This window comes from Scyliorhinus canicula, chromosome 6 (assembly GCF_902713615.1).
Source record: "Scyliorhinus canicula chromosome 6, sScyCan1.1, whole genome shotgun sequence".
NCBI lineage: Eukaryota > Metazoa > Chordata > Chondrichthyes > Carcharhiniformes > Scyliorhinidae > Scyliorhinus > Scyliorhinus canicula.
Window position 1 is genome coordinate 92,163,817 of NC_052151.1, and position 144,179 is coordinate 92,307,995.

Below are 144,179 nucleotides of genomic sequence, written 5' to 3' on the forward strand. Positions count from 1 at the left end.
GTGCTCTGCCATTTAATAAAATCATGGTTAATGTGACAAAGAACAAAGAACAATACAGCACAAGAACAGGCCCTTCGGCCCTCCAAGCCCGTACCGGTCATGATACTAACCTTAGCCAAAACCTTCAGCACTTCCTAGTGCCGTATCCCTTTATACGTATCCTATCCATGTATTTGTTGAGATGTCTTTTGAACACCATTAATGTATCTGCTTCTATAAATCCCTCGGCAACGCGTTCCAAGCACTCACCACCCTCTGTGTCAAAAAACTGCCTTGCACATCTCTAAACTTTGCCCCACGGACCTTAAATCTATGCCTCCTGGTAACTGACCCCTCTACCCTGGGAAAGAGTGCTTGCCCACCACTATATCCATGCCCCTCATAATCTTGCAGGCCTCTATCAGGTCACCCTTCAACCTCTGCCTTTCTAATGAAACAGCCTCTCTATTCAGCCTCTCCATATAGCTAACACCCTCCAGACCGGGCAACATCCTGGTAACCCTCCTCTGCACCCTCTCCAGAGCCTCCACATCCTTCTGGTGGTGTGGTGATCAGAATCGTGCACAATATTCCAAGTGCGGCCTTACCAAGGTTCTGTACATCTGTAGCATGATAACCTCTAATCTGCATTCCATCTATCCCTGATAACCCCCTTGCTTACCAAGAATCTATCCACCTCTGCCTTAAAAATACTCAAAGACTCTGCTTCTTCTGTCAATTTTTCAGGAAGAGAGTTCAAACGACTCACGTAAAAACGGGTGGAATTTTCTAATATTTTGCCAAAGTGTTAAGTTGGGTGGGAAAACTGGTAGTGACAGTTTCTACCTTCAGCAACTTAGAGAGAAACATGTTTTCCTTGGTTTTCACACTGCTTTGGTGAGGGTTGGAATCAGATTCACCTGGCCTGCCATCAGGCTGAGTGCTTCAATTACTGGGGAGCTCCATTTAAACCCGTCCCCAGCACCTGCTCCAAGTCCAAAGCAGAGAACGGCTGCCAGTCAGGCCATGTCAAAGTTTTCAGACTGAGACCTGATCAGAATGCTGGACGCAGTGGAAACGAGACTCTGGGGGTGGGGAGGGGACTCTCCAGAAAGGTAACTAACCCATCCTGGGCAGTGGTGGAGAGCTGGTAAATGGCAACACCCCGCACAAGAAGACAGGAGTGCATTGCAGAAAGAGAGTTAATGACCTCCTCCACTCAGCCAGGTTAAGTCACTGCTCTCATCAATCTATGCTCCCCCACTTACACACACACCATCCGCACAGCCTGCTTACATCTGTTCTCTTGCTGGTAAAGCTGTCTCACAACTGTTGCGAGAGAGCACAGTCAGAAAAAATTGTCCTGCTTGCCTGGGAGGCATGATGTGGAGATGCCGGTGTTGGACTGGGGTGAGCACAGTGAGAAGTCTCACAACGCCAGGTTAAAGTCCAACAAGTCAATCTGAGGAAGAAGCAGTGCACCGAAAGCTAGTGTTTGAAATAAACCTGTTGGACTTTAACCTGGTGTTGTAAGATTTCTCACTGTGCCTGGGAGGGACCGGACTGCTCATACGTGGGTGCAAAAAAGGACCACAACCCCATCGTCCACCTCGCTAAACTATAGGTAAGTTCTATATCTTATATCCTTATGCCATTTCTCTACACACATGCCATCTCCTTTCTCTTGCAGGCATAGCAAGAGAGCAGCCAGTGCCACCTCCAGGCAGAGTGGAAAAGAGCAGCCCGGACAGCAGGATTTCCTGGAAGACGTGGCACAGCTTTCAGTCACACTCTCCAGCAATGCAGAGAAACACGTCTCAGTGGGGCTCGTAGTAGAGCGGCCTCGGGGTCACAAACTGCTGAGCACCTCTCTTTTTCTGATCGGCAGCAGGCAGAGGCAGGAACATTCCAGGAATCTGGCACTCGGAGAACTGCTGGATGCCAGCACTCTGAAGAGCACGCAGTCAGGTGACGTGTCTCCGGGCTCAGTTATTTTGCCAAAGGCAGGGTCGGGGACATGAGGAAGGGATGTCCGCATCACTTCTCGGATTGCAAGGCCAACTTGAGGAGTCCCAGCATCTTCTGTCTAAGAAGATTGTGCCAGCATTCTCCGGCAGCCAGGTCAACACTGCCAGGGAGGCAACCGGCGTGGAGGAATTCAGCCCTGCACTGGTGGAGGCCACGACCTCTAATGTGTCAGGCATGAGCTCCATGGTGGAGAGTGTGGACTCCATGGTACAGGCACTTGTGGGCATACAGCGCTAAAGGATGGCAGAGCTTCTGTACCTCACTCGAATTGCCCCACTTTCCCAAGGAGGAAGCCAGGGGCCCTCGAGCAAGCATACGTAGGAGGAGAGACTGCTCCATAGCCTAGGGCTTACAACCCGGGATGCTCTGGGAGTGCCCAAATCATCTGACTCCCTCCCTTCATTGACCATTCCAGCTCCAGCCTTGCACACTGAGGAGGGTGGTGCTACCACACCTCAGCATCTCAAAAGCACACAGGGGCTCTCTAGCCTCCTGGCCCCCAGAGGACGTTCACCAAACTCATCACAGACAACAGTACATGACAGGCAGAAGGCTGTCTCCACTCTACTGTGCACCATGAGCAGGCGCCGAGATGTAGAACTGGGCTTGGAAAGGTGAAGAAAGTTTTGTTGCACCATGTGGCCATTGCTATTGATTGGCAAATGTAAATAGCGAGCAATTGTGTAAGGATTAAACCACCTTTATCAATGTATTAAACCTCACTTTTTGCACGCTATTTGTGCCTGCTTGCTCTCATTAGGGTTCACTACAGATCGGCTGTCTGAGCTCAAATTGCCCCTCACCTCTGAACTTTCCTTCGGATGTGAGGCTGACAGGTTCCCGTTTTTTAAAACATTGTTGGAAAACTAGTCGGCTTGACGTTGCGATGCCAGGGGTGCATTAACGAGCGTTGGGGAAGGTTACAGCAAGGCTGCCTGCTAATGATAAAATAATGAATTCAATGGGTGGCACGGTGGCACAGTGGTTAGCACTGCTTCCTACGGCGCTCAGGATCCAGTTTCGATTCCAGCCCCGGATCACTGTCTGTGTGGAGTTTGCACATTATCCCGGTGTCTGCGTGGGTCTCACCCCCACAAACCAAAGATATGCAGGATCGGTGGATTGGCCACGCTAAATTGTCCCTTAATTGGGAAACAAAATAATTGTGTACTCTAAATTTATTTAAAAAGTAAACAGATAATGGATTCAAATGGGCTTCCTCTACCTTTCCCTGCACTGGAACAGCATCATGCCAATGTAGGGGGCTGGGAACATTCACTGCGGGAAATACTGCCATCGTAAATCTCCATTCTTTGGTGCCCGTGACATTTTGCCCCTCTGACTTCATTACTGCACACTGAAAATGGTGGTGCAAAATCCCAGCCAATATTTAGCCTCATCTCCGTTTTAAATGGGTGACCCCATAATTTTAAACAGTGACCCTTGATTCTAGGGTCTCCCACAAGTGGAACCATCCACTTCACATCCACCCGGTCAAGACTGTTCAGGATGTTATACTTTCCAAACAAGTAATCTCTTACTCTTCTGAACTCCAGTGGATACAAGCCTAACTTGTTTAACCCTTTCTCATAAGACAACCCACCCATTCCGGGTATTAGTCTATTTAGCCTTCTCTAATTACTTCCAACCCATTTACATCTTTCCTTAAATAATGCGACCAACATTGTATGCAGTATCCAAATGGGGACTCATAAGTACCCTGTACATCGGAAGCATAAACCTCCCTACTTTTGTAATCAGTTCCCTTCACAATAAATGGAACATTCTATTAGCTTTCTTAATGATTTGCTGTACCTGCATGCTAGCCTTTTGCGATTCATATATTCGGACAACCAGATCCTCTGTATATTAGGTATCTGCAATGTCTCACCATTTAGATAATATGCCTTATTTAAATTATTTTTGCTAAAATGGACAATTTCACATTTTTGCACATTATACTCAATTTGCTAGATTTTTGCCCACTAAGGCAAAATATATATTTTTGTAGCCTCCATATGTCCTCTTCACAATGAGGTTTCTTGCCTATCTTTGCGTCATCAGCAAATTTTGAACACATTCTTCAATACCTTCATCCAAGTCATTAATATAATATTAATTGTATAATATAATTTTAATATTAATTAGAAATAAGTCCAAAGATCATAGAATCCCTACAGTGCAGAAGGAGGCCATTCAGCCTATCGAGTCTGCATCAACCCACTGAAAGAGGACCCAACCTAGGCCCATGCCCCCACCGCATAACCCCACCTAACCTGCACATCCCCATACACTAAGGGGTAATTTAGCATGGCCAATCCATTTAACCTGCACATCTTTGGACTGTGGGAGGAAACCAGAGCACCCAGGGGAAACCCACGTAGACACGAGGAGAATGTGCAAACCAAGGGTGGAATTGAACCCGGGTACCTGGCGCTGTGCGACAGCAGTGCTAACCACTGTGCAATCGTGCCACCCAAAAAAGGCCAAAGATGGAGAGAAATAAAAAGATAGAGGAGAAAAAATAAATAATAATGGGGAAAAGGTAGGTTTTAGAAATCAAAGCTTGTATTAAGGGAAAAAGCGATGACTCACAGTGGTATTTTATGCAGCCAGATGGGCAGGAGGATCCCGGCAAGGTGAAAAGTAGATACAAAATCAATTAAGCAAGATAGGAAATGAATTCGAAGTATGTTGCTTGCTCTTTAATTTGCCACCTGCGATAATCTTGTGTCAGAACAATGTTCCCATGAAAGACAACATTAACAATGTTTCCGCATAAGTTTTTAAAAAGTCAGTAATTTGTTGATTCTGTCTAAGTCACTCTCTATCCTTGTACCATGGGTTCAGCTATCTACGGCCAGATATAAAAACGTATGATAAACACGAATCTGAAAAGCACAATCAGAAATGATTGTTCCTTCCAGTTAATCATTAATATATTGGGGGGGGGGGGGGGGAATCTGCTCTCTACATTTCCTTTAAATGATAAATAAGCGTGATTCATCACCAGGACGTAACTGTGGGTTTAATTAAGAAGGTTGAGGTGCCCACCTTTGCAGTAAGAGCTCTTCAGATCAAATTCACCCATCTGCTCGTTATTGCAGACTTCGTTTTTGATATCTACGTTGTGCAAACAAACAGGCGTGCTAGGAGGAGTTTAAATAGCTATTGTAGCTGTGTCCCCTGCTCTCCAGATTGTTAATCTCGGGATGGTTCACTGCACCAGAGGAGCTTTAGCACAACAGCCTTTGACTGGAACGATCACAAACTGATGAAACACAAGTGTTTTCTGATTGGAATGTTGAGGATCGGATTGAGGAGTTTATCATCGGATGTTGTGAGGACCCGGAGATAGATCATCATCCCACCTTTCGGAGAGATCAATGAGTCTTTGATTTGGTCCCATCGGCGTCCAATTCCAAAGGGGGGGAGGGGGGGGGGGGGGGGGGGGAGAGAGGGAGGGGAAGGGGATTCGGGCAGTCCATATTCTCCTCCTGACGTTCGTCATGAAGATGCCCATGAAGAGGATGCCTGAATCCCAGGGGTCATCCGTGGTTCACCTGCAGCCTCCGCACAAGCTAGCGGCTCGGGTTCAGGACGAGCCCTACATGACTCTGATCGGCGAACACTTGGCTTCGTTTTCGGAAGATTGCGGCGGCAGGGAAGAGCTGGGAAAGAACTCGGTGTCATTGTCTGTTTGTGGAGAGGAGGAGATAGGGACTGAGCTGGCCATTAAATCAGGTGGGATTCTGCCAGTCACACCTACAGCCTGTGGTAAAGAGTTGTGCTGTTATACACACAGTAAATCACTTGTTGGGATAGGGGTCAGTGACATTCTCCATACTTTTTAGTCAGGTGCACAGGGTCTAAAGTTACAAATCCATTTAATTGAGCTGCTATCACACGACCACTATTAAAAATGGGCAAAACACCAAACCAGAGGAAGAATTCAACCTCGATATGTAATTGTGTTAATTTTTAGAAATAAACCCGAATCAAAATATTATCCAGGCCAAATACGCCGATTCCCTGGAGCGATTTTTGAAAAATAATGAACGGTCCTAATACTGTATAAATATGTGCAGTCTTGTTTAAAAAACCATCAAAAAGGCGCCAATTGTACTCTAGGGTTTAAGATTTTGAATAAGAGCCAGTTTGTTGTATTTGAATAGAACCAACATCTATACAGACACAATTCTTATTTTACACTTGTTTTGGACATTAATGGAATGTCGGCATCACAAGGTGGTGAAGGGAATGTGCCATCTCCAGCAAACAATGTAAAATAATTCAAACTGCTGTTCATCACAGCACTATTGAGTCAAACTCTGAGATGCCGATGGCCGAGGCAAATGTTGATGCTTTCGGTAACATAAACAGCGATTCGGTAACATAAACAGCGAAACAAATAAATGTAGGTGGACTGAATTGCGCCCTTCGCTCTTCCCACCAGAATCAGAACACTGCAACGAAATCGCATCGTCTGAAGAAGAGGAAGGGAGTATTTCTGAAGGGAAAGCGTTCTTTAGCGGGAAACAACAATGTCAGAAGAAGACGATAACTCAGATCATCAGGGACAAGAAGAAGCAGACACAGCTCACGCTGCAATGGTAAAGGACTCGGCATTGAGTAAACTGCTAACTGCAGAACGGTTACTGGGTTAAACATTCTTCGATGCCCTGCTGCAGCTCTGAAGATGTATATTTTTTTAAATCCCCGTGAGAACGAAATATTTAATGAATAGCTAAATGTAATCGGTCATATTGCTTGCTGACCAGTTCGTTAAAGCAAACTGAAGCAAATAACTGTTGCTTTGGGCATGGGCTAAGATTTGTCGCTAAGTGTGCTTAATGCTCCGACCTAACGGATTCATATTTTGTTAATGCTCCTGTCAGGTTGGAAGAAAACTACATCGTGTGTGAAGGGGTTTGTTTACCCAGATGTATCCTCTATGCTCATTATTTAGATTTTTGTAGGAAAGAGAAGTTGGAGCCAGCCTGCGCTGCCACCTTTGGAAAGGTAAGGCATGTTTATTCGTCAATGTTTACATCAATAAAGAATAACATCAGAGCTCGATTTTAATCGGAAACTATTAGTAACTAGCTCCACACGGCTAAATTTGAACATCGCCACATCTGCCGACCTTCCTCAACTTCCACTTTGATCCCCAGCCAGCCGAGCTGTGCAATAAATATTAAAATTAACCAACTATTTTTGAAACTGCCTATTTTATATAATGGCAACGAACAAGTACAATTTCCAAGTTTCATTTCAGGCACCCTGCAAATAAATAAATATTTTGTTTCAAATGTGTTATTGCTTCAAAAATAAAACTTTTTAGACCATCTCATTTTTTTCAGACAATACGCCAGAAGTTCCCGCTCCTCACGACCAGAAGGCTTGGAACAAGAGGACACTCAAAGTGAGTCATTTAGATATAATTGTTTGGTGAACTCAGTGTCTTTCAGTTGCGAATGTTATCATCTTGATTTGTTGTATAAACTTTGGACTTGTCAAAGCGGGAAACCCTCTGGAAAGTTATCATCTGATTCACAGCGGCAACTTTCTCAAGTTATTTTATCAGCTTCTGTCAGAAGGAACCCACTGCCTTCAAATCCTGACCCTCATGTCACGAACCTATTGTCACCTTTCCCAGTTCCTTATGTGTCAATGGAATAAGATGGTGGAAAGCCTCGTGGTCATGCAGGCGAAAGGGAATTGCTTTTGATGGATATTGTAACTTGTTTCCTTACTGGCTTAAAACAAAGATAACTTGTAAATCGTGGCACTCTCTTGCAGGTATCACTATTATGGAATTGGCATCAAGGAGAGCAGTGCATATTACCATTCCGTCTACTCTGGTAAAGGCTTGACAAGGTAAATTTATCCTGCATAACATATCAGTTTAACACCATTTTCCGCCTTAGTTGAAAATGATTATTAGTGTAATCAGGAGCTTGCTTTATTACTCAGCTGTATCCTAACTTAAATTATATTTGCTAAGGTGAAAGCTAACAGGATTAGTGCAATAACTGTGACATCAAACAAAGTCCAATCTGTTTCTGGGCTGTGACAAACCTATTCTTAGATATTGATGGAACACTTTGCAGGTGAATGACAGAGATCTAACAGAACCCTTTTAGCTACTTTTGCGTCACCTGCATTACTAAATGCAAATTTTGGTTGCTCTGTGCTGGTCGTACAAATAGATAGCACTCAGTTGGGGGATAATTCTATTGTCATTAATGGAATGCAGAGCAAAGAAATATCCCATTGTGCCCAACTGGTCTGAGTTGATGTTTCGGCTCCTCACAGCACCCTCCAAGTCTTCTGGTGGTGAGGAGCGGGAACTTCTGGCGTATTGTCTGCAAAAAATGGGATGGTCTAAAACATTTTGTGTTTGAAACAATTACCTATCAGAATAAGACTCTAGTATTTTCTCTCTCTGGTGTATTTGGCAACTTCTCTTTAAATGCATCAATGCTATTTTCCTCACCTACACATCTAGTGGTGCCTATGGATATTCAAGTGGTGGCATAACTTGAATGGCAGATTCTAACTGGCAAGTATAGTGAAGCAAAATATGATCCCTCTGCTGCTAAATTGGCAGGCTCTCATCAGATGTATACTGTACTGAATTTCTCTTAGCTAGTGAAAAAGCACCCATTTCCAAAGTGCAGATATAGTTCACTGAGGTAAGGACACTCTCTGAAGAAAATCTACAATCTGGCACTGATCTGTGACCAGGGAAAATGAAGCTCTGGGCAAATATGTGTTAAATGCTGTATCCAGTGTCACCTGCCGCACCTTTTAATGATAGTGAAGAACTGACTGAGCTATTTATTAAATATTAAAAAGTAAAGGATAGCAGATAAGTAAAAGAATCTTCTTGAAGTTTACCAGTGTATATTTTACTTTCTAATCTTTTCTCTTTAATCTTCGTGCCTCAACAAGATTTTCCTTTTTTATTGGGGTTGTGGTTTCACAAGTACCATTTGTCATCTGAGATCTTATGCAAGTGGGCGGCTGAGTAGAGTTTGCACATTCTCCCTGTGTCTGTGTGGGTTTCCTTCAAGTGCTCCAGTTTCTACCCCATAGTCCAAAAATGTGCAGGATTGGCCATGCTAAATTGTCCCTTAGAATCCAGGGATGTGCAGGCGAAGTGGGATTACGGGGAAGTGGGTCTAGATAGGGTGCTCTTTCAGAGTCATGAGTCAGACCCTGTTCTAACATTCATGTTGAGACATTCACAAATATGTATTTTCTACTAGATTGCTGCTCTGGACCTTCCTTGGTCCAGAGGCCAAGCTCTGCATAAGATCAACTAATTCAGCACAGTCTGAGAATTGAATGTGGGACTTTCTGATCTGTTCAGTTATGCCAGTAACCCGGTGTGAAGATTTATATTAAAAGTTACATTGCAGTCAGAGTGAAATTTAAGCAATGCAAAGTGCCTCCTTGAAGTGATTTTGTATCACTTGTGAAACACGTGAAATTATTGATTTAAATGACAATTACTTGTTACCTCAATGGAGAAATCTCAGTACAATTGAGCCTTAGGGCTGTTGATCTTCTGAATGCTGCTCTATTTATTACAATAGCTACACAATCCAAAACTTTCATTTTTAATATACAATTCATGTAGAAAAAAAACCTTGATGTGTTTCACATTATTTCAAAATGCATCCAAATTGGAAATGTTGTATTCATGGGCACAGAATTGCCAATTCTTGGTTTAATTGAACCGTTGAGAAATGTGGGTCAGACCTCAATGATGCCCTTCTCCTGCATCTCATTAACCTACAAATGTACATTCAAGTTTCTTTTTATTACTTTATCAGAGTTACAAAGACAGAGCTCAGTGTGGACAGGGGCAAACCCCTAATCCAGCTCCTTGCCTGCTCCAAAAATCAATTCAAGTTGAATCCAATTCATGGTCTCCACAAGAGAGACATACCAGATCCAGGCATTACACCTGACCTCACGCTCATCTTAGCCAAAGGGCCGAGAAGCGATACATTCAAGTTTTAGTGTGATTCATATGTTTTGTTGATGGGTTTCCACAGTGGCATTTCTTAATGGGGCTGGTTTAGTACAGGGCTAAATCGCTGGCTTTGAAAGCAGACCAAGGCAAGCCAGCAGCACAGTTCAATTCCCGTACCAGCCTTCCCGAACAGGCGGTGGAATGTGGCGACTAGGGGCTTTTCACAGTAACTTCATTTGAAGCCTACTTGTGACAATAAGCCATTTTCATTTCATTTTTTTCATTAATGTATTGTATTATGAAAATGCAAATCCAGTGTAGAACATTACACATCATGGAATGCAAATAAGCAATATAAATAAATGAATGAGGTGTGGAATCTTCAACGAGACAGTGAAAAAGATCTACCCATCCCCCTTGAGAAATTCACCAAATATTAATGAAACATTACACTTCTTGGGGGAACTAAAATAATACCTGTGTTTAAGCCATTTGAGGTTTATAAGACTTATCTCATTGATCTTGGATAAAAGACATATTAATATTTTTCATTATTCATAGGTTTTCAGGAAGCAAGCTAAAAAGTGAGGTATGTATAATTAAAGCCATATTAAGAACCCTCTGGATCTCTTTATTCTGAGTCATCTGTAAATGGACGGCTACATTTTTATTAAAAAAAAGAAAGATAATACTGACCGAACAAGACTTTCCACACAAGAGTACACTCTCTTTCTCAAGATCATTGTACACTACCAGAAAAACTATTGATTTCACCATGCAGTAATTACTGAGATTGACAGACGGCCAAAAAGCTAAGACTGTAAATAATGAATTAAAAACATGTGTGGCTGTGCTTAAGTAAATATTACACAATGTTAATGTGCAATGAAGACGTTAAAGGTACACAATTTTTCAGAAAAAATAAATGATTGCCACATTCTGTTATATATTTTATATGTAAAACAACAGATGGCTCAAAGTCGGGTGAGGGGGTGGGGAATTGTGCTTTACAGGCACATATGGTCTTCCATGAGCATGTTATAGTGCCATAAGCATGGGTGCATTAAAAAAAACCTCCAGAACAAAACGGAAGTCAACATCTGCCTATATATTTCAGGACCAGTTGCATTGAGGGAATATAAATGATGTTTGTAATGTAAATAAGGGGCTACTTTTTCATTTTCAAGGAAAAGAATTCAACACCATATCAGGATGAGTTAACTGCAGGGCGAGACCATTGGTAATAAATAATAATCTGTGTTTTCCATTACATTTGCATAATGTATGCTTCAGATCAGAAAAAAATACAGGAATGTAGAAAGATAGATTTTTCACAAATGTAGGAGAATAAATTATTGACAACCTAAGGGACACATAATGGTCTCTTCCCACTGCTCCAGGTATTTTACAAGTAGTAGTGCTGCCACCCCACATGCTTAGGCTGCCAGGGAATACTCTGATGGTCTGATTGTGGGCTTGGGCCTCTCTCCTGTTCAAACAGCCTCTGATGCATGGAGGGTGCCTACAGTGGAAAGTGCGACCCACCTCTATTGATCATCCCAGGCTTCCTAGTTGCTACCCTCCTTCCTCCAACCTCCTAATTGCTACCCTCCTTCCTCCAACCCCCTCACCAAAGCTTGCCTGACTAGCCCGCAAGTCTGCCCCCATTTAACTGTTTCTCCAGTATCCAATGCTATTCCTGGTCAGGGACTGGCTACATTTCCAATGATGACCACTTATTTCAGTGGCGCTGCTGGGCCAGCACTCTGATAAGTTGATAGCTCTTGGAGGTGGGACATCCTCCGTCTTGCCATCTGCCTTGAGGTTGGGCGGGTGGAAGTGTGTATGGACGCCATGACCTTGGGCAATTAATTGCCTGTTGACTGTAAAGTCTGGTCGTGATTTCCAGGACTGGCGGAAGTTGCTTTCTCCCCAACTTTTTGGCTGGTGGATGGAGCCACCACCTTTGCTTAAATCCTGGCTCATATATTATTAGAAATGAAACTGAAATAGGAATGGCAAGAAGATGAAAGAAAATGTGTTGTGTTTCTGATATATTTTTAATCGGCTTTAAAAAATGCAATTGATTGAGAATATATTTTATAAACACTTTTGCTCACTCATTCATATTACATTTTAACAAGTATTCTGGATAATTTAAAGGGGGGAAGGATATCTTTAGTAATGATGGCATCGTAGCCTGAAGACCCACATAAACAGACCCAACTCCAATATGATGGATATAATAGTGTGCCTTAAATAATCAGGATCAACTGTACAAGGCAGCAACAATAATGTTTCTCTGTCTCTGTCTGTCTGCTCACAAATCTTTTGGCCTTTGCCTCATAGACTCAAATTTCCTCCCCTCCCTAAAAGTGGTAGAAGTTAGTTTAGCTCACTTGGCTAGGCAGCTGATTCATGAGGCAGAGCAAGGCCAGCAGCACAGGTTCAATTCCCATTGTGGCTGATGTCATACATGACTACTGCTGCGAGTCTTCTCAAACTTGCCCCTTGCTTGAGGTTGATCCTCAAGTTGACCCCTTAATCTTAGGCTAAATCACCACCAGTCAGCTCTCGACACTCAAAGGTGAAAGTGACTTAACCTTTACTTCTCACCCTTTCCAAATTCCAGCCCTACATAACTGTTACAATAGGATAATATTCTTTAAAGCTTTCAGATCAATTGAGAAATTCACATATTTTCCTTATCTTTTTCCTGGCACTAAGTAAGGGTGGAACATGCAGGGTGGATAAAGGAGAAAAAGTAGTTGCCGACCTGGGATTCTCAGTTGCAAGTCCTCCCCTCTACCCCTGCCATTCACTGCAGCGGGACTATTGAATCCTGTTGCCGTGAATGACGGAGAATCCCGCCAATAGTGTATTTAGATTTCTAGAAGACGTTCAACAAGGTGCCACATAAAAGGTTACTACAGAGGCTACGAGCACATGATGTTGAGGGTAATGCCTAGAGGATTGGCTAACTAACAGCAAACTGGAAGTCAGGATAAATTGATCATGTTCAGGCTAGAAAACTGTAACTAATTGAATGGCAGTGTTGCGCTTCAGCTATTTACAATGCATATTTCAGTCACCTTTTGTCGCTCTCAGCTTGTTGGTCGTTTGGCTGCTGGTGTGGTTACCATATATTTTTAACTACCTGTTTTAACTGATATATTTATTCCTAGATGCACCACATTTTCATGCTCCTTTTATGTCCATTCCCTTATCTTTCTCTTTGTATTTTCTAAATATAGTCATTCTAACTTTGGGAGGAAGCTATGAATTCCCTTACTTTCTCTGTGTAGTGACATTGTAAACGTAGCAAAAAGATTTCCTATGTGTTTATTTCTGGCAAATATATAAAAGTATTCATAAAAATGGTTGCAGTTTTGGTAAGAATGAATAATATGAAGAATGATTAATACAGCCTTATCACATCTCTCGGGAAGCTCCAAAGTACTTCATAGACTTTGAATTATTTTGCAATACTACCTCATTTGGTGCCAAGTCCCAGAAACTACAGTGAGATTCATGATTAATTAAATCATTGCTACCCATGTTGGTTGAAGGAAGAATGTTAGCCAAAACTCCTTGCTATCTTTAAACAGTGTCATAGTATCTTTCAAGTCCGTTGAAACAGGCAGGCAATTCATCTGCCGGTTTTAAAACTTCTCTCTTTGGTTCTTTCTTCATTTCTCACCTTCAGTAATTCTCAAGTGATTTATTGAGTACATTGATGTATTGCCAAACAAAATTAAACTAAAACATCAAAAAAAATGTCTCAATTTACAAAGTATACAGGATCAGCTAAAAGCCCCATGTTCGATCCTGGCTCTGGGTCACTGTCTGTGTGGAGTTTGCACATTCTCCCCGTGTCTGCGTGGGTTTTGCCCCCACAACCCAAAGATGTGCAGAGTAGGTGGATTGGCCAAGCTAAATTGCCCCTTAATTGTAAAAAAATAATTGGGTACTCTAAATTTATTTAAAAAAAGAAACAGGTGTCCCTAGATATAAAAGGAATTTAAAAATATTTATGTACAAATCAGAAAAGTGTGCAGAAATGTTCATAATGCACATCCATTAACTTGATCCAAATGTTAGTAATACTAGCTTTTCACCAACAGAATGACTTAATGCAACTCATTTTATCAACGCTTCAAACCCATTTACTCACACCATCATAATATATTGGTAACCAGAGCAGGAACATTTGAAAGGTGGATAAGCTGTTATAATTGGACATCATCTTGATATTTGTGTTACACTGAAATAAAATAAAGCTTTTAAACAAATATGATTAATGTGCTAACAATTATGGATTAGAACTTGATGCATCAAGACTAGCCCAGTTATATATCAAAATACTAGTTGAACCAAAATAGATTATCTGTGCATCTAAAACTATTGTTATATAATTTCTAAATTATTGCCTTTATTTTGACATCACTAAATATTGATTTTGAACAGGTGGCAGTAATAAATGCTTGAGGTTTTGATTGGATATTTAGAAGTCTTTATGCTGTCACATAACTAATTGAACATTTTTACTGTATTCATAGGGAGGCTTTACTCGGAAATATTCGCTCAGTTCAAAAACTGGAACCTTGCTCCCAGAGTTCCCCAATGCACAGCATCTTCTTCTTCATGGACCTATCTCAAAGGAGAAGGTAATATTCTTAAAGGAGGCATTCATTTAAATCATTTCACAAATGAATATAGAACAGTAAAAGTTTATTACTGAGAAACCATGTGACTAAACTATTTATTAAATATTAAAATATGTAGGACTGGGAGATCTGTACATTTGAAAAGAGTGGTTTTGGCTTTAAGACCTTAAGTCACCTGAACAGGACTCTGGTAAGCACCGAGGATCAGAGGAATCTTGGTGTGCATGTTTACCGGTCCCTTAAGATAGCTGAGCAGGTGGATATAGTGGTTAAGAAGGCATATGGCCCAGTTGCCTTAGCCAAGGCATAGAGTTTAAGACAAGGGACGTTATGCTGGAACTGTATAAAATGTTTGGTCGGCCACAGCTAGAGTGTGCAGTTCTGCAATCCACATTATAGGAGGGCTGTGACAGCACTGGAAAGGGTGCAGAGGAGAATTATCAGGATGTTGCTTGGGCTGGAGAGTGTTGGTTATGAAGAGAGATTGGATACACTTGTATTGTTTTCTTTGGAGCAGAGGAGACTGAGGGGGGAGATGATTGAGGTGCATAAAATTATGAGGGGCTAGATAGAGTAGACAAGAAGAAACTTTTCCCCTTGGTGGAGGGGTCAATGACAAGGGACCATAGATTTAAGGTAAGGGGTTTAGAGGGGATGTGAGGAAAAACCTTTTCACCCAGAGGGTGGTGAGAGTTTGGAATTTGTTGCCTGAAAGAGTGGTGGAGGCAGAGACTCTCATAACATTTAAGAAGCATTTAGATGTGCACTTGTGATTCCAAGGCATACAAGGCTATGGGCCAAGTGTTGGAAAATGGGATTAAAACAGTTAGATGGTTGTTTTTAACCGGCACAGACGCAATGGGCCGAAGGACCTTCTTTGTGCTGTATGATTCTATGACTCAATGACCCTAAGCGTTCTATCAGTCTTTAAAATGTGCACATGTATGCCTAGAAATTGAACCACACCCTTGCTGATTTTTCAGGTGCCTGCATTGCATGTGAACCACCCATCAGATTGGGCCGGGCTGATTTATTTGTGTCTAGGGCATTTTCCAGAATGATTCTGAAAGCTCATTCTAATATTTAGTTAAGATACTTATGCTGGCTGTCATACAAAGGTCTGCAACCAACTTGCCATGCAATAAACGTGAGCAAAAACGAATTGTCAGCAAGACCTGTGCAGAAGCGATATTTAAACGACTCACCCCTCCACATAGGTTAGCTGCGCCTTCTTCCCTCTTGGGCTGCTGGTTAACTTTTGGGCTTGGTTAAAATTGTTGGCTATTTTTTCAATTTTGCAGGTTAATTCTGATATCTGGGATCAGCTTTGTGGTGGTGTTGCTTCTGTCTGCTTTGCAAGCAGTTTATTGCAGTCATGGACGGTCTTGTTGCCGGCCTTCGGTGCAGGAAGAGAAGAAAGGGGAGCAAAGAAGATAGGGGAGAGAATAAGCAGGTGGGAGAAGAGGGAGGAGGATGTGACTGGCAGGTGAACAATCCATAACAGGTCACTTAACAAAAATAAACAGCTATTTTTCATCTTAACTTACATTCACAACCTACAATCCACAGTTGGGAAATAATACTTAAAGGTGATTCATTTTTGTTCCTATCTGTTAGCTGAGTGTGCAGAGTTCTGGGTGTTCATATTGAATGTTCATTACGCCAAGTTGCATGCAGCAAATAACCTGTTAATATGCAGCCTTTACAAATTTTAATTATACTCAAAGCATTGCTTTTATGTGAAGATTTATTTCCAAGACAATATCAACCACTTTGGTTCTCCAGTGTCAATGTATTAAGTGTCTTGATTGAGTATTGCCATCACTTAATTGGAGCATTTAGAAATGAAGAGCAGACTTGAGTTTTACTTAATTTAAATAAAATACATTGAGATTCCCATATTTAGGACCTTAATGTAGTGCTGTTGTGATGCATGGTGTAGGCTGCTGCCGGGATTTATTGTGGACTCAGTTACATTCTGTGATTGAAAACCAAATCCTATGGATGCTGGCAATCTAAAATAAAAATAGAAACACTCAGCAGGTCCAGCCGTATCTGTGAAGCGAGAAATAGAGGGCATGATTCAGCAGACATAAAACAAAGACCGTTTCCGGGATCATTTGGCGGAGTGTTTCTTGGAACTTTGCCGGTTTTATGGGCCTTGGAGAGTTTCTCCATGCTGAGACCACACTTCAGTGATTCCCTACACTGGCGAGCAGATCTCGCCAGCAGCACGAGCTCCTCGCAGATTAGGGCACCATTTTGGATGGCAGCCCCAATTTCTAACCCCCCTTTTAGCCCCCCCTTCCTCAACTTTCTGGAGCCTCCCCCCCCATCACTTTCTAATGGCACCTGGAACCTCTCTTCAGCTCCCTTCTAATAGGCAAGCCGCCTCCGGTCCCTGGCAGTGCCAACCTGGCACCTGGGCACCTTGTCTCTGTCAGCCAAGCAACCTGGGAGCAACCTAGCACCCTGGCAGTGCCACCAAGTCATCCTAGCAATATGAGGGTGGCACTGCCAGAGTGCCAGGTTGATAGTGCCAAGGCACCCAGGTACCGGGGGAGTGCCAGGGTACCACTTTCCCTGTCCACAATCACCAGGGAATCTCTAATGGCCTGTGAAACCCAATCCCAAGATACTGTCACGCCTGGTCCACATTTGTGGAAACCAGTGCTTAACGGCACCCAGTTAAGGTCTAGCAGGCGCAGCCGTTGACTGGGCTGCAGATGAGTCATGTCTGGGTATTTAATTATGCTGACCTGAATCACCCAGTGAGGGCGTGATCCAGATTGCACTGGGGTCAGCGAGTCGGGTGATGCGCGATTGGCCACCGAGGCGGTGCAGAGCCTGATTTGGGGCTCCTGTGAAATTCACCCGTTGTGACTGACTTTGTGCCGGGTGCAACACGGTGACTGAATCGTGCCCAGATCTAACATTTTGAATCCAACGCGATTCTGAACCGAAGTCTCAGATCCAGAGCATTAACTCTATTTCTCTCCAAAAATGCTGCCCGACCTGGTTGGTTTACCAGCATTTTCTATTTTTATATTCTGTAATCATCGTGCCTATGCTAGAGTGGTCAGTGTCCAGGGGAAGGTTTGTGAGCTGATAGCTACTCTAAGACTCGATACAATAAATCCAATATAATTGAGAACATAAGGTGCAGCTCCAGTGTCAGTCCTGGAAAAATTTGAATGAAATGAAATGAAAATCGCTTATTGTCACAAGTAGGCTTCAATGAAGTTACTGTGAAAAGTCCCTAGTTGCCACATTCCGGCGCCTGTTCGGCGAGGCTGGTTCGTGAATTGAACCGTGTTACTGGCCTGCCTTGGTCTGCTTTAAAAGCCAGCTATTTAACCCAGTGTGCTAAACCAGCCCCTGACTTGGCACGGTATGGGGGGGTGGGCTCCTGGGGAGGTAATCCTTAGGGGGTCCTGGTGATGGAGAAAACTTTGGGAGGGAGGGATGTAGTCCGGGGTATGAGAGGAGTCCCCTGGGGGGGGGGGGGGGGGGGGGGGGGGGGTGCAGAGAGGTAATGTCTGGGGTGAAGCTCTGTGGGAGGGTCGGGGTGTGGGTGAATCCTTTTGGGCTATTAGTCTGGGTCTTTAAAATAGTTACCCAGAAGTTGGAAGAGGATTTTTATTTCTATTTCGTTATTAGATATTTCTGACATTTTCTTACACTAGCTGAACCAGGGTGACACAGTAGCACTGTGGGTAGCACTGTTTGATTCCCAGCTTGGGTCACTGTCTGTGTGGAGTCTGCACGTTCTCCCCGTGGCTACCTGGGTTTCCTCCGGGTGCTCCGGTTTCCTCCCACAAGTCTCGAAAGACGTGCTGTTAGATGAATTGGATATTCTGAATTCTCCTCTGTGTACCCGAACAGATGTCAGAATGTGGTGATGAGGGACTTTTCACATAACTTTATTACAGTGTTACGATAAGCCTACTTGTGACAATAAAGAATATTATTCTTGGACTGTTCCTAACACAATTGTCTGGAGGAAGTTAGTGTTTCTTGGCGATTGCCATGCGAACCCTCACCTTTAACGTTCTGGCAGGGATTCCCCAGAGTATTTTCGACATCCAGCATCAAGGAGCTCAGAAGTTATGGCCCAATCCCTTTGGAAATGCAAAGAAGAAGGAAACAGACCGGAAATTATTCTTGGAAATATTATGCCATGTGTGAATCACATCCTGCCCCCTAAACCTCCGGGGATGGGACAGGGGGCCAGCGGGGGAATCTCATAAGTTCATCACTCATAATTCCCTCAAATATTTGTTGAATTGATTGGGGCCATTATATACCTACCTGGTTACAGATGCAACCACAGGTCACCCAGCAATGAGAGCTTAAACATTGAGTAAGTGTGAGGTGTTCGGCACGAATTCCAGACCGTCATCCTAATATAATTAACAGTAATTTGTTTCACCACAGGTCGACACACTAATTATGATGTACAAAACTCATTGCCAATGCATCTTGGATAATGCAATCAATGGAAACTTTGAAGAGGTGAGATTATAAAACTATCAGTTATTGTCTGACTTTCTTTATGCATGCCTAAGAAACATTAAAAGCACACTGAATCCAAAAGGTACGATAAATGTATTCTATCGGACATGGTTTTCAGATTCAGAACTTTTTATTGCACTTTTGGCAAGGGATGCCTGACCATCTTCTTCCATTGCTGGAGAACCCTGTCATCATCGATATATTCTGCGTATGTGACTCCATACTCTACAAAGTGAGTATTAAATAAATAAATCAGATACATATAAAAGGTGAAGCATGCTGTAATTGTGACCCAGTTAGCTCCCTTGTAGCACAGGAAGGTGTGCAATCCAGAATTCTGTCTATCTAGTCTTAAGGTTAGAATTTCCACTTTGGGTGTGATCGGCAATTTGGGCACAAATCACACTTGAAGCAGTGCTGTGGTTCAGATATCTGACTAACATCATCCATGAACCAGTGCAATCAGTCAGCATAACAAATTATATTTTCTTCCTTGCGTTATTAAACATTAAGTGATGTACTCAAGGGTGATAACCTGATACAGTTAGCTACATTATTAAAGCTGAAAATTGATTTTTGACAAAAATATAAGCATTTTAATCAAAGTGTTGAGTCCACCATATCTGAGAAACCTTGATTTTAAATCACAGATAATTGTACTTTTTATTTACTGGTTTAATTGGTGTATGCTGGTCAGTTATTTAGTAAATGATTTTTATTACTATTTGAAAAGTTTTAAAACACATACTAGTACCTTTGTGCCAGTAAAAAAAAGACAGCACAATTTGAAGAATTTCTCAAACTGAAGGAAATGGATGCAATTGGTGACGGCTCACATAATCAAATTTAAAAATAATCAGTCATACAGAAGAACATGAGATCAATGTAGTCAAAGAAGATGTCTCCATCACATATTAAAATTGGCCGTAGAAATACATGACCCTCCAGAATTTAGGCCCAAAGGTTTGTAATTATTTCACTGATAGCTTGTTAACTATGCCTTCATAGAACTGGAAGAAATTTGTTCCAGATATGCTGGTGATCTGTAAAATTCACCTGCTTTTGGGTAAAATAAAAGTGTTATATTCCTTCATATTTCCCCCAAGGTCCTGACAGATGTGCTGATCCCAGCAACAATGCAAGAAATGCCAGAAAGGTAGGAATACGTGTCTGATGGTAAAATAAACAAAAAAAATACTTTAACTATCATAAAATGATGTATCAATAATATGGATATGATAATTATATTACAAAGTTACATTCTGCAGAAAATGCAATGAAATATTTTTTTTTATTAATCAACCTCATTTGTGAATATTCAGTGCAACAATTACATAGCAACATACATAGAAAATAGAAGCAGAAGGAGGCCATTCGGCCCTTTGAGCCTGCTCTGCCGTTCACTATGATCATGGATGATAATCAAGTTCAATACCTAGATCCAGCCTTCCCCCTCCATAACTCTTCATCCCTTTAGCACCAAGAGCTATATATAATTCCTTCTTGAATTACAGAACACCATTTGTTGCACTGTTAGGTGATGAAAAAAACATCTTTTTTATATTTTTGTTACATTTAAGAATTGGACAATTCTGAAAGAAAGAAATGCAGCGGAATTCTCTGTTTGAGAGACTAAGGGCGAGATTCTCCGCAAATGCGGAGAGTCGTAAAGGCTGCCGTGAAACTGGCCGTGTTTCACAGCAGCCTTCACGCTAGTTCCCAGGACCCGATTCTCCTCCCCCATCGGGGCTAGGAGCGGGACCCCGGGAATCACGGTGTCGCGGCCTTAACGACCGTTGTTAAGGCCGCGCGCCAAGATGACGCGCGGCCGGCTCCAACCCACGCATGCGCGGGTGACGTCATCACGCCATTGACGGAACCCGCGCATGCGCGGTTCCGCATTTCTCCACCGCCGCCCGACAAGATGTTGCGGCTTGAACTTGTCGGGTGGCGGAGGGGAAATAGTGCGTCCCTTCTGGACACAGGCCCGACGATCGGTGGGCACCGATCGCGGGCCTGTCGCTTCCCGAGCACAACGGTGGTGCTCCCGCCCCAAACGGGCCTCTGGATGCCCCAAACGGGCATCTAACGCCTGTTTTTATGATGGCAGCAACCAGGTGTGTTTGCTGCTGTGAAAAAACGGGCGTAAAGGCCTGGCCGCTCGGCCCATCGGCCGCAGAGAATCGCCGCTCGCCGTAAAAAACGGCGAGCGGTGATTCGTGACGTGGGTCGGGCGAGGGGGAGGGAGAATAAAAGGGGGCGTGAAAAATGTCGGGAGGCCCTCCCGCTATTCTCCCAACCGGCGTGGGCAGCGGAGAATCGCGCCCTAAGTGTTGCACCAAGACTGAATCATGAGTGTTCTATGTGGACGGAAATGGTGCCAGTCCCGGAGCGATTCAGGTCCTGTTAATGGGCTAGCACCTGTGCCACGTAAAACTCGCATAATTCCAATGCATTCGAACTCTCATCACAGCCAAGGTGATGACACTGGAGCATGCCCATCCCTTGATGGGTCGGCTGGGGCCAGGGGGTACTGGGGGGGGGGGGGGGGGGGTGGCCTGGGGGTCACCCATACAACCGATGGTGCTAAATTCACAGTGGGCAGTCAGTGGCATGTGCAGCCAGACGGTGCCTTGCAGACTGTGGAAATGGTGGTCCGATCCCGTCTGCCCTGACACCACGTCCCACCTCCTGGGCTCCCCCACTACTCCAACCCCCCTCCTACCCCCCCTGGTCCTGGCAGATGTCCCCAGCCAACTGACAATGGTACAACTGTCAGCATGCTATAGCAATATTGGGCACTTTTCATACCCCCTCCCTCAGCAATCATGGCGCCTGTGTCCTAATTTTAAATTCCAGAAGTGAACCTTGCCATAGATAATTCCTCTTGGCGGAGGTGGAGCTACTTGAAAGGCCAGGAAAATGCCGGATGGGGCCCGTTTATGATATGCCAATGGTGTTCACTGTACCATTTGCATGCTCACGTGTAGAAAGCATTCATGCCACTGTTGAGGCACCAGTGCATGGCATTTCATTTGCCGCCCGGCGATAATCCAGTTGTCAACTGATGCCGAATTCTCTGCCCGATGATATTTCACGATTCCGGCGTCGCTGACGGAGAATCCCACCCCTGATTCTTTTCATGACCACTGGAGCCCTGAAAGCACTTTACAACTAATGAAACATATTTGAAGTGTAATCATTGATGCAATGTAGGAAATGTAGGTAGCCAATTTGCACAGCCTCCCACAAGCAGCAGTATGATGACCAGGTAATCTTTTTTTTAATATTGATTGATGGAGAAATATTGGCCATGACACTGGGGATAACTTCCCTGATTTTCTTCGAAAAAGTGTCATCCACCGGCATAGGTAGATGGAGCCTCATTTTATTGTCTCATCTCCAATAGTCCTGCACTCCCTCATTACTACACTTGAGTGACAGTGTAGATTAATGTGGGACTGTAACCTGGAAGCTTGTGGCTCAGGTGTGAGTATTATCAACTGACACCCTGTGAATTTTTATTTTAAAGAAAATGTTAATTATTATCTATCGTACTGTGCTACAACTAATCAATTCATTGCTTTATGGCAGTCAGAAAGAAATATTTATTTACAACATCAGAATGTGCATGTACAAACAATGAAGGTTCAAGTTTACAACTACAGCAGCACTTCCAATGACAATTAACTACAGAAAAATCAATGCGAGATCATTTGGAGTGTAAACGTCAGAATTTTGGGATATCTCAGTTTCAGTAATTTTCCATTTAGTCCAATGCATATAGACTGGACTAATCATATTGGCAAGTGTAGCCTCGAAGGAGATTTCATAGACTACATGAGGGATTGTTTCTTTGAGCAATATGTTATGGAGCCAACCAGGGAACAGACTATTTTAGATTAATTATTAGTCCACAGATTGCAAGATAATGTATACAGCTCTACTTAGGCTCAGCTTCCCCTCTTTGTGACATTACGTACTGGAACTCCAATATAAGGTTAACATGAGGTTGGCACTCATCATTTTCCAGATGGTTAATTTCTAAAAACAAGGATGCTGCATAAAGTAGCACATTCACATGGTGGTATTGAAAATCTGAGAACTCCCTCCCTAACAGTACAGTGGGTGTACCTCAGGGACTGCAGTGGTTCAAGAAAGCTGCTCACCACGCACCACCCACCTTCTTGTGGGCAACTAGGGATGGGCAATAAATGCTGGTCTGGCCAGTGACACCCACATCCCATAAATTAATTTAAAAAAAGATAACCTAAGATAGACGGAAGGGGCCATTGCAGAGACCATTTTTAAAAATTATTTCACGGGCTATAGACATGATCAGCTAGATCAGTATTTATTGCCTTTCCTTCATTGCTCCTCGGCAAGCGGTGGTGAGCTGCCTTCTTGAACCACTCCAGTCCGTGCAGTGTAGGTACACCCACAGTGCTGCCAGGGAGGAACTTCCAGGCTTTTGACCAAGAGACAGTTTGTTTCTTTTGTTTGTTTTTATAAATTTAGAGTACCGAATTCATTTTTTCCAATTAAGGGGCAATTTAGCATGGCCAATCCACCTACCCTGCACATTTTTGGGTTGTGGGGGTGAAACCCACGCAAACACGGGGAGAGTGTGCAAACTCCACACGGGCAGTGACCCAGAGCCGGGATCGAACCTGGGACCTCGGCGCCATGAGGCAACAGGGCTAACCCACTGCGCCACTGTGCTGCCGACCAACAGACAGTTAAGGAACGGCGATAGTGTTTCAAGTCAGGACGGTGAGTGGCTTGGAGGGGAACTTTCAGATTGTGGTGCTCCCATACATTTGGTACCTTTGTCCTTCTAGGTGGTAAAGGTCGTTGGTTTGGAAGGTGCCCTGAAAGGAGCCTTGGTGAGGTGCTCCAATGCATCTTGCAGACGGTACACACGGTGACCACTGTGTGTTGGGGGTGGAGGGACTGAATGTTGAAGATGGTGGAGGGTGCATCAGACTGCTTGTCCTACATGGTTTTGAAATTTTTGAGTGTTGTTGGAGCTGCACTAATGCAGGAAAGTGGAGACGATTCCATCATACTCGTGATTTGTGCCATGTAGATGGTGGACAGACTTTGGGAGTCATGAGCTGAATTACTCTCTGCAGAATTTTCAGCCTCCGACCTGCTTTTGTAGCCACAGTATTTATATGGCCAGTCAAGTTCTGTTTCTGGTTGATGGTAATCCCCAAGATGTTGATGGTTTGGGATTCAGTAATGGTAATGCCATTGAATGTCAAGGGGAAATGATTAGAATCTCTCCTGTTGGAGATGGCCATTGCTTGGTGCAAATGTTACTTGCCACTTATCAGCCTAAGTCTGAATATTGTCCAGGTCTTCTTCCATATGGGCAAGGATGGCTTCAGTATCTGAGGAATCACGAATGGTGCTGAACATTGTACAGTCATCCACAACATCCCCACTTCTGGTCCTATGTTGGATGGAAGGCCTTATGATTGGTGTAGCAGCTGAAGATGGTTGGGACCGAGGATACTACCCTGAAGAACTCCTGCAGTGATGTCCTGGGATTGAAATAATTGACCTCGAACAACCATATTCCTTTGTGGTAAGTATGGCTGAAACCAATGGAGAGTTTTCCCACCGATTTTCATTTACTCTAGTTTTGATGCCATACATGATCAAATGCTGCCTTGATGTCGAAGGCAGTCATTCTCACCTCAAGTTCAGCTCTTTGTCCATGTTTGGACAAAGGAGCTGAGTGACCCTGGTGGAACCCAAACTGAGCATCTGTTATTGCTGAGTAAGTGCCGCTGGATAGCACTGTTGATGACTCCTTCCATTGCTTTACTGATGATCGCGCATAGACCGATGGGGCAGTAATTAGCTGGATTGGATTTGCCCTACTTTTTGTGTACATGACTTACGTGGGTAGTTTTCTACATTGCTAGATAGATATGTGTTGTAAATTTATGGAACAGCTTGGCGAGGGACATGATTAGTTCTGGAACACAAATCTTCAGTACTATTACCGAAATGTTGCCAGGGCCCATAGCTTTTGCAGTTACACAGTTCCTTCAACCTTCTTGATATCATATGTAGTGAATTGGATTAGCTGAAGACTGATATCTGTGATGCTGAGAACCTCCAGAGGTGGCTGAGATTGATCATCCACTCAGCACTTCTGGCTGAATATTATTGTGAATGCTACAGCCTTGTTTTTTTACACAGTGTTGAACTCCCCTGTCATGAAGTTTGGGGATATTTGTGGAGCCGATTGCTCTCTTAGTTGTTTAATTCTTCACCACAATTCTTAACTGAATGTGACAGCACTGCAGAGTTTAAGATCTGAACCTTTGGTTGTAGGATTGCTTAGCTCAGCCTATTACTTGCTGCTTATGTTGTTTGCCATACAATCAGTTCCTCCCACCCAGCACAAGCCCCCCCCCCCCCCCCCCCCCAATCCTCACCTCCCATGAAGGACCCCACTCAGTACCCTGGAGGCAATTGTAGGGGGGCTACTCTCACCCCCTTGCCCCATAGAAACATAGAAGGTAGGAGCAGGAGGTGGTCATTCAGCCCTTCAAGCCTACTCTGCCATTCATCACGATCATGGCTGATCATCCAACTCAAAAGCCTAACCCGTCTTCCCCCCATATCCTTTGATCACCTTCACCCCAAGTCATATATCTAACTGCTTCTTGAAAACGTACAATGTTTTGGCCTGAACTACTTTCTGTGGTAATGAAGCATTCTGGGGGAAGACATTTCTCCTCATCTCAGTCCTGAGAGGTCTACACCATATCCTCAGACTGTGACCCCTGGTTCTGGACACCCCAACATGGGGAACATCCTTCATCCTGTTAGAATTTTATAGGTTCCTATGAGATCCCACCTCATTCTTCTGAACCCCAGCAAATACAATCCTAACTGACTCAATCTCTCCTCATACGTCAGTCCCGCCATCCCAGGAATCAGTCTGGTAACCTTCGCTGCACCCCCCTTAAGCAAGAATACCCTTCCTTAGAAAAGGAGACCAAAATTGATCAATGAATTCCAGGTGTAGCCTCACCAAGGCCCTGTGTGATTGCAGCAAGACTTCCCTGCTCCTGCACTCAAATTCTCTCGCAATGAAGGCCAGCATACCATTTGTCTTATTTACTGCTTACTGGACCTCCCTGCTAACCGTCAGTGACTGGTCTTATTGCACATTTCCCTCTCCAAATTTATGACCATTCAGATAATAGTCTGCCTTCTAATTTTTGTGACCAAAATGGGTAACCTCGCATTTATCCAAATTATATTTCATCTGCCATCCATTCACCCACTCAGTCAATTTATCCAATCACACTGAAGAATCTCTGCATCCTCCTCAGTGCTCATCCTCCCAATTTTGTGTCCTATCACTGTACCCTGCAGTACCCCACTAGTCACTGCCTGCCATTTGGAAAAATACTCGTTAATCCCTACTCTTTGTTTGCTGCCTGCCAACCAGTTTTCTATCCAGCTCAATATACTATCCCTAATGCCATGCGTTTTAATTTATCACGCTAATCACTTATGCTGGACTTTGTCAAAAGCCTTCTGAAAGTCCAAATAAATCACATCCACTGGCTCCCCCTCATCAATTCTACCAGTGGTACCTGGCCACTTGTGATGACTTGACCACAAAAAGGTAGTCGAAACATGTTGTAAATAAAGTTAATGAATAAAGTTAATCTCCTTTAATATATAAAAATAATGAAGGTTAAAATACAGTATGGACTCAAAATGGGAGCAACTAGCTAAACATCGGATAAAAGCAAATTACTGCGGATGCTGGAATCTGAAATAAAAGAGAAAATACCAGAAGATCTCAGCAGGTCTGGAAGAATCTGTAGGGAGAGAAAAGAGCAAACGTTTCGAGTTCAATGACTCTTTGTCAAAGCTAACAGACAGAGTAAGTGGGAAATATTTATACTGTCGAGTGAGAATGAAAGATGAGTCATAGCCACAGAAACCCAGGGAAACCGAGTGCTGGCCACAGAAACCAAGGGGAAAGAGTGCTAATGGCAGTCCCCAGAGAGAACAAAAGATGTGAAAGGCCAAATAGCAGGGAAACTAACATCAGAGAAACATCAGAGGGTGAACTGTGATAGATGTAGATGTGGGGGGAGGGGAAGGGGAAGTAAAGAGGTGAAGGGGTAAGGAAAGGTTGATAAGATGGGGGGGGGGCGTTTAATATATATTAAGAAAGACAAGAAAGAAAGAAATGGTAAAACACAGTTAAAATGAAATGGGATGAAAATAAATGGGTCGAGGTGGGGTAGAGCTAATCATCTGAAGTGTTGAATTTGATGTTGAGACCGGAGGCTGTAGCGTGCCTAACCGGGAGATGAGATGTTGTTCCTCCAGTTTGCGTTGAGCTTCACTGAACATTGCAGCAGCCCAAGGACAGACACGTGGGCATGGGAGCAGGGTCTTGTGTTAAAATGGCAAGCAACAGGAAGGTCAGGATCCTGAATGCGCACAGACCGAAGATGCTCAGCAAAGCGATCACCCAGTCTGCGTTTGGTCTCTCCGATACAGAAAAAAACACATTGGGAGCAGCGAATGCAATAGACTAAATTGGAAGATATGCAAGTGAAACACTGTTGAACCTAGAATGAGTGTTTTGGACCTGGGATGTTAAGCATGGAAGAGGTAAAGGGGCAGGTGTTATACCTTCTGTGATTGCATGGGAAGGTGCCATGGGTGATGGGTGAGGTACAGAGTATGGTGGAGGAGTGGACTGGATTATCTCGGAAGAAACGGTCTCTGCGGAATGCTGACAGAGGGAGTGAAGGGAAGGTGTGTTTGGTGGTGGCATCAGGCTGGAGTTGGAGAAAATGGCGGAGGATTATGCTTTGCATACGGAGGCTGGTGGGATGAAGTGTGAGGATGAGGGGGACTCTCACCTTGTTCTGGGAGGGAGGGGAGGGGGCAAGGGTAGTGGCGTAGGAGATGGACTGCACACTATTGAGGGCTCTGTCAACAACTGTAGATGGAAAATCATGGTTGAGGAAGAAGGAATACGTTTTCAAAGCACCATTTTGGAAAGTGGTATAATCGGAACAAATGCGACAGAGGCGAAGGAGTTGAGCGAAAGGGATGGAGTCCTTACAGGGTGTAGGGTACAAAGAGCTGTAGTCCAGATAGCTGTGGGAGTCAGTGGACTTGTAGTGGATTCCAGATAGCTGTGATAGCTAAACATCGAATTAACAGTAACGGAAAAGAATCGAACAATGGCTGTTAACGATGAATATACATAGGTAGCAACAACTAATGACGTCACAGCACTTACTGATGACATCAGCATTGGATTTAAATAAGATGCATAATCATAACACTTTATAACACCAGCCTCAGATGCAAACCGCCAAGTCCCTATTCCTCAGTACTTGCACTAATTCACGCCCGCACGTCTCCCGGCTGGGGAGGCTGGGACATCCCAGGAGACAGGGGAATGGGGTGCCCTGGTTGTAAATAAGATTCAATTTATGGATAGTGACCTATTTGCATTGTCCCACCGGGTCTGGGTTGGAACCTCAGAATAAATCCAGCAGGTCTGACAGCGTCTGTGGAGTGAGAGACACTCGAGTCCAGATGACATTTCTACAGAACCTTCTGTAGAAGAGTCATTCAAACTCAAAACGTTATCACTGGGCGTTATTTAATAAAACAAAACTGAGTCCTGTTTTGGGTGCGAGCCGCAGGGTGTTTCTCTAAACCTGTAGTGCCAAGACAACTCCACTATCAAACAGTATCAGGATGGCACTGCCAGGGTGTCCAGGTGGCATCAGGGGTACCCGGCTACCACCCCACCGGAGCCCGACCACCCGCTGGCCTCCGATTGCCTGAGAGACCCCCCTGCCAAGTGCCATTACGCCTGGTCCATGTTTATGGAAACCAGCATTAAACGATGCCATGGCGAGGTATCCCAAGCATGGGGGTCCGCTCTGGGCCTTGGGATACTCCGGCAGAGACCTCTTTAAGTGAAGCTAACTGCTCACTTAAATATGCAAATCTGGATCCCAACCAGTGAGGGCGAAATCCAGATCGCGAGATCTCGTTAGGTGCAGCCAGGCCTGCTTAGTTTATCCAGCATGCTCTGCCTTTATACTAGAAATCAGGAGCCCGTCCACCTTATTCCAATTGATTTCAATTGGATTGTTAACCTTGTTAAAGTTGAAATTGACTGGAATAATATATGCTGAGAGCAATAAAACCTTTAGAGAGTGTGAAGCATGCCAGGTGGGGATCTTGTTTTCTGCACTGCAGGTTAAAAGTCACCAGCTGTGTCCTTTGTTTTACCTCAGCAGCGCTGGCTGCTGTGAGTACTGTTATCATTTGCTTTTGAAGTTCTGTTCCCAGGGGTTACCTTTGCTATTTTAAGGCTTCAATCAGTCTGCCTCACCTGAATCTCAGCCTGTTTGGCTGTAAGAACATGGGGATAGTTGGGGAACATGGGCGACACATCCTTCAGTAAGGAGGAGAGAAGGAAGAGGAGATTCCCCCTTCCTAACCCCCTCCAGGGCATTCTCTAACCTGCTGCCCCTGAGACCCCTGGTTCTTACCTGAATTGAGGTCCCGGGATTTAGTCTCAGGCACTGTGCTGCAGGACGTCTTCTGGAGGGGCTGGAGAATTGTTGACTAATTCCCCATGGCTGGAATTCCAACCAAGGGCAGCCGCCCAATCAATGGTCACTTGAGTATAAAATGGCATCAGGCCTGTCAGAGTTAGTGGGCACCGAGCTCTCACTATCATGAAAATTGATGGGTGGAATTCTCCATCGGCCGACGCCGAAATCAGGAAACACGATTGGGTGGAGAATTGGTTCCGATGCTGAAATTGCAGCGGGCGCCGATTTCACGCCAAATCACAATTCTTCGTCACCTCAAAGACTGTGTCAATGCGTTCCTGAACACACATACAGTAAACACCGTTTGTATATCATCAGCAGGTCTGAGCACCCAGTATGTGGGATTTGGGGCCTTTGGGATTCTCCGGATGGCGAGGTTCACTTCTGCTTTTCAAAATCACGAAACTGGCATCGTGGCTGATGAGGGAGAGAGAGTAGGTAGGACATGGAGAGTTGCGGCTGTGGGCTGCTGGACAAGACACTGGCCGGGCTGGGTGGGGGGGAGTTGATGGGGAGGCGTAACAAGCCGCGTGACCATGATGACCGCCCAGAGGACTGGGACAATGTCCAGGCATAGACCGTCATTGCCGTGGCCTGCAAGGCAGCCACCTTGCTGCATACCCCACTAAACGTCCACCTTGGCCCCTGGCTCTGCAATGTGCCACCGGCCATATGGGTGCCACCAACCCCCACCCCACCACTCCTGCACCCCACCCTCCGCCATACCAACCGCCCCCCCCCCCCCCACTCAACCAGCCGGCACCCTCCAGCGGGGCATCAAGCGGCCCGCTCAAGGGCAGCACCCACAGTAGCCCCTACAATTCCGCTGGGCGGGGGCCATGGAGTGTACCACTGGCAAGAGCAGCGCCAGCTGACGGTTCCCATGGCAGCAGGGACGGCACCAGAGCTAGCTTCCCCAAGGTGCCGGGCACTGACAGGGTCAGATACGTAGGGATGGGCGGAAGGGGGAACATGTGGGGACAGAGTCCGCAGTGCCGACGAGGGTCACCGTGTAGCCCATGCTAACATGTCGGCCTTTCATCTCCTGCAGACAATGGATATTGGAATTCAACCAGCAATGGCAGCATTCCTCCTAGCCACCACAGCCCTGGGGTATGTCCTGCAGCCGTACAAGCTGGAGCAGCTCGAGGAGGAGGAAACTGCAGCAGTGTACCATGCAGCAGCGGAGTGTGCAGCAGCTGAGCATGCCTCAGAGGAACAGAAATCAGCCGCCCAGGCTGGAGAGCTGGCCGTCCAACAGGCCAAGAAGGAGCAGAATGTGCAAAGGAGGCACCGAATGAGGCCTCACATGCACCGGTAGCAACTGTCATTCGAGGATCTGCCGGATCGGGTATGCCATCGAAGACTCCGACTGAGCAGGGAGACAGTGCGACATATCTGCCAGATCATGGCACACCTGACACTGTGGGAGAATGGGGGAGTACACTCGCTGCTGGTGGGATATCAAGGTGACGGTCGCCCTGAACCTTTACGCCACAGGTTCTTCCAGGCACTGAATGGGGACCTGTCCGGGTTTTCGCAGACCTCGGTGCATGGGTGCATGCCGCGATCACGAAGGCCCTATATGCCCGCTCAGTGCAATACATCCATTTCAATGTGGACCAAGCCCACCAGGATGGCCGGGCAGTGAGGTTCGCCACCATCGTGCCAGGGACACAATGCTGCCTACTCACTCTAGTCGCCCTGAGCAGGTCGTGCAGTTTCTTCCGGCACTACTGGTTGGTCTGGATGGTAATGCTTCTGGCGCTGACTGCATCTACCACCTGCGCCCAGGCACGGCGAACTGTGGCAGCTAGCAGCCTCCTTCCCAGGCTGAGATACAGGGTCAACTGCTTCTCCTCCACTGAGTCCAGGAGGGTCTCGAGCTCGGCATCAATGAATCCTAGGGCCACTCTACTTGCTGCCATCTTGTTGGCTGGAATGGTGTGTGTGTGGGGAGTGAAGTGTGGATATGTGGCTACAGCCTGTCAGCTTCCTGAGTGTCAATTGCGAAACCAGCGAATCCTGCATCATTTCTCTTTGGAATCAATTGTGTTCCATGTGGTGCCGGTCCTAGCCCCTTAACAATGACTGAATCGGTCCAGGTGCGGCGCCAATTTTGCTGTTGTGGAAGTCCCCGAATCGTGCCACGACATCACACTTAGTCTCAGGAACAGAGGGGGCCGGGGACATTCAATCTGTGTGGTATATAAGGTCTGACTGTTAAGATCGGTTGGGAACAACCGGGAGCTGTGTATTATAGTCTTGTAAATAAACCTATGTTTCTTTGTCACAACTCGGTGTGGACTCTCCATGGTACCATGAAAAAATAGATATCATTTTTGTCAGCCAGCAGCTCTTGCTCTCATTAACCTACCATTTTCAAGCATGCGTCATTTTGGAGGTGGGAGCAATTGTTGGCTGTGACTATGATGATGTGGTAAGGTGAATGTAAACAAGCAGGTTCTCCGTGTATTTTTGATAGACTAAATGACGCACTCTTGTTGACAGACTGCTTTTTAAAAAGTTAATTTATGGGAAGTGAGCATTGTTGGTTATGCCAATATTGATTGCCCAACACGAATTATCCTTGAGAAGTGATGATGAACTGCCTTCTTGAGCTGCTGCTCAATGTGGTGCAGGTGCACCCACTGCGCTGGTAGGAGAGGAGTTTCAGGATGATGACCCAGCGCTCCCTTAAATACAATCAGAGAGAAGTGCATTGCAATTTGACAAATGTGATTTTGCCAGATAAATGAACAGAGGGTGACTATGAAATTGTTGGTGCCAGTTTTGGACTACTCAAACACTTATTACAAGTTTGCATATGCATTTTATTTGCATAATAATAGCTACTTTGTTATTACAACTGACACATACCCCCAAATTATTTATTGACACATTGAACCTTTCAGTGAATTAAATAAAAAGGGATATACAAGCCAAAGATGGCCAAGAATATAAATTCTGAGAATGTTATTCAGTGACAGGAAAGTTCCTCTGTGTATTATGAAAGGGACAATGCTGGAAAATCCCAGCAAGTCTGGCAGCATCTGTAGGGAGAGGAAAGAGCTAACGTTTCGGGTCCGATGACTCTTTGTTAGCTCTTTTCTCTCCCTACAGATGCTGCCAGACTTGCTGAGATTTTCCAGCATTTTCCTTTTCATTTTGTATTCCAGCATCCGCAGTAATTTGCTTTTACCCTCTGTGCATTATACTCAATCCCGAGAGAGGCCATGAAATGTAGAACCTGAAGACTGTCAAGGAATTTCAGACAGAGACACTTCAAAAGAAGAGATGCAATGCAAAAACTGAAGTGTAGGGCGCGATTCAGTGGCCTTGTTACGCTCGAGTGAGATAAGGCCAGTAAATAGCGGGAGAGGCCAGAAAACAGAACCAAGCCAGGCACCAAACCATTGGCGATGCAACAGGCCCGTTCCCGTAGGCGAATTCAATAAGCACCACTTAAGCCCGATTCACACACAATTAACGAGAACCACCCTATATTCAACGACCTCCCATGATCTAATCACCTCCCCAGCAAGTGGTCACACAGACGCGATGAGTACACCTTTTAAAAAATATGAACCTGGCAAAAAGGTTGCTGCGGGGACCCAAGGAGGTGAGTAGCCATCTTCGCTCACAGGCAAATAGGCCAGAGGCACTGGGCTTGCTGGCCCTGTGCTCGGAGCGGGTTGGAGGGGACAACTGTGGGATCCAGCCTCGGTTGGGGTGGGCCACCAAGGGGGGAGTGGGTGTATCGGAGCTGAGGGGTGTTGCAGTCGTGCATGGGTTCGCCATGCCAACCCCTGCATCGTGGGTACCAATTCCGGGGGAAACCCTAGCGTAATGTTCTTGTTGGATAGCCCGATTTATATTACAAGAACCCTTGTAGCTAAAACTATAAATGATTTATTAACATTAACTGTGGGTAAACTATATACTAAACAACAGATGAATAACTGTAAGATCAAGCTCAAGCAACCTTTCTCTTCAGCTTCCTCCAGTCAGGTTGAGGGGTCACCTGACTCTAACATTCACCTAGATACTAGTGGAGACTCCTAGTGGTCAGTCGGTGAATTACAACACAACCATATCAGTACATCCCCTTTCCTTTGAAGGAATAAATTAATATATTACCATCAGTATATTTGCATGGATATCATGAAACTATGAGTCCAACAGTATTTTTTTTTTTCATTTTTAAAACTGATTGAACAAATATATACATAAGAACAGTAAGTTTAGTATGTACAAATAGTCTAAATCTACAAATTGAGTCGATCAGGTTTTCTTCTGACTCTGGTTGATCTTCCCAAAGTGTGCTGCTCAGAACTTGATGATTCAATGTTCTCCATGTCATTCTCATGCTCAGGATCTACTGAACTATCTGACACTGCAGCTTCTTCAAATACAATGGCTTTTCTTGACCAATTCCTGAATCTTCTACTCTCACAATGTCATCACTACTCAAAGGTGGTAAAGTTCCACATGCTCTGGGCGGGATTCTCCACGAACAGGTGGGGCGGGCCACTCCGGAGCCGAGGAGTGGCGTGAACTACTCCAGCGTCGGGCCGCCACGAAGGTGCGGAATCCTCTGCAGCTTAAGGGGCTAGGGCGGCGCCGGAGTGTTTGACACCGCGCCAGCCTACGCGGAAGGGCTTGGCGCCATGCCAACCAGCTTTGAAGGGCCTCCACCAGCCGGCGTGAGTTGTCGCATGTGCGGGAACGCCAGCGTGTGCTGGCGTCATACCAGCGCATGTGTAGGGAGGCTTCTCCGCACAGACCATGGTGGAGGTTGACAGCAGCCGGTGCGTAGGGAAAGAGTGCCCCCACAGCACAGGCCCGTCTGTGGATCAGTGGGCCCCACTTGCAGGCCAGGCCACCGTGGGGGCAGTCCCCAGGGCCAGATCCCCCCGCGTCCTCCCGAGGACTCTGCAGGCTGCCCGTGGAGCCAGGTCCTGCCAGTAAGGACCTGTTGAGATTTACGCCGGTGGGACCCACCGAAAAGGGGGCGGCGCACGTCCCATCGCGGGCCGGATAATCACCGGGCGGGACACTGACAGTGGCCGCTTACCGGCGCGCCACGATTCCCGCCACTGCCAAAACTCCGGCGCCGGAGAATTCGGCAGCCGGTGGGGGTGGGATTCATGCCAGCCCCCGGTGATTCTCCGACCCGGCAGGGGGTCGGAGAATCCCGCCCTCTATCATAACTGCTTTTGTTTTGCTTTAATGTTTTGCATTTCCTGCAGTACCACTCCATTCTCCTCCTTTGCCAAGTATGGAAGAGTGACATGCAATCTTCAATTCATGAGTAACTCTGCTGGTGATCTACCATGTAACAATGGTGACGCTCTGTAATTCAATAGTGCGAGTTACGGATCAGATTGGCTGTCTATTGCTTTCTTCAACAATCGCTTAACAATAGGTACACCTTTTCGCCTTTTCCATTGGCTTGAGGGTACAATGAACTCGATGTGATGTGACTGTTGAAAATCACACGTGACTGTTGAAGTATTGCCACTCTTTACAGCTAAAACAAAGAACGTTGTCACTCACGACGACTTGCGGAATTCTGTGTCCAGCAAAAATTGAACTGGTATGCAGTATTACAATGGTTGCCGTTATGCTTGGCAGTGGAGCTATTTCGGGATAGTTTGAAAAATAGTCTATGATCACTAAATAATCTTTTCTTCGTAGGTGAAAGAGATCAATAGCTACTTTCTGCCATGGTGCCGTAGGTAAATCAGATATTTATATAGGTTCTCTTATTTGCTTGCAACAATCCGTCTGGCATGTGCCACAACAACTGACCATTCTGTCAATATCCTGGTTTATACCTTTCCAGTAAACAGAGTCACGAGCTCTCCTTTTACATTTTTCAATCCCTAGACGTCGTTTGTGTAGCCTCTTTAGTACCTCCTTGTGAAGAGATTGAGGTATGAGTATAGTGTTCAAACAAAGTACCACTCCATTAATGATACTGAGTTCAGATCTTGTATTGTAGCACTCCATACATTGAATTCTGGGCAAGTGTGAGTTGATGTTCCTCATCGCCTCTTCAAGAGTTTGATCCTTCCTGGTCTCTTGGATCTCACATAGTTTTGAATCTGATACTGGCAATAGTGTGGAAATAAGAGAGAGGTGCAGATTTACATCCTCAGCAATTTCACGACTAATACTTTGTATCGGCGCTCCTGATAATGCATCTGCTAACAACATATATTTGCCAGGGTCTAGATGAGATTGACGTCATAGTGTTTTAACTTCATCATCAACCTCTGAAAACGCGAAGACATCTGGTTGAGTTTTGTTTGATGATCATATTAACCAAAGGACGTTGATCTGTCTCAGCTGTGAAAGTTGGAAGCCCATAGACGTAGTCGTGGAATTTCGACAAGCCTACAACTAAACCTAGGCATTCTTTTTCGATTTGAGCGTACCTCTGCTCTGTTGTCGTCATGGATCGTGATGTATACGTGACTGGTTTCCAATCATCATGCTCGAGTATCAGAAGAACTGCTCCCAGACCATCTTTGGACCCATCTGTTGACACTTTAATCTGACTAGATGGGTCAAAAAATGTGAGAACTGGCGTGGTGGTTCGTGAAGTCTTGAGCTTCTTCCACTCTTGCTCATATTGCTCTGTCCAAGTGAAATCCGTTGTATTGTGCAGGAGATCAAGTAGATGTGTTGCTTTTGCTGACTGGTTTTGAATGAATTTTCCTATAAAATTGATCATACCCATCACTCTTAAGATGGCTTCCTTGTTGTGTAGTTTTCTCATGTTGAGAATTGCTTGGATTTTGTCCTCGTCAGGTTCAATGCCATGGGATGAGAGCTTGTCACCTAAGAATGTGACCTTAGTTACTTCAAATAGGCACTTTTGTTTGTTGAGCTTCAGCCCATTTCTCCTGAACTTTAAGCAACCTCGTATTGTGCTCTTCTATGGTTGAGCCCCAAATGATGATATCCTCCATGTACACACGTACACAACGCCTTCGATTATGTGCTCCATGGTATAGTGAAAAATTTCTGATACCGAAATTATGCCAAACTGCATTCTCAGAAAGCGTCTTAAAAGTGCAGTATTTTGTACTTTGTTTCTCTAGCTTTAGTTGCCAGAAACCCTGAGATGCGTCAAGTTTCATAAAGAATTATGCACCAGACATCTCAGATGTGATTTCTTCATGCTTTGATATTTGGTAATGTTCTCTTTTGATATTCTTGTTAAGATTGTTCGATCCATGCATATGCGAATATCGGCATTCTTTGGGCGGAATTCTCCGCAGGGGGCCGAATTCGTGAAGGCAGTTGTGAACTCGGCCGAGGTTCACGACGCCTCGGAGCCCGCTCCCCGCACCTAATTCACCCCCACCCGAGGGACTAGAAGCGGGCCTCCGTGCTTCTCGGCAGCGACCTCGTCACGCCGAGAATGACGCGCGTCCGGTGCATTTGTGAAGTCATCCGCGCATGCGCGGGTTGCCGGTTCCAACCCGCGCATGCGTGGATGACTTCATCACGCAGACGGCACGAACCCGCGCATGCGCAGTGCCGTCTTTCCCCTCAGCCGCCCGGCAAGACGTGGCGGCTTGATCTTGCCGGGCGGCGGAGGGGAAAGAGTATGTCCGTTTTTGACGCTGGCCCGACGATCGGTGGGCACCAATCGCGGGCCTGTCCCCTCCCGAGCACAATTGTGGTGCTCCCGTGCCAATCGGGCCCCTAGATGCCCCAAACGGGCATCTGGCACCCGTTTCACGAATGCAGTGACCAGGTGTGGTTGCTGCCGTGTTGAAACAGGCATGAAGGGCCGGCCGCTCGGCCCATCGGGCTCAGAGAATCGCAGTTCGCTGTGAAAAATGGCGAGCGGCGATTTTTCCGAGCGGGGGGCGGGAGAATCGCGGGGGCGCCAGGGGGGTGTAAAAAATGTCGGGGGGGCCCTCCCACGATTCTCCCAGACCGCGTGGGGAGCGGAGAATTCCGTCCTTTATCTTTACACAAACCATGGAGTTTACCCAGTCGGTAGGTTCTTCTATCTTCCTGATTACTTTTAATTTGGCCATTCTGTCAAGCTCTTATTTGAGGCAATCCTGGTGGTGCAGGTACTCTTCTTGCTGCCTGTTTTGCAGGTTTTGCATCATCTTTCAGTTGTATTTTGTAGGTGAATGCAAGTGTACCACAACCTGTGAACACATCTCTGAAATTGCTGATAATGTTGTCAGAATCGTTTGAGTGTTGACCCAATCCGTTGTGAATGTTATACACCAATTGCACTGCACCTAATTCTTCACAGGACTGATCACCTAATAATGTGATCACCTAAGTGAATGGGCTCGGGTCTGGCAGATGGAATACAATGTTGACAAATGTGAGGTTATCCATTTTGGTAGGAATAACAGCAAAAGGGATTATTATTTAAATGATAAAATATTAAAACATGCTGCTGTGCAGAGAGACCTGGGTGTGCTCGTGCATGAGTCGCAAAAAGTTGATATACAGGTGCAACAGGTGATTAAGAAAGCGAATGGAATTTTGTCCTTCATTGCTAGAGGGATGGAGTTTAAGACTAGGGAGGTTATGTTGCAATTGTATAAGGTGTTAGTGAGGCCACACCTGGAGTATTGTGTTCAGTTTTGGTCTCCTTACCTGAGAAAGGACGTACTGGCGCTGGAGGGTGTGCAGAGGAGATTCACTAGGTTAATCCCAGAGCAGAAGCGGTTGGATTACGAGGAGAGGTTGAGCAGACTGGGACTGTAGTCGTTGTAATTTAGAAGGATGAGGGGGGATCTTATAGAAACATATAAAATTATGAACGGAATAGATAGGATAGATGCGGGCAGGTTGTTTCCACTGGTGGGTGAAAGCAGAACTAAAGAAAAAGAAAAATTGCTTATTGTCACAAGTAGGCTTCAGTGAAGTTACTGTGAAAAGCCCCTAGTCGCCACATTTTTGGCGCCTGTTCGGGGAGGCTGGTACGGGAATTGAACCGTGCTGCTGGTCTGCTTGGTCTGTTTTAAAAGCCAGCGATTTAGCCCAGTGTGCTAAACCAGCCCCATTGGGGGCATAGGGGGCATAACCTCAAAATAAGGGGAAGTAGATTTAGGACAGTTAAGGCTCCTTCATTAAATGTTTTTAAGATAAAGATAGATAGTTTTTTTGAAGAATAAAGGGATTAAGGGTTATGCCGTTTGGGCCGGAAAGTAGAGCTGAGTCCACAAAAGATCAGTCATGATCTCATTGAATGGCGGAGCAGGCTCGAGGGGCCAGATGGCCTACTCCTGGTCCTAGTTCTTATGTTCTTAATAATGAATCCAAGCCCTTGGATACAATGCAGAATGGGACAGAATAAACTGTGTTCTTCACCACCACACTCGGGTCACAAACACCATAACTTGTGTCTAATGCTTGAACCATTATAATCTCTCAGATATTTTGTGAGTTCTTAGATTTTTTACATCGGTCATACTGATTAAAGTGGCTTTGGTCTAACTTCGATTGGACCACTGCACCATTCACTTCAAGTGGTAGCAGCCATTTGTCCCCATCAACTGCATTTATTTTGAATAGAATTTCAGTTTGCATTTGTTTAAGTGCTGGAGAATTATTTGATGTCTCCAAAAACATCTTCTCTGATATTACTCCAACAAGCAATGACGTTTCACCACTGGAGACTGTGGGCGGGATACTCCGAACCGGGCCGGAGAATCACCGGGGGACGGTGTTAATCCCGCCCCCGCCGGCTGCCGAATTCTCCGGCACTGGGGATTTGGCGGGGGCGGGAATCGCGCCACGCCGGTCTGCGGCCGCTGACAACAGATCCCTACAGCGATTCTCCAGCCCGTGATGGGCCGAGCGGCCGCCCGTTTTAGGACGGTCCCACTGGCGTAAATTATACCTGGTACTTACCGGCGGGACCTGGCTCTGCAGGCAGCCTCCGGTCCTTGGAGAGGGCATGGGGGGATCTGGCCGCAGGGAGTGTCCCCACTGTGGCCTGGCCCACGATCGGGGCTCTTCCCCTCCGCACCAGCTGCTGTGAACCTCCGCCATTGCCGTTGCGGAGATGAACCCCCTCCTACGCATGCACTGGGATGACGCCAGCACTCGCTGGCACTCCCGTGCATGCGCCAAGTCGCGCCGGCTAGCGGAGGCCCTTCGGCGCTGGTTGGCGCGGCGCCAAGCCCGCCGGTCTTGCCCCTGGAGGTGCGGAGGATTCCGTACCTTCCGGGTGGCCCGACGCCGGAGTGGTTCACGCCACTCCTCGGAGCCGGTACAGCCCGCCAGACCAGGTGGGGGAGAATCTGCCTGCGTCTTCCACTGTGCTGATTGATCTGAGGTTGAGCTTAGAGTAACAATTCTGAGCAAAGTGTTTTTTTTCCTTTGCATCTGGAACAAAAATTGCCAAACACTGGACACTGCCTTAATTTGTGCCTTTGACCGCATCTTTTACACAGAACTTTAACCTATTTGTTAGTGTGCGAGAAGCTGTTAGAACTTTCCTGCCCTTTTTTGGAAGTTTCCCACCTTTTTGGAAAATGGGCGGCAACCGGAGTGTTTTCCTTCAAGAAGGCGCCGCCATTACTGAGAAACATTTCAGAATACTGAGCTGCTAGCTCGTGAGCCTGAGAAATCTTAACTATTTGTTCCAAAGACAGTTCTGATTCCCTCAGCAACTGTTCCTTCAGCTTATTTTATTCACAGCAAACACAATCTGGTCCCAAATCTTTACCCTGGCTCACTCCTCGTTGCTGGCCTCGAACAGGTTTTGGAACAGGCTGACGAACTGCCCCCAAGTATCCAGGAAGCCTTCCTATGACCCTCGGGTGGTGTATTTAATCTTCTCCAGATGGAGGGATTCCAAGAGGTCAGCGAGCCAGTTTGCAGCTTTGAGTGGTGCTGCCGATCGCCTGCCGAGCAACATTCTCTGGTGTGCGATTAGGGAAACGAAAGCGAGGCCATTGGCCCCCTTCCCGATGTGTAGTTCTGGCTGCCCCGATACCTGAAGATTGCCACTATTGGGCATGACTTCACCCTCACCCCCATAACCTTGGACATTGCCTCGGAGAAGGCTTGGGGCAAGCCCAAAACATGCGGGTGTGGTTGGCCGGGCCGCTCTGGTACCGTTCACATTTGTCCTCCACCTCCGGAAGAACCTGTTCATTTGGGTTTTGGTCAGGTGCGCTCTGTGCACCACTTTGAGCTGCATTAGGCTTAGCCTTGCGCAGGAGGAAGTGGAGCTCATTCTGCTCAGTACTTCGCTCCAGAGTCCCCATCCTATCTCTGTCCGCAGTTTGTCCTCCCATTTTTGTCTGGTCCCGTCCACTGGTGATCGGGCTCTGTCCAGTAGCTGTCTGTATATTTCCCACATAGCCCCCACTTCTTGCCGCTTGTGCCTATCAGGTCCTCTAGTAGTGTGCTTTCTAGGGCCCTGGGGTACCCTACTGTCTCTTTGCGGAGGAAGTGCTTTATTTGGTGGTGTCTCAATTCCTGTCCTCTTTCCAGTCTCCACTTCCTCGTCAGTTTGTCCAGTGTTGCCAATCTGCGCCCTACGTAGAAGTCCCCGACCGTCAGTGTGCCCCCATCCCGCCTCCATCTTTTGAAGGTGGTATCTGGCATGGCTGGGGGGAATCTGTAATTGCCGCAGATGGGGGCCATAAGGGACATTTTGGTTATCCTGAAGTGCTGTCTCAACTGGGTCCATGTTCTCAGCGTGGCCGCTACCATTGGGCTCGTTGTGTACCTTGTTGAGGAGGATGGGAGTGCTGCTGTAGCCAGGGCCCAGAGGGTTGTTCCTTTACAGGATGCCCCCTCCATTTGTACCCAATCTGTGTCGGGTTCTTGTACCATCCCCTCACTTTTTCTGCCGTTGCTGCCAGTAGTAGTATTGTAGGTTCGGTAGAGCCAGTATCTTTGCAGTGTTGGTTTTGGAATTCTCAGGTTCTTGCCCCCCACACACACACACACAAATGCCAGGATTAGCTTGTCTATGAATTGGAAAAAGGCCTTGGGGATGAAGACCGGAATGGATATAAACAGGAAGAGGAACCTTGGCAGTACGTTCATCTTGATCGTCTGCACTCTTCCCGCCAGGGAGAGTGGGAGTGAGGCCCACTGTTGAAGGTCGAATAGAATAGAATAGAACAGTACAGCACAGAACAGGCCCTTCGGCCCTCAATGTTGTGCCGAGCAATGATCACCCTACTCAAACCCACGTATCCACCCTATACCCGTAACCCAACAACACCCCCCCAACCTTACTTTTTAGGACACTACGGGCAATTTAGCATGGCCAATCCACCTAACCCGCACATCTTTGGACTGTGGGAGGAAACCGGAGCACCCGGAGGAAACCCACGCACACACGGGGAGGATGTGCAGACTCCGCACAGACAGTGACCCAGCCGGGAATTGAACCTGGGACCCTGGAGCTGTGAAGCATTTATGCTAACCACCATGCTACCGTGCTGCCCTTTTTGCCTCGTCTTTTCTTACTTCCTCCACCAGGCTGGTCAGTTCCACTTGTGGATCTGTGTCCAGTCTCTGGCTATTTGGATCCCCAGGTAAAGGAATCTGTTCTGGGTCATTTTGAACAGTAGCCCCTCAGTTCTGTCCCTCCCCCTTTTGGGTTCATTGGGAATGCCTCGCTTTTGCCAAGGTTAAGTTTGTAGCCTGAGAAGGTTCCAAACTCTTTCAGTATTTGCAGTATTGCCTTTAGTCCCTCCTGTGGCTTTGAGACATAGAGGAACAGGTCATCTGCATAGAGTGAGACTCTGTGTGATCTTCTAAATTTATGCAGTAAGAAACAGATTAAATTGTTGTTTAAACACACACCAATTGCTGTCCACATGACCATTAAATCTGAGACTCATTGGTGGCTTCAAGGACTCTATTCTTGCAGTCAGCAAAATCTTCAAATCTCTGTGGATCTCATGGCAGGCTGACAATTTTTTTTCTCAGTGTTTAATACCATCCAGTATCATGTAATTTTCTTGTTGGATGGTCTGCCATACCGACCCCTGCATTGTGTGTACCAATTCTGGGGCTAAACCTAGTGCAATGTTTTTGTTGGATGGCCTGATTTATATTATAAGAACACTTGTATATAAAACTATAAACGATTTATTAACATTAACTGTGGGTAAACTATATGCAAAACAACAGATGCATAAATGTAAGAACAATGACAAGCAACCTCTCTTCAGCTTCCTCCAGCCAATCTGAGGGGTCATCTGACTCTAACATTCACTTATATACTAGTGAGACTCCTAATGGTCAGTCGGTGAATTACAACACAACCATCATATCACTACACCTAGTTCCTACCCGTCTCCCCCACCAACCACCCATGACTCCCGCTGACTGCGGAGGCCTCTGGCCATGTGGCAGAAGGCTATTGCTAACAGGAAATTGGTAATTATAGTTAACTGAGCTCTTCACAATTCCCAAGTGGATTCTCGTGGGTAGGCGAGCCATGTAGCAAAAACGGCTGCGCCCCCGATTTTGGCGTACACGGAGATTCTCCAGCTGATCGCTGAACAGGATTTTGGCGCGGCGATTGGAGAATCCAGCCCTGTATCTTTTCCAACTGCAAGAAGTCGTGCAGGTCACCTAACCAAGCCGCTACCTCTGGTGGCGATGCTGACCGCCACTCCAGTAAAATTTGCCTCCATGCAATCAGAGAGGTGAAGGCCATGACATGAGCTCCGGCTTCTCTGAAACCCCAAATATCGCCACCAAAGGGTCCGGGTTCACCTCATCCTGCATTATCCTGGCTAAGACCGTGAATACCCCCGCCTCGAATCTTCCCAAATTTTCGCAACCCCAAAACATGAGTGTGTGAGTCGCTGGCCCCGCCCACACCTCGCACACTCATTTGCTACTCCCTGGAAGAACCCACTCATTCTCGCCCGAGTCATATGCACCCTGTGCACCACCTTAAACTGTATCAGGCTCATCCTCGCACAAGAGGAGGTCCTGTTGACCCTACGCAGTGTCTCACTCCATACTCCCCAATTAATCTCCCCTCCTAACTCCGCTTCCCATTTCTCCTTGATCTTCACCACCCGCTCGCTTCCCGGTTCCCCCAGCCCCTTATGTATATATCCCCAATTCTTCCTACCCCCTCCACATCTGGAAGCAGCAGTCGCTCCAGCAGGGTGCATCCCAGCAACCTAGGGAACCCCCTCCAGAGCTTTCACGCAAAGTCCCTAACCTGTAGATATCTGAACTCACTCCCCCTCAGCAGCTCCAACTTCTCCCTTAGCTGCTCCAGACTCGCGAACCCTTCCTTCAATACAGATCCTTCACCTTGACGAGCCCCACTTATCTCTACCTCCTGTATACATTATCCATCCCCCCAGCTCAAACCCATGATTCCCACATGGCGGAATTAACACCGACATCCCTTCCACCCTAAAATGCCTCACCAACTGATTCCACATCTTCACCGTGGACTACACCACCGGGCGCCCTGAACCGGAGCCATTGGCAACGCTGCCATCACCATAGTCTTCAAACTAGACCCCTTAAAAGATTCCTCCTCCATCCTAATCCACTCTATCCCTTTTCCTTCCCACCACCATCGCACCTTGTCCACATTCGGCACCCAAGTTCGGCGATGCCAACCCCCCCCTCCCCCCCCGCCCCCTCCCTCTGCCTCTGCAGCAGGGACCTCCCCACCCTCGACACCTTCCCCATCCGTACAAAGTCCAAAATGATCGTGTCCACTTTCCGAAAAAAGGCCTTTGATATAAAAATCAGGGGAGCCTGAAAGATAAACAAGAACCTCGGCAGAATATTCATTTTCACCACTTGGATCCTCCCCGCCAACGGGGAGGGTCCAAGTGCAGTATATCCCACCTCTTAAGATCCACCCTGGCCTCCTCCACCAGCTTCGTTAAGTTCCACTTATGGAGCCCCGTCCATTCCCTCGCTACCTGAATCCCAAGTACCTAAACCTATCCCTTGCTACCGTAAATGGCATCCCCCTTAAATTAGCCCGCTGTCCCACTCACCGGGAAAACATCGCTTTTCCCTGCATTTAGCTTTTTTCCCGAGAACCCTCCAAACCTTCCCAGCAGGCCCATAATCCTTCCCCAACGGATCTGAAACATACAGCAAGAGGTCATTAGCATAGAGTGACACCCGATGCCTCCTCTGTCCCCTCATAATCTCCCGCCACTCCGTCGACCCCGTAAGAGCCATCACCAACGGCTTTATGCAAACAGCAGCGGCGACAGTGGGCACCCCTGCCTCGTACCCCTGTGTAAGTCAAAGCTTCGTAAGCTCATATCATTTGTCCTCACCCTCGCCCTTGGTGCCACATCCAGCAACCGCACCCATGCCACAAATCTCGGCCAAAACCCAAACATTCCCAAAACCTCGAAAAAATATCGCCACTCCACCCGATCAAATGCCTTCTCCGCGCCCATGGACACCACCTCCTCCGGTGCCAGAGCCCCTGATGGATTCATCATCACATACAACCACCGTCTTATATAACCCGCGAGCTGCCTGCCCTTCACAAAGCTTGTTTGATCTTCTGCAATCAGCCCTGGGACACAATCCTTCATCCTCCCCGCCAACAATAGCCAATACTTTCACATCCGTGTTCAATAGTGATATGGGTCTATACGACCCACATTCCATCGGGTTCCCCCCCTTTTTTCGGGATTAGTGTGATTACTGCCTGCCATTGTCTCCGGCAGCTCCCCCTTCTCCAGCGCTTCATTAAAAGCCCCCAACAGATGTTGTGCCAGATCCGTCACAAATTCCTTCTAAAATTCCGCCGAGTACCCATCTGGCCCTGGGGCCGCCCCCGACTTCATAGCCTTGATACTATCCAGCACCTCCTTCAGCCCCAGCGGCTCCACCAATGCTTGTCTCTTTGCTTCCTCTATCGAGGGAAATTCCAGCTCATCCAGAAACCGCCCCATATCCCCCTCCTCTCCCCCCGGGTCCGTTTCATAAAGTCCCTGGTAGCACTCCCTAAACGCCTCGTTTATCTTCCTTGGCTCCGGCACCACACCCCCAGTCCCAGTCTGTATCTTCAGTATTTCCCTGGACGCAGCCTGCCTCTGCAGGTGGTGCGCCAGCAAGCCTTCTCCTTATACTCGTACTGCACCCCTCTTGCCCTACACAGTTGCCCTACCGTCCTCCCCATTGTCAGCCAGTCAAACTGCCCCTGCAAGCTTTTCCTCTTCTCCAATCTCTCCACAATGGGCATCCTCGAATATTCCCTGTCCACCTCCACTATCTCGCTCACTACGCGGTCATGTTCCTCCCTCCTTTCCCTATCTGCACGAGCCTTAAACAAAATAATTTCCTCCTGGACCACTGCCTTCAGTGCTTCCCAAAAAATGGCCGCTGACACCTCCTCATTCTGATTCAATTCAACATACTCCATAATCTCCGCCCTCACCTTATCACAAAAACCTCCATCCGCCAACAACCCCGAGTCAAACCTCCACCCCAGCCTCTGCTCTTGTCCTGATCTAAACCGAATCTCCAACCAGTGCAGCGCATGGTCTAAGATAACTATCCCCGCATACTCTGCTCCCTCCACCCCAACCAAAATCTCCCAACTCACTACAAATTAATCAATCCTCGAATACACCTTATTGACGTGTGAAAAGTAATACTCCCTCCACCTGTTTTCTAAATCGCCATGGATCCACCATACCCATCCTCTCCATAAATCCTCCAGCTCCCTTGCCATTCATATTCTACCCATCAACCTGGGGCTCTATCTATCCACCCTCGGCTCTAGGACACAGGTAAAATCTCCTCCCAGGATCAACTGGTGCGTGGCCAAATCCAGGATTGCTGCCAGCAAACCCCTCATAAATCCAACATCATCCCAATTTGGGGCATACACATTTACCAACACCACCGGTGCCCCTTCCAATATCCCACTCACAATCACATATTTCCTACCCAGATCCCTCACCTCCTTAGCACTCACAAATTCCATATTTTTGCTCATTAAAATCGCCACTCCCTTTGATTTAGAATCAAACCCCAAGTGAAAAACTTGCCCAACCCACCCCTTCCTTAACCTAACCTGGTCCTTCACACAGAGGTGTGTCTCCTGCAGAAAGACCACCCCTGCTTTCAAGCTCCTGAGGTGCGCGAACACCGCGACCTTTTAACCAGCCCATTCAGTCCCTAACGTTCCACGCTACCAGCCTTACTGGAGGATTACACCTCCAATCCCCTCTATCGTCCGTCATCTTCCCCATTTAACTCCCGCTCCCTTAATTTCACTTTATACCTAGCCCATCCCAGATGGCCTCTTTCTCCGCCCTTGATCATGTCATCTCTTAGAATTTACCGATCTTAACTGCAGCAATATTTCACCATCTACTTCTCACAGACAAGCCAAAGACTGATTTGTATTTTTTATTTTGTTTATTTTACTCACTTCTCATTTCTAATCTGCATTGCATTTTATTAATTTTCATCTTGCGTTTTACCAGCTAATAAACTTAGTCTTTCTTTAACTCAAGAAAGCCTGGTTAAATTGGATATAAAGGCAGTGGAAGCAGAATCTTTGAATATTTTTATATTTTTAAGGCAGAGCCAGCTAGATTCTTAATTAACAAGGGGTGAAAGGTTATGGGGATAGGCAAGTTAGGCAGGAAGGGAATGTGGGATAGAGATTGCAATCAGATTGGCCATAATGTACTTGAAGGGCGGAGCTGGTTCAAGGGGCCGAATAGCCTACTCCATGTTTGTATATAAATGCATTTGGACTCGGAAAAGGGACCCTCTTTAATATATTTTGCTGTGACCAACCAGAGGAATTGAATAAAGGAGGGCAGCCAGGTCATTCTTCCTCACCTGGGAGCATAACAATTCAGAATTACATAAAATTGGGGGATCTGCCCTGGGAGTGATCATAACAGCTTATAACTTTAAGTTAGAATCTATCAAGCATTAAGATCATGCTTGTCACATGTGTGTGCAGTTCCTTTGAGAGGAAGGGCATAAAGCAAATCAAATATTTTGTTCGCGTCATTATTTTTCACATGCAGCATAACAAAGTGGCTGCTATACTTAGGTCACCAGGTTGTTGCTGCTTTTGTAGATACCCTTAGAAAACAAATAGGATGGAATGAGAATTTTTAAAAATTAAAGTTTTCTATTTTTGAATAATATCTGTTAATAATTTTTCAATATGTACTTAGTTACAGCAGCAAGAATCATGGATTTATGCTGTTTTCTCAATACTTTGGTCGGTAGAAAAACAAAGAAACTTGCTCGGAAAGGTTTGAGGATGTACAATGTCCTCATTCAATTCATTTGTATTTTTCAGTTTGCTGGCAGACATCAGAAATTTTGCGAAGCATTGGGAGCATTGGATATCTTCATCCCTGGAAAATCTCCCAGATAACCTCTCTGAGAAGAAACTGCCCATAGCACAAAGATTTGTCTCTTCTCTAAAACGGCAAACTTCATTTCTACATCTTGCACAGGCACGTGATGAGCAACTCTGAATATTTGGTGTTTTTCGCATTATACCTACTGGCATCAATGTAAAATACTTTTTATGTATTGTTCTGCTCAGATTGCCAGACCTGCTTTATTTGACCAGACTGTTGTGAATTCTATGGTGGCTGACATTGAAAAAGTGGATCTAAACAGCATTAGTTCACAAGCTCTTCTCACCGTATCAGGTGGAGCAGACCAGGACTTTGAACTGTATTCTGATTGTAAGTACAGGATACTTGGTCATTCTATAATAATCAATTTTAATTAGCACCTACAGGTTGCATCAGATAATGTAACAAAATAGATAAGTGCAATCATCAGAGAAATCATGATTCAGGACAAACACATGAGAGGATCACCGAAGGAGTCATTCGATAATTATTCACACAGGCTTTGAAGCAATGATTTACTTCATTCACATAACATGCGTTTCCAACATTGCTGTTTTTCATTGGCCAGTGTGGCCACTGTGGGGTACTGATTATATCACTGATCTGCACCTGAGGTCACTGCCCCAAAGGAGTCCAGCTCTGCACAGGTAAGTATTCTCACAAATAGGTAATATGTTCTGGTATACCAGTGAAACACACCAGAGATTGGTGAGATTTAGGGCAGAATCTTCTGGTCTGGTTTATAAGTTGAGAGGTTGGAGCAAAAATGAGAGAGATTTCCGCTCGGGAGTGGGACAGCTGGCTGGGCCGATCTTGCGCTGGTCAGCTCATTAGATATGCATGCAAAAGAAACATGGCAAATCTGGTAAAGGGGGCAGGCAGGAAGTTCATGCCCCTGAGGCTTCCTCCTCAGCAACACTATAGCCAGTAGAAGTGCAGGGTTGTCTGGAGCCAGCATCATGTATGCCTGTGGTGATCTGTGAACACATTGCAATGATCCATCTAATCAGCCTATTCTTTGAAGCTGTCTCGCCAGCCCTGATAATTTCAACCAATGGGAAACCCTGTAGCTAGCAATTGTCTATACAACCTTTCCACCATGGTGATGCCCATTCTGGAGGAACACATATGTATTCCCCTCTTTAGACTGCAGCATTGACTGGGGTAATGAGTCATGTCCGTGTATTCTCCCTCAAAAACTATTCCATGTTTGAGAGACTCTTGCCTTGCCACCATAAACGTATAACTCATCATATTATCAGCCATGGTCATCCACCTCAAGGTTCTAAACTGCTACATTGTTGTCATCCAACCCCCTCCCTTCAGGTCCAGGGAGTTAACCCCCATAGCCACCCCCTTCCCCTGCCCACCTTGAGTTTCTCTTCAGCACAGAGATTACTGCAGCTCCCGACCTTGCTGGCATCTCAATGTTATAAGACCCATGAGCCAGGGCCCTCTGCTGCCGTGTGGGCTTACCATAGACAGGAGAACGCATGATTCTCATCCAGTTGATTTATGATTATTAGGATGGGCCTTTGGTCGGCCAATTGTACTCACCTTTAACTCCATCCACTTGAAAGAGTCTCTTCCCACTTTGAGAATTCACACATACACAGCAACTGTGTTGTGACGAAGACCCTTGAGGAAATGGTGCCTGTAACTTCCCAGACACGACTCACTACATTCTACCCTCTCTCATCACAAGACCATAAGACATAGGAGCAGAATTAGGCCACTCAGCCCATCGAGTCTGCTGTGCCATTCAATCATGGCAGATATCTTTCTCATCCCCATTCTTGTGCCTTCTCCCCATGACCCCTGATCCCCTTATTAATTAAGAACCTATCCATCTCTGTCTTAAAGACACTCAGTGATTTGACCTCCACGGCCTTCTGTAGCAGAGTTCCACAGATTCACCACCCTCTGGCTGAAGAAATTCTTCCTCATCTCTGTTTTTAAGGATCGTCCCTTTAGTCTGCGACTGTGTCCTCTGCTTCTAGTTTTTCCTGCAAATGGAAAAATCCTCTCCACGTCCACTCTATCCAAACCTCGCAGTATCCTGTAAGTTTCAATAAGATCCCCCCTCATCTTTCTAAACTCCAACAAGTACAGATCCGGGGTCCTCAACCGTTCCTCATACATTATGGGCAGCACGGTAGCACAAGTGGATAGCACTGTGGCTTCACAGCGCCAGGGTCCCTGGTTCGTTTCCCTGCTGGGTCACTGTCTCTGCAGAGTCTGCACGTTCTCGCCGTGTCTGCGGGGGCTTCCTTCGGGTGCTCTGGTTTCCTCCCAGAGTCCAAAGACCTGCAGATTAGGTGGATTGGCCATGATAAATTGCACTTAGTGACCAAAAAGGTTAGGAGGAGTTATTGGGTTACGGGGATAGGGTGGAAGTGAGGGCTTAAGTGGGTCGGTGCAGTCTCGATGGGCCGAATAGCCTCCTTCTGCACTGTATGTTCTATGTTCTTAAAAAGCTCTTCATGCCAGAGATCATTCTTGTGAACCTCCTCTGGACCCTTTCCAAGGTCTGCACATCCTTCCTTAGATACGGGGCCCAAAACTGCCCATAATATTCCAACTGGGGTCTGCCCAGAGCTTTATACAGCCTCAGAAGTACATCCCTGATCTTGTATTCTAGCCCTCTCAACATGAATGCTAACATTGCATTTGTCTTCCTAACTGCCGACTGAACCTGCATGTTAATCTTAAGAGGATCATGAACAAGGACTTCTAAGTCCCTTTGTGCTTCTGATTTCCTCAGCATCTCCCCATTTAGAAAATAGTCTATGCCACCATTTCTCCTCCCAAAGTGAATAACCTCACACCTTTCCACATTATATTCCATCTGCCACTTCTTTGCCCACTCTCCTAGCCTGTCCAAGTCCTTCTGCAGCCCGCCTGCTTCCTCAATACTACCTGTTCCTCTACAGATCTTTGTTTCATCTGCAAACATAGCAACAGTGCCTTCAGTCCCTTCTTCCAGATCACTAATGTATATTGTGAAAAATTGTGGTCCCATTCACCAACTTCCCCATCACCCTTGACCATCCAATATAACAATTCCTCTCCCGTCTCTAATCCTTGAACCTATAAGCTTCATAGTTCACAAGATTGCTTCTCCCCTCTGAGCCTATACTCATTACTGTTCCCATTCCTCTCCCATTACCTATACCACCTGTTTAGTCCATTTCACTGAGCCCCATGCTATGAGACTATAGCTACTCGACTATGACCTTGGACCTGCCACCCTAACACATTCCACTTAACCCCTCTGGCAGTTTGCTGCGCTGCCCGTTAATTCCATTCAATCGCTAGGACACCACCATTGGCAGCACCAACCCGTTCTTCAGAGCCACCACCGCTGCCCAGATCCCCACTTCCCACCCATTCACAGGACCCCACACACACAACATGCAAGGCCCTTCCCTCACTCCCATATCCCTGTACTCTCCCCTTCCCGCTCTGGCTCAGTCCCTGCCCCAGAATCCCCCCCCCCCCCCCCTTCCCTGGCCATCCTTCCTGCCCCTTGCTCCTTGGACTGCAATCATCACCTCATTGAACAACATTCCTCGAAGAGGAAAATAATGGCTATTCACTCCAACTACCGAAAGGTTCTATCTCACCTACTGCCTGCCACTTGTGTGCAGTTGTAAACCTAAATGCATGTATTGTTCACTCACCGATAACGTAATTGGGAAGGGGAACTTAATTCTGGTGAACTGGCCTTTTAATGAGCATGTTGGCATGCAGATGAATGCGAATACCCTGCCGTTGATGAGCTGACTTTTAGCCTCCTGCTCAATTAGATTCCTGTAGCTTTGCTTCCTGCTCCCTGGAGCAGCACAAGGTTTTGTCTTTAAACTTTTCTGGTACTTTTCCATGTAGCGAGTCTTAGCTGTACTACCTTAGCAGTGACAGTGGGCGGGATTCTCCGACCCCCCGCCAGGTCGGAGAATCGCCGGGGGCCGGCGTCAAATCCGCCCCCACCGTGTCCCGAAGTCTCCGGCACCAGAGATTCGGCAGGGGCAGGAATCGCGCCGCGCCTGTCGGCAGGCCCCCCCCACCCCCCCCCCCCCCCCCCCCCCCCAGCGATTCTCCGGCCCGCGATGGGCCGAAGTCCTGCCGCTGTCATGCCGGTCCCGCCGGTGGGGATCAAACCACCTACCTTACCGGCGGGACCAGATGGCGCGGGTGGGCTCCGGGGTCCTGGGGGCAGGGGGGCACGGGGCAATCTGGCACCGGGGGTGCCCCCACTGTGCCCTGGCCCGCGATCGGGGCCCACCGATCGACTGGCGGGCCTGTGCCGTGGGGGCACTCTTTTCCTTCCGCCTTCGCCATAGTGTTCACGATGGCGGAGGCGGAAGTGACCCCCCTCCCCTGCGCATGCGTGGGGATGACGTCAGCAGCTGACTCTCCGGCACATGCGCGGACTTCCGCTGGCCGGCGTAGTCCCTTCGGCCCCAGCTGGCATGGCGCCAAAGACCATTCCCGCCAGCCGGCGGGGGGCCAACCACTCCGGCGCAGGTCTAGCCCCTCAATGTTAGGGCTTGGCCCCTAAAGGTACGGAGACTTCCACACCTTTGGGGCGGCCCGACGCCGGAGTGGTTCATGCCACTCCATCCTGCCGGGACCTCCAGCCCCGCCGGGTAGGGGAGAATCCCGCCCAGTATATCATTGCTTGCAAAATCCATCTCCCAGCAACATGGTCAAGAACAAAGACAGCAGGTCCTTAACTCATCCTCTCAGTAGGGGAAAACTCAAAAAGGAGGAATAGTGAAGTATTGGCTTGATACAGGTATCTGTTTGAGTTCAAAGAGTCATGTTGCACAACTTGGTCTGTACAGCTTGGATCATTTTGTAAATGGCCACTTCAAATTCTAATGTTGCTAAGAACCGAGTTTTCACAGCACTCCGCATGTGCGTGAAGATGTTCATAAGTTCATAAGATATAGGAGCAGTATTAGGCCATTTTGCCCATTAAGTCTGCTCTGCCATTTGATCATGGCATATCTTATCCGGGCCTTAACTCCACCGGCTTGCCCTTTCTCCATAACCCTTCAACTTATTACCAATTAAAAATCTGTCTAAGAGTTGGCACGGTCGCGCAGTGCTTAGCACTGCTGCCTTAATGCGGCGGGGACCCAGCATCTACTACACTCAAAATAGAACTTACTGCTCCCATTATCCAGCTGGAAAACAAATGCTAAATTGTCCGATTGAGATGCAAACTTTCATGCACTTCATAGTTTAAAGAAATAGCTGGCCAGTACAGAGGTCATCTTTCAACATCAAAAGAAGACAGAAGCAAATTAGGTCAGATGTGGTAATGGGGGTGTTGCATCGATCTTTCAGCTAGCAAGGTGGCAGAGCTGAAGGACAGTGAAGATAAATGCAAGTACTGCGGATGCTGGAACCTGAAACTCTCTGAAACACTCTCTCTCTTTGATGTGGTCAGTGTTTACAAACATCGGGGTGTCACCACCTAGGTCATTTAGGACGCCCTCTTCCCCAACATGGGTTGCAGACTCAAGCCTGCCCTCCTGAACAGCACCTGGGAGGTGGTGGAAGAGGAAGTTATCGCTGTCAGTCTCACCAGGAGGAGACAGCTGGTGATCCAGAGGGTAGGGGGGTCACTGGTGAGCCCTCTGCCCTGACAGTGGCAGAGGAGCAGGAAGGGTTCCGTAGCCTACTGTGCAGGAGTCCTCTGGTTGGGATGAACTCTGCTGGTTCCCTGCTTCCTCTGCAGTGGGGCAGTGCTTCTGAAGAGTGTCAACACCTGGTGGGCCCCTGATTGAGTTTGGACTTTGATGATACAGCTGGGGTATGAGGATGTCCAGAGGGGTGGCCTGTGGGTTCTCAGATGACCGGAGCACTTAAAGAACACAGGCAGCACTCAGCAGTGTGAAAAGCCAAGGGTCTGTAAGTGGCACCAAAAGGGTGCATTTAAAAGACAGACTGCAGCAATGGCCACCTGAGCCAGGTCACCCAGTCCCAAAGGGGAGAAGCTAAGTCCACGGATTTGGCAGTAAGTCACAACCCACTATTGCCCCAGCCCAGGCAGCCATTCCCCAGAAAACCCAATATTTTTCAATGGTTTTACATGGTTCTTTAGCCTCCTGCTCCTCCTCCTCGACCATGGCACCCAGTCCATATTTGTGAATACTTGTAGTAATTCACGCCCACGAGACTTCTGTCTGAGAGGAGCGGAGCATTGAGGAAGGGTGGAGCATACTGTGTCCAGCCCGCTTATCAGACTTAAATGCATGCAAATACCAGTTTTGAATACTGCCACATGCATGGGGGGCAAACCTTCTTATCGCCACCAGTGAGGGACCGGAGCATGTCGCCCGTATCGGCACCAGACATGGACCTTGAATTTGGCCGGACATCAGATTCTCAGCCTGATTTGCGCTGTTGCCAGGTAAAGAATTTATGAGTTCAAATCTCCAGATTGTCATAGAGAAACAGTAAATGCTGGGAATACTCAACCTGTTAAGTATTTCCAGAAATTTCTGTTTTTATTTCAGATTTCCAGCAACCGCAGTGATTTTGTTCCAGAAGATAAAAGTACATTTTCACCACTACACATTGTGCACCACATAAGCAACACCTCACCTGTTGGGTTTAAAGGTTGACTGGATTTGCACATTGCTTGCCCATTAAATGCCCTGCAGAAAGTTATGACTGGAACGTAACCTTTTTAACGAGGGCTTTTTTCATGAGATGGTAATTGCAAATAAAATATTAACAAACCTCTTTGGCCAGAAAGGGAACAACTACAGCTGCACAATCTCATTCATGAATATAGTGAATTATTGTTAGAGAATGTAGCAACTTCAAATTTAATTTTTTCTACTTTTGGTTTCTGTTTTCCCTCTGAATCCATTCGTTATTTCATGCTTTCTTTCTATTTGTGACTTGATTCTAAATTACCTACTCTAATTCACCCTCCTTCTGTTTCTTTCTCAATCCTTCAATCTTCCTGATGCCCCATTTCCCCGACCATATCATTAGCTCATTCTTCCAGCAAGTTACGATTTGAAAACATTTTCAGCAGGAAGGTGGAGAAAAAGGTGGCCTGTGCCCTGGTTCATCAACATTTGGCCCATATAAAAGTAGTCAGCTTATATTTAATGAGAGGTTCTCTTATGTTTTTGACCTTCTGTTGCCATTTGAAACTGACTGCTCTAAGTTTTTTGAGTAGTTAGAGCAATCTCATGTTTTCCTTTTTTACATGCCAGATGACTCTATTACAGTGTTTCAAGAACTGAAGGACCTGCTGAAGAAAAATGCTACTGTGGAATCATTCATTGAATGGTTGGATATAATAGTAGAGCAAAGAGTCATCAAGGTATCTTTTAGAGATCCAATATTTATATAAGAGTTAAAAACAGACTTTCTTTCAATATTATTTGTGCTTTTCTCTAATATTGCGACTTTGAACTTATTGTATTTCTTTAAGCCAAGCAAACAAAATGGAAGATCCCTTAAGAAGAGAGCCCAAGATTTTCTTTTGAGATGGAGTTTTTTCGGAGCCCGTGTCATGCATAACCTTACTCTCAACAATGCTTCAAGCTTTGGTAAATATTTTTGTTTTTAACACAATCCAATATCCGTGTGTACTTAAGTGTGATATTACGATGAGACTGCACAACAATGGATAGTGAGTTTTGTACTCTTAATTCAGGAGCTACAGGTCTGACTCCACTTTCAGAAAGAAATACTACTCACAGAAAAGTGCATCTTGGAGAATAATGGCCATGGAGGGATCAGACATCTCAGGCTCTGAGTCTGGAATTGCCACTGCTTGTTGGAAGTGCTGGTTCGATCAATCACTCCTAATATCTTCTAAGGGGTTTCTGTCATTTCATTCCCATACCCAGCCGTATTAATGCCTGACCTTTCGAACAGTTTTCAGGTATGATCTGTAGCTTTAGTGACTGGTTGAGAAACATAACCCCACAGTGTTTTAATAATCATTACAATTGGTGCTGAGAGGGTAACCAATTGGACTGAGAATCAATCCCGTTAGAAGATTATAAAGAAGTAAAGGCCTGGAGCAAAACTCTTCCTGTTGATAATATTGATAGATTTAACACACACACAGAATGTGATTTACCGTTTTGTATTTCTGTGACTTCCTTGTCATATTGTGGAGATGCCGGCATTGGACTGGGGTGAGAACAGTAAGAAGTCTTACAACACCAGGTTAAAGTCCAACAGGTTTGTTTCAAACACTAGCTTTCGGAGCACTGCTCCTTCACCTGAGGAAGGAGCAGTGCTCCGAAAGCTAGTGTTTGAAACAAACATGTTGGACTTTAACCTGGTGTTGTAAGACTTCTTACTGTCTTTGTCATATGGATGGGAAGTGTATTTCATTTTTCTTTCATAGAACTTGAACAGGACTATCACCATTAAAATATATTCCTGACTAAACACCGGAAAAAATTACTCAGTGGGTTGGACAGCATCAGTGGAGAGAGAAACAGGGCTAAGATAAAAGCAAATTACTGTGGATGCTGGAATCTGAAACGAAAGGGAAAATGCTGGACGATCTCAGCAAGTCTGGCAGCATCTGTAGGGAGAGAAAGGAGCTAACGTTTCTAGTCCGATGACTCTTTGTCAAAGCTAACAGACAGAGAGAGACAAACAGAGCTAAGAAGCTGCCATGTGCGACTCTTAATGCCACTGGAGTAGCTGTTATGAACAGCAGAGGCCTCAAAGTGGCAGACACGTATCCTCTGGCCACTTCTGGTGGAACCTGTGTGGTGTGCCATACTTGGCAGAGTGCTCGTATGGGTACGTACCTGAAGCTTTGAAAGTGGGCATTTTGCGACATCAAACAGCTTGTCAGGCTGATTCAACACTTGTTTTACCATGTTAGAATCCAAGCCCAAAAATTCCCAACTGAAGATGCATTTAGCTGAGTGAGAGTCTCATTGACACTATTTAAAGGGTTATTCATCCAATTAGGAGGAAACATGCATTTGACTTGGTTTTGCAAACGTTGTACTACGTCCTTGAAGAAGTTCTACTGCTTTCTTTGATTTTGAAGGAAGTGCTGCTACATCTTGACATGGAGGTTGGAGAAGTTTTCTGCCCTGTGGACAGAAAGCCTGCAGGAGTTCTAGGGCTTGTAGTTGGAGTCCTGCTCGATCTGCAACATAACAGCAAGGTAGAGCTGAAGCTGCAGAGAGGGGATGTATACACCGAGGGAAGAGAAAGATGGCTTCCTACAGATGGCCCTACCCATCAAGGATTTTAGATAGCAGTTCTCCTACTTCTACCTTAGACAACAGCAATATCTGAGTCACCTACGATTTGCCAAGGAGGTGGTCTGGTCACAGAACTATACCATCTCCTTCTGCACCCTCACAGCAGGTTGATGATAGCTCTGACAGTGGTTGACAAGGTCACGGTCACTCTCTACTACTACACAGCTGAAAGGAGGTAGAGGTAACATTTCCAACATTTCCCAGTTTACCATCATTTCTGAATCCCAGAGGTGATAGTGGTCCTGTATGCCAGGAGAGAAAACGTCATTGTCTTCTCTCCTGGCATAGAGTGCAGACCACCAATTGACTGCACATGTGGCCCTGCGGAGCCCATTGTAAGCAAGGAGATGCACCGTGATCGAAACGGATTCTGCCCCATCAATGTACAGTTGGTGTGCAGCCATACCCAAACCATTGTGTTTCTAAATGCCTGCTGTTCTGCCAGCAGTCACGACACCTTCAATCTTAGGCAGTCTGGCATCCCTGCTGTCTTTGGGCCATGATGATGAACCAGAAGCCAGCTGTTTACCGATGAGCAATGCCCCATATACATGGCTCATGACTTCCTCCAGCCCAACATACATCACTATTCTCCACTGTCTGAGCACAATGCTCCGACCAAAGGTTGCCATCAGGAACATCGTGGAGCAGTCCATCAGCATTCGGAAGCAATGGTTTTGCAGTATGAATAACTTAAGAAGCCCGATAAATTTTCTGTCGAATATATTTCCAAATTTGTGATAGTCTGCTGTATCCTCCATAACCCTGATATTATGTGAGTGCAGCCCTTGTCACCAAGCTTAGGGAGATGGCATGAATATAGAACATAGAACATTACAGTAGAGACCCCTTTGCCCTGGATGGGTTGTCTGTGTGTGCCTACTGAGACTCAGCTTCTCTCTGCACGTCAGAGTCTGCACTGACGTCTGCGGAGTCTGCACGTTCTCCCCGTGTCTGCATGGGTTTCCTCCGGGTGCTCCTGTTTCCAACCACAGTCCAAAGATGAGCAGGTTAGGTGGATTGGCCATGCTAAATTGCCCTTAGTGACCAAAAAGGTGAGATGGGGTTATTGGGTAACGGGGATAGGGTGGAAGTGAGGGCTTAAGTGGGTTGGTGCAGACTCGATGGACCGAATGGCCTCCTTCTGCACTGTATGTTCTATGTTAAATAATAATTCTACAAATTGGCACTTCCAGCAAGGAGTGGCACTAGTATTCAGTGCATTTTTGGGAAGCTGAGACCAAGCAGTCAGGATTACCCATGGTGTGCTCCCAGTGAGAATTGCTTATTGCTGGGAATGCCGAATCACTGAATATCCTTTCATCTTCTCAAGTTCATCTCAAGTTAGTTACTTGAACATATTCTGGTCAACTTCACTTCTAAGATTTACTGCAATTTGCGCTAATCGAAAGCTCAAGTTATTTTGAATCAATGTCAAATAGGTAGTATAACTGTGCTGTCTTAAGTGTTTTAGTTTTGCTTCATCTTAATAAAAGGTAACTATAAAGGTAAATATTAAGCAGTGCTAAGTAAAAATATACACCTTTTTATTCGCTCATTCTATTCGGGTATTTTACTACTATTCAAGAATCTGTTTTATTTTTATGATATTATCCAAAATTTTGAAACTAACAAAATGTGCAAGTATCTGCTGCATCCTGCAGATGAATGAATGTTGGACTATTGTAGTTGAACAGGATCTTAGTCTCACAAAATATTTACCCATTCACGGTTTCCATCGGAGTCGGCCAATGAGTAGTACTCGGAGTGAGGATCCTGACTGTCCTGGCCGCTTTCTCATCCAAAAGTCATTTGTAAATCCCAGTTGTTGGTCTGCTTCAAGTCAGCTAACTCAGTGACAACTTAATAGCAAAACAGAGCGCAGTACTTCGAATTCCCACTGGGGCTGAGAACAGAGGTGGGCAGGAGCTAAAAATAGCCCTGCCAGCTGGCATGCTGGTCCTCTGATATTATCCCGTCCAGGGCATTTTGCAGAGGTGAGATGAGATGGAGGAGGCACGGTAGGATGGAGTATCAGAGATCCCAACCGGACAAGGTAGGTAGCCGAATTGACTCATTGAGGCCAATGTCATTTCCAAGTTGGTCTCTGTGTTCCCAGGGGATACCGGGCCAATGCAGATGCTTCAAGGTGGCTCCCAGCAGCGTACCAGCGGTAAGCGCTCCATGACGTCAGACTTACAGTTCTCCCTGCCTGTCTAGATAAAGGAGCAGACATAAGCCACCACTGTTTTTAAATTTAAGATTGAAGATTTAAAAGTGGAGTGTCTCCATCTTAAAGTGCACTCTCCCTTACCTACCTTTCATTACAGCCTACTGCTCCTTTTAAGCTGGAAAGCACCTGATTCTTGCAGCAGCTTCGAGAACCCACCTACCACCCTGGATTGGGTGACAATCCCATCTATGGGCCAATTAAGGGAGCACCCCTGTGAAAATCATGATGAGTGGCTCTTTTCCATGGGCATGGTTCAGGCATCCAGAATCAGTCCCAACATCTGTTTCCTACCCCCAGAAGGGAACGTCCACCCAGAGAGTTTGTTGCTCTGCACACTTAGCCATTCAGGGTAGCTGATGATTCCATTTCTAAATAGTGTTCGCTCAAAAGAACATCAAGCAAAGCCAGCATTGAAGACTAAGATAGGGATTTAGCTTGAAGAATCAGGACAGTATTAGTTCCTGAGCCCAGTCTGGGGAGCTAATTGTGGAGACATCAACTGCACATCTCACTTCAAAGTGCTGTTTAGAATTCATCAGCTGTGAGCCTTGTTTTTATCATGTCTGTTAAAATGGACCGGGTTAGAGGCAGGGCAGGTGGCATAATTGCTTGAGTTCTGAAGTTTAATTATTGATTTTTAAAAATCATTTCATGAGATTTGAGTATCGCTGGCTAGACTAGCACTTATTACCCATGCCTAATTGCCCTTGAGAAGGAGGTGGTGAGCTGCTCACAAAGTTATTGTGCACATCTCACTTCAAAGTGCTGTTTAGAATTCATCAGCTGTGTAAGAGTTTTTGATTCAGGCCCAGACAGACCCCTTTTCCGAACAGTATCTAATGTCATTTTTGAAAGTTTTAAGAACAGAAAGTGCCACACAAACAAATGCACACAGTATAAATACGTACTAACTTTGTGCCTGAGGTTTGCCTTCCTTTCATCGATGTTTTCTTTTCACATAATTAGTTGTTTAACAGTCTGTGGGGGGCAGTAAACAAAGTAAGAGGTGGGTGAACCTTACAACAGATTAGGGTCTGAATTAAAAAAAACAGTGCCTTGTTTGAGGTAGAAGGAGTTAATTTGCTGTCAAACAAGGATTTTTATTTTCCTTGCTTCTTAAAGTGAGCAGATGGTCACTGAGATAACTTTGCTTCACTCCCTCCTAGGTTCCTTTCATCTAATTCGAATGCTGCTGGATGAATATATTCTACTAGCCATGGAGACGCAATTCAACAATGACAAGGAGCAGGAGCTGCAGAATCTTCTCGACAAATATATGAAAAATGCAGGTACTTTTACCAAAAAAAAGCCAATCGTTTCTTCTTTATGAAAATATGTAATATTGAAATATTACAGCCATGGTTTTCTATGACCAAGAAACACAGCAAGGCCCTTGTTTTTATCATGTCTGTTAAAATGGACCGGGTTAGAGGCAGGGCAGGTGGCATAATTGCTTGAGTTCTGAAGTTTAATTATTGATTTTTAAAAAATCATTTCATGAGATTTGAGTATCGCTGGCTAGACTAGCACTTATTACCCATGCCTAATTGCCCTTGAGAAGGAGGTGCTGAGCTGCCCTCTTTGAACCACTCAGCTTATGTGGTGTAGGTGCTGTTAAGAATGGAGTTTCAGGATTTTGACCCAGTAACAATGAAAGAGCAGTGATATAGTTCCAAGGTAACACATCAAAAGTCTGAGAACACAAACAGATTCAAAAACAGCTTCTTCCCTCGCCCTGTGTTTGTGTGGGTTTTGACCCGCAATCCAAAGATGTGCAGGGTAGGTGGACTGGTTAAATTGCCCCTTAATTGGAAAAAATGAATTGGGTCCTCTAAATTTTCAAAACACAGCTTGTTCCCTGCTGTTACCAGACTCCTAAATGACCCTTTTATAGAACACAGAACACACAGTGCAGAAGGAGGCCATTCGGCCCATCGAGTCTGCACCGACCCTCTTAAGCCCTCACTTCCATCCTATCCCCATAACCCAATAACTCCTCCTAACGTTTTTGGTCACTAAGGGCAATTTATCATGGCGAATCCGCCGAACCTGCATTTCTTTGGACTGTGGGAGGAAACCACAGCACCCGGAGGAAACCCACGCAGACATGGAGATCAGATAGTGATCCAGCAGGGAATCGAACCTGGGACCCAGGCGCTGTGAAGCCACAGTGCCAATCACATGTGCTACCGTTATGAACTGATCTGATTAATACTTCACTCCTGTATGCTTCACCCAGCCGGTGTTTGTGTATTTACATTGTGGACCTTGTGTTGCCCTTCTATGTATTTTATTGTTCTTACATTTTCTTTTCATGTACTAAATGATCTGTTTGAGCTGCTCGCAGAAAAATACTTTTCACTGTACCTCGGTAAACGTGACAATAAACAAATCCAAATAAGGCTCAGAAGTAAGTGCACAAAGAAATTATGGGTGCGATCTAAAGGTCGCATTGTGACGACTCTGATGCAATACGGCCACTAAATCTCAGGAGAGGCCTCTCGGGAAATTTATCCGGCTCACCACCCGTCGAGAGAGCTAACAAGATCAAGCGAGATGTCGCGATCGGAATCATGCTCTGAGTGGGCAGGACCTAAATTTGCACATTTAAGCGTGCAGGTAGCCCCCTTTCGAGACTTGTGGGAGGAAACTAGAGCACCCAGAGGAAACCCACACAGACACGGGGCGAGCATACAGACTTCGCACACACAGTGACCAAAGTCGGGAATCGAACCTGGCACCCTGGAGCTGTGAAGCAACAGTGCTACCTACTGTGCTTCCATGCTTTAACCTGGTGTTGTAAGACCTCTTACTGTGCCCACAACAGTCCAACACCAGCATCTCCACATCATGGCCCTCTGGAATAGACATCCTTGTTCTCCAAGAAAGAGGGAAGAATTATAGTGGTAGTGTTGCAATATAGTTGGATGTTGCTGCCGGGTACATGGGGCGAGGCCCACCCCGGAGTGGTTAACGACCCGACGGCCGGCGGGGAAGGGGCTTGGCGCCACGCCAACCGCCGCCGTAGGGCCTCTGCCGGCCGGCGCGTGTAGGCGCATGCACAGGAGCACCAGTGTGTGCTGGCGTCATCACTGTGCATGCGCAGGAGGGTTCGTCTCCGCATCAGCCATCGTGGAGGACCACAGGGGCCGATGCGGAGGAATAGAATGCCCCCACGGCACAGGCCTGTCCGCGGATCGGTGGGCCCCGATCGCAGGCCAGGCCACCGTGGGAGCACCTCCCGGGGCCAGATTCCACCGCGACCCCCCGAGAACCCCGGAGGCCACCGCCAGGTCACGCCGGTAAGGACCTACTCCAATTTACGCCGGCGGGACTGGCAAAAAACGGGCGGGACTTCGGCCCATCGCGGGCCGGAGAATTCGGGCGGTCCCGGGGCCCATTGAGTCACGCCGGACCCTGCCATTCTCCGAGGCGGGCGGCGCGATTCACGTCGGGGCTATTTTTGGAGGGCCGGAGAATTCGTAGGACAGCGGGGGCGGGATTCACGCCCTATGAATTTATCTCCTTGGCTACAGACAGAAAAAGCCATCTTTTTGTGACTTCCCGGATTAAGGTCTCCAGCACTGTATCTGCGAAACTGGGAGACCTCTCTCTTGGATGCTGTTTCATTTTTTATCCTTCTGCCTTGCACAACAGGAACTGAGCAGTAGCTTCTGTGAAATGAGCGGATATCCTCATTAAGAGGGCCAGATTGTCTTTAAGAGGGGAAGGCTGCCTTCAGGAGTTGCAGGATAGTTGAAACATGTGCTAGCCACAAACAATGCTGTGCTGCCAATTGCTTATTCAGCCACACATTTGCCACAATCATTCAAATGAGAAGGCAGTTTGAAGTTTGTATGCTGCCTGCCTCAATGCGACTGGATGTGGACCAATTGCAAATTATGACTCCCATGGCTAAAAATGGGAGCAACTTAGTGCTCGCAATTTAACTGACAAAGAGAGTCCGTTTTAGTGCCAGGAATGACCCCCCCTATCCAACAACACTCTGGCCGGGAACGCTCTGCCCGGGCTGCACTTAGCCACATGTCCTCACTGAGGGGCTCCAACTGGCGGAACTCCATAGAACAGGAAGAGATTGGGATGCCATTATTGGTTGGCATCACAATCTCTCAACCTCCTGTCTGACCTCCACACCACCCAAACACCCCAACGCACCGATCGGGGGGCATCCTTGAGCACCTCCGCACTTCACCACATACCAGCTGGGCACCCTGGGCCCGATTACCGCCACGGGCAAAATGCCATCTTGGTGCCTTGGCACTGCCTGTCTGGCACCCTGGCCATTCACTCTGCCAGCCTGGCAGTGCCAGGGTGGCACACAGATGGCATTGCCAGATGGCACCAACAGTTCGATCTCGTAAGGCTTAATGTACGTCTGCAATCCCGGGATAAGCTTCGCCCATCATCTACCGGCCGCACACCGACTGTGGCAGAAGGCAGCGGCAAATCGCTCTCCCCTCCTATTTACCTCCTAATCGTTGGTTTGAATTAATGCACAGTATTCCCTTTATGTCAACTGTTTTGTTTCATTCTATTTAAATACATCTTTGCTAATTACATCAATTACTCCTTATGCTGGCAAGCTACATAAATTCAAGCTGTTGAAAAATTAACTCATGATTCAAATAAAAGAAGCAATGATTATTGTACCATTCTGCACTGAAACGTCATTTTTAATTTAATTGATCTTTTTTTAAATCTAGAGGAAGAGATGAAGGGAGAGTTAAAGTGAGCAATGGCCTTGTGGGGAAGAGGGGGTAGGGTTGCCAAATGTTATTAAATGTATTCCTGGAGGTTTCACCACATGACATGCTCCCAATGTTCAGCCAGTGGCGGGCCAGCACATTCATCCTCATGGCACACGGCCTTCCGAAACCAATTGGAAAGCAAAAAAAAACTGATTGCCCAATTGCATAATGCTTGATTGTGAACCAAACAGCCCTTTTCCCTCGATTTTCAATATTTTTTATTTGGTAAAGGCAAATGTTCTAAATTTTTAAAACAATAGGCGGGATTCTCCGTTGGCTGATGCCGGAATCAGGAAATTCGATTAGGCGGAGAATCGGTTCAGACACCAAAATCGCGGCAGGTGCTGATTTGCCGCCAAATCGTAATTCTCCGTCACCTTGACAGTGGTGTCAATGCGGTCCAGAACGCACGTATAGTAAACCCCGTTTCCATATCATTAGCAGGCCTGACCCAGTATTCTCTGGGGCCTCCGCAATTCTCCGCCTCCAATGGGCTGAGTTCCCAACGTCGCGGTTCACTTGTGCTTTTAAAAATCGTGAAACTAGGGCAGCACGGTGGCACAGTGGTTACCATTGCTGCCTACGGCACTGAGGACCCGGGTTCGAATCCCGGCTCTGGGTCACTGTCCGTGTGGAAGTTGCACATTCTCCCCGTGTCTGCGTGGGTTTCACCCCCACAACCCAAAAGATGTGCAGGGTAGGTGGATTGGCCATGCTAAATTGCCCCTTAATTGGAAAAAATTATTGGGAACTCTAAATTTTTTAAAAATCGTGAAACTGGCATTATGGGTGATGAGGGAGAGAGAGGGGAGGTACGATACAGAGAGGCGCGACTGGGCTGCCGGGCCGGACACTGGCCGGGCTGGTTGGGGTGGAGGGGCCCTGCCAGAATCAGGGTCGATGGTGATGGTGGAACAGGCCGAGTGGCCGGGGTGATACCCCAACAGGACTGGGCGGTGTCCACAACATGGTGCAGCAGAGGAGTGACGTGCTGGAGGAGGAGGATGAACATCAGGCCTCATCCGACGAGGAGGATGCGGGGGAAGGGGAAGATGGGCAGGACATGGGGCCAGGCAGGCATGGGAGGCCGCACAATGTGCACGCCAACGCGCACGGGATGCTCTGATCGCCTCCAGATTCATTGACGGAGGTGGGGATGGGGACATGAAAGTAGACGCGGACACCACATCCCTCCACCAAAGACCTCCCGCCCCACCCTACCGGCCACCTCCCCCTTCACCCCCCCCCCCCCCCCCCCTCCATGATAAACACCTGCCGTACAACTGTGTGGGGGGCCTGGGTTGGACCGGGTCTGGATCATGGGATGGAGGATGATTACAACCCACTCTGCGATGAGCTATGGTGCTTCACATCGTTCGACAACATCTGACTCCTGCCCACAATAGAACTTTCCACCGTCCACCTGGGTGATCCCTGCATGTGAGCTGGCCATTCAATCACACGGTTCCATCAAATCCCTAGGGTGGTGGTGGTGGGGCCGGTCGGGGGAGAGGGTGGGGAGCCCAGGCCACCCCTCACAGGGTGTTCTGACAGAGCACCGAGGCATGGTGTAACAGTTTGAACAGGTGTTGAATCTGACAATGTATGCACAGATTTGTGCCCTAATCCCATCATTAAACTGTGCCCTGCACCCGTGCCAACTTAACTGGTGTCTACCTTTCTGGCCTAACGGGCCCTAATGCTACGTCTCGGTGGGTCCCCAGACGGTACATCAGGAGTTGAGACGGCCTGCTGTGATTTCCGCCCTGCAACCTGGGTCCCCATTGGTGGCCTTCTTCTGGGGAGACGGTGCCTGTATGGGCCGGGCTGCGACTCAAATGTCCCAGGTGGCGTGGTGCCATCCTGTTCTGCCCACTACCCACCAGATGCATCAGGAACAGGGGTGGGGGAGTCTGAGGTGCTGCAGTGTTCCAGCACCTCCTCTGTGGGAGTGACCGACATGGGTCCCATCACCTCATCCTCCGGCATAATGACATAAGAGAATTAATAAGCATCCAGAAATCACAAACTTTGTCTGGCAAGGAAAGCAATTGCTAATCAGTGTAATGAGAAAAGGAGGATTTCAGTAACAGGTGGTGGGATTCACGTTCATAACAGCGGGATTGTCCGGCCCTGCTGTAATGAATGGGAAATTTAGCTGAGTGCCAAATTCCCCACCCTGGCTAGCAGCAGTAGCAGGGCGGACCTGCAACGGGGGCACAAAGTCTGGCATTTCATCCTTGTATTGCTATCAGTGCCGCATTTTGCATTGTATTCGTGCTGGGGGCACAAATGACTTGCACAGGTTCAGGGAACAAAGCTTATTGCAGTTTGAATGAGGACATTCTGGGATAATGTCCAGACGTCTCCTTATCCTGCTATGTGGCATTGGCTCAGCATCATCGTGCTGAGCAAGGAAGCTTGCCAGTGCAGTGGAATCTCTTTAAAATATTGAAGCGATTCAGCTTCAAAATTTAGCTATCCTTTTCCCTTGTTATTTTGCTGATAAACTTAGGGCTGTCCACTATGCCGAGTCGAATTAATGGCCTGAAAGCTATCAGCCTGAAGAAGCCCCACCGCTGGGGCCAAAAGCAAAAGTGGATCCTGCTCCAGCGGACAGCGGGTCACTGCGACGACATTAAGCCAGGGATGCCAGTTATCAAAGGGACTGTGGATCAGGAACCTGCGAGGTAGTTTCTGCTGAGGCTGCAGCTTGAGGGAGAAGGTGTCTCAATGCTAGAGACAATTAAGTATTTCTGAGGAAGCCAGGGCCAGGTAGGAAGGCTCTGATAGTCATGGGTGTGAATGAGGATTGGGCAGTGGTGGGGCGGGGGGGCAGTGAGTGTTATTGCAGTAGTGGCAAGTATGCATAGAGGCGACATTTGCTTCCAGAGGTCCTCTCCAGGGGCCACAAGGCTTACCTGGCAGTCTCCTAGTATGGTGATAGCCAAAATAATGGGTGGGGAGTAGCCCTTTAAGTGGGTGAATTGGCTGGCCATTGGGCAGTTGTGCCACTAAACATCCGGCTGCTGGCACTGTGCCATGGCAGTGGGAAAAGGTCAGGCTTCCATCTAATGCAGATCAATTTGTCACTATTTATGAAACTTATCTGTGTGGGTTTCCTCCGGGTCCTCTACTTTCCTCCCACAGTCCAAAGATGTGCAGGTTGGTGGATTGGCAATGCTAAAATTGACCCTTAGTGTCCAAATATGTGCAGATTAGGTGGGGTTCCTGGGATAGAGCGGGGGAGTGACTTCGGTAGGGTGCTCTTTCAGAGGGTCAGTGCAGACTCGATGGGCCGAATGTCCTAGATCTGCGCTGTAGGGATTCTAAATCCCTTCATATTCTGAACACATCAGTAGGATCTCCTCTTCACCTTCTTTGTTATACAAAAGAGTGCCAGTTTCTTTTGTCTTCCATCATACTTAAAGCCTTTCATCCCGGATGTTGGGCAGGATTCTCCGACTCGCCAGCTGGCCAATGGCGCTTCCCATTATGGGCAGCTCCATGCCTATGGGAAATCCCTGGGCTGCCGGCGCAATGGAGAAACCTGACAGTGGAGAATCCAGCCCGTTATTCCTGTCAATGTTGTTATGAAACCCCACTAAGAATAAGAGAAATATCATCCAGACTGATACTTCAGTGGAGTACTGATGGAGTGCTGCATGGCCAGAAGTGGCAAATTTCAGGTGAAACTTTAAGTTAAGGCTGTTGTCTGTTCAGATGAATGTAAAATGTCTAATTATTCAAACCAGAGCAAGGGGTTCTCCAAATGTTCTGTTCAGTATTGCTTACTCCAGCAATTATCTGGTCGTTCATTCAGATTCTGTTTACCGATGTAAACAACATGTCCACTTCAAAAGTGCTATAACTGTTGTAAAATGCTTTGAGATTTCCTGAAGGTAGGTTGAAATGCCATGTGCAAGCAAATTCTTTCTTTGGCAACTGTGTTCATCATTTTACTAACATCAACAAACAGAAAATGAATGGATGATATACCAGGTGAGCCATTTTTGATGGTGTCAGTTGGAGAAATGTTATTAGGACAGCAAAGAGCTCTCTGCTCCTATTTAAGTCGCGTAATGAGATCATTTTACAATACCTGTATCTAAACATGAATGCAGGGCCTCAGTTATGACTCTTAAATGCTGCACCGTTAGCAAACCATTGCTTTGGCACCAAACTTATCAGCCTAGATTGTTTGCTCGAGTCTGTACTAAAGGTTTTGTCTACAAACACCTGGCGCAGAGTTGCAGAAGCTATCACTGAGCCAACCCCACTGTTGTGTGAAAGAAAGCTACTAGAGTCTGACTAGTCAAAACCACACACCTTTTCAGCATAATGCACTAATAATTTTCTTCCTCCTTCTCCAGCGAGAACCACCTTTATCAGTTAAGGCATTGATTTGCAGAGTTGGTTATAGCCATAAAGGTTGAATGCTAATTCAGCCACAAGTCTTCTGCTTTAGGTCCCTTTACTGAGCCATTTTAACTGCTACATCAGCAGCACTTTGCTGAAATATTGTGAATCCATCTACTTGGTTCACAATTCAGGGGCGGGATTCTCCGACCCCCCCGCCGGGTCGGAGAATTGCTGGGGGCCGGCGTGAATCCCGCCCCCGCCGTCTCCCGAAGTCTCCAGCACCAGAGATTCAGCAGGGGCGGGAAACGCGCCGCGCCGGTCGGCGGCCCCCCCCACTGGCGATTCTCTGGCCCATGATGGGCCGAAGTCCCACTGCTGTCATGCCGTTCCCGCCGGTGGGAATCAAACCACCTACCTTACCGGCGGGACCAGGCGGCGCGGGTGGGCTCCGGGGTCCTGGGGGTGGGGGGAGGCGGGGTGATCTGGCCCTGGGGGGTGTCCCCACGGTGGCTTGGCCCGCGATCGGGGTCCACCAATTGGCGGGTAGGCCTGTGCCGTGGGGACACTTTTTTTCTTCCGCATTCAAAATAGTCTTCACGATGGCGCACGCGAAAGTGATCCCCTCTCTTGCGCATGCATTGGAATGATGTCAGCAGTCGCTGTCGCTCCGGCGCATGCGCAGACTTCCGTCGGCCAGCGAAGTCCCTTCGGCCCCGGCTGGCGTGGCGCCAAAGGCCTTTCCCGCCAGCCGGCGGGGCGCCAATGACTGCGGCGCGGACCTAGCCCCTCAAGGTTAGTGCTTGGCCCCTAAAGGTGCGGATTTCCTCACCTTTGGAGCAGCCCAATGCCGGAGTGGTTCACGCCACTCCATCCCACCGGGTCCCCCCGCTCCGCCGGGTAGGGGAGAATCCCGGCCCAGATTAGTGAATCTGCCATGTTCCAATCTGCAACTGTGAGCAGGATTCTCTGTTCGGAAGACTAAGGGCTGGATTCTCCGATTTCTGGCGTCAAAATTGCATTCGGCGATTGGCCGGAGAATCCATTTTGACGCCACAATCGGGGGCGGTGCCGTTTTTTGGATGCGCCACCTCCTCTAAAATGGTGTCATCGTTGAGTACGCTGCTCGCCATTAAGAGGGCCTCGGGACGTCAGTTGAAGGCCCTCCCCCCAATGCTTCGCCCCCAATGGACCGACTTCCCAATGGCGTGTGGAGCGTTTGCTCTGAGGTTTCGTCAACCTTGCGTGGTGGCTGTGGACTGTGTCCAGCGCTGTCACAGTTCGGGGTGGGGGAGTTTTGGAGGGGGCTGGGGGGGGATTGGTGGCAGTTAGTCCGGAGGGTGGTGAGGGGGGGTTACAGGGGGGTACTATCTGGCAGGCCGGGTCTGCACGCTGCCAGCGTCATGTTGTACCGCATGACCGCTGTAAGTCGCCGCCTTGCGCATGAGCGGCCACGGACCCAGCAATTCTCCATCCTTATCTGCAGAGAAAGAGGGGGCTTTACATGGCGCACTGCTAGCCCCGATGCGGGGTCGGTGGGACCGACTTTCTGTTCGTAAGACTAGACACACGCTCCGGACATAGCCTCAAAATCGGAGAATCTAGCCCTAAGTTCTCCCGCTGGAGTAGAAATGGTCTGTTTTTCTGCCAGCTCTTGGAGTCGTGAGATTCCCTCTCCTTTGCCATACAAATTTATGCATGGAGGAGAGCTCACAGGAGTCCATCAGAATCCTGGTATTGGGCTGTGGCCTGATACCGAGGTCCGGCAGCGGGCCCCTCCACAACGCAAATTCTTCCCCTCTACCTCCACTGACAAGGAGGGGCATCCCCCCTGTACCCCTCCCCCCCGTTCCAGCCCTCCCACCCCACCACCCCTCCCCACCACGGGAATAACGGGTCATGCACCATACAGCACGCAAACATGAGGGTGACACAACCACCCCCACCACTGCCAATGATAAATCCTTCACCAACCCTCCATCAAACCCCTAACAAAGCACCCCAACAGAGTTGCCCATTAGAGACCCCCATCAGACCCCCCCCAACAGAGCCTCCGACAAAAACCTCCCGGTGAAAAAGAGGAAGTTCAAACACTTAACTGCCTTTGACCTGGTGAGGGGCAATCAATCATAGCAAGACTATTTAGAAACATTGTGGTTAGCATCAAAGCAGGCTAATGGAGATGCATTCAAGCATGAAAGGAATGATCAATGAACAATTCACCAAGCAGTTATCTCTTGAGTTAAAAAGCTGTCAATCACTCATTCATACAATGTATTGCTGCATGAAATTGAATGGAAGATCTGCAGTCCAAGGGATTTCAAGTCCTTTGAAGTGTACCGGACTCTCCAGGAAGCCTCAAACACTTGTAACAGCCACTGCTTTAAACACTTCAGTCTGAAGCAGCAGATATTAAGAAAGCATAAGTGAAAATGCAGTGATTTTTCAAGCTGCTGCCTGGACTGTTCTTCAGGTTTCAGGCATGGGTCCCTGATCGCGGTGGGGTGGGGTCTGATTGGGGGGGCAAGATTTGCATAATTGGGGGGTCTTCCAATGGGCTTTGGGGGGCACTTACATCACACACCTACCTCCTTGACCCACCGTGCCAGTGCCATGTTTGGAAATACTTGCACCAATCCATACCTGCATGAATCCTATCTGAGAGAGGCCTAGAGCATCGTGGGGATCTGGATCCAGCCCATAAATCAGATGTGAATGGGTACAAATGTTCTATTTGCATCCTCCCGCCAGAGCTCATTGTGTAGCTCATTGCCGGGACCAGAACACCGGAATGGGATCGGCGCCATTTTTTGCCCAACGCTCGATTCTCCGGCGGATCGGGAACCCCGATACCGGGAGCGGGTTGCGGAGAATCTTGACTGCAAGGTGGTCTGGTTTACCCTTAGCAGGATAGTGATGTGTCGAAATCAAGAAACTGATAAGTGTAAAAAAGGTTTTCTTCATGTCGCAGTTACTTCTTTCCTCAATCACCCTCGTTTCTAAATTTTATCTGGAATATTTGAACACTTTTCATCATTTTTGTTCTAATTCATGATCTAAGTAAACAGTTTTCAAGATAACACCTTTGAACATAATTAAGTGTTCCCTGCTGTTTCATTCAATTGTTCAGCATTTTTTTGTTTGCCTCTACAGATGCGAGTAAAGCAACATTCACAGCATCACCAAGTTCCTGTTTTCTTGCAAACCGTAATAAAAGTTTGTTGCTTTCTAACGATGCCATGGTAAAAAATGAATCTCTGGCAGAGCAGCCATATCCATCTCTACCAGTAAACCAACACAACATAGATACGAGTCTGACTCCATTCCCAAATGCTGAAAATGACTCTCTTCAAATAGCAAGTAAGAAAGTAGACCTGTAATTTTATCAATACTGTGGTGTGATTTAGATTAAATGTCTTTATAACTGATGCACTATGTTCGGCCCTCAAATCAGATTCTGTGGTTGCTTCCAAATGATCCAAAGAAAATACCCACTTAATAATAATAATATTTATTGTCACTAGTAGGCTTACATTAACACTGCAATGAAGTTACTGTGAAAAGCCCCTAGTCGCCACATTCCAGCGCCTGTTTGGTACACAGAGAAAGGATTCAGAATGTCCAAATTACCTAACAGCACGTCTTTCGGGACTTGAGGGAGGAAACCGGAGCACCCAGAGAAAACCAACGCAGACACAGGGATAACGTGCAGATTCCGCACAGACTGTGACCCAAGCCGAACCTGGGACCTTAGCGCTGTGAAGCCACAGTACTAACTACTATGCTACCGTGCTGCCCAAACCTACTTCAAAACCAAGTACAAATAAAAAGGAGGATAGAAAATGTCCATCCAGTGGAAGAAATTTGAAACAATAACACAAACAAACTAAATGTGCATTTAGTTATGTGGTACATCTCCAGCAATTTCTCTTCTCTTTGAAAACACACTTGAAATATGAATGACAGTATTTGCAAGGAAAGTTGCCCTATTTGCCCAGATTCTTTTTTACATCTTTACATTTAGGAAACTTAGATTAATATATTAGTTCTGCACCTAAAACTAGACCAGTAGATGTGGAAACTCTCTCAATCTCTTAACCAGTAATAATTTCTCCAGCACCTTTAATGTAACAAAGTGTTCCAACGCACTTCACAGAAAGACAGAATTTGACACTGAGGCAACAAGGCAATATTAAGTCAGATGGTCAAAAGCTTGGTCAAAGACATCAGTTTTAAGAAGCATTTTAAAGGAGAAGAGTGAAGTGGGAAAGATTGGGCAGAGAATTCCAAGGTTGAGGCAAGTGAAGGTGCAGCCATTCCTGGTGGAGAAATTAAAAGTAGAGAAGCACAGGTATCGTGGAGGATTGTGAAGCTGGACAAGATTCTGGACGTGGAGAACAGAGAGGCGACGGGAAATTTTGAAATTAAGGATGAGAATTCCAAAATCAAGATATTGCTGAATTGGATGCTGATGTATGTTAGGGAGCAGTTGTGTGATGAATGAACGGACGTTGGTGTGATCAGGATGAAGACAGTGGCTGGAGTTTTCTGGCCGTTTGCCGGCGGCGGGATTCTCTGATCCCGCTGGCAGCGCATCCCCTCCCATGGGTTTCCTGATGGATTGGGGTGGCTTGAATGGGAATACCCATCACACTTGCAGAGTATCTTGTCGCCAATAAATGGCATACCGCCTCCCATTGCTGAGAAACCTGTGGCTGAGAGGCCTAGGAAGGACGTCCAGCATCACTGATTTCAGTACCTGACTGATTGAACCAACAACCTGTTTGATGGGTTTGCCTAAGTTTTGGCAAGAAATCGAGCAGAGCTCTTTAAAGTCCACTGAGATGAGCAATGATTTATTTCCAGCTCTTTGAGTTCAAATCATTTCTTCACTTTACTGCGTTATTCAACTCACTTTATATGAGTGGGCAACAATCACATGCTGAAATTTACCAACCATTCATGCCCGTGGGACTTTGTGGTTCCGCCGACAGTGACCCCCTGCTACGGGTTCCCCAGCGGTGCAGGGTGTGAACAGTGGAAAAACCAATTGACAGCGGCGGGAATGAAAAATCCTGCCCCCAGCCAATGGTGGGCTGCCTCTGCTGCCGCAAAACGTACTGAGAAGGGTGGGCGGTAGAAAGTCCTGCCCACTATCTCATCTAGCTCCATACAAAGAATTCAAAACTATTTGTTCTCTTGATTAAGGAATGAGTGCCATCCAAGGCATCCTCTCCTTTGATATTTCTTTATACCTTCCCCCCCCCAATTACATAAGTGATGCGCTCAAGTTTGTTTCATGGAAGGACTAATACACAGACATGACCCGCAATATCTCCCAATGTAGCCGCTGGAGGTAGTTTTCATAATGCTGGTAAGTGGAGTGGAAGATTCTGAGTGAAACTGCTCCTCCAATCACATGCCATTCCTCTCCCACATTTGCTGTTGATAGGTTCACTCCTGAGCCTATTAGCAGTAAACATGGGAGAGAAGCAGCCTGTGATTGATGGAGGAGCAACACTGGCGAGGAGAAGGTTGCTGGGTTGGATAGGGGAGGAGATTTCCATGCCAGGCTGTTGGGGAAGGGGAGAAGGCTGCCATGCTATGTCATGCCATGCTGTGCCCGGCTGGGTGGGACAGGAAGCTGGCTGCCAGGCCAAAGGAGGCTTGATGCGAAGGTGTGGATTGACAGGGGTGGGTGTGAATTGTGAGGGTGAAGACATTCATTGCCCAGGGTTGTGGGAGAGAGAATGCAGTTCCCAAATGGAAGAACTTTAGAAGATTGTCGCCAGAGCATCTGCAATGTTCACCTCTACATCTTTTAATACTCAGAGATGGAAACCATCTGGCTCTGGGGATTTGTCACTCTCTAGAGCCTTTACATTTTCATGACTGCGTTTATGTTTATGTTAATTTTACTGAAACTTTGATCCTTGGGATGCCTAACACGCTAACCTCTTCCTCTACTATAAATATTGATGTACACTCTGCTTGATATCCAGGACCACTTGTATCACTGTGAGCCTGGTACACATGTTACAACAAATATTCCTCTCCAGCAGGCAACAAAGGGGCCAGCTCCACTCACTCGCTACACAACTTCACCACTGGCATATGCATATGTATGGAATTAATCCTATTGTATTAAAGGGTTATTAAGGATAATCAAATCTTTTAAATTCGGACTAAGCAATATAATGCAGCTGCAACACCTGACCAAATCATTTAATGCCCATTTGCCACATGTTGGATCTTCAAAGGGCTTGATTCATTTTATTATTTCTGCGAGAATTTGCTATTCATGTTTTCCCTTTTTTGCTTGTTGTGTAATTGATTTTCTGTTTTAGATGCTTTCCAATTATTAACTATGCTTAGGTTATGCTGCGTCCAGCATCTACACCAATTGTTCCAAGAGTGTCCATATGAGTTCCCCCGAACCTTTCCTCCCTGTAGTAATTGTAGATTTTGGAGAATTGCTAGACGAAAGAAAAAAGATCAATTTTTATCTAGTTTGCCTTCTAACATCCTGGCACTTCGATGTTACAATGATAATGGAGTTGTTGACTAATCATAGCTTAATCAGGTGGAAGGTGTATCCAGTTAGTTAAAAGGAGGACAGATAAAAGGAAAGTATTTGAGATGTCAGTCATGCTCAAAAAGGACAAAGTGATTAAGTGGCCTAGAAAAAGTGTCGTAGATATAAGATTAAATGCAGCAGAGTTAGGATAAAGGGCAGCAGAAGATCTTTTTGCACAGGGGGTGCAAGGCTGTGGAATGCATTATCGGAGTTAATGATTGAAACAGCAAACACTTATGTATAGGCAAGGTTGGTAATAAACTGGAGGAAAAGGGAATAAAGAGACAGGGGAATAAAGCAGGCATGTGGAAATAGGACTACTAATACACTAACTATGCATAGCTGATAATGCAACCTCATTATTTGCTCCCAAATCACTGATTGGAAAAACAAGTGCCACACAGATTGGTCATAGGGATATACTAAGCCTCAACCTATAAGAATCCATGGTGTTGATTGAATCTCACAAAATTAAGGCTTCGACGAATTATTTGTGGTGAGCATTGACAAGTATGTTAAAATGTGGTAAAATTGTCAGAGATCGAATAAAATGTACTTTAATCATTATGGACGAGATTTTCCAGCCTCTTCACGGCGTGTTCTTCAGTGCTAGAGGTCAGCTTGTCAATGGCTGGCGGTGGAATCTTCTCGTCCTGCCATTGTCAACCAGGTTTCCCATTGAATGCACCCCTCACTACCGCGAAACCCACCAGAAAATCCCACCCTGTATTACCACCTTGAAGTAGAAATTGCACAAGTGTTTGCACATGGAGGTCCGGGTGGCAGATTTATTTTGACAGACATATCCTGGATTATATTTACAACCTTAGAGTGAATTTCCTATGCCCACTTACAATTCTTTTCTTAGGGTCAAAAACAATTATTTTTACAGCCATCACCAATTATCAGTCCTTGTGACAACATGAAGCTTGGCTTTAGTTTACTGCTGCTGTAGCTATTTAAACAGAATAATTTTTCTTTGTTCTTCACATTGATCCCTCATATTGACTCACAATAACTAGGACTAAATTATGAGTGTTTCTAAAATAGATGTACATGTCACTGTGTTTATAAGTTTTGAAAAGAATAAAAAAAGAAAAGCCTTTTTATAAGAAAAGCCTTTTTAAAGGTGCAACTTGCATTTTTGAGTGACAAGATTTTCCCTAAATTTGTTTCGAGTGGCAAACTAAAGCATATTCTAATCACTAGCATGTTTCATTATGCTTCAATATAAAACTAAACTGGAGTTGATCTGAAGCAGCCATAAAGGTTCCAAATAATGCAAGTATGACAAACCATGAGGGCAAAAAAACAGATTGCCTGCATTGGAACAAATTACATGAGACTCAGGTCAATGTAGAAAACTCTGACAGGACTGGACAGACTGGATACTGTGATGTTGTTTTCTGTGGCTGGTGGAATCTAAACAGTGATAGGCAACCTGCGGCCTGGGGTCCACTTTCGGCCCACCTGGTTTCTGAGTGCGGCCCATGAGACATTTTGTTGACTGTTGCCCACACACAGGGTTGCCACATTTCACTGATTTCCATCCGCATCGTTTTTTCCTACCAGTTTGTCCTAAGTTGTAATAATGCATATTCACAGACTTCATTAGAAACAAAAAAGGTATTTATTAATAAGGAAAACTGTACAGAGGCCAGCAGCTCATCGGCTTTCCCAATCTCTACATCTCTTCTCGATGTCTTCTGCCTAAGAGAGGACACCACTGGGATGACTACCCACTCTCAGTCCCAATTGCTCCTCAAGCCAGGTAACCCTCTTCTGCTGAGTTGCCCTTAAAGGGACAATCACCATTGGAGTAATACTCACGTAAATCAAGGGCAAGTGAAGCGAGCTGTGTGCTGATTGCTCGCAGCATTGACTGCAAGACCCCTCTGTATCCAAAGTGTCAATATTTATTTTACTGATACCATTTGAATGTGACAGTGGTTCTATTAATATATAAATTATTGAGCATTTTCCATATCTCATTATGAAATATTTGTTGTGTTTTAAATGTATTTAATCTTATTCATGGGATCATGGTTAGTGGACGAGCCCGATTTCAATCTTGCAGCCCACTCATGTGGTCTACTCACTAGCCTAGATTGCCCATCACTGGTTTATAACAAAGAGTCACAGTCTCAGGATAGGGAGTAGGCCATTTAGGATTGAGATGAGGAGAAACGTCTTCACTCAGAAGGTGGCGAACCTGTGGCATTGTCTACCACAGAAGGCTGTGGAGGCCAAGTCACTGAATATATATAAGAAGGAAATAGACAGATTTCTGGACACTGAAGGCGTCAAGGAATATGGGGAGAGTGTGGGAATATGGCATTCAGATAGAGGATCAGCCATGATCGTATTGAATGGTGGAGCAAGCTTGTAGGGATCATAAAATTATTGTGGATAAGAAAGGCCGTTTGGCTATTTTAGATAATCCATTCAGAACAACCCTAAATGTCACCTTTTGAACTATTCCATTTAAAAAGAAGATTCACACCCTGCTTCGAAGGACAACGTATTTACTCAAGAGATGAGATGCCCAGCAATTAAAAAAAATATTAGCATCCCCTGGAATGTTTATTTGGTGCTGTTTCTGATGGGAAAGGAAGACAATGAATATGGAAATCTAACAGTGACAGATATGGCTGAGATTGCATTAGTTGTGCCAGAGAAAGGGAAATTCAAGGACAGATGTTTTGGTCACGTAATAAGCAGCCTGCTATGCTGTGTCATGAAGGTACACTTGGTATAAATGCTGCTCCTATCATTTTGTTTGCAGATCCTATGGAACTTTCGCACAGTAATGGTCATGTGATCACCCCACCTCTATCTCCTACGTTGGGCAACCGAGGAAGTGTAATCAACCAAGGACCAATGGCTGTTAGGTCTCAGAATGGCAACTCAGCATTAGCTGTCCACACACACTGCCACGCGTATCCGGACTCCCTCTACCAGACATTGTCCCAGCCCAATCAAAACTATTATGGCACTAACTCCAACTATCAAACCATGTTCAGGAATCAGACACACGCCTCTCCTGCAGTCTACCACCAAAGAGCGGATTCCAGTCGCTTCAGTTCTTTCAATGAACAACCTGTTTCAAGGGACTTCTTTAGCAGTAGCTGTGCCGTATCACCCTATAACTCCAGAGCTCCATCTAATTTTGGGCCATCTTCGAATCCACAGGAAGCACACAACATGCAGTTGCTGAATGCAGGCACCTATAACTTCTTGGGGAATTCAGTTGCATCATGTCAAGGAGCATCATTTCCTGTCACTGGATCTAACGGTAAATATCACAAGCTAAAGGCAATAACATCTATTCATGTAGCCAGCTTCTTTTCTTCAGAGAAAACCTGAAATTGTGCACATGTGGAAGGAAGGCCATGACTGGTTTTCAGTCAAGAAGGAGAGCGATGAGGGGGCATGTAAAAGCAATGGTGGGTAAAATAAAGGAAAATCCTAAGGTGTTTTATAAGGTTATTAAGGACAGAAGGTTAACCAGGGTAAGAGTGGGGCCCGTTAGGGAACAACTTGATAATTTGTGTGTGAAACCGGAAGATAGAGGTGAGGTTTGAAATGAGTACTTTGCATCTGTGTTCACTACAGAGAAGGATGATGTAGGTATAGAAATCAGGGAGGCACATTGTGATTTACTTGAATGACTTAGCACTGAGAGGAAGGAAGTATTAACAGTTTTATCGGGCCTAAAAGTGGATAAATACGTAGGGCGAGATGAGATCATAGAATCAAAGAATTTACAGTGCAGAAGGAGGCCATTCGGCCCATCGAGTCTGCACTGGCCCTTAGAAAGAGCACTCTACTTAAGCCCATGCCTCCACCCTATCTCCATAACCCAGTAACCCCACGTGACCTTTTTGGACACTAAGGGCAATTTAACCTGCACATCTTTGGACTGTGGGAGGAAACCGGAGCACACGGAGGAAATCGATGGGGAGAACATGCAGACTCTGCATAGACAGTGACCCAAGCCAGGAATCAAACCTGGGACCCTGGTGCTGTGAAGCAACTGTGCTAACCACTATGCTATCGTGCTGCCTTGGTTGTATGTATCCTTGGTTGTATGTATCCTAGGTTGCTGTGGGAGGTAAGGGAGGAGATTGCAGTGGCTCTAATAAAACTTTTCAAATCTTCTCTGGCCACAGGAGAGGTGTCAGGGGACTGGAGGACAGCTAATGTGGTGCCATTATGCAAGAAGGGATGTAAGGACGAACCAGGAAATTACAGGCCAGTGAGTCTAACTTCAGTGGTCAGGAAACTACTGGAAATAATTCTGAGGAACAGAATTAATCTCCACTTGAAGAAGCAAAGATTAATCAAGGATAGTCAATATGGTTTTGTCAAAGGGAGATCATGTCTATAAATTTGATTGAAATGTTTGAGGAAGTAACAAGGTGTGCAGATGAGGGTAGTGTGGTTGATGTAGTCTATATGGACATTAGGAAGGTTTTTATGCATTCCCACGTGGGAGGCTGATGAAGAAGGTGAAAACCCATGGGATCCAAGGCAATTTGGCAAACTGGATCGGAAACTGGCTTAGTGGTAGGAGGCAGATTGCAATGGTTGAAGGTTGTTTTTGTGACTGGAGCTTGTGTGCAGCGGTGTCCTGCAGAGATCGGTGCTAGGTCCCTTGCTGTTTGTAGTATAAATTAATGATCTGGATGTTAATATAGGAGGTATGATAAGTAAGTTTGTAGATGATACAAAAATTGGTGGTGTGGTAAATCATGAGGAGCAAGGCCTCAGATTACAGGACAATATAGATAGGTGGGTTAGATGGGCAGAAGAGTGGCAAATGGAATTTAACCATGAAAAGTGTGAGGTAATGCATTTTTGGAGGACTAACAAGGCAAAGGAATATACAATGAATGGTTGGACCCTAGGAAGTACAGAGGACCTTGGTGTGCAGGTTCATAGAACTCTGAAGACAGAAGGATAGGTAGATAAGGTGGTTCAGAAGGCCTCTGGGATTCTTTCCTATTAACTGAGGCATTGAATATAAGAGCAGTGAGGTTATGCTGGAGTTGTATAAAATGCTGGTTAGGTCCCAGCTGGATTATTATATACAGTTCTGGTCACCATACTATAGAAAGGAAGTGATTGCACTGGAGAGGGTGCAGAGGATATTCACCAGGATGGTGCTTGGGCTGGATCACAGAACATACAGTGCAGAAGGAGGCCATTCGGCCCATCAAGTCTGCACCGACCCACTTAAGCCCTCACTTCCATCCTATCCCTGAAACCCAATAACTCCTCCTACCCTTTTTTGGGTCACTAAGGGCAATTTTATCATGGCCAATCCACCTAACCTGCACATCTTTGGACTGTGGGAGGAAACCGGAGCACCCAGAGGAAACCCACGCAGACACGGGGAGAACGTGCAGACTCGGCACAGACAGTGACCCAGCGGGGAAGTCACAGTGCTATCCATTTGTGCTACCATGCTGCCCCTATCGTTTCAGCTATCAAGAGAGATTGGATAGGCTGTTCTCCCTGGAGAAGAGAAGGCTGAGGGGGACCTCATTGAGGTGTACAAAATTATGAAGGACTTAGATAGGGTGGATAGGAAGTTACCTTTCCCCTTACTGGAGGAGTCAATAACAAGGGGCATAGGTTTAAGATAATGGGCAGGAGGTTTAGAGGAGATGTGAGTCCTCCCGTTTCCTCCTACAAGTCCCTAAAAACGTGCTTGTTAGGTGAATTGGACATTCTGTACCCAAACAGGCGCTGTAGTGTGGCGACTAGGAGATTTTCACAGTAACTTAATTGCAGTATTAATATAAGCCTACTGTGACACTAATAAAGATTATTATTATTACTAAAAATCTTTCCACCCAGAGGGTGTTTGGAATCTGGAACTCACTACCTGAAAGGGTGGTAGTGGTTGGAACCCGCACAACGTTTCAGAAATAATTTGATGAGCACATGAAGTGCCATTGCATCTAAGGATGCGGACCAAGTGCTAGAAAATGGGATTTGCTAGGTGCTTGATGGTCGGGTCAGACACAACGGGATTCTTTCCGTGCTGTAAAACTCTATAAGAATGGATTTGAGCTCAAATGTTCAAGCTATAAATCAACCACTGTGGACCTGAAATGATTCGACATCCTCATTTTTAATTATTTGCTGAAGAATTAGGGCAACATAAATAGAAAGTTGGGTTCACATTCAGAACATTTGTCCCATTTTGAGATGTGGGTGGGAGTTGTAAATTTCTAGTATAACATTTGACAAAGTCCCAAATGTTGTAAACACTTCAATGGCATTGAAACAACAATTTAAATACACCTGCCAATACAATTTTTATTCTGTGATGATCACTCTCTCTAGTTTGCTATTGTGAGCATGACTTCCTCAACTCAAGAGAAACATTTCTGGTATTAATTAAGCTAACCGTAGTCAGCCTTCCAATATAGTTCATGGGAGGCCTGCATCCTCACCTCGCTCCATGCTTGCAGAGTGGTGTTATCTGAAGTTATGTACAACCAATTATCTCTCTGGAAAGGAGCGGGTTATCTGGGGTCCTTTGTGGAGTATTGCTAATGGCTAACTGGTCCAAGAGTTGAGGAAACAGAAGGGCCGGGCTTCTCCTATCCCGCAGCCAAGTTCTGACACCGGCGTGAAAAGCGGCGCGAGCGACTCCGGCGTCAACGGGCCTCAAGTGGCAGGTATCCACCCCTTCCTATGGGGGCTAGTACGGCGCTGGAGTGGTGTCTGCAGCCCCGGCACCTGAAAGCCGGCACGCTACAGGGGCCCGGCACGGAGGAATATAGGGCCCCACGGAACTAGCCCGCCGGCCGATTGTTGGCCCCGATCACGGGCCAGGCCACCGTGGAGGCTCCCCCCCCCCCCCAACCAGGAAAGCCCCCGCAGACATAGCCACGAGGTCCCGCCGGGTGGGACCATATGTAACCCACGTCGGCGGGACTCGGCTGAACTTGGCAGGCACTCGGCCCATTGAGGCCCGGAGAATCGCCGGAGGGCCGCTTTTAACGGAGAATCCCAGCCAAGAAATTCTGACAAAACCATGAATTGACCTCTCCCCCTTTACCGCACAATTCCATTAACTACTTGATTGTGCTAAGCAGTTAAAATTAGAGTCAGCACTGAGCTGCTATCAGCTAATATAATACCTATAAAATAAAAACAGAAAATGCAAGAAATACAAATCATGCATGTCAACATGTGAGAAAAAAAGGCAATAGATCAGGCTATTTAACATTTTTTTTGTCAGGCTGCAGTTTCCTTAAGCAGTGAATCCCATTAGAGCCATAATCGACAACTTTATTCATCGCCATCTTAGTATTAATGTGGGCTGATTTAACAATGAGTTAAAATGTTTACTGAAGAACACTAGAAATGCCTATCCCATCCTTATATCACCCAACATCATTAGGCCATTGTGTCAATACTAAGGCTGCTGTGTCAGGTTTCTTGTCAAGTGATTGATAAAGATATTAAAAATAAGAAAAGATTAATTTTTGATTTGATGTTCCTGATGGGGAGACTTACCCAACTGAGCAAATAGTGCAAATGCTGACTTGCATTGTGTGCAATCTTCCAACCATCTCTGGGAGTTAGAAAATTAGTCAGTGAGTCCAAATGACTTGCTGATTTTGTCAGCGAACACTTGCTTGCACAATATTTGATGGTGATTTTATATGAGAATGATTGCTATAAGTTTCCGGGCAGAGCAAAAGAACACATTATGCTCTATAGTTTTCAGTCCCAGATCACAGAAAATGGGTTGCGTACTGTATTACTGCCAATTCTATGCACTTTGATAATAGGGTACCATAGAATCCCTACAGTGCATAAAGAGGCCATTCGGCCCATCAAGTCTGCACTGACCCTCAGAAAGAGCACCCTACCTAGGCCAACACTCCCGTCCTATCCCATAATCCCACCCACCCTTTGGACACTTGGGGGCAAAATTGTCAATCCACTGTGGCCCTGTGAGGCAGCAGTACTAACCAGTCTGCCACCATGCCACCCACCATGGGGTATGAATAGGGGGGATTTCTTGAACCCTGTGGGAAATCCTGAAAGTGGCCACCCAACATGGGCACCCAGGCATCTCAGGTAACTATCCAATGAAGGCAGCTGCAAATCGCGATGCTGGTTGCTGGTTCTGGATGACAGGACGGGAGTTGGGTGGTGGGGGAGGATGCGCAGCATCAGTGGTTCTCCCTCTCTCCTTTCGTCCCCTTTCTAAGGAGGCCTAGATGTCTGCCGAAAATATTTATTACATTCCTTCGGGGATTGAGGTCATGACACAGGCCTGGACCCTCAGGTGGACCTCATTTCCATCTCATTCCTGGAGCCACTGTTTATGCTGGGTTGGAGGCAGCACCACTGAAGTCACAATTTTGGGCAACTCTTGATAAGTCAGGAAAGGACAGGCCTTGGAGCAATTTCACAGCTGGGTGTGCAGCAGAAGGTTCTAAAGCATTTTCATGGCTGGTGCCAGAAATTGGCTGCCATAACCTATTGAATTATTGTTAGCCTGACTTCTATCAGGAGGGAACCAAACAAGCTTGTATTCCACTGGAGCAACTGAGGCAAGATTGGTGGCAACTTAGCCAGTTGATGACTTGCATGTGGAAGAAAGGCAGACATTTCAATGCTGGAAAGGCAACAGCGATCTGGCACAATGAATATGGCACAGTGTTCCACCTCACTCACCCATTATCCTAGATGTTCTTAAAGTACGGTGAACAACTGCATTTTCTACTGTAGGAGGAGGGGTGGAGACCTGGATCGAAAATTCATTCCCAGAGGTTGTCAATGGACCCCAATGCCTCTGGAATGTGCTGCAGTTTTCAATGGGAATAGATGGTCTATTAAGCTCCTTAAAAAGCTTATCAACAAGCCAGGGAGGGCCAGTCAATTTTCAAATCAGAGATAGCCAAACCCAAACAGCCTGGTTCAAGTGGTGCAAGCTGTTGAGTTCAATGGGCGGAGCTGTAATTTTTAAAGCCAGAAATGTTTTTGCCTCCAGAGGTTTCCCTGTCAGATTAGGTACCGCACCATTTGGTCTATTCTCTGAGTACTGGGAAGGTGACCCTTTTGAATTTTTGTCTACTCTCCTGTGCACGGCAGTGGCAGGCTCCATTATGGCTGCTCTCTACGTTTGATGCTTCTGCTCCAACAGGCACCTCCCATTTCCTTACAGAGTTTGGCAGCAGAAATTGAGTGCCAGACCTGCCTCCGATCCAATTAGGGTAGAGTCTCAAAATAAGGGGTGTTTCAGTTAAGATGGAGATGAGGAATTTCTTCTCTCAGAAGGTCATTTAGCTTTGGAATTCTCTACCCCAGAGAGCAGAGGAGACTCGGTCAAAGACTGAGTTGGACAGATTTCTGAACTGCAAGGAAGTCAAGGGATGTAGGTGGCAGGCAGGAAAGTAGAATGATGGCCAAAATCTTATTGAATGATAAAGTAGGCTTGAGAGACCAAATGGTCAATTCCTGTTCCTATTTCTTATGTTCTTGTGAGTGTCAGAACCAGGAAATTATCTGGGTGTCAAGATTCCAACCCTGAAATGAAAATCCAATCCATGGCTCAATATTTATTCAATGTCTTCCTTTTCAATTGCAGGATACTATGGTAACAATAACTATCCAGAATCCCACAGGCTGGGATCCATGATTGACCAGCACGTATCTGTTATTAGTAGTGTTAGCAGCATTCGATCAGTAATTGATTACAATGACATCCATGATCCACTCAACATTCTGGATGACAGTGGACGGAAACAGGGAGGATCATTCTATGCAGATTCATCACCATTAGTTTGTCGAGCTCCTGTAGGTGAGTTGATGAAATACGGATCATACCTTATACCATTTGTATGTTTCTGTTCGCCAACAACTATTTACAATGGCCTCTGTATACACATCGGCCCACAAAACATTGTGCCAACCAGAGCCCGCATGGCCCATGCAACAGGAAAATCTAATACTGATCACCACCGGGGGCAGGACACATACTCGGGTCTCCTCCAGCCCAAATCAACTCCTCGTTGGTCCTCTCTGTAAGGTGACTTGTCAAAATGTATATTTTTAAAATGACCTTTCATCAGGGGCTCAGGCTATTTACCTAAACTGGATTCCTCTGCCCAGGGTATTGTTCCACATGGATTTGTATAAAAATGGTCATTTAACCAACCTTGTAAACACACACACATATACACACATGCACACACCCATCCATTGATTCTGACTACATCTCCCGCTGCCTTGGGAAAGCGGGCAGCATAATCCTCTTTTAAATTTAATGTACCCAATTCATTTTTTTTCCAATTAAGGGGCAATTTAGTGTGGCCAATTCATCTACACTGCACATATTTGGGTTGGGGAAGTGGGGGGTGAGACCTACGCAAACACGGGAAGAATATGCAAAGTTCACACGGACAGTGAGCCGGGGCCTGGATCGAATTTGGGTCCGTGGGGCCGTGAGGCATGGTGCTGCTCCAAGCAGGCAGCATAATCAAAAACCCTCCCACCTGGGTTATTCTCTCTTCCAATCTCTTCTATCAGGCAGAAGATACAAAAGTCTGAGAACATGCACCAACAGGTTCAAAAAAGGCGAAATTCTCCGACCCCCCGCAGGGTCGGAGTTTCGCCAGGGGCCGCCGAAATTCCCGCCCCCGCCGTGGCAGAAATTCTCCGCCACCTGGGAACTGGCAGGGGCGGGAATCACGGCGCGCCGATCGGCAAGCCCCCTGCGGCGATTCTCCGGCCCGCAATGGGCAGAAGTCCCGCTGCTAGGTGGCCTCTCCCGCCGCCGTGGTTTGAACCACCTCTGGTGGCGGCGGGATCAGCGGCGCGAGCGGGCCCCCGGTCCTGGGGGGGGGTGCGGGGCAATCGGACCCAGGGGGGTGCCCCCACGGTGGCCAGGCCCGTGATCGGGGCCCACCGATCAGCGGGCGGGCCACTGCCGTGGGGGCACTCTTTTTCTTCCGCCGCCGTCCCGGCCTCCACCATGGAGGAGGCGGAAGAAAATCCCCCAGCACGCATGCGCCGGTGGTGACGTCAGCGGCAGCTGACGCACCGGCGCATTCGCGAACCGGCGAAGGCCTTTCGGCCAGCCCCGGCGCCAGGCGGCGGGCGTCAAAGGCTGTTGTGCCGGTTTTGGAGCCAGTCGGCGTGGTGCCAACCGCTCCGGCGCGGGCCTAGCCCCTCAATGTGAGGTCTTGGCCCCCAAAGGTGCGGAGAATTCTGCACTTTTGGGGAGGCCCAACGCCGGAGTGGTTGGCGCCTCTCCTCTACACCAGGACCCCCCGCCCCGCCGGGTAGGGGAGAATTTCGTCCATGATGTGGAGATGCCGGCGTTGGACTGGGGTGAGCACAGTAAGAAGTCTTACAAGACCAGGTTAAAGGATTCACCTGAGGAAGGAGCAGTGCTCCGAAAGCTCGTATTTGAAACAAACTTGTTTGATCTTTAATCTGGTGTTGTAAGACTTCTTACTGTGACCAAACTACTGAATGACCCTCTTATAGACTGAACTGATCTCTCCAGGCATCTTCTGTACTGTGTAGCACTACACCCAATGTCTATATCTAAGTATTTACATAGAAGGTGGAATTCTCCGCTCCCCACGTGGCGTGGGAGAATCGTGGGAGGGACTCCCGACATTTTTCACCCCCCCCTGGCGCTCCCAGCGATTCTAACCCCCCCCCCCCCCCCCCCCGGCTCGTAAAAATCGCTGCTCGCCGTCTTTAACGGCGAACGGTGATTCTCCGAGCCCAATGGGCCCGTTTCAACACGCTAGCAACCACACCTGGTCGCTGCGTTTGTGAAACAGGCGGCAGATGCCCATTTGGGGCATCTAGGGGCCCGATTGGCACGGGAGCACCACGACTGTACTCGGGAGGGGACAGGCCCGCGATCGGTGCCCACCGATCGTCGGGCCAGCGTCCAAAACGGACGCACTCTTTCCCCTCCACCGCCCGGCAAGATCTAGCCGCCACGTCTTGCCGGGCGGCTGAGGAGGCAGACGGCCACCACGCATGCGTGGTTTGCGCCGTCTGCGCGATAAAGTCATCCGCGCATGCGCGGGTTGGAACCGGAAACCCGCGCATGGGCGGATGACCTCACAAATGCACCGTTTTGCGCGTCATTTCCGGCGTGACGAGATCGCGGCCGGGAAAGATGGAGGCCCGCTCCTAGCCCCCCGGGTGGGGGTGAATTAGGTGCGTGGAGCGGGCCCCGAGGCCGTCGTGAACCTTGGCCGATTTCACAACGGCCATCCCGATTTTTATCGGGAGCGGAGAATACCGCCCTGTGTATTTATCTTGTCCTATGTTTTTCATGTATGGAACGATCTGACTGAACTGTACGCAGAACAATACTTTTCACTGTACCTCAGCACACATGACAATAAATCTAAATCTAAATCTAAACAGAGGTGGAGGCAGCCTGCTGCCTTTTGTGCCCTATGGCCTTTGATGACCTTGGTGGGCATCCTCTGGAAAGCCTAGACCCGAAAGGCTCCGGCCGACTTACTAGCTGTTATGTTTGTTGGTTTTGGAGTCTCCATTACAGCTTCCATTTTCTTAGGTGCCTTGTGTAAACCCTTACTCTCGATTACATGACATAGATATCGTACTGATTGTTGAATGAAATCACACTTATCTATCCTCACAAAGGGGCGCGATTCTCCCCCCCCCCACGACGGGTCGGAGAATAGCGGGAGGGCCTTCCCGACATTTTTCCCGACCACCCACTATTCTCCCCCCCCCCCCCCCCACGGCCGCCCCACGACATGAATCGCTGCTCGCCGTTTTTTTACGGTGAACAGCGATTCTCCCATATCCGATGGGCCGAGTTCCCAGGCCTTTACGGCCGTTTTCACGAACTCAAACACACCTGCTCTCACCGTTCGTGAAAACGGCCGCAAAGTGCCGTTCTGGAGAACCATGGCACCGATTGGCACGGCCGCACCACGGCCGTGCCAAGGGTGGCATGGGCCCGCGATCGGTGCCCACCGATCGCGGGCAGCGGGTCCAAAACCCGCGCACTCTTTGTTCCTCCGCCGCCCCGCTGGATCAGTCCACGGCTGAGGGGCATGACGGCCCGGCGGGTTTGACGCATATGCGTGATGACGTTCGCTAAGCCTGCGATGCCGTAGTTCACGGGACCCCACTGCTAGCCCCGACCGGGGAGAAGAATCGGGTCCCAGGAGGGCGCGCGGAGGCTGCCGTGAAACACGGCCAGTTTCACGGCAGCCTTTACGACTCTCAGCATTTGCGGAGAATCGCGCCCGAGAGGTGTTTCAATGTAGCTTCTAAGTTACACCAGTGTTCTGGTTCATTGATACCAGTAATTAGTATATCATCAAAGTAATGTTATACCTCCTGTAAAACACTAAGGATCTGGTCCATTGATTGTTGAATTAAAGCAGGTGCTGGCGTTAATCTAAAAGATAACCTCTTATAACAGAAAAGGCTTTTATGTGTGATAATGGTGAGCAGGTGTTGAGATTCAGCTCCAAAATTCATTTGCAGGTAAGCCTGTGATCGCCAGCTGAACTCCTGTTCTCCTGCAAGGAGGGCAAACAAATCTTCAATTAATGCTAGCAGGTATTGATCCACGCATAGAACAGGATTGATGGTTGTTTTAAAATATCTGCAAAATGCAAATTGTTCCATCTTGCTTCATTACAGGCACATTGGGGATTGCCCAGTCACTGGTAATGACGGGTTCTGAAACTTCTGTATGCAGAAGTCTCTTCAGTTCAGATTCTACATTTGGACGTATAGCTTAGGGCACTGCTCTCGCCTTCAGACACCAGCTGGCTATTTTTCTTGATCCTTGAAGACACTTTCATGGACTCCAGTGTGTCTTCGAATACACAGCAGTATTTTTCAAGGATGGTCTGTAAATATCTTTGAATGAACTAAGCTGTTCACAGCACCCCAGTTTAATCTGATCTTTTCAAACCAAGAACAGCCAAATAGAACTGGAAACATTCCTCAGACCACATGAAGTGGCAGCTCCATTGTTTGCCAACTTAACTCTACTTTGACTGCGATGCATCCTCATAGAGGCACTATTTCCTTAGTGCAGGCCCTCAGGATAATATCTGCTGGCTTCAATGGTAGGTGATTCAGTTTCTGTCCATAGATGGTCTCCGGAAGTAAGGAGACAGAAGCCCCCACATCGGCTTTTATTTTTACAGGTTGTCCATTCAGTTTTCGAATTGCCCAGAAATGTTGCAATTCATCTTGTACAGATCGCACATTCAACTTCAGTTCCTCATCAGAACCATGTACTTTGTTTTCATTGTTGTTATTCTTATTTTCTTTCACATTGTGAATTTTCTTCTTCTTTGAGAAGTGTTCTGTGTTTTTCCTTGAACCTTCTTCTCTGGAGAGACTGTTTTACTCCAGCAAGCTGTTGCTGTGTGGCCATTTCTGCCAGAATGTTTGCATTGGCTATCCTTTCTCTCACAATCAGCCTGTGAATGGCCCCTTTTTGCATAGCGATGACTCACCTGTTGCTGGGTAGACATTTTCTGGGCCATAGTCAGTTTATGGATCCTTGTGCCTACTCTGAGCTGAGAAGCCTCTTTAGCAATAAGCTCTATTGAAATGGCAATACCTGTTTAAAAATATTAGTTTTATAAATTTAGAGTATCCTATAAAGTTTTTCCAATTAAGGGTAATTTAGCATGGCCAATCCACCTACCCTGCGCATCATTGGGTTGTGGGGGTGAAACCCACGCAGACACGGGGAGAATGTGCAAACTCCACACAGACAGTGACCCAGAGCCGGGATCGAACCTGGGACCTCAGTGCCTTGGAGCAGCAGAACTAACCACTGCACCACCGTGCTGCCCAGGTATTGCTATTTTTAAACTTAGATATTGTTCTGTTAATTATGTCCACTGAATGGTCTCATTACTCAACCCGCAAACCAAGTGATCTCTGATGGTATTATCAATTGAATCACTAAATTCGCAAAGCTTTGCGAGGCACTTGAGGATCGCAACAAACTGCACAATGTTTTCCCCCTCTAGCTGATTCCTTCGGTGAAATCAAAATCTCTCCGTGATAATTAATGGCTTTGGTGCATAATGGTCATTATATACACCAATATATCATGGTGCAGACACACACTGATGGACACACACAGGGACCAATCAACATGTACAAACACCGCAGCCAATCACCAGTTAGAATATACACACTATAAAGGCAGAGGGCACCATGGTTCCCGCTCATTCTGGGTGCTGCCTCTCAGTGTAACAGGAACTCATCCAGCCCAGCACAGACTCACACCACGTGGTGAGAGAATCAACTGGTTCAGACAAGGTTTAGGTCTCCAGTTTAAGTTAGCATCATTTAGACCCACAGTCATCGTGTGTTAGTTAGTTAGAAGTAGTTAATAAAATTGAGTTGAACCTTCATCAGTATTGGAAGTGTCTGTTCATCTCTCAAGTCTACACTAGCCAACACTTCAGGTCTTATAATATTCTTGATCAGATTAGTCACCAGAACAAGCGTCTGAGTAAGTTAAAAGTTTTGCTTCCAACTTTACTAAAAAAAGCAGGGACCTGAAAATATTCTGAAATTTTATTGGCTAGGATATAATAGTGGAATCTCTCTGCATAGTGATTTCCAGTTTTTTGAGTCTTCCTCAAATGGACCCATGGCGCCAAAGTTTTCTGTTATTTTTCAGCGATTATTGGGATGCTCTCTCAACTTCCCTTATATCAATGAGAATCCACTTCAGATACACTCTGCCTAAAACATGTCGAGAGAATGGCTGGAGCAAAACTGTCATCATTATTTTGACATTAAAATGTATTAATATACTAGGCTAGTAAAAATCAACTGAGATTTGATTCTCCCCTTTTTTGTGGAAGGGAAAATCATTTGATAGTGTGCCAAATTTGCATCACCAAATATACCCTATCACAGTACTTTTGTTTTGAAAGGAATCCTCACAGACTATACTCAATAGAACATTCTCAGCATAAGTAGTGATGTACTAACAACAAAATGTTTATTTATATTTTGCCTTTAACTTAAAAAAAATGTCTCAAGGCATTGTTTGAAGCAGTTGACGCTCCTTCATTGAATGTTTTCAAGATAAAGATAGATAGTTTTTTGAAGAATAAAGGGTTATGGCGTTCGGGCGGGAAAGTGGAACTGAGTCCACAAAAGACCAGCCATGATCTCATTGAATGGCGGAGCAGGCTCGAAGGACCAGATGACCTACTCCTAGATCTTGGGCGGAATTCTCCGCAAGGCCCGACGCCGTCGTGAAACCCGGAGAGGTTCACAATGGCGTCGGAAGCCTCTCCCGGCCCCCTATGCTCCCCTCCCTGGGGGGATAGGAGGGCCGTACCGGGAAACTCGGCCGCCGGGCGTTGTCCCTGGCTTCAAGGCACGACGCACCAAGAATGACGCCGCGGCGGGGCCTAATAACGTCAGCCGCGCATGCGCGGGTTGGACAGCTAAAACCCGCGCATGCGCAGTTGCCATCTTTCCTCTCAGCCACCCCGCAAGACGTGGCGACTTGATTTTGCGGGGAGGCGGAGGGGAAAGAGTGCGTCCCCTTGAGATGCTGGTCCGACGATCGGTGGGCACCGATCGCGGGGCCCGTCCCCTCCCGAGCACGGTTGTGGTGCTCGATCCCCGATCCACCCCCCACAGGCCCCACACTTACCTGGCGCGCCATGTTCATGACGGTAATGACCAGGTGTGGTTGCCGCCATCGTGAACAGGTCGGGAACGGCAGGCCGCACGTCCCATACGGTCCGGAGAATCGCGGGCCGCCGTGAAAAATGGCGGCCCGCGTTTCTCCGAGTGGCGTGTCGCAAAACCGGACACGCCATTTTGGGGGGGGTGGGAGAATAGCAGGAGGTGTGGGAGCGGACCTCCCACTATTCTCCCACCCATCGTGGTTGCGGAGAGTCGCGCCCTTATGTCCTTATGTTCTAAGGCACCTTTCCGAATAGGCAGTAAAAGGCATTTGGCAAGAATCCATGAACACTGATAATCCGCAGGGGCCATGGAGGTGTAGACCAAAAAGAGTTCTTATTCATTCACTATCATTGTTCTGGGCAACACTGGATCTACTCTTCTGGAAATTATTTAAACATAGAGATTTTGAATTAAATCTGGTGCCATAATTTATTTTTTAATGGTGCTTAAAATGGTGGCAAACAAGCTTAATTTAATCTGAATGCAGCACATAAAAATAGCAAGTAGACTTACTCTCGGTGTCTTCCACCTGACGAAGTAATAGAAGAAGTTGTGGGGTGGGGTGGGAGGGAGGGGTGCTGCTCAGCAGTTGCCAAGCTAAATTCCATGTGTCAACAAGTTGCATTCATGTAATGCCTTTAACATACCAAAAGGCCAAAAGCGCATCGGAGGACTTCCAAAATGTATTTGCATTAACAAGCTAATGACTAAATGAAGATATGAGAAGTTAATTTACTCCCATACGAATAATCTCCCTGGGTGATGATACAAGCTGTGATACAACCAGAAAGAATCCTTTCTATGGTGCATCTGTAGAAGTTGGTGAGGGTCATAGCTGACGTGGCACATTTCCTTAGTCTACTGATATGCACACAATATTTTGAGATTTGATTCAATTATAAGTACAGTTCAGCCAAAATTACTATTTCAGAAAATGTGGCTAATAATGAGGCAAGTATAGAATGGGAAGAATCCCATTAATGCCGCCAAGACCCCCAGACCTGTACAACTTGCATGTCTGTAAATGTACCCTAACTTGATTAATTCACTCAGAAAATCATTAATAACTATGATTAAAATTCTCAAAATGTATTTGAACCTTTTGACTCAGCGGGCTATTGGACAACAAAATACAAAATCAGAATATCGATCTAGCATTAAAACTACACTATTTGACCCTGGCCAATTAAAGTGATGGACTCTATAAGGGAAAGGTAAATTTATGTCTTTTAATGCTTGATAATGTAAATCAATAATTAGAGTGATGAACGAATAATTGATATCTGTTGCCAAAATCAATTCTTACTTGATGTGGATTCTTAGATGGGCTGAGCGGCCTCCTGTGCTTTTTTGAATGACCCATTGAAGCAGGACCCACCGCGGGATATTCAGCGGCCCAGCTTTGACTTTCTGAAGGACCAGACGATCCCGGCGGTAGGCACGGCCGGAGAATTCGTCTGATTGCTCTAAAATTTGTAAGAACAGCAGTATTTGCAGAAAATGTTCAAATGTGGCTATTTTGCTCAGCCATGACACTGCTTTTATGGTTGATCCTAGTCTTATTACATCCCTCAATCATTTATTCCTCCAGAAACATAACCATTTATTGAACTCCTCACAGTATTCTATTCAACATCTTGCTATGGTGATTTATTTTAATATTCCCATGACCTTTTGTGTTAAACAATTCTGTCTAAATTTGCCATTTAATCTAATTATTCACTTCATGCTTTGAACTTCCATTGGGATTCTTCAGATCTCCATCATAACTTTAGCAGACGATCCATGGAGACCCTAGAGAAATGGCGCAAACAGCAGCTACATTTTTTTTCTCTGTGGTTTCTGTGAAACTTCCACCCAAGTCAGAGTGGACAGTCAGGAGAACTTCTGTGAAAATTTAATCCCCCCCACCCCCACCCCAGCCGTAAACTCATAGATCAGTGCTCAAGATTTATAAACAAAACCTCAACATCCAAGATAGAATCCTTTCAGAATCTATATTATGAACATGATGAGAAGATCTTGCTTTATGAACTGTAAATATGAATGATAATGTCCTTTTTATCTAACATTGATGGCTACCACTATACCAGGACACTCAAGGGTAAACTCAGTATAAGCAGTGCTCCACTATCTTTGGTGGGACAAAATATTAGCCCATGAAAGCAATGTGTTCCCCTTGTTCCCATGAAAAATTGTCTTATTTCTGTTCAATATCACTGATTTTCCAAAATCAATTCTTACTTGATGTGGATTCTTAGATGGGCTGAGCGGCCTCCTGTGCTTTTTTGAATGACCCATTGAAGCAGGACCCACCGCGGGATATTCAGCGGCCCAGCTTTGACTTTCTGAAGGACCAGACGATCCCGGCGGTAGGCAACATCATTAAATCAACATCATTGATTTTCCCCAGTTTGAAGTGGCCTTATGGGTAATCACTATGATATATTAAAAACAGTGAATAGTCTCAAGATTCTAAAGGCACAGGTTAAGAGTGTGATGCAAAGCTTTCCACTTGTCTGAATGAGTGTAACTCCAATAACACTTAAGAAGCTCAACATCATCCAGGGCAAAGTAGCCGATTTTCACAAGAGCCAGATCCCCTTTATGAGGAAGACTGGGCAAAAATGGAAGAACTTGGGGCGATTCTCCGATAAGGAGGCCAACATAACGGCACAAACAGTGCTGGAGCAATTCACGTTGCTCCAGACTCCTTACGCAGCACCGAACGGGCGCCATGCTAACCCGCGCATGCGCAGTTGGGCCGGGGGGACTTCTTCCGCGCGCTGGCCCCAACCCAACATGGGGGTCTGAGTTCAGGGGCCGGCCACACCAGGAAGTAGGCTGGCCCACCGATCGGTGGACCCCGATCGCGGGCCAGACCCCATCGGAGCCTTCCCCTCCCCCCCCCGGTGAAGGAGCCCCCCTCCACTCCCCACAGGCTGCCCCCCCGAGCATTCCCGCAGAGTTCCCGCCGGCAGCGACCAGGGGTGAACAACGGCGGCGGGACTCTGTCGTGTCGGAGCGGCCGCTCGGCCCATCTGGGACGGAGAATCGGCGGCCCCAGCGTGGGGCTCGGAGAATCGCATCCCTTGTCATTACTATTATCACTATTTTTCCTCACTGTGCTTGACTAGGTTGGTCTTTCATACAAGTCCCTTTAATGTTCAAATTATTTATCCCTTGCCATTAAACGAAATCCTGCACATTCAGAGTGAAATAAATTTGCAGAGTCAAATCTGTTTGGCTTTCTGAAGCTTCAGGAGTCCATCTGGATAGGATTGGAATTGTTACATCTGATTGCCATTTTGCCGTTTCATACTACATTCTTAACCACTTCATGTACCTTGCTTATTGAAAACTTATTTCATGGATTGCAGTTTGAAGGGGATGGCGAGATCACCTGCTTAGGTTGGTGGTGATCCAGCCCAACTCCCCACAAAATAATAAATGGGCTGTCATCCCAAAAAAGCTTACCGTTAATTTCTTCACCTTTTCCATAAGCAACAGGCATTCTTTGCAGAGTGCGTGACATTCAGAAGGAGACCTAAAGAGGGATTGGGTGGTCTTTCTCATCCAATATCATTAGAATTGCTATGTAAACACAGTAAAATAAAGTAATTTGCTGTGACCTGAAAAGGCTCATACATTTTTGCTCTGTAGTTGGCATCCTTTTCTCAATATATGACTAGTTGCCTCGAAAGAGAATATACTAATTTAAAAATATTTAGTGCAAAATGTATTATTATGGCTGTTAAACAAACTGGACAAATAACTCTAGGAAATCGTAGTGAATAGAAGAAAACAAGATATCTATTTTAGCAAAGGAATAATTTAATCCATTCATGGGGATGTTAGCATCACTGGCTCAGCCAACATTTATTTCCCATTACGCTCTTGAGACTGTGGTCGTGTGCTGCCTTCTTGAACGGCTGACAGGATTTTGACAGTGAAGGAATAACTATATAGTTCCAATTCAGAATGGTGTATGGCTTGGCATGGGAACTTACAGGTAGTCGTGTTCCCAAGCAAATGCTGCCCTGTTGTTCTAGGTGGTAGAGGTCATGAGTTTGGAAGATGCTGTTGAAGGAGGCTTGACGATTTGGTTGTTGCAGTGCCTCTTATAGATGGTACATGATGTGGCTTCTATGTGACGGTGTGGCGAGAATGAATCGGCGGCATGGTAGCACAGTGGTTAGCACTGTTGCTTCACAGCGCTAGGATCCTGGGTTCCATTCCCAGCTAGGGTCACTGTCCGTGCGGAGTCTGCACATTCTCCTTGTGTTTGCGTGGGTTTCCTCCGGGTGCTCCTGTTTCCTCCCACAAGTGCCGAAAAACGTGCTCATTAGGTGAATTGGACATTCTGAATTCTCCCTCAATATACCCGAGCAGCTACGCTGTTGGAGCATGGTGACTAGGGGATTTTCATTGTGACTTCATTGCAGTGTTAATGTAAGCCTACTTGTGACACCAATAAAGATTATTATTATGTTTAAGGTGATGGATGGCTACCAATCAAGCGGGCTCTTTAGAAACTATCTAACTCAGCCTTGAAATATTCAATGGCCTTGATTTCACTGCTCTTTGTGGAAGTGAATTCCATAGACTAACAAGCCTCTGAGAGAAAAATAAAATCTCCTCACTCTGTCTTAAATGAGAGAGACCCCTTATTTTCACACTGTACCACCTAGTTCTAGTCTCTTCCAAATCCAAAAGGGGAAACATCCTCTCAGCATCCACCCTGTCAAGTCCCCAGGACCCTCTATGTTTCAATAAGACCACCTCTCATTCTTCTCACCACCACTGAATATAGGCACATGCTGTCCAACGTTTCCTCATAAGATAACCCTTCATCCCAGGAATCAGTCAAGAGAATCTTCACTGAAGATTCCTATCTTAAATAATGTAACTAAAACTGTACAAAGTACTCCAGATATAGGGCGAAATTCTCCGACCCCCATCAGGGTCGGAGAATCGCCTGGGGCCGCCTAAAATCCCACCCCCGCCGTGGCAGAGATTCTCCGCCACCCGGGAAGTGGCGGGGGCAGGAATCTCGCCACTCCGATCGGAGAGGCCCCTGCAGTGATTCTCCGGCCCGGATGGGCCGAAGTCCCACCGCTGGGAGGCCTCTCCCACCGCCGAGGTTTGAACCACCTCTGGAACGGCGGGATTAGTGGCGCGAGCAGGCCCCCGGGGTCCTGGGGGGGCGGGGGGCGATCGAACCCCGGGGGGTGCCCCCACGGTGGCCTGGCCCGCGATCGGGGCCCCTCTCTCAGACTCCGGGCCAGTGCCCTGGCTGCACTATTTTCCTCCGCAGCCGCCACGGCCTCCGCCATGGCGGAAGCGGAAGAGAACCCCACATCGCGCATGCGCCAGCAGTGACATCAGCGGCCAGCTGCCGCTGACTCACTGCCGGCGCATGTGCGGACCGGATCGGCCAGCCCCGCTGCCGGGGGCGCCGGTTTTTTGCGCCGGTCTTCTGGTGGCACCACTGGCGTGGGGCTGGCCCCCAAAGGTGGGGAGAATTCCCCACCTTTGGGGAGGTCCGACCCCTGAGTGGTTGGCGCCACTCCCCTACTCCGGGACCCTCCGTCACGCCGGGTAGGGGAGAATGCCGCCCATAGTTTCCCCAACACCCTGTTCATAGCTGTAGTAAAACGTCTGTACCTTTATATTCTACTCCCCTTGCAATAAACAACATTTAATTTGTCTTTCTAATCATTTGCTGTACCTGCACACCATCTTTTAGTGATTCATATACCAGGACACCAGATACCTCTGTACCTCAGACTTCTGCAATCTCTCTCCATTTAAATAATATGCTGCTTTCCAATTCTTCCTGCCAAAGTGGACAAATCACATTTTTCCACATTATGCATCTGCCAAATTTTTGGCCACTCGCTTAATTTATCAAAATCCCTTTGTAGATTTTGGGGGCGACTGTGAGCCCACGTTAGCCATCAGCAAGGATGGCGTAGTAGGCGTAAGTAGGCATGAATCGGGAAATGCGATTCTTGCCAGCAAGATCGCATTTCCTGATTTTCCACATCCCTCGTTGGTGATGTAATGAGATTCCCACCATGTAGGAACCTCATTTATACATCAACATATCATTGACGAGCCCACCCACCGGGACTTGCCCCCTCACTGAATATTCATCGGTCACCGATGTGACGATTTACAACAACTGGATGGGGTCCCTTGAGATGCCAGGTTGCTTGGCAGAGTGGGGGAGGGTCTGACAATGGGTGGTCCCCAGCTTCATGAGGGCAGAAGACCCTCACATGGGGGGGAGGACGAGTCTGCCAGAATGAACCTCCATACTTTGTAGCCTGACAGCATGAGCAGTCTGGAAGTGCAAGGTCAATGGTTATTGAGACCAGGCTGTCAGTGATTAGTGTATGGGTGGCTGGCTGTACAAGTTGGAAGGATTTTTAAATCCATGGCACATGAGAGCTGGAGAACTGAGAGTGTTACCTCAGGATAAAGCTGACTGTACAATGCAGTTCTTCCATGCATCAGGTATGCCTCGCCTGTCACAAGGGAAAGCCCAATCAGCTTTCCAGGTGAATCACCAAGGTGATTCTGCCCAATCAGCTCCCTGAACCTTCTTTGATGAGTCAATTGTGCCAATTGAATCAGCATTGCAACAAATGAGTATGCCAATGATTGGGTCCAATTGTTAACCTTTTGGAAGCTTAGCCCCCAAGAAGTGACCTCCAAGGCTAATACTCACATTTCCATAACACAGAGGTGACTCAGATGTGGCACCCAATGGAAGGCTTTAAGATAAATGCACTCATCAGTCACCCCGTTCAGGACATGATGGGTGGCAGCAGTGTATTCAGTCATGAGGTTAGAGCACAAGTTCTTTGTAACATGTAGTAACATGTAGTAACATGGCCCATGGAGTTCTGCAAGAGTTGAAGTGCTTCATTTAGGCGGAGTTGAGAGGGGCAACTGTGGTGAAGAGGTTATTGTGTGATGGGGAGAGAGAGAGAATCATTGGCATAGCGTCTTCATAAGGGGATGCAGCTGGCAGATGTCGCACATCCTGAGAGGGCTGAGGGTCAGGGCATTGTCAAGACTCCTCATCATTCACTACGATGTTCTCTTTCTTTCAGTTTTTAATTCGAGAGAATCATGGAGCCAGTCAAGCTGGCAATTCTTTTGATCACTGACTAACAGCAGTACACTACCAGGAATAGCACCATGCAGAGCAAGGTGAGCTGGGCCCACCGATCTTCCGGGAGCAGGACCACAGAAGATGGAGCTTCGGAGGAGATCCTACCGACCACAGTTCCATTGTAGAACCTATATCCAGATGTCAGAGATCCAATGCGAATAAGACTGTGTCTGTCCCCAGAAGGCGGTGGACCACCTGTGTCAGGTGATGCAAGAGTTGACACCATATGGACCGGGAGGTCACCCATTGCCTGTAGCCTTAAAAGCCACTGTTGCTCTGAATTTCTGAATTTCTATGCCAGCGGCTTGCTTCAGGGCTCCACCACCTGGTGATCTGTGCAGCATCTGCCAGTCTGCCACACATCAGTGAATAAGGGAGAAGCACTTTTTTACGCGACCCCACATGTGATTTTCCCACATTGCGTGCATACCCCAGGTGCAGAGTGTCACTGGCTGTACCCACATGGCTCTGCGTTCCCCATGGCAGCATGAGGTACCATTTGTGAACCGCAAGTGATATCACCCCCTCAATGTCCAGATTGTCTGTGACCACGTGATTCACATTATGAAGGTTTGTGCCCGTTTCCTGAAAAGTGTTTATGATAGTTACATGTTGGGGCACTCTGTGATCCCAGCCATTTTTGAGTAAGAGCAGTGGCTGGGCGGGTGGCTTCTCGGGGACAAAGGTTATTCACTCAGGATGTGGCTGATGTCACCAGTACAGAGGCCACAAACACCCACCAAGACTTGCTACAATGAGGCACATGCGACAGCGCATACATTGGTCGAGCAGGCGATTGGACTGCTCAAGATGCGGTTTAAGTGCCTGGATGGATGACGAGAGCCCTCCAATATAGCCCCCAGAGGGTATCCCGCATCATAATGGTCTGCTGCGCTCTGCACAACCTGGCATTGCAGCGGGAAGAGCAGCTGGACCTGGAGGAGTTGGAGGAGGATGTCAAGGAGGGCAGAAAAGGTCAACCCACGGATTGAGGACCTCATGGGATGGCTGGCCCACATGGGACAAAGGGATAGAGTCACCCTCATGGGGTCTGACATCCGTTTACTGCTGTGGAGCCTGCAGGAAGTCATCGTGTAATAGAATGGTGAGGACTTGCAGTGAGGACAGCATGATGCTCCTCTTATTCTAGCTAAATGTCTGACTTCCTGCGTGAGAGAGAGCTGAGCGTGACCTGTCACTGAACTGGGTGATCTAGGGGCCGAGAGAGGCTGAATGACACATCTCAGCTGCTACTGCCTTTCCTGCGGTCAGGGTGTGTTACTCAACCAACCGACTAGGTGGACAAACTCTCTCACTTTTTCAGCTGATGGCATCCTCATTACGAGAGATTGTTGGCAGAAATGGGAGGCCTGAGTGTTGCTGTGGGGGTGCTACCAAGCCACTCTCGGTGATGGGCATTGAGGTCCCCCACCCAAAGTACATCCTGTGTCTTTGTTATCCTCTTTTCAATTTTGTGTACAAAATGGAAGCGTTCTGATTCATCAGTTGAGGAAGGTGGTAATCAGTAGGAGGAATCCTTGCCCATATTCGACCTGAGGCTTCACACAATCCTGAGTCAAGCTGAGGACTACAAAGCGGACTCCACCTTGACTGTATACCAATGTGCCACAACTATGGTGCATCCGTTCTTCCAATGGAACACAACAAAACCAGGGATGATGAGAGACGTGTGTTTGATTATGGCTGTAAGGTGTGATCCAGTGAATATGACTATGTCAAGCTCTTGCTTGACCAGTCTGTCGGACAGCTCTTCCAATTTTGACACAACTCCCTGGAAGATGGTGAAGAGGACTCTGCAGGGTCCATTTTGCTGAGTTGTTTCAATACCTCCGTTGATGCTGGCTGATATTTTGGGTTTCCTTCTTATTTGACTTTTCTGTCACAGTTTGAGACAAATGAATGGCTTGCTGCTCCATTTCAGGGACAGTTAAAGGCAAACCACTTTGCTGCCATTCTGACATCACATTTAGGCCAAACTAGGTTAGAATAGCAGACTTCCTTCCCTGGAAGACATTTATGAACCAGATGGGCTTTTATGACAATCCAGAAATTTCATGATCATCATTACTGAGACTAAGTACTTATTTCAGGTTATAAATAAATTTAGGTTCCACCTGTTGCACACATGGGATTTGAACTCATGTTTCCAGTGTATTAATCCAAGCCCCTGGATTACGAGCCAGTAACATGACCACTATACTCCCATTCTCAATTAATTTGTCATTCATTATTAAATAATAGCAATTTTGTGTAATTTACTCTAGACCCTGGGTATTATTTTGGATGTTTGTGGTTACTTTGCTCACAAAGTCAAATCTAAAATCCAATTCCAGTGTTGACAAGCAACTCTGTCCAAACAAGTTTTCAATTTTTCGAGGAGGTGATCGAGTGTGTAGATGAGGGTAGTGCAGTTGATGTAGTTTTTATGGATATCAACAAAGCTTTTCACAAGGTTTCCATATGGGAGACTGATAAAGAAGGTAAAAGCACATAGGATCCAGGGTAACTTGGCAAGTTGGATCCAAAATTGGCTTAGTGGTAGGAGACAGAGGGTGATGGTAGAAGGCTGTTTGTATGACTGGAGGTTGGTATTCAGTGGTGTACCACAGGGATCAGTGATGTGTCCCTTGTTGTTCGTGGTTTATCTGAACGATGTAGATGAGAGTGTGAACAATAAATAATACAGCACAAGAACAGGTCCTTCGGCCTTCCAAGCCTACGCTGATCATGTCTGTCTGAACTAAATCTTTCTGCACTTCCAGGGTCCGCATCCTTCTATTCCCATCCTATTCGTGTATTCATCAAGATGCCTCTTAAACACTGCTATCATATACGCTTCCATCATCTCCCCTGGCAGCGCGTTCCAGGCACTCACCACCCTCTGAGCAAAAAAATGGGAGGGATGATAAATAAGTGTATAAGTTCTTGGTTTTCAGGGAGATAGTCAGATGGGCAAATCAATGGCAGATGGAATTTGACCCTGAAAATTGTGAGGTGATGCACTTTGGAAGTAGTAACAAGGTAAGTGAGTACTCAATGAATGGCAGGACACCAGGACACTCAGTTGCTCAGAGGGATCTTAGGATGTTTGTCCACAGATCCCTGAAGGTGGAAGGACAGGTTAATAGGGTAGCTAAGGCATACAGGACACCTACCTTTACCAGTCATGGCATAAATTATGAGAACAGGAAGGTTATGTTGGAGCTGTACAGAACTTTGGTGAGGCCACAGATGGAGTACTGTGTGTAGTTTTGGTCACCTCACTATCGGAAGAGGTTGCAGAGGAGATTCACCAGGATTTAGCCTGAGATGGAGAATTTGAGCAGTGAAGAGGCAGGGTAGACTCGGGTTATTTTCTTTAGAGCACAGAAGGTTGAGGGGACCTGATTGAGATGTATAAGCGTATGAGGGGTGTGGACAGGGTGGATAGGAAGCTGCTGTTCCCTTTAGTTGAAGGGTCAATAACAAGGGGACATAATTCTAAGGTGAGGGGCAGGAGGTTTAGAGGGGATTGGAAGAAAATCGTTTTTACCCAGAGGGTGGTGGGAGTCTGTATTTCACTGCCTGGGAGGGTAGTAGAGGCAGGAAACCTCACAACCTTTCAAATGTATGTGGATGAGCACTTTAAATGTCATAACAATCAAAGCTAGATATGTGTCAATGGTGTTCCGGGGACGTGGCTAACCATGTTCTGGTCCTGTCCCAAGCTTGTGAGTTTCTAGGTCTCCTTCTTTCGCACTATGTTGGCGTTTCTCAATATTGAACTAGAGCCCTGCCCTTTGGCTGACATACTTGGGCTGTCGGACTCACCAGGGCTACAGACGGGGCAGAGGCAGATGTCCTTATCTTCGCCTCAAGGCGAGTCCTGCTGGGGTGATGGTCTCCAACCCCACCAAGTTCCCCGGCATGGTTAGGGGATCTAATGGAATTTTTATACCTTGAGAAGGTTACGTGCACAGTGAGGGGATCGGTCGATTGATTCTACTGGGGTTGGTGGTCTTTTATTACTTACTTCAAGGAACTAATTACCGTCAGTTGCTGGGGTGGGGGAGGGGGATGGGGGACTGGGGAAGTGTGGGTTGAGGGTGTAGGATTATATTTTCATTTGTTTTTTTCATCTTGTAGATGGTACACACTGCTGCTACTGTGCACCGGTGGTGGAGGGAGTGAATGTTTGTGGAAGGGGTGCCATCCAGTGGGCTGCTTTGTCCTGGATGGTGTTCAGCTTCTTGAGTATTGTTCTTTCATCCAGGCAAGTGGGGAGTATTCCACCATACGCCTGACTTGTGCCTTTTAGGTGCTGAACAGGCTTTGGGGAGTCAGGAGGTGAATTATTCATCGCAGGATTCCTAGCGTCTGACCTGCTCTTGTAGCCATGTATTTATAAGGTTGGTCCAGTTAAGTCTGTGGTCAATGGTAGCCTCCAGGATGTTGTTAGTGGGGGATTCAGTCTTGGCAATGCCAATTAATGTCAAGGGGCAATGGTTTGATTTGCTCTTATTGAAAATGGCACATGTGTGGTACTTGCCACGTGTCAATCCATGTCTCGATATTGTCTCAGTCTGGCCACATTTTCACGTGGACTGTTTCAGTATCTGAGGTGTCACGAATGGTGCTGAACATTGTGAAGTCATCTGCAAACATCCGCACATCTGACTTTATGTTGGAAAGAAAGTCATTGATGAAGCAGCTGAAGATGGTTGAGCATAGGACACTACTCTGAAGGACTCCTGCGTTGATGTCCCAGGATTGTAATGACTGACCTCCAACCACCCTTCGTGCCAGGTATGACTCCAATCAGTGGAGAGTTTTCCCCTTGATCCCAATTGATTCCAATTTTGCTGGGGCTTCTTGATGCAATACTCGGTCAAATGCTGCCTTGACGTCAAGGGCAATCACTCTCACCTCACCTCTGGAGTTCAGCTCCTCTGGCCATATTTGAACCAAGGTTGTAATGAGGTTAGGAGCCGAGTGACCCTGATGGATACTAAACTGAGCATCGGTGAGCATGTTATTGCTAAATAAGTGCCACTTGATAGCACTGTTGATAACTTTATCACTTTACTGATGATTAAGAGTAGTGCTAACCTCTTTGCCACCATGCTTCCCTATCAGGACATTATCAGGATTCAGATTGTAACCAGTAACCTCTGAAATATATAAACAATAGCTATAATTTGTAATGGAGAATACAAATGAACAGAACAAAAATACAAAAGAATAAAAATACAGGCCAAGAGATTCCGCTTCTGTTTTCATTGGGTGCGTTTGGCGACGGGAGCGGGAAATCTTCCAAAAACTCCCAAATCGCATTTCATTTCAACGTGAATGTTTGACGCGATTTTCTTCTTCACCCCCATCAGTGACAGGGCATGTTTCCCAGTGTTCAACATTGGGGACGTCATTTGAATGCATTTTCATCTAATTATCAGGGAAGGGATTCTCCGACCCCCCACCAGTTCGGAGAATCGCCCGGGGCCGGCGTCAATCCCGCCCCGCCGTGTCCCGAATTCTCCGCCAGATTCGGCGGGGGCGGGAATCGTGCCACGCCGGTCGGCGGGCCCCCCGCGGCGATTCTCCGGCCCGCGATGGGCCGAAGTCCCGCCGACAAGCCTCTCCCGCCGGCATGGAGTAAACCACCTCTGGTACCAGCAGGATTGGCGGCGCAGATGGGCGCCGGGGTACTGGGGGGTCGCAGGGCGATCTGACCCCGGGGGGTGCCCCCACGATGGCCTGGCCCGCGATCGGGGCCCACCGATCGGCGGGTAGGCCTCTGCCGTGGGGGCACTCTTTTTCTTCTGCCTTCACCATGGTCTTCACCATGGCGGACGCGGAAGAGACCACCTCCCCTGCGCATGCGCCGGGATGACGTCAGGAGACGCTGACACTACAGCGCATGCACGGACTTACGCCGGCAGGCGAAGTCCTTTCGGTCCCGGCTGGCGTGGCACCAAAGGCCGTTCACGCCAGCCGGCGGAGCGGTACCACTCCGGCGCGGGCCTAGCCCCTCAATGTGAGGACTTGGCCCCTAAAGGTGCGGAGACTTCCGCACCTTTGGGGAGGCCCGATGCCGGAGTGGTTCACGCCAGTCCATCCCGCTGGGACTTCCCACCCCGCCGCGTAGGGGAGAATCCCGACCCTGGTCTCTCCACCTGAATCATTTCCCCTATCAGAAAATCCATTGACATCAGCATGAGGGCAGAATGGAGGGAATCACGACTGATCTCCCAAGACGTGCACATGGCAAGGAGACCTCCATGGGGAGATTAAGTGAGTGAAGCATTCAGAGACACTCCCAGACCCTGGCACTACCCAAGCAGTGGCACTGGCAGCCCTTCCAACATAAGCAATATTCCTGTGGAGACAGGAGGAAGCCCTTACTTGGCCGCATAAATAACTGAATTGAGGGCAGCACGGTGACGCAGTGGTTAGCATTGATGCCTCAAGGCGTCGAGATCCCAGGTTCTGGGTCACTGTCCGTGTGGGGTTTGCCCATTCTCCTCTTGTTTGCGTGCATCCCCACAACCCAAAGATGTGTAAAGTAGGTGGAAAGGCCATGCTAAACTGCCCCTTCATTGGAAAAAATGAAACAATACTTCCCCAAAGGACTGGTAAAATTCAGCCCAATATCTTTAAACTAAATGAAACGATACTTCTATCAGCTATTCAACTGGATGGTGCAGTGAGACCTCCACCCTCCGCTCAACTCCTGCAACTGGAAGCGAGCTGATTTTCTAGGTTGCATAATTAGGCACCAAAACTGGGGCATCATCAGCACAACCTTGTATCTGGCAATTTACCTGGTCTGAGCAAAATGAGACTAGTGCTGGTGGGACCAGCATACAGACCAGAATGTTATTCATAGTTTCTCTGTGCAGACATAAGCGTTACTGCCGTTATTTGGTGGTAGTCTTCTGGGATTCCTGGGAGCACCCAGATATGTTTTAAAGCTGCCAGCAGGATTGGATTTGCAGGTGGAAATCTGGCAGAGCCAGGTCCTGCACCAAATCATAGTTCCTCTGTGAAGTATATCTCTGTATTTCACCCCACAAAATAACAGAATTTCCACATTTTTTAATAAATGTGAATATTATTCTGATGGTAGCTACTTAACTGGATGAGGTAATTTTGGTATGCTTTAAAACAAATGTTTGTCAAACTTTATGCTAACATACAAAGATTCCAAAAGAATACTATCAATAAATTTGGTTCAGGAAATTAATTTGATGTTTTATAATTCAAATGCAATCAATATAAAGATAAAGACATTTATCAATGTTTAATGTCAAACAAATGAGAGTTATATATTACGTTGTGGAAGATCAATAAAATAGAAAGTCTACTTGATACTTCACCGTTTTAATTAGGTGAATTTGATACATCTCACCGACAACAATTATGCATGATGTTTTATGGGGTGGTGTGGGGCAGAGAGAAGGGGGAAGAAGAAGGAGTGGACCGTGGTTAGAGAAAATGGGGTTAAGGTTGGGTAAAAGGGAGGTTGTGGGGATAGGGGTGGCAGATGCCAAGGAAATTCCAGGAGACCTATTTTAATTTGCTACCAGGGTTATTCCATTGAATCCCTTTCCCAAATATACCATGCGTGTGCAGGTGGGTCATGTGCTTCAATAGCTTTGTGATGTTGACATTTTTCACAAAGATAATGGGCTGTACACTAATGGGGATGAACAGATTGGGTTCTGCTAAGCCAGTAAGGCAAAGTGATGGCCTCAGGCTTCCATGTCTAATAAGATGGAAAGTGGATACCTAATGCACGACTGCTATAATATTACAGATCCCTGCATTTCACTATTTAACAGGTCTTAGTACTCATTAAAGGCGTGCGGAGGTAATGATTTCACCCATTCGTTAGTCTGTTTATTTATAAATAATATATCTCAAAAACTAATGGACAGATTGCAATGAAACCTGGTACTGCTGAACAGGTGCCGGAATGTGGCGACTAGGGGCTTTTCACAGTAACGTCATTGAAGCCTACCTGTGACAAAAATCAATTATTATTATTACTGATAGGGTCTGGCCCAAGAAAGAAGGATAAGTTTTGGTGACGATGTGAATCTGGATCCTGAATTGTTTTGTAACAGCTGTCAAAAAATGGGCAAATTTTTCAGAGCAGTTTGTTGAATCTGGATTGGCCCGAAACCTCCTCATTGAGCTTGAAGCTCTTAATAAAATTATTTCTTTTTTTTTAGCTTTGTAGTTACAGAGCTGCAAGCAGGCAGGGAAAAGCCTCAAGGAAGAATTGCATATTTGTAACAACGTTGAGTTAACACAGCGTGGTGGAGGTATGCACTCTATTGAATGCCCTCTTCACTTGTTTGTATTTGTAACTATAGGAAGTCCTTACTTAATGTCCTCTTGCACAACATCATTTCATGATCTCTAATTAATATCCAGCATTTTCATTGCGTTGCTGCTGTTTTCTGTTAATGTGGCCACACACCTGCATATGCAGTGTGATTCCCACGACTGAGGCTGCCAGAGTTGTGTCTCGGGCATTGAGTAGGCAATCTGGTGAGGTGGTTATGAACTGTCGACTTTTATTTGTGCTGGGCCCAGTTTACATTTTCTGGTACTGGTTTCCAGTCGTCTTTTTAAATGCCACTGGTTAAATATTCATTGCATTGAACAGTATGTACAAAATGCTGCGCCATTCAGTGAACCACGCAGAACAGCAGCTATCTCCCATCGCGGTCTTGGTTGTCTTGAATTGTTGTGGTACTATTTGTCAATTTTACCCATAACATTCTTTCATAATGAGCCAGAAAAGAACCAGTGACTTTAAAGTGTTTTTTGCTCAAAAAGGACAGTGAAGTTAGACTTGGGAAGAACCCTGAAACAGGTGAATATATAGTTGATATCGCTGGAGCTCTTGACTTATCAAAAACAAGAGAAAAATAATTATTAAAACACATAAAAGAGAGTTTGGTAAACTAACAATTCTTTGGGTTGCTGTTAGATTAAGTTGAAGCAATTTTTGAGGATTGATTTCCATCCTACTTTTGTCCAGCCATCAAGGATCATTCTTCGACAAATAACCTTGCCAAAAAATGAATTGTTCCATCTGGAAAATGCTCCTCGCCATCCTATGGATCTTGCTGACCTCTGTAAAAAAAAAAAATTTTTTTTTATTTGTTCAAGAGATGTGGATCAACATTTATTGCCAATCCCTGAGGGCATTTATGAGTTAACCACATTGCTGTGGGTCTGGAGTCACATGTAGGCCAGACCAGGTAAGGACGGCAGATTTCCTTCCCTAAAAGGACATTAATGAACCAGATGGGTTTTTACGGCAATTGGCAATGGTTTGGATTGAATTTGTTTATTGTAACGTGTACTGAGGTACAGTGAAAAGTATTTTTCTGCAAGCAGCTCAACAGATCATTAAGTACATGAAAAGAAAAGGAAATAGAATAAAATACATAATAGGGCAACACAAGGTACACAATGTAATTACATAAACACCAGCATCGGATGAAGCATACAGGGTGTAGTGTTAATGAGAACTGCCCATAAGAGGGTTGTTTAAGAGTCTGGTAACAGTGAGGAAGAAGCTGTTTTTGAGTCTGTTCGTGCGTGTTCTCAGACTTCTGTATATCCTTCCTGATGGAAGAAGTTGGAAGAGAGAGTAAGCCGGATGGGAGGGGTCTTTGATTATGCTGCTCGCTTTCCCCAGGCAGCGGGAGGTGTTGATGGAGTCAATGGATGGGAGGCAGGTTCGTTGGTGGACTAGGCTGTGTTCATGACTCTTTGAAGTTTCTTGCGGTTCTGGGCCGAGCAGTTGCCATACCAGGCTGTGATGCAGCCCCATAGGATGCTTTCTGTGGTGCATCTGTAAAAGTTGGTAAGGGACATGCCAAATTTCCTTAGTTTCCTGAGGAAGTATAGGCCCTGTTGTGCTTTCTTGGTGATAGCGTCGACGTGAGTGGACCAGGACAGATTTTTGGTGATGTGCACCCCTAGGAATTTGAAACTGCTAACCATCTCCACCTCGGCCCCTTTGATGCTGACAGGGGTGTGTACAGTACTTTGCTTCCTGAAGTCGATGACCAGCTCTTTAGTTTTGCTGGCATTGAGGGAGAGATTGTTGTCGTTACACCACTCCACTAGGTTCTCTATCTCCCTCCTGTATTCGGACTCGTCGTTATTCGAGATCCGGCCCACTATGGTGGTATCGTCAGCAAACGTTTAGATGGAGTTGGAACCAAGTTTTGCCACGCAGTCGTGTGTGTACAGGGAGTAGAGTAGGGGGATAAGTACGCAGCCTTGCGGGGCCCCGGTATTGAGGACTATTGTGGAGGAGGTCTTGTTGTTTATTCTTACTGATTGTGGTCTGTGGGTCAGAAAGTTGAAGATCCAGTTGCAGAGTAGGGAGCCAAGTCCTAGGTTTCATGGTCATCATTAGACTTTTAATTCCAGAATTTTATTGAATTCAAATTTCACCATATACCCTAGTGGGATTCGAACCTGGGACCCCAGAGAATTACACTGGGTCTGTAGATTACTAGTCCAGTGACAATACCACTACGCCGCTGCCTCCCCCTAAAGTGGTCTTCCTACCACCTTACATTCATGTTTCAGACAATGGATCAAGGCATGATTACAAGCATTAAGGCCTATTGCTATAGCAGAACTATTGGACTGGCCATTAGGGAAACTGAAGGGTGTCATGATAATAAGGTGATCGTGGTAGTGGACTCCAGTATTAATTACAGTACAGTACACTCTGTAATACATGGGGTCACCTGATCTGGGGGTGTCGAAGGACAGATAGCACATGTTAGGGAATATTGTAGTAAAGCTGAAGATTCTTTGCAGTTGTGTGTCCATGTCATCCTGCAACATAAAAACAAGATAAGGGGCGGAATTCTTCGACCACCCCCAGGGTCGGAGAATCACCTGGGGCCGGCGTAAATCCCCCCCCCCCGCCGTGGCCGGAATTCTCCGCCACCCGGGAATTGGTGGGGGCGGGAATCACGCCCCGCGGCGATTCTCCGGCCCGTGATGGGCCAAAGTCCCGCCGCTGACAGGCCAATCCCGCCGACGTCGTTTCAACCACCTCTGATGGCAGCGGGATTGGGGTGGGAGCGGGCCCCCTGGGTCCTGGGGGGGCGTGGGGCGATCGGGCCCCGGGGGTGCCCCCATGGTGACCTGGCTCGCGATCGGGGCCCACCGATCGGCGGACAGGCCAGTGCCGTGGGGGCACTCTTTTTCTTCCACCACCGCCACGGCCTCCACCATGGCGGAGGCGGAGGCGGAAGAGAACTCCCCTACCGCGCATGCGCCGGTGGTGACGTCAGCGGCCGCTGACACACCGGCGCATGTGCGAACCGGCGAAGGCCTTTCGGCCAGCCCCAACGCCGGGCGGCGGGCGTCAAAGGCCGTTGGCGCCGGTTTTGGCGCCAGTCAGCGTGGCGCCAATCACCCCGATGCCGGAGTGATTGGCGCCACTCCGCTACGCCGGGACCCCCCGCCCCACCGGGTAGGGGAGAATCCCGGCCAAGGTGTCAGAAGTGAACTAAGTGCGACAATGGAGGTACTGAAACCATCAACAAAGCTCAGTTTGGAGGGCAATCTCACAGAAATCTAGAGGAAATTCCAGCAGCACTTTGAGCTGTACCTCACAACAATGGTCAGTGATAAGAAAGACTTGCATGTGCAGTCTCCATCTTTCTTCATGTAGCAGGGGAAGAAGCCCAAGAAATTTATAATATATTCGTGTTTGAAAGTGATGAGAAATTTGTTGAAAGTAATAATGGGAAGTGTACTGTAGCCCTCAGAAAAACATTACTTATAAAAGATACCAGGCGGGATTCTCTGATCTGCCATTAGCTTTTTCCTGCACGGCGCCCCCATTCCCGCAGCTGGCCAATGGGCTTTCCCATTTGGGCCACCCTATGCTGATGGGAAACGGGCAGATGTGGGTGCGCTGCAGTGGACCGGAGGATCCTGCCGATGGTGAACTCCGCAGACCATTTTTAAAAATGCATTCAAGGCAGTGACAACATTAGTCAGTATGTAACTGAGCTGAGGAAAAAAGTTAAATCGTGTGAGTTTGGAGAGCTGGAAGAATTACTCATCTGAGGATCGCAAATGATGCTCTGCGTGAGCAACTTTTGAGAGAGGTGAATCTCATGCAGGAGAAAACAGTAAATATCTACAGAGCAGCAGAGACCACAAAACGCCAGATTAAACACATGACAGAAGTTGGTACGCCGCATACAGACAAGCAGAGTTACCTGCAGCTAAACAGAAACATGGCTGGGGAAAAGCAAATCGACAACTTAACGGTTAAAAGAATAAAACTGCAATTAAAACATTTAAATGTAGTCGATGCAGAACAGAACACTTACAATGCAGTTGTCCAGCCTGCGGAAAACAGTGTAAGAACTTTGAGGAAGTAAATCACTTCACGAAGATGTGTAAATCGAAGAAAGTGCACACAATTGCAGATGCCGACTCAGACACTGAATCTGAACTTTTCATTGCTGCAGTAGCAGAAATTTCTAACGAAGATAAATGGATTGCCAACATGGTGAATTTCAAGCTTGACTCAAGCGCACAAGCTAATGTCATTCCCATAAGCTTGTATTGTAAGGTAAGTAAAGGAGAATTGTTGACTTTTAAAAAAAGAGAAGCTGCCTAATTACACGGGTGAAGACCTTTCTGCAAAACAACAATTTACATTTAAAGTGAACTACAAATAAACAGTCTCAAGCACTTCCTTTATAGTGGTAAAAAAAGATGCAACACCCTTTCTTGGAATCAAAACTTGTAAAAATCTGAAGCTAATCAAGAGAATAATGATGATCACCTCTGATGACATGCTGAGTGAGTACACAGTTGTGTTCCAAGGTATTGGTTGACTGAAAGGAGAACACACTATCAAGACTGGTGAAACTGTGACACCAAAATACACCCACCCAGAAAAATACCAGAAATGCTGAAACCATTTAACTGCAGAGTTGGACAGAATGGAGAAAATTCACATCATCAAGAAAATGAACGAACCGACAAAGTAGGTTAATCCAATTGTAATTGTTGAAAAATCAGATGGGAATCTGCGAGCATCTCTGGATTCCAGAGATCGAGACCTGGCAGTTCAAAGAGAGCATTATTAGTTTTGCCCACAGTAGAAATCATTTGTAAGCCAGCAGATGCTAAACACTATTCAGTTATGGATGTGAGTTCAGGCTCCTGGAGGTCAAGCTGGATGAAGGCAGCTCCTATCTCTGTACTTTCAACACACCATACGGGTGTTACAGGTCTTTACGCTTTCCTTTTGGTGTTAATTCAACTCCTGAGATGTTCCATAGAATAATGAAGCAGCTGTTTGATGGGTTAGAGGGTGTGGAAAACTATATCAATAGTGTGCCACACAAGAAGTACACAACCCCAGACTGAAGCAGGTGCTGGTAAGAGCAGGAAAAAGGAACTTCAAGTTGAAGAAGGAAAAGTGCAAAATAGATCTTCATGAAGTCAAGTACTTGGAACATGCTAACAATTGATTGAAGCTGGACCAGAATAAAATTGAAGCAGTCATGAATATGCCATCCCCAGAATGTAAGAAAGACTTGGAGAGATTTTTGGGCATGGTGACCTATAATTCTGCACATGTCAAACGTGACAACACCTCTCAAAGAACTTCTACAAAATGATGTGAAATGTCACTGGGAACAAAGTTACCAAGAAGCATTACATATCTTAAGTGCTCATCTCACACAACAGCCCTGAATTCTCAGGCACTGAGTTTTGCAAATTTACACTGGATTGGGAGCTTTACCACATTTTGTCAAGCCCCAACTGTCCACAAGCAATAGAATGGTGGAAAGCACTGTGCAGACCTTAAAGCACCTGTAGTAGAAGGCGAAGGTAAACATAAGAGACACCTACCTTGATCCGCTGCGATTTCAGGAATACGCCATTAGAGGGCATTGGTTCATCACCAGCACAGCTCTTGCTGGGAAGAATGCGAAGAACTAAACTTCCTACTGTGCCCCAACTTCTATTTCCACAGTCAGTGAGCTACAAGGTAGGACGCGCTCAAACTCTGACAGCGGTAACAGAAACAGTGCTTTGACTGGGGAACCCAACTTCTGCCTGAATGGAACATCAGAGAAACAGTGAGGATTCAGCAGGAAGGGATCTGGAATTCTGCTGTCCTCACAGGATCACAGGAGATCCAGGGACTAACAAAATGCCGACTCCAAATGGACAACAATACAAGAGAAATGGGAAATTCCTATGGACAGCATACAAAACATGACCCTGCTCTGAACCAGAATGTGTAGATGGAGATCAACAACTGGAATCCACAAGTGAAGCAATAGATAACCAGAAAAAGTCTGAGAGTCCTGAAAATTATTTACAAAGTGAAAGTGCGGATGCTGGAATCTGAAACCCAAAGAGAAAATGCTGGAAAATCTCAGCAGGTCTGGCAGAATCTGTAAGGAGAGAAAAGAGTTAACGTTTTGAGTCCAGATGACAAAGGGTCTTTTCTCTCCCTACAGATGCTGCCAGACCTCCTGAGATTTTCCAGCATTTTCCCTTTTGGTTTCAGAGCTGGAGCATGCCCCCTGTCCTTCAAAATCATCTGTCATCATTCAGAACATCCAGAATTGTGAAAGAACCACAGAGATACAGAGATGAGTAAAAGGTAAAACAGACTGATCATAACAAAGTATGAAAGAATAGATAAAATAATTTCCACGCTTGAGTGGGCTATTTTGTTCCCTATTTTGTTCCAACAGGAAATTGTGTGAAGTTTTTGTTAAAGAAAAGGGAAATGCCATGATAACAGGGTGATTGTAGTAGTGGACTCCAGTATTAGATACAATATGGTACACTTTGTAATACAAATGATCATCTGACTTGGAGTTGAAAGTCAGATAGCATATTTTGGGGAAGATTTTAACAAAGCTGCAGATGCCTTGCAGTTGTGTGTTCATACAATGATTTTTTTTATTCCTCCATGGGATGAAATATGTTATTAATAAAGTTAATTTCCTTCATGGGATGAAATATGTTATTAATGAAGGTAATTTACAGTAATGGTGTCCATCATCTTACAATATAAAAAACAAGACGAAGGTGCTAACCTACCCATAAAGACATTTTGGACAAATTACAAAATTGTTAAGGCCATTGACAACATCTCTGTGGAATGGAATGAGGTTACTTCACTCAAAATGTATTGTGTGGGGGGGAAGTTGTGGCCAGATTGTCTTGGAGTCAAAGGTTATGTAACCTCCATTGAGGTAAGTCTCGAAAGAATTGTAGAAATGGGAAAGCAAATTGGATTTGAAGAGCTAAACAATGCGGATGGTGCAAAGTTTCTTTCCTCTCATGCAGAGACATTCTACTGAGATCCTGAAAGAAATGGAACAATAGAGGGCTATAGAGGGGGAGGATGTTCAGGAAGAAGACATTTAGCTCAGAATCACTTGGTGGTGATGGCCATCTTTGATGAAGAAGGCACTGACGGAGAGTATAGCTAGCTGCCGGATTCGCCGGCGCCAGTTTTTCGGCGGGGACGGAAATCGCGTTGCGCGGTCGGGGGCCGTTAGCAGTGGCACCCACCCGCCAATTCTCCACCCTGCGATGCGCCGAGTGGTCCCGCTGGCGTATATTACACCAGGTCCATACCGACGGGACCTGGCTCTGCAGGCGGCCTGCAGTCCTCGGGAAGGGGGCATGGGGGGATCTGGCCGCCCGCAGAGCCAGGTCCCGCTGGTAAGGACCTTGTTTGATTTACGCCGCCACTCGGCCCATCACAGGGCGGAGAATTGGTGCTGTGTGCTGCTGCCAACGGCCCCCAACCGGCGCAACGCGATACCCGCCCCAACCGAAAAACCAGCACTGGAAATTCCAGCAGCTGGCGTAGGGGCGGGATTCACGCCGCCCCCCCCCCCCCCCCCACCCCACCCCCCCCCCCCCCCCCCCCCGGCGATTCTCCAGCCTGGCGGGGGGTCGGAGAATCCCGCCCATAAATCTGCAAATTGTTACAGATAGGTTAATTAAGAGAGTGGTCAAAAAATTGGCAGATGGAAAATATGAAGTAGTCCACTTGGACACGAAAAATAAAAATACAGCATATTATTTAAATTGAGGCAAATAGCAGAATTCTGCGAACATGAATCACAAAGGTTACTCTTGCTCCAAATGAATATGTTTGTACGTACTTATTACCTTTCCTATCATCATATGATTATATAGTCTAATTCAGAACAGCTGTTAACTTTTTTGCCATGGTGAAAGCAATAAATTCAGACTCCAGGGGCGGGATTCTCCGGCCCCCCGCCTGGTCGGAAAATAGTCGGGGGTCGGCATGAATCCCACCCCCGCCGCCCTCCGAATTCTCCGGACCCCCAAAAACCGGCCCAGCGTGAATCGCGCCGCCAGGCTCGGAGAAAGGCGGGGACCGGCGGGACTCAATGGGGCCCGGGGTCGCCCGAATTCTCCGGGCTGCGATGGGCCAAAGTCCCGCCCGTTTTTTGCCAGTCCTGCCGGCGTAAATTGGAGTAGGTCCTTACCGGCGGGAACTGGCGCCGTGGGCGGCCTCCGGGGTTCCGGGGGGGGGGGGGGCGCACGGGGGGATCTGGCCCCAGGAGGTGCCCCCACGGTGGCCTGGCCCGCGATCGGGGCCCATTAATCCGCGGGCGGGCCTGTGCCTTGGGGGCACTCTCCGCATCGGCCAATGTGGTCCTCCGCGATGGCCGATGCAGAGACAAACCCTCTCGCGCATGCGCAGGGATGACGCCAGCACATGCTGGCGCTCCCGTGCATGTGCCAACTCGCAGCAGGTGGCGGAGGCCCTTTGGCGCCGGTTGGTGTGGCGCCAAGCCCCTTCCCCGCCGGCTGGCGGGGTGCAAACCACTCTAAAATCTAGATACTTATGTCTACAGTTACCTAATTAGGGGCTGGTTTAGCACAGTGGGCTAAACAGCTGACTTGTAATGCAGAACAATTCCCGTACCGGCTTCCCCAAACATGCGCCGGAATGTGGCGACTAGGGCTTTTCACAGTAACTTCACTGAAGCCTACTTGTGACAATAAGCGATTGTTATTATTATTAGTTTTGAAATACTGAGTATATAACGTGCATTTATTTGTCAGATAAACAAGCAAATCTCTGTCAAAGAGTTTATTTCATGAATGTAGTGATATTTTACTTTTTTTCTTGTTGGTTACAATCTGTATCCAGTCTCAAACAGAATTACTTGTTTATAATTGCAATTGTCCTTTAATAACATCAAAGACCTGCTGATTTGTGTTTACCTCGTTTTGCTTTGCGTACCTTCTTTCATTTGCCATTTTGAAGGATTCCATTATAAACATGTTTTTAAGCTTAACTGAGATTTCCGGCACCAATATAAATGAAAGGGCGTGCAAAGGGCTGGTCACAATTTGGTAATAAAAATATATTTAATGCATTGAATAGTTAAGTGCCATATTTTATTGTTCATGACAATCCTGAAAGACCTCATCCAAATGAAGTTATTAATCTTCTGGCCGTACATTAACTGTAGCAAACTTCAATGAAGTTCATTCCCGAAAGCTTGTTTGATGATGTTTGTATTATATATATATATGTGACTGCGATATAATAATGGCTCATAAACTCCAGTTTAAATAATGGAGGGAATCAGTTATTTTTGGTATCAAACATTAAATTATTCTTCATCATAAATAATCATAGAATCATAAGTGCAGAAGGAGGCCATTCGGCCCATCGAGTCTGCACCTTGGAAAGAGTACCATACTTAAGCCAACACCCAGCCTATCCCGTAACCCACCTTCCCTTTTTGGCACTAAGGGCAATTTCGCATGGCCAATGCACCCGCACATCTTTGGACTGTGGGAGGAAACTAGAGCACCCGGAGGAAACCCACGTAGCACAGTGGTTTGCACTGTTGCTTCATAGCTCCAGGGTCCCAGGTTCGATTCCCAGCTTAGGTCACTGTCTGTGCGGAATGGCCTCCTTCTGCACTGTGATAAATAAATAAATAATAGAGCTAAGCAATAATTTGACTCAAAGTTTCAAAGCAATTTGAAATAATCAATTTCAGGATAGACAGTACACCATAAACAACTTTATTAAAGAAGTATATCATTACATTTTCAACAAATATTTTTTACAGTTCTCCAAAAAGGAATTGGTTTTGAGAGGAAGTACGTTCTGGGATCTGCACCATAGTATGTTGGTAATTATAGTCCTTATTTTTTTTTTTGCAGCTTCACATATGCAAAGTGTGATTTCTTCACCTTCTTCCCAATGCATGTACAGCAACAACTCGGGTCAATATAATTCTCAGGATACAATAGATGCCCACAGACAACCCGGGGAAGTGACGAATATGGTATCATCTTTACCCCCAATCAACACAGTGTTCCTGGGGTCCACCACCGGAGGGACAGAAAGTATTTGACTATGCGTTCAAAGCTTCAAATTATCAAATACGACGCATGTCTCAAACAGATATGCATTACTGGGATCGTCTGAACAATGTTCCAGGAGTTTTACTGCAGTCAGTAAATCCAAGAATTGTGGGGATGACTTGATTGCATGCTTCACTACTTGCCAAACAGAAAATGGCGTCACAGTGTGGAGTGTATCTATGGTAGACTTTACCAATGCCAAAAAACGAAGAATGTTGCTGAGAATCTTGATTTCTGAAAATGAAATATAACAAATTGGACATATATTAATCTTGAAATAGTAAACTTGTAATATTCAGATTATAATTATTTCTAATTAAAAAAACAAAACAAATAATTATTTATCACTACTTGTTATATGCTGCAATCATTTCTATATCTAATTATTAGTTAATGATGCAATGTCACTTGTTATCGGATATTCATTGATGTTGTGTATTTATTCTAGCTGGAAATCTTCTGTTTATTTTCTGTAAAGTTTGATTATGTCTGTCCCTTTGGTAACGATGAGTAGACCTCCTTTCAGCATATTTATGCACCAACACATTAACAATAATCTCAGTAAATGTAGTTGCGAGTTATTTTCCTTCGGATAGGATCTTCCACAATGGCAACCTCAGCAATGTATGCTATAAATGTTGCCATTTTGCATGTCAATCTCACTGAACTTATTCTAATGTTTCCTGGTTGGGTTTCCTGATAATAACTAGATGTGGGTGTGAGGCTGAGAGAATTGCAAAATGTTGGACAGTGGTGTGATCTATTGAGCAGGACTGTGATGCAGTGAGTAGGAAATGGCATTTTGAAGGTGAGTTCACTGGCCTTCACTACCATTGAACTTTGCGTGGGACTACAGTCAGGTCCTTGGGGGGTGAGGGGGGGTCACACTCCTTAAACTGAGCTGCTAGGGGGTGCCACGTGGTGAAGTGGTTAGCACTGGGACTACGGAGCTGAGGACCCGCGTTCCAATCCCGGCCCTGGGTCACTGTCCGTGTGGAGTTTGCACATTCTCCCGTGTTTGCGTGGGTTTCACCTCCACAACCCAAAGATGTGCTGGTTAGGTGGATTGGCCATGCTAAATTGCCCCTTAATTGGAAAAGAAAAATAATTGGGTACTCTTAAAAAAAAAAAAAAATTTTTTTAAATTGAGCTGCGAGCTCTCATTACTTTTGCACTGTCTTCCTGGAGGCCTCCTGGTGCCCTGCTGAAACATGGGGCGGGATTCTCCCCTACCCGGCGGCGTGGGGGGGGTCCCAGCATAGCGGAGTGGCGCCACCCACTCCGGCCTTGGGCCTCCCCAAAGGTGCGGAATTCTCCGCACCTTTAGGAGCCAAGCCCTCACATTGAGGGGCTAGGCCCGCGCCGGAGCGGTTGGCACCACGCCGACTGGCGGCAAAACTGGCGCCAATGGCCTTTGACGCCCGCCGCCTGGCGCCGGGGCTGGCCGAAAGGCCTTCGACAGTTCGTGCATGCGCCGGTGCGTCTGCTGCCGCTGATGTCACCACCAGCGCATGCGCGCTGGGAAATTCTCTTCCGCCTCCACCATGGTGGAGGCCGTGGCGGCGGCAGAAGGAGAAGAGTGCCCCCACGGCACTGGCCGGCCCGCCGGTCGGTGGGCCCCGATCGCGGGCCTGGCCACCGTGGGGACACCCCCCGGGGTCCGATCGTCCCGCGCCCCCCCCCCAGGACCCTGGGGCCTGCTCGCGACGCCGATCGCGCTGCCACCAGAGGTGGTTCAAACCACGGCGGCGGGATTGGCCTCTCAGCGGCGGGACCTCGGCCCATCGCGGGCCGGAGAATCGCCGCAGGGGGCTCGCCGATCGGCGGGGTGTGATTCCCGCCCCCACCAATTCCCGTGTGGCGGAGAATTTCTGCCACGGTGGGACGGGATTTTCGCCGGCACCGGGGGGGGGGGGGGGGGGGGGGGGGGGTCGGAGAATTTCGCCCATGATCTCTTTTCTCCTTCCCACCACCTGGACTCAGGCCTCCAGTTCCACATCAGAAAACCTGAGAGCCTTCTCTTTGGCCTGCTGCTCCATTGATGCACATATTCCTGCTCTGAAGCAAACTGAATGCATCCCCCCTCACAAGAGGTGTTAGCTGCCTTTAAGAAATCTTGCAAATGCTAGCCATGCAGCCAACTGGATACCCACTGAGTATGTAGCCCGTCAGCAGCACTTGGCTAAACCCCACGATCATTGAGCAGGTAGCACAAAGTTTGCACACGGCCTGCATCACCTTGATTGAGCATGTGGTAATCTCACATTCCAATCCCCACACCAACTGAACTTCATCCAATTTTTAATCCCTTGAATTTGATATTGCTTCCAGCTAGTGACAAACTTGTTTTCGAGGAGTAATGTGACTGCAGAAAGAGCAGTTGCCCATTTTTGCGTACTGAGGAATTTTTCCAGTAACTTCTGACAGATCCTTAAAGTTAGATATATCTGTTGTCTCGTGGTGTATGTCTAATGTCCCTTTGTTTTATATTCATGTCAGAACTACTAGGTTGCATGAGATATTTGTATTATAAACACAAACGCATTGTTGTGTTTCATTTCTGGGCAACTTCACCTGTGCAATTGAGGTGTGCTGCCTCAGATCGCAGATAAATATACACACAAACATCAAGTATAAAAATCATAGCCTGTCCAAGCTGAGTGACGGTATCCCATCTTCTATTGTCTCCACAGGCAGGAAATCTGATAAGAAATGAAAATCTTTCATTTATATGGCACCTTTTGTGACCGCACCAACCCTCCTTCAATGCACCTAACTTGTTCCTGAAAAATGGCACACTGAACAAAAACGAGCCAAGCAAAAATAACTTTCCCAAAAGAAAGCATGTAATAAGAGGGTTGGAATCCTGACCTGTCATTTTTAAATGAGAAACCTATTTAATGTTTTTAAATGTAGTTAATGTAAACACAGAAATACATGAATAAGTAACAAGCAATGACTTACCAAGTGTGCACCAAATGCAGAAACTCAGATGATGACTCCCAGCATCCTCTGACACATCCGATCACTTACGTAACCGCTGGGACCAAAGTCTTTTGGTTTGTGGTGGTATGATTAACATAAATGCCTGCCATTGGTGCAGAACACCGGCTTACCATTGGCCCTGGTCGGTCATGTGCCTCTCGACCGATTGGTTGAGACCAGTCATGTGACGGCTCCCCGATTGGTCGAGACGCTGAGTTAACCCCGCCTCCAGGGCGAGATATAAATACCCAGTACACCCGGCGGTCGTCCATTTACTGTAGTCGACCGCAGGGCTAACATCTAGCTTATTAAAGCCTTACTTTTGTACAGCAACTCGTCTCGCGTTCAATTGATGGTTCATCAATTTAATAAGCTCGAATTTTGAAGATGGAGCTCCGGATCAAGCCCGAATGCCTCCGCATCAGCCCGCAAACTCAGAACGCTTCAGAAATCTTCAAACATTGGCTGGCATGTTTCGATGGTTACCTGGTGTCCGCAAACAGCCCCACCACCATGGCACAGAAGCTTCATATCCTCCACTCCAGCGTGGGCATGGTGGCCTACGCGATGATAACGGAGGAAAAAGATTACGATATGGCCATGGATAAGCTGAAAGGACAGTTTCTTAAACCGGCAAACAGAGTATTCGCCCGACATCTGCTGGCTACCAGACAACAGCTCCCCGGTGAGTCATTAGGCGATTTTTACCAGGCCCTCGCTGTCCTGGGGAGGAATTACACCTGCCTCCAAGTTTCAGCCACGGAGCACATGGAACTTCTGATTAGAGATGCTTACGTGGCTGGGATGCAGTCTGCCGCTATCCGGCAGCGGATGCTGGAGAAAGACGACCTCAGCTTAACTGAGGCACGGACTCTCTCCACCTCCCTGGAGGTCGCCGATTTAAATGCCCGCGCCTATGTCCCCAGCCGCGCTGCACCACCCTGGGCCTCCTGGCACGCTTCCCCACCGCCATCCGCTGCTCCCGACCCCCCTCAGGCCTGCGCCGTGGGACGCCCCGACAAGTCCACGGGGCCCCGCTGCTATTTCTGTGGGTGCGCTAAACACCCTCGCCCGCGCTGCCCGGCCCGCTCCGCCCTCTGTAAGAGCTGCGGGAAGAAGGGACACTTACAACGGTATGCCAGGCCAAATCGGTCGCTGCTGTACCGCGCAGCGACCGGGGATCCCCCCCTCCAGGCCTTTGCGAGCCCTTCCAGCACACCGCGCCAATCTCTCACCCCCCCACCCCCAGGCCCCTTCACCCAGCCTGTGTGCCTCCCCCACACCTCCGGGCCCTTCCGGGCCCCCCCGCAGCACACCGTGCAAATCTCTCCCCCCGCCCCGGGCCCCTGCGCCCAGCCTGCGCGCCTCTCTGCCCCCGCTCTCAGCTGCTCCGATCGGCCTGCCAGCACCGCTAACCCTGCCCCCAGCAAACACAAGGGCCCCATGGGCACCGCCATCTTGGGCCCCGGACGCCACGTGCGGGTCCTGGGCGCCGCCATCTTGGGGCCCCGACTCCACGTGCGGGTCCTGGGTGCTGCCATCTTGGGGCCCCGACTCCACGTGCGGGTCCTGGGCGCCGCCATCTTGGGGTCCCGACTCCACGTGCGGATCTTGGGCACCACCATCCTGGACTGGCACACAAGGTTCTGCCAGCACCTACTCGGCCGACGATGACTACGACGATGGTTCTTCTCCACGGCTCGCGGCCATTCAACTCGACCAGTCACGGCCACGCACGCTCGCCAAAACAACGACGCTGATCCACCTCAACGGCCACGAGACGGGCTGCCTGCTGGACTCCGGGAGCACGGAAAGCTTCATTCACCCTGACACGGTAAGACGCTGTGCGCTCCCTGTCCATCCTGTAAAACACAAAATCGGGTTAGCCTCAGGTTCGCACTCCGTCCGCATCACCGGGTGCTGCATCGCGGACTTCACGGTCCAAGGGAAGGTTTTTTAAAATTATAAACTCCTTGTCCTCCCCGACCTTTGCGCACCGGCACTCCTAGGACTGGACTTCCAGTGCAACCTGCAGAGCTTGACCTTCCAATTCGGCGGCCCTATACCCCCCTCACTGTCTGCAGCCTCGCATCCCTCAAAGTGGACCCCCCTCCTTGTTTGCTAATCTCACCCCCGATTGCAAACCCGTCGCGACACGGAGCAGACGGTACAGCGCCCAGGACCGGACCTTCATCAGGTCTGAGGTCCAGAGGTTGCTGAAGGAAGGGGTCATCGAGGGCAGCAACAGTCCCTGGCGAGCCCAAGTGCTGGTGGCCCGGACTGGGGAGAAAAACCGGATGGTCATCGACTATAGCCAGACCATCAACCAGTTTACGCAACTGGACGCGTATCCTCTCCCCCATATTTCCGCCATGGTAAACGAGATCGCGAAATACAAAGTCTTCTCCACTGTGGACCTCAAGTCCGCCTATCACCAGCTCCCCATCCGCGCGAGTGACCGCAAGTACACCGCATTCGAGGCTGATGGGCGCCTCCTCAGGGTTCCATTCGGTGTCACAAATGGGGTCTTGGTCTTCCAACGGGAGATGGACCGAATGGTTGACAAGTACGGATTACGGGCTACCTTCCCGTACCTCGATAATGTCACCATCTGCGGCCACGACCAGCAGGACCATGACGCCAAACTCCAGAAACTTCTCCAAAATGTCCTTAACCTCACTTACAATAAAGATAAGTGCGTGTTTAGCACCGACCGTCTAGCCATCCTCGGCTAAGTAGTGCGTAACGGAGTGATAGGCCCCGACCCTGAACGCATGCGCCCCCTGATGGAACTCCCTCTCCCCAATAACCTCAAATCCCTCAAACGCTGCCTGGGTTTCTTCGCTTACTACGCCCAATGGGTTCCCAATTACGCCGACAAGGCCCGTGCCCCTCATTCAAACCACGACCCTCCCGCCGTCGACAGAGGCCTGCCAGGCCTTTAGCCGCATCAAAGCGGACATCGCAAAGGCCACGATGCGCGCCATCGATGAGTCCCTCCCCTTCCAGGTCGAGAGCGACGCATCAGAAGTAGCTCTGGCGGCCACCCTGAACCAAGCGGGCAGACCCGTGGCCTTCTTCTCCAGAACCCTCCAGGCTTCCGAACTCCGCCACTCCTCAGTGGAAAAGGAAGCCCAGGCCATAATCGAAGCTGTGCTACATTGGAGGCACTATTTGGCCGGCAGGAGGTTTACCCTCCTCACAGACCAACGGTCAGTGGCCTTCATGTTTGATAATGCACAGAGGGGCAAGATTAAGAATGACAAGATCTTACGGTGGCGGATCGAGTTATCCACATACAACTACGATATCTTTTTTCATCCTGGGAAGCTCAATTAGCATCCTGATGCCCTGTCCCGCGGTACCTGCTCCAGCGCGCTGATAGACCGCCTCCGCTCCCTCCACACGGACCTCTGCCATCCAGAAGTGACCCGTTTTCTACCATTTCATAAAGGCCCGCAACCTGCCTTTCTCCATCGAGGAAGTCAGGACAGTAACCCGTGACTGCCACATCTGCGCAGAGTGCAAACTGCACTTCTACTGCCCCGAGCGCGCACATCTGATCAAAGCATCCCGCCCCTTCAAACGTCTCAGCATTGACTTCAAGGGGCCCCTTCCCTCTAGCAACCGCAACATTTACTTCCTGACGGTAATCGACGAATACTCCTGCTTCCCCTTTGCCATTCCCTGCCCCGACATGACCACATCGACCGTCATTAAGGCCCTCCTCTCCATCTTCTCCCTGTTCGGCTACCCCGCATACATACAAAGCGATCGGGGGTCCTCATTTATGAGCGACGAGCTGCGCCAATTCCTGCTCAACAGGTGCATTGCCTCTAGCAGGACGACAGCTATAACCCTCGGGGTAACGGACAGGTCGAGCGGGAGAATGGCACCATCTGGAAGGCCATACTACTGGCCCTCCGGTCCAGAGATCTCCCTATTTCCCGATGGCAAGAGGTTTTCCCCGATGCCCTACATTCTATCCGCTCACTCCTCTGTACCACAACTAATCAGACACCTCATGAACGTCTTCTTGTTTTCCCCAGGAAGTCGTCCTTCGGATCCCCTCTCCCGACATGGCTGGCCGCCCCCGGACCCATCTTGCTCCGGAAGCATGTGTGGGTGCACAAGTCCAACCCGTTGGTGGAACAATTCCAGTTACTCCACGCTAACCCGCAGTATGCGTACGTGGAGTACCCCGACAGTCGGCAGACACGGTCTCCCTCCGGGACCTGGCACCCGCCGGCGTGCGGCCTTCCCCCCCCCCCCCTTCATCACAGACCCCCCCTGTTTTTTTTCCCCCAGCGTCCCACCCAGGCCACCCCTTCCCCATCCATGGCGTCTCCACCACCAGCCCGGGTGACGGAGACAGTTCAAGGAACATCGCTCCCGGACTCCAGGACATCAGCGGAACCACCACCATCGGCTGAACCAACGTCACCAGCTCCACTGCGGCGGTCTGCCAGGATGTCAAGGGCAAAGAAAAGGCTGTTCGAGTCTATTTAATTTTCAACACCATCATGGTCCTTGTATGGACAATATGTACTGTTGTTAAATGTCTGGGCCAGTGGGAAGCCAAACTTTTTTCCCTTCTCTGGCTACTGCTCATACCACCAGTTCTCCCCCCCCCCAGCTCTCGTTGATACCCCCCCCCCCCGGCTTCTTTCTCCGCAAGGGGTGAATGTGGTGGTATGATTAACATAGCTGTCTGCCATTGGTGCAGAACACCGGCTTACCATTGGCCCTGGTCGGTCATGTGCCTCTCGACCGATTGGTTGAGACCAGTCATGTGACGGCTCCCCGATTTGTCGAGAGGCTGAGTTAACCCCGCCTCCAGGGCGAGGTATAAATACCCAGTACGCCCGGCGGTCGTCCATTTACTGTAGTCGACCGCAGGGCTAACATCTAGCTTATTAAAGCCTTACTTTTGTACAGCAACTTGTCTCGCGTTCAATTGATGGTTCATCATGGTTGTAATGAAGTCTTGAGTGTGGAAATTGAACTACAGAAGACTCATTGATTTCTGATAGGGCCAGGGAATGCTGCTTCTTTGCTCAGAATTGTATCTAAAGACATTTTGCATCGATGCCTGGACAGATCTGAATTTTGCATACCCAAAAATGGCTCCTGATGTGACAAGCAGTGAAGTAGTAGGACTGGTGCCCACCTTTGGGTCTAAACGTAGACCGCCTCAGATCTCCAACATCAGAAAAAGCAAGACAAATATAATCCGACCAATTACTATGCATTAAATTAGCACGTGATCATAAGCAGCAATGGAACGTGTCACTGACAGTGATAGGCAGCATAACCTGCACACTGACACTTTGTTCGGGTTCTGTCATAGCCATTTGCTCTTGACCTTATTATAGTCCTGGTCTAAAACTATACAGAAGAGCTGAACTCGCTGGATTCTCCACCGTCGGGATGCTCCATTTTGCCAGCAGCCCAGGGGTTTCCCGACGGTGTGGGGCTACCTGACAATGGGAAACCCCATAGACCTGCCGGCTTAACGGAGCATCAGAAACAGAAATGTGGCGCAGCGGGGAGGAGAATCCAGCCCAAGAATTGAGGTGAGTGTAACTGTCCTTGACATCAAGGCAACATTTGACAAAGTTGGGCATCATAACGTCTGGGCAAAACTACAATCCTGGAAGCTCCAAACAGCACTTTGTGTGTACTTGCATCAGATGGATTGCAGCAGTTCCATCACACCATAATCTTGTCAAGGACAATTAGGGTTGGGCAACAAATGATGGCCTGCTAACAATATCCAAATCCAATGAGTAATTTTTTAAAAATCAAGCGAGCTAGTTGAACAGCAAGTAGAGGTGGATTAAAGAGCACTTTATCAATGCCATAATGCCCACTCTCTAATGATGCTCTTTAAATAAGATCTAATAAATTAGATTGAGTTCTGAGCAGGGAATCTCTGCATAGTCAATGTAGTATTTTTCACAGCTACATCTCAACCAGACATTTAAATGGATGATCTACTTCAACTGATTCCCCTGTAACTGTTAAGATTTCAAAGGAACCATTGCTTAAAGGATCTTCCACAGGTATTTACTTTGGATTGAGTGGCACATAAATATATGAAATAAAAGAATCAATGAAATAAGGAAAGTCAATTCTTTAAACAGAATATGCATAGTCTATCTCACACACAGGGAGTAATTTTGAGCCCCCTCTCCGTCCATTAGAAAGTCAGCATGGGCTCAAAATCCAGAGAGGAGCGAAAAATGCCCTCCCTTCCATTCATTTCGAGAGCTTCTTGCTTTAAGGGAGTCTGGAGACTGACATTCAGGCATCGCCTCCGATGTCCTCCTTGCTGGGCTTGTGCTCAAATCACTGCTGATGGAGTGCCCATCCTTATTCGGAGCTGAAAAGTGGGTGGAGTGAGGTGTATATTGATGGTCACCACTGGTAACGACTGTGAGGGAACTGGGTGGGTTCCTATGAGAGAAGAGGTTGCAAGGGCAGAGTTTGTGACTCAGGAATGACTTGCCTACCTGCCTCATGAGGAATGAAGACCCTCTCACTTGGAGAAGCACAAATGAACTGTGCATAGAGCCCCGCACTCAGGGGCAACTCTGCTTACCAAGGGGATAAGTTCTATTGACTACCAACTGCACTTGTTTTGGAAGTTTGTCTCTGAGGAATAAGTGTGTAGAGTTTGTGAAATGGGAGATTGTGGGTGTCCTCTCTTACTGTAACTGTCATGCTCATTGCAGGCTTTATTCCAATCTGCTGTGTCTCGTCTGTCACAGAAGGCATTCAATTGATTCGAATACAATTTCACCCTTTGGCATCTCGACAGTCCCAATGAGATGTGCAAAGCTAAAGAGAAATGCCACTGATTTCAGTCCCAACCAAAACTTGACATCAATAGGGCGACTGAGCGGGTTGTCCAACCAGACTGTCTGCCCCTCTTCTCTGGCTTCATTCGTGGATAGGTGTCCCTGAGAGGGAGCATGTGGTGTCCAGAGGCGTTCCATGCCCGGTGGCCCGTCAGGGTCTGGGGTGCTTTATTGACCCCTTTAAGCATATTTTTGTTTGATGTTTTAAGTCTCATTTGCTCTTTGTTTTTGTTCAGATAAATGTCCCTTTAAGGAGATGCCCCTTTAAATTTGTCCCTCAATTTGTTTAATTGTGTTTAATTGGTTGAACTGAAATAGTTCAGCCTCAACCAAAACTTACCAACAACAGGTCCAGACAGCGGGCAGCCAGGGGGTCATCTGACACGATTCTCTGCTCCTCAACCATGGTTACGTTAGCGGCTGGGTGTCCCTGGAAATGGAGCATGAGGTGCACTAGCATCGTTGAGGCCTTCTGTGGTGAGGCACTCACTAAGGGGGAAGGACATGGTGGAGGTCCCAGAGGATAGAGGACTGAGGGGCAGGCCCTTCTCAGGAATCCTCACCAGTCACTTTAGTTTTCTTCTTTTTTCAGTCCATGATTCTGGAGAATCATGGAGCCTGTCAAGTTTACGTTTCTATTCATAGCGATAGACCAGCAGCAGAGACAGAGATGTGTCGCTGTACGTGACCGAGACCAGTGCCTTGCTGAGAAGGGAGAGCCTGAGCCCTTAGTTCTACAGGGAGCTGCACCACAGAGAGAACAGTCCCATTTGAAACAGTACAAGCCAAGGATCTTCTGACATTGGTCCTCCTAACCTCAGATGTCGGAACCACATTGCCGGAGAAGCGCCTGTCCCAGGAGACAGAGATCCATCTTTGCTAAGTTCTGCGAGCTGGCAGCACATGGAATGGGAGGACACTATATATATGGCTCTTAAAGTCACCGCCACCCTGATCTACTTGGCTCATTTGTGGGTAACACCGGTGATCTGTGTGCACCTTCCAATCAGCTGCACACAACTGCAATAGGAAGGTGTCAGATGTGCACCATGCAAGCCCACATGTAAATTAACTTGGATTGTGACCTGGAGAGCCCAAATGACAGGGGCAGGGGCTTTGCCTTTTTAGCTGGTATTGCCCGAGTGCAGGGTTTGACAGACTGCACCCATGTGATCCTACAGTTTCCATGGCACCAGGAGGCGCCATTTATGAATCGCAAAGGATGCCATTCCCTCAATGTCAGGATTATCTGTGACCACATGATGAAAATCATGCAGTTGTGTGCCCGCTTCCCGGGCAGCGTCCATGATGGTTACATCTTGGGGTGCCCACAGATCCCAGACGTATTTGAGGGAGAGCGCTGTCTGGAGGGATGGGTCCCTAGGGATAAAGAGTACCCAATAAGGAGGAGACTGATGATGCCAGTGTGCAGGCCACAATGTGAGGCATAGACGTGCTATACTGAAGCTCAAGCTTCAATGAGTGTGCTGGTGGAGCAAGCAGTCAGACAGCTGAAGATGCAGTTCGGGTGCCTGGACCTGTCCGGGGGTGCATCCAGTTTAGCTCCCAAAGGGTGTCCCACATTACTGTGGTCTGCTGAGCTCTCTACAACTTGGAGCTGCAGAAGGGGAATCCATCTGGACCCAGGGGAGATGGAGGAGCCCCACATCTCAGAGGAGGAGGAGGTTAGCAGGGCGGTGAGGGGAATCGCATGGAGGAGGAGGAGGAAGGACCTGGGACGATGTTCAGGCCGGCATGGGCCATAAGGCTAGGGACGCCACATAGCCTCCAGGTTTGGCGTCAAGTAATAGTGAGTAATATCAGCATTAGTGTGGTGCCCAATTCCATGGACAGGGTGCAAAAGCCATTGGCCGGACTTTACAGATGATTGAAGATGACTTGCATTGAGGACAGAGCCTTGCTCCTCTCATCCTCAGAGATACGTCTGACTCCTGCCTGACATAGAGCTGAACATGTCCTGCTCAGGAATATTCTTGTCATGGGGTTCAGAAACACAGAATATGCTCTCAGTTGCTTCCATCCTGTCAGAGGCCCTGTTGTGTTCCGCTAACTAACTTCCTGGGCGGACAGCCTCTTAGCACTTTGTCAGCCATTGGAATCCTCAGCACTGGAGAACAATGGGTGCTATGAGAGGCTCAAGGGTTGATACCAGTGGTGGTTTTGGTGTCTGGTGGTGAACAAAGTATTTTTTTTTTAAGTGCTACATTACAGTGGTGCCCTATCTTAAGTAGTGCCTGTGATTTCACATACTCAGTAGATCCCTATAGTTTCCTGTTCTTCCTCTCCTCAACTGAGCGGTCAGTACCTGCACTGGTGGAGGGTACGGTTGAATGCTGTGACACCTCTTTGGGGGTGAGATTGGAGATAATTCCCTCTGACCTGCTCCGCTCTGCATCATCTATGGGACACGAGAATGATCCGGGCTGGTTTAGGTGTCTGTCCAGGATCTACAGCTGAGGTAGAGGCACTACATTTATTAGTACTTAACTAACACGGTGAGTGATAGTTCCAAATTTGCTGATGGCAGAAATGCTTAGATTATATCTCCCTAGTTGGGTGCGCAGAGATGGGAAGATTCCCAGCTCCATGATCCTGATCTTTAAAAATGGCAGCCTTGACAACATCGTCCGAGCCCATGTCGGGTCGGAGAATCGCCGGTGATGCGGGAAATTCCCGCCATGCCGCTCCAACTCCAGGACGCGATTCTCCGGCAACCAGAGAATCGGCGGCAATCGCACCTGCGCGGTCAACGCGGCGCCGGTTGGAGGCCGCTGAAAGAGGCCCCCGCGGCAATTCTCCACGGTCGATCGGCCGAATTCCCGCCCAGTTCCGGCGAGTTCCGCAGCGTGGTTCAAACCTGGTACCACCCGGCGGTAGCTCAGATCCACGGCCACGGTGCCTGTCTTGGTGGGAGAGCGGAGGGCTCTGACTCTGGGGGAGCCTCCATGGCATCCAGGCCCGCGATCGGGGGCTACTGATTGGCGTCGCCCGTGATCTGGAGGCGGCATACCTCCTTCCGCGTGGGCCCGCTGTAGGGCTCCGCCATGTTGCGGGATGCTGGTGCGGGGACGGCCACCACGTGCATGCGCCGGCGGGGAGATGGGCACCACACGCGTGCGCAGACCCGGGCCGCCCGCGCAGGGCCGCCTTTCACCGTCGGAGTAGCGTGGGGCACACCGGCGCTGTACTGGCCCCCTGAGGACCGCTGAATCGCTGGGCCAGGAGGCCCGTTGACACCAGGATTTCCAGAAACCCGGCCCATATTTTCAGTTTGTGGGTTAAAGGGTTAGAATAGCAGTTGGGGTGGGTGACCGGAAAGAAGCAAGGATGCTGCTGGGCAGATGGCCTGCTTCGAAGCTTCGAGGTTGTGTCAACAAATAAAATAATTGCGATTAACACACATTAAAAAATGCCTCCAGCACTCACTCCTCACCCCGCCCCTCACCCTCCACATGGTCCCATGCTCTATGCCAATCCATGCCTTGTACCCAATCATATAACCCTGTATAGCCTCTATGCCAATCTGTGCCCCTTCACCAACCTTTAGAGCCCCTATGCTATCAGTGCCACCCCACAGTCCCCACTCAGTATCCTTTTTCTTACATCTGTCATGATAATTCACCCAGTATTCACCACGGGCAGCCCTAAGGACCCAAGCAGCGATTAGTCAATATAAAATTTTAGGAAGTAAAGTTCCAAGTGTCTATTTCAAATTTTTCTGCATTAATAAAGATCTCTCACATCCATAAAAAATCCATTTGCAACATTTGGATTTCTTCAGCTAAATAAAGCCTGAGAACAATAAACCATCTTCAACTGCTTCATCAATTACCTTCTCTATCAAAAGGCCAGGCGTGGATGTTCACTGATGATTGCACAATGTTCAGCATGGTTCACAACTCCTCAGATACTGAAACAGACAATCCCCATATGCAGGAAAACCTGGACCACATTCAGACTTAGGCTGATAAATGGGAAGTATCATTTGGACCACACACATGCCTGGCAATGACCACCTCCATCAAAAGACAATCTAACCATTGCCCCTTATATTCAATGGCATTACCATCATTGAATTCCCCTCTATCAACTGTATGGATCCTCTAGTTTAAACCCTGTCTGTTCCCTGTTCCCTTTTATTTTGTTTACTATTACAATTTTGATCCATGGATGATTAATGGGCCTGTGTCTTTAATGTAGCCTTTGCCTTTAATTCAAGCAGGAGAGATCAGGAGTGACTCAGTTTCAATGGACCAATGAACTGGTTCAAAATTGCCCATAATGGTGATTGGTTCTGACTTCTCTGGAATGTGTGTGATCAGGCTAGGGTTGTTAGTTTCACTTTCGGTTCTGAAGTTGGAAGGTGCAGCTCTGATTTTCTCTCTGATATGAGGAAATCTCTAAAAATCTAGTGCAAGATCTCTTCACCTTCCCCAGCAAGGCTGGATGTCATTTTATTGAAACTGCAAAGGATTGAGATTAAATCTTGGGCTGGAAGCTGGATTTGACGCTAGACAAAGGGTCTTAACAGAGAAGTAAACTCAAAGGTGGACCTTTGAGTTGAAGGCCCTGTCTCTCTTAAGAGGAAATCCTACTGCTTGTGAGTACTGAATGAATCTTACTGCAAGAAGACCATCACCAACTGTACACTGGTGGCTTCGATGAATCAGTGTGCTGGGAGGGAAGCCTGCTGCAAAGAATTCAACATCGAAAGCAAGGACTCTTATCCTTTTTACCTTAAGCATTATTTTACACATTTCCACCCTTCTTTGTCTATCTTGTGTGTGTGAGTAGAGGGGTGGGACAGTAAAAGAGGTGTAGTAGGTTAGCTTGCCATTATTCCATTGCAATTACTTCATATTTCATCTTTATTTCTGTTATAAATAAACAGTAATTGTGTTTCAACCTACAAACCTGGTGACTGTAGATTATTGGGCAATTAAGGGCCAAAGGATTTGGGAATTTTTATATCAATATTGGTTAATTCACTTGTGTTGGGACTCAGGACCTGTGGGACTGGAATTGACTGCACACTAGCCCGGGGTGTCGTAGCATAACACCCTGGGGGATTACCATTGATCAGAAACTAAACTGGACTAGCCATATAAGTACTGTGGTCACGAGAACAGGTCAATGGAATCCTGCAGTGAGTAACTTACCTGTTGACTCCCCAAAGTCTGTCCACCAACTACAAGGCACAAGTCAGGAGTCTGATGGATTGTTCTCCAATTGACTGGATGAATGTAGCTCCAACAATATTCAAGAAGTTTGACACCATCCAAGACAAAGCAGCCTGCTTGATTGACACCTCATCCATCACCTTAAACATTCACTCCCTCCATCACTGATACAGTATCAACAGTGTTTACCAACTACAAGATGCATTGCAAGAATTCCAGAGGCCTCATTCAACAGCACCTTCATAATAGATCACTAAAATGTAGTGGTCAGGTACAAAATATTCAAAAAGGCTAATGGAATCAGAGAATCGTAGAATGATGCAGCATAAAAGGAGGCCATTTGGGACATCATGCTTCTGCCAGCTCTTTAAAAGAACTATCCAATTAGTCTCATTCTCCTGCTCTAGTTAAACCATATCCGGAATATGAGCACCACACCTTTTAAAGGATATATATTGAGCTTGGCCTTGCAGTCTTGTGTTCTCCGTCAGGTTGCTGCTATTCCACATTCCCTTACTCAGCTTGAACATAACAGCTGCAGCTTTTGCAATGCATGTGCTGTGTTTAACATCAAGTGACAGATTGCTGATGATTGTGAAGCATAGACTTGTGAAACTATAGTAACCTTCAGCGTCACATTGCTGATGCTGATAGATGGCGGTATGGAAACATCTTTGATCCACCTACCTTCCACAAGGGCTGACGTCTCCCATCGGATCCCAGGATCATCCAGCAGCAGCCGCCGACCGAGGAAGCGAGGGAAATGCGGCGGTCTGCAGGTTAGACTGAAGCAACGTGGTTTCAAGACCCATCTCCCCAGCATACTCCTGGCAAACGTCCAAGTGATCGAAAACAAGCTGGATGAACAACGCCAGACTTACCGCTCAGAGGGAAGTAAGAGACTGCTGTGTGCTCTGTTTTACAGAGACGTGGCTCACCCCCGCCTCACCGGACTGTGCCATACAACCTGAAGGCTTCTCAATTCACCGGGCGGACCGCACAGCGTCATCGGGCAAAGCGAAGTGTGGAGGGGTTTGCCTCCTCATCAACTCCTCCTGGTGCTTGGATGTGGTGACCCTGGCGACCTACTGCTCCCTGGACCTGGAATACCTGACCGTAAAGTGCCGCCCATACTATCTTCCACGTGAGTTCACTTCAGCCATTATCACAGCGGTCTACATCCCATCCCAGGCAGAAGTGAGGAAGGCGCTGGATGAACTGTACACAGTCATAATCAACTATGAAACAGAACACCCGGAGGCCTTGTTCATTGTGGCCGGAGACTTCAACAAGGCCAACCTCAAGAGTGTACTGCCAAAATTCCACCAGCACATCTCCTGTCCCACCAGGGGCAACAACACTCTTGACCACTGCTCCTCAAAAATCAAGGGCGCCTACCATTCCATCCCCCGACTGCAGAAATCAGACCATAAGATGGTGCTCCTTCTCCAGGCATACAAGCAGAAACTCAAGTGGGAAAATCCAGCTAAGAAGGTTGTGCAGTGCTGGTCCGAGGAGACAGAAGAGCTCTTACGTGACTGCTTAGAGACAGTGGACTGGTCCATATTTAAGAATTCAGCGACCAACTCAAATGCGTATGCCACAGACTTCATCAGCAAATGCGTGGACGACTGCGTGCCAAAGAAAGCAGTATGTACGTTCCCCAACCGGAAACCATGGCTCAATCGCGAGATTGACTCCCTACTGAAGGACAGGTCTGAGGCGTTCAAGGCAGACGACCCTGACCTATACAAGAAATCCAGGTACGACCTTCGCAAAGCCTTCCGAGATGCCAAGAGAGAATATCAAACCAAGTTAGAGTCACAAACAGACTCTCGGCGGTTGTGGCAAGGACTAAACAACATAACGGGCTACAAAGCGAAGCCGAGCAGTATCTCTGGCAGCAGCGCACCCCTCCCCGATGAACTCCATGCATTCTATGCTCGGTTCACGAAGGTAACCAATAATCAGCTGTCAAGTGCCCCAGCAGCCCATAATTCACCTATACCCACCATCACAGCTTCCAAAGTCAGATCGGCCTTCCTGAAAGTGAACCCTCGGAAGGCGACGAGCCCGGACGGGATCCCTGGTCATGCACTCAGAGCCTGCGTGGATGAGCTGTCAGAGGTGTTCGCGGACATCTTTAACCTGTCCCTACTCCACTCCAAGGTCCTCAAGAAGACCACCATCATACTGGTGCCAAAGAAGAACCAGACAACATGCCTCAATGACTACGGTCCAGTGGCCCTGACTTCAGTCGTAATGAAGTGCTTCGAGAGTCTGATCATGAAGCACATCATCTCCATACTCCCGGAACGCCTTGATCCATTGCAATTCGCATACCGTCGCAACCGATCCACATCAGACACCATTTCCCTGGCCTAACACTCATCCCTAGAACATCTCAAAAACAAGGACTCCTACATCAGACTCCTATTTATTGACTACAGCTCCGCCTTCAACACCATAATCTCAGCCAAGCTCATATCAAATCTCCAAAACCTAGGACTTGGCTTCCCACTCTGCAACTGGATCCTTGATTTTCTGACCAACAGCCCACAATCAGTAAGAATGACAACAAACCTCCTCCACAATAGTCCTCAATACCCGGGCCCTGCAAGGCTGCGTACTTAGCCCCCTATGATACTCCCTGTACACACACGACTGCGTGGAAACATTTGGTTCCAACTCCATCTACAAGTTTGCTGACGATACGACCACAGTGGGCCGGATCTCGAATAACGACGAGTCAGAACACAGGAGTGAGGTAGAGAACCTAGCGGAATGGTGTAGCGACAACAATCTCTCCCTCAATGCCAGCAAAACTAAAGAGCTGGTTATTGACTTCAGGAAGCAAAGTACTGTACATAGCCCTGTCAGCATCAACGGGGCAGAGGTGGAGATGGTTAGCAGTTTCAAATTCCTAGGGGTGCATATCTCCAAAAATCTGTCCTGGTCCACCCACGTCGACGCTGCCACCAAGAAAGCACAACAGCGCCTATACTTCCTCAGGAAACTAAGGAAATTCAGCATGTCCAAATTAACCCTTACCAACTTTTACAGATGCACCATAGAAAGCATCCTATCGGGCTGCATCACAGCCTGGTATGGTAACTGCTCGGCCCAGGACCGCAAGAAACTTCAGAGAGTCGTGAACACCACCCAGTCCATCACACGAACTTGCCTCCCATCCATTGACTCCATCTACACCTCCCGCTGCCGGGGGAAAGCGGGCAGCATAATCAAAGATCTCTCCCACCCAGCCTACTGACTCTTCCAACTTCTTCCATCGGGCAGGAGATACAGAAGTCTGAGAACACGCACGAACAGACTCAAAAACAGTTTCTTCCCCACTGTCACCAGACTCCGAAATGACCCTCTTATGGACTGACCTCATTAACACTACACCCTGTATGCTTCATCCGATGCCGGTGCTTATGTAGTTACATTGTATTTTTTTCCCTTTTCTTCCCATGTACTTAATGATCTGTTGAGCTGCTCGCAGAAGAATACTTTTCACTGTACCTCGGTACATGTGACAATAAACAAATCCAATTGATCATGACATTTATCTTCTCGATGCTGTGGGTCAAACAAAACTCTTTATAGGCATCAAAGAGTCCGTCCATTTGCCACTGAAGGTTTTCCTTGGTATGTGATGCTAGTGGGGAATTGTCAGTGTGGTCACTGAGTCATGACCTCCTGGGCATCTATACCTCTGCTGCAAGGATATCTGCAAGTGAGAAATTAAAATGGCATCCATTGCCACTGACTGGGAGGCAGTTCCTGACAGCCGTGACCTGTAAAGGCTGATTGTTTGGATGGGTGTTGGTAAGCAGCAAAGTTCAGCTGGCTGAGAACAGGCCTAGCGAATTGGGCATCTTTTTAGCCCACTGACTTCCTCTGCAGTAAATGTAGCAGAGACTGCCCTGTCAGAGTGGCATTCCTGAGCCACACCAGGTGATGCCTAACACAGAGTTGATCATCACGGTGCAAACCATCATCATACGGCTAACACTGATTGACCATGGAAAGAGTGCAGCACAGATTCACCAGAACCTTACCGGGGTTATGTAAATTGAGATAACATAAACTAGACTCCTTTTCCCTGGAACATAGCAGGTAAAGGTAAATAATAGTTATTGGAGATTTTTAGGATCTTGAAAGAATCGGTAGGGCGGAGAATTTCAAATGTTATTCCCTTGTTCAAAAAAAGTTACTTTATTAAGGATTAAGATGAATTACAGGACTGAGTAATCATTATTAACCATGAAACGTGTATTTTTAGGACATAGCAGTAATAAGCAATTAAATGGGATTTAGGATAACTAACTTGTCCAGAAGGACATCACTTCTGTCCTTCTTGGGCGGGATGCTCTGATCCTGAGGCTAAGTGTTGATGCCGTCGTAAACATCGTCGCGTTTCTCGATGGCGTCAACGTGCCCCCAGGAACAGTGATTCTGACCCCTACAGGGGACCAGCACAGCACTGGAGTGACCCACGCTGCTCCAGCTGCCGATCCCCGGCATCAGATGGGCGCCGCGGGTCTGAGCATGTGCAGTGGGACCGGGCCAATGTGCGCGTGCGCAGTGGGACCGGCGCCGGGCGCATGTGCAGTGGCTCCTTTCTCCATACCGGCCCCAACGCAACATGGCGTAGGGCTACGGGGGCCAGCGCAGAACAAAAGAGGCCCCTAGCCCGAGAGGCCAGCCCGCCAATCGGTATGCCCCGATCGCGGGCCAGGCCACAGCGGAGGACCCCCCGGGGTCAGACCCCCACCCCCCAACCAGGCCGCCCCCGATGCACCCACGCTGAGGTCCCGCCAGGTAAGAGCAGGTGTGAACAGCGATAGCGGGACTCGGCTTTTTTTGTGTGGCCGCTCGGCCCATCCCGGGCAGAGAATCGTATAGCGGCCCCCGACCGCACTGGTGCCAATGACGCCAATTCTCCGCTCTCCGGAGAATCGGCGGACCAGCGTTGGGGCAGCGTGCCGCAATTCGCACCCGTCCAGGCAATTCTCCGGCCCGGCCCCGGGGTGAGAGAATCCGCCCCTTGTCTTGCAGGAAGCTGGTTTTGCTGTCCGGCTTTTCACAGACAATGAATGCACAGCAAATTACTAGTATGCATAGCTGTCAGGATGAGGATCAATCATGCGCTGCTTGCAATTCTATTTGGTGAAGTTTAAACACTGGTTATCCAATTCTATTGGATAAGTTTAAATGTAGCAGCTTCAAGGATTGGATCTTGTCCAACTGGGGTGGGCTATTGATGTTTGAACGTTGTATAAATACTGTGTTCTGGTCTTTGTTCGGCAGAACAGAGCTTGGCAGATATCCAGTCTGTTCTTTGTGTATACATAACAAGCTTTATTAAATAGCCATCTTGTCCAGGCTGTTGTTGTGTTTTTTCCTCTCTGTACTGAATTGAGCCACAGGGAATAAACCCACATGGAAGCTGACTCAATACACAGGTCTTGAAACTGCTCCTACTTCACTGCATTAATTGTCACTTGGAAAAATTCTGATTAATTTGTGAAGGGAAAATCGTGTTTAAATAATTTGTTGGAGTTCTTTGATAATGCAACAAAATGGGTTGATGAGGGTAATGGTGCTGATGAGATATACATGAACTTCCAAAATGTATTTGATAAAGTGTTGCTCAATAGGCTTGTGAGCAATGTTATACTTTATGGAATAAAATCTACAGTCGCAACACAGATACAGAAATGGCTGAGTGATTGGAACAGGGAATAGTGGTTAATGGATGTTTTTCAAACTGGAGGATGTTTTGTAGTGGTGTTCTCCAGGGATCACTGTTTGGACCTTTGCTCTTCCTGATAGATATTAGGATCTTCATGAGCAGAGCACAGTTTGAAAATTTGCAGATGATCCAAAATTTGGAAGCATTATGAACTGTGAGGAGGTTAGTGTAGAATTTCAAAAGGACATAGACAAGTTGGTGGGATGGGCAGACAATTGGTAAATGAAATTCAATGTGCAGAAATATGAAGTGATTCATTTAGTAGCAAGGACACAGACAGCCAATATAAAATAAAAGGATGCAATTCTAAAGGGATGCAGGAGCAAAGCGACCTGCCTGTAAATATGCATGAATCAGGTGACAGGATAGGTTGAGAAATAAGTCAGCAAAGCATACAGTGTTCTAGGTTTATCAATAAGGGTACAATGTACAAGCGCAAGATGGTTATGTATAGAACACTGTTTGAGCCTCAATTGGAGTATTGCACCCTGTTCTGGGAACCACATTTTAGGAAAGAGGTGATGGCATTAACGAGCATGCAGAAAAGATCCACTAGAATGGCTACTTAGATAGAATGAAGATATTGGGACTTTTCCTTGGAGAAGAGAAGGCTGAGAGGGGATTTGATAGAGATATAGGAAATAATGAGGGGTCAGGACAGAGTAGATAGGGAGAAACTCTTCTCACTGGTGAAAGGATTGCGAAGGAGACGGCACAGATTTAAGACATTTGGTAGAAAAAGCAATGGTGAAAAGAGGGAAAACCTTTTCTGGCAGAATTTGGAATGCACTGCCAGAGAGTACGGTGAAGGCTAGGGTCAATTGAGGTATCCATGAGGGAATGAGATAATTATCTGAAAAAGAAGAGTGTGCGGGTTATGGGGGAAGGCGCAGGAATGATACCAGGTGAATTGCTCATTTGGAGAGCTGGTACAGACATGACGAATAACCTCCTTCTGTGCTGTAACAATCCTGTGATTCAGTGGGTGGATAGAGAGAATTTGTTTCTGCCTGTGAGGAAATCTAGAACAAGGGGCACAACTTTCAAATCAGAGCCAGACCAGTTTGGGCAGTGGTTAGGAAACTGTTTCACACAAACGGTGACAGCTGTGGAACTTGTCCGACAAAAAACAATGGGTTAATAGCTCAGTTAGTAATTTTAAATCTAAGATTGAGAGATTTTTTTCTAATCAAGGATTAGAGGATGAAGTTAAGATAAGATTAGCCACGATCTCACTGAAGGATGGAATACATTTCGGAGGATGTTCCAGATTGCATAGTCTAAGATTTTCTGTGAAGAGGGATAGTTTGTGCCAGGATGTGTGCCTGCAGTTTCTCAAGGTGGGATCCCTTTCATTTTAAATTGGAATTAATCTGTTCAGCCTTTGCTATCCATTGAGTACATTCATAATATTGCATTCAGCACTGCTTCCCTTAGTTTAACTGCAGGTCAATACATTGGAAATAGTTCAGAAAAGAATGGCAAGAGAGCTTTTAATATTTAGAATATTTACAATGCCAAGAAAAATGAAGACGTCTTCAGCTTTAGGGTCAATTAAAGAATTGTGAACTATTTAAGATGAACATTTCACATTTCCCTACACTTATGAAAGATACTATACTTCAAAGCTTCCTGCTTCATACTTTGGTAGCATAATGCACACACTCCATCTGCAGATTGTGATTAGGTCTAAAATATCTGCGTGTTTCTTTATAATACATCTTAATGCGGACAAAGTTATTTTAAAATACATCTTAGTGGTAAGCACTGCTGCCTCACAGCACCAGGGACCCGGGTTCAATTCCGGCCTTGGGCGACTGTGTGGAGTTTGCACGTTCTCCACTTGTCTGCTCTGGTTTTCTCCCACAGTCCAAAGATGTGCAGGTTAGGTGGATTTGGCCATGCTAAAAGTTAGCCTGAGCATCTAAGAATGTGCAGGTTGGATGCTCTTTCAGAGGGTCGCTACAGACTCGATAGGCTGAATGGCCTCCTTCTGTACAGTAGGGATTCCATGGTTCAGCTACACGATGCTTCTAAAAAAACACAGGAACTCAGAGGTAGAATTGCAAAAGCACATTGATGTTCTGAACCTTAGGTGCTGAGCGGAGAAAGACATAGGGAAGCAAGTGAAGATGTTATTTTCTGCAAGTCAGCTGATGTTCTGCCTCCAGTGATAAACCTATTTATCTGCTGGCCTGTAAGCAAGTCACCTGCCTGCCCTTTCAGCCAGACCATAGAATGTGGTTCAGGGAAGCCTATGGAACCCAGATGAGAAATGGAAGGTAATCCATGATATTTTTACAATTGCTTTCGTTCCAAGGTTAGTTGTGCGCAGAATTATTTGTGAATGGAAAGTGGGGGACTAATTTTCTAGGTGCATTATTAATTTTCCAACATGTGCTAGTTACAGATGAGGCTCCTCGAATACTTAGGCCGTGAAGTAACTGTAGCACTCCATGAGTTCATGGGCCTCCAGTGGGAAGGCGTGCGTATATTTTAAATTGCCACAAGGCGGTCAACCAGCCTGAAGACTCCAACTCCCATTTGCAATGCTACATCTGCGCTGAACAAATTACCTTACAAAAGCACCATCTGTTTGAGCACAGGTAATAAATACTGTAATAACCATTGTCAGAATTAGCGAGAGATAAAGCTGTTACCTCTCACTGTCAATGTATGATAAGAAAGAAGATTTACAATTCATCTGGCTCCAGGCACATGCAGCTCATCTGACCTGAATCTCCATGGCAGCCCAAATCAGTTCAGTAAACACTGCTTCACATACTTGAGACAAGGAGAGATATTTGCAAAGGATTTGATGTAAATACCGAAACTACAATGTATCTTCTTTGCTTGAAAGGAATTAAACACATTCACGTGGTTGTGCAACAAGGATCTCTGGTTTCATTTAACTTGCTGTTCTAATAGCTTTGGTCCCACATGGCTGAACATTCTTTGCTCTGGCAAATTTCTTCACCCTGATTCTAAATTCAAATTATTCGAACATTATTTTTACATTTGAGTTTACTTACAATAAATCAATACTCTGTGGTATTATCTTCATGTCTTTGGAAATGCACAAAGAAAGGAATAGGTGTTAGCAAACTTTGTCCATTTTTAACCAATGAGAATATGAACTGCAACCACTATATTTCAAATATTAAAGGCTCATCTATTTTAATTACTGAAGTGTAGTAATGAATATTTACTCAGGTGCTTTTGATATGGTAAAACATACTAAAACCTAGATGTTTAATTCAGTGATTCTGCCCTTCTAGTTGGGAGCTCTACTTAAAGGGAGGGTGGGTCACTATGTCAGTGCTGTAGTGTTGAGGTGCTCTCTTCAATAGTCACTCTCTTTGAGTGATGAAACCTGTTAGCTGTACGGAATTGGTGAATTTACACAAATTTGTCCGGCCAGGAGATGAAAAACGTTAATTAGGTCTGTATCCCACACCTAGGTGGCATACCACAAGTCTGTCAACCAACAGAATATCCTACCTTCCTTTGTAAATGCTAAATCAAAACTGCCCACATTTATAGCAGTACCATATCATTGATCACAGATCCAAAACGCTGTAAAGCTATAATGGTTTAATGGTTTCATGCAAACATCCAGACCCAAGTGTATGGCAATAGAAAATGACCAATAATTCTGCACTTGAGCATGAAGAAAATACACTTTAGATTATGTAATTTAAATTTATTTTATGCTTGTGGTGTATGAATACCATTTCATAATATTGTATTTTTATTCTTTCACAGAGAGTGGATGGCATTGTCTAGGCCAGCATTTATTGCCTATATATTCCCTTGATAATGAATAGAATTGTAACTGAATGCTAAGTGTACCAGGTTACTGCCACTTCCAGTTTGTTAGCCCACGTTGGTAGTAAATATTAAGGCCAAAATGATCTGGCCTTTCCCGCAGGCGGGATTCTACGGTCCCACAGGTTTCCCGTGGCAGAGGCTGTGGGCATGTAAGACCCCGTAGATATCGGCGGGACCAGAAGATACTGCCGCTGGCCAATGGCGGGCCACCTCTACCGCGATACAATACGCTGCGGGGAAGGGCTGGATTATCCACTCACAAGAGATAAATAGGAAAGATCCAAATTGTGACGTCTCACGAGATCTCGTTAGATCTTGCATAGCGCTCTGAGCATCGCAAATCTCAGAAGAGGCCTCTCGTGGGATTTAGTGGCCTCACCAAGTTGGGCATGATGAGGCCTTTCAATCATGCCCAAAGGTTTTAAACCTAGCATTGTAAAATTTTACCTTCTTGTCCTTCTGTTCTTCCACCTCCCCAGCCACCACAAGCCTCCACATTTTTATAGCAAAACTATAAAACAGTGGTTAGAATATTGGGTGTAGCTGAAACTGAAGAATTACAAATTCATATCCACTGCAATCCTGAGATGACTACTGACAGGTCAGCAAGACATGAAAGAAATCATAACATATGAAAATCAAACCTTAATTTTGGGATTATCTGCCGTCCCTACCTGGTCTGGCCTGTGACTCCAAATCCACAGCAACGTGTTGACTCTTAACTGCCCCCTCAAGGGCAATTAGGGATGGGCAATAAATGTTGGCCCAGTCAGCGATACCCTCGTCCCATGAACGAATTTTTTAAAATCTGGAATTGTAAGGTGACCACTAAAGCATTATATGGAGACTGGCCCTAATATGTTGCTCATGCAATCTCCAACCTGGGGTTGTCAAGGCCCATTTAAAAAATAACTTTTGAAAGTAAATTAATGTTGTTTGTATCTTTATAAACTTACATCTCTCTAGTGGAGTCTGAGGTTCTACCAAGACAATAGTTACATGGAACAGGGTTATTAATATGAATGATGGCTATTTCAGAGGCTAATGACTAGGACATTATATGTCATAAAGTAAAAGCCAGATCCAGATACCAGATAACATCCCTTTATGAAATCACTGTGGAGGAAGGAGGTCACATGCCTTGCGTGACCATTTTGAAATCTCTTTATACAGTTGAGAACTGAAAAGCAAGCCAGTCTGCTGATTTATCTCCAACGTGCCAACATCCCAAAGCAGGAATCGGCTGGCCAGACAGCCTGCAAAAAGCCCTCCTCAAGGCCAATTTACCTGGGAGCCACTGGCCACTGCCTACAACTCAGGCCAAGGCTGGGATCCTCTGGATCCCACCTGTCAAACAAACAAAGAACAAAGAAAAGTACAGCACAGGAACAGGCCTTCCAAACCTGCGGCGACCATGCTGCCCGTCTAAACTAAAATCTTATGCACTTCCGGGGTCCGTATCCCTCTATTCCCATCCTATTCATGTATTTGTCAAGATGCCCCTTAAATGTCACTATCGTCCTTGCTTACACCCCCTCTCCGGCAGCGAGTTCCAGGCACCCACTACCCTCTGTGTAAAAAACTTGCCTCGTACATCTGCTCTAAACCTTGTCCCTCGCACCTTAAACCTATGCCCCCTAGTAATTGACCCTTCTATCCTGGGAAAAAGTCTCTGACTATCCACTCTGTCTATGCCCCTCATAATTTTGTA

General features: G+C 47.1%; 1 protein-coding gene across 1 annotated transcript; it reads left to right on the forward strand.

Annotated features, from left to right (window-relative positions):
- Positions 1-5,516: 5,516 nt before the first annotated feature.
- rfx6 (regulatory factor X, 6) lies at positions 5,517-117,817 on the forward strand. Its single transcript, XM_038801020.1, has 19 exons — positions 5,517-5,784; positions 6,464-6,620; positions 6,906-7,029; positions 7,371-7,432; positions 7,810-7,887; positions 10,556-10,583; positions 14,554-14,661; positions 19,099-19,176; positions 19,295-19,408; positions 20,283-20,332; positions 48,136-48,295; positions 48,388-48,532; positions 55,447-55,556; positions 55,668-55,785; positions 60,880-61,002; positions 71,995-72,201; positions 78,204-78,713; positions 85,044-85,256; positions 117,624-117,817. Exons 1-19 carry the CDS (start codon positions 5,517-5,519, stop codon positions 117,815-117,817), a joined length of 2,847 nt encoding a protein of 948 aa, XP_038656948.1.
- The last annotated feature ends 26,362 nt before the right edge of the window (positions 117,818-144,179 follow it).

Coding starts and splice junctions, on each gene's coding strand:
- rfx6 (XM_038801020.1), top strand. CDS start 5,517: ATGAAGATGCCCATGAAGAGGATGCCTGAATCCCAGGGGTCATCCGTG. Junction 14,662..19,098: donor GACCTATCTCAAAGGAGAAG/GTAATATTCTTA, acceptor GTTTCACCACAG/GTCGACACACTAATTATGAT. Junction 55,557..55,667: donor TAGAGCAAAGAGTCATCAAG/GTATCTTTTAGA, acceptor TATTTCTTTAAG/CCAAGCAAACAAAATGGAAG.